Source organism: Jaculus jaculus, chromosome 13 (assembly GCF_020740685.1).
Source record: "Jaculus jaculus isolate mJacJac1 chromosome 13, mJacJac1.mat.Y.cur, whole genome shotgun sequence".
NCBI lineage: Eukaryota > Metazoa > Chordata > Mammalia > Rodentia > Dipodidae > Jaculus > Jaculus jaculus.
The window spans coordinates 93,993,812-94,137,667 of record NC_059114.1 but is presented as its reverse complement, the minus strand read 5'-3'; the positions used below and the strand labels follow the sequence as shown (position 1 = coordinate 94,137,667).

At 45.4% G+C, this 143,856-nt stretch overlaps 2 protein-coding genes across 5 annotated transcripts; both read left to right on the top strand.

Moving 5' to 3' along the window:
* Positions 1-66,699: 66,699 nt before the first annotated feature.
* Synpo (synaptopodin) lies at positions 66,700-122,821 on the top strand. Of its 4 annotated transcripts, none has more exons than XM_045132314.1 (4): positions 66,700-66,808; positions 81,447-82,094; positions 110,758-113,111; positions 120,351-122,821. In XM_045132314.1, exons 2-4 carry the CDS (start codon positions 81,716-81,718, stop codon positions 121,014-121,016), a joined length of 3,399 nt encoding a protein of 1,132 aa, XP_044988249.1. In that variant the 5' UTR covers positions 66,700-66,808; positions 81,447-81,715; the 3' UTR covers positions 121,017-122,821. The 4 variants fall into 4 exon arrangements, with proteins under 4 accessions (XP_044988249.1, XP_044988250.1, XP_044988252.1 ...); XM_045132315.1 differs by having other exon boundaries at positions 66,717-66,808; positions 81,452-82,094; XM_045132317.1 differs by lacking the exons at positions 66,700-66,808; positions 81,447-82,094 and adding an exon at positions 88,026-88,084.
* Positions 122,822-126,220: 3,399 nt separating this feature from the next.
* On the top strand, positions 126,221-143,364 carry Myoz3 (myozenin 3). The gene is made up of 5 exons (XM_004652621.1): positions 126,221-126,281; positions 137,319-137,473; positions 140,569-140,704; positions 141,061-141,223; positions 143,196-143,364. Exons 1-5 carry the CDS (start codon positions 126,221-126,223, stop codon positions 143,362-143,364), a joined length of 684 nt encoding a protein of 227 aa, XP_004652678.1.
* The last annotated feature ends 492 nt before the right edge of the window (positions 143,365-143,856 follow it).

Genomic DNA, 143,856 nt, shown 5'->3' with positions numbered 1-143,856 from the left:
GAGGCCAGCCCTGGCTACAGTTCCAGGTCAGCCTGGGCTAGAGTGAAACCCTGCTTTCATTCTCTCCATCTTCCACAATCAAAATTACATATATAGACAATACTGAGCAGAACTGAGAGCCAGAGAGAAACTCTTAAACCCACTAACAGTAGGGTTTTAAAAAATATTTTCACTGGTCATGGTGGCACATGTTTTTAATCCCAGCACTAGAGAGGCTGTATGGGAGGATCACTGTGAGTTGAGGTTAGTCTAAGACTACAGAGTGAGTTCCAGGTCAGCCTGGGCTAAAGTGAGACCCTACCTTGAAACCACATACATACATACATACATACATACATACATACATACATACATATAATGTATAAAATATACACATATATTCATCTATTTGTTTGAGAGAGTGATAGAGAGATTGAGGAGTGAGTGTGGGTACTATCATTGCAAATGAACTCCAGACACATGTACTTTGTGCATTTGGCTTTACATGGGTACTGGAGAATTGAACCTAGGCCAGCAGGCTTTGCAAGCAAGCACCTATAATCAATGAGCAGTCTGCAGCCCAAAAGTGGGTATTTTTAAAATTTATTTTTATTAGATATGGACATATTTAGTATGTAAACAACACATGTTGGTACCATCTTTCCCCCCTCCTTGCCCCTTTTCTGAAGAGGCCTTCCTCGTTGGGGGTGCAGGTCAAGTCCATGGGGATTGTGGGCCACATAACTGATGGAAAGCCATCAGTTATGGGGGAGAGGCAATGTGTCTGTGCAAAATGTCCCAATTTGTGGCTCTGACAATCTTCCCACCCCCTCTTCTGCAAAATTCCCTGAGCCATGTTGGGTGCATTTTAAGTCTCCTTCAGTGATGGGCACTTAGGAGCCTCTGGATCTTTGGTTTGATAGGTGTTGAGTGTCCTTGGTGTCTATCTCCATCACCCTTATGCTGATATCAGATTCACTAACAAAGCAGCATTGTTGCTTATTTCCTCAATTCCTCTGTGGTTTTAGGTGAGGCTGGGTTGGAGTGTGCTGTGTCACTTATCTCCTCAGGTACAGCTCCCATCTGAAAGAGAGAAACAGATTCTCCAGTGGAGAGTGAAGTCAGCTCTAGTTAAATGGGATAATCATTATTAATTTAGAGAGTATTGCAGTCAGGTTCACATTGCTGGCAGGAATCATCCAACCAGGAGCAGCTTGTGAGGAAAAAGAGGTTTATTTTGGTTTATAGGCTGGAGGGGGAAGCTCCATGATGTCAGGTAAAGCGATGGCATGAGCAGAGGGTGGACATCACCCCCTGCCCACATAAGGTGGACAATAGCAACAGGAAAGTGTGCCAAACACTGGTAAGGGAAAACTGGCTATGACACCCATAAGTCTGCCCCCAACAAAACACTCCCTCCAGGAAGTGTTAATTCCCAAATCTCCATCAGCTGGGAACCTAGCAGTCAAAACACCTAAGTTTATGAAGAACACTTGAATCAAACCACCACATTTTGCCTCTGACCCCCATAAATTGATATCCATACATGATGTAAAATATAATGCATTGAAACAGAGAGAGGGAAGAGATATGATGGCGAGCGGAGTTGTGAAGGGGAAAGTGGGGGAGGGGTGGGAATCATCAGTTTATTGTCTGTAAGTTTAGAAGTTGTCAATAAAAACTTTAAAATTAAAAAATAAAAATAAAGAAAAAATACGATGCATTCAGTCCACAAAAGTCCCCATAGTTTTTTCAATCCTAATGATGTTCAAACATCCCCATAGTCCAAGATCTTGTAACTGAGCCATAATACCAAAAAACTAAACTCAAAAAACCCCTAATGGCACAGAATAAACATTCACACTACAAAAGATGGTATTGGGCATAGCAAAGAAATACTCAAGCAATACAAGATTTAAACAGGGCAAACATCAAACTCTAGTTCCAAGTCCAACAATTCTAGCCATGGACAAATCTCCAAGTCTGATAATTCTAGTCAGTAACAAGTCTCTGGTATTCCAATTCTGCCCCTCCAGCTAGGCTACTCACAGTCCTGGAAAACTTCATTGGGGCCGGCAGCTTTCCTTAGTAGCTAGTTTGTGGTCCCGGCAGCTCCACTCGGTCTCCACTACAATCCAAGGTTCATCCTCATGTTCCACTGGGTCTCCATGCAGGCACTCCTGCTTCATACTGCTCATGGTTATTCTCAGAACACAAGACCGTGATGCAAACTCAATGACCCTCTATCCTGCATTTCTTATACTTCACAATACCAGGTAAGGTGCCAATTTGTTAATCCAGGAGGGGAAAAAACAGACTTTAAAGAACAGGACACTTATTGAGCACTCAGGTCCCTTCAAAAGAGTCTATTTTCTTCCTGTTGCCTCAGTGCAGATCAGCTGGCCCAATCTCAAAGGTTATAATCTCTCAATTATAGCTGAATGGGCAGCAGTTATTTTATTTTTTCTGTGTCATATCTCTCTGCTCATACCAGTCTGTTTCTACACACTGCAACCATGCATAAGTTCTCGGGACACAGCCATCGCAGCAAGCTTCTCACACAAACTGCTAACCCAGTCCAGGCAAAGCTCTTTCTCACCCTTATAAGCCAAACCTCACAGTCCATAGTTCTTACTGTATTCAGGTCTTTCAACACTGTCCAGAATAGTTCATCAAGCTGTACTTACAGCACTGCAAGGAATCTCTTAGGCCAAGATTTCAAATCCTCTCACATTCCTCTTGAAAATAAGCTACAAAAGGCCAAAGCCATGCCACACAATCAGATGTCTAGAAGCAAACCCGCTTCTCGGTACCAGTTTACTGTTATAGTCAGGTTCACATTATTGGCAGAAATAAACCTACCAAGAGCAGCTTGTGGGTAAAAAAAGAGGGTTATTTTGGCTTACAGGCTCAAGGGGGAAGCTCCACGATGGCAGGGAAAATGATGGCATGAGCAGAGGGTGGATATCACTCCCTGGCCAATAGCAAACACTGGCAAGCGGAAACTGACTATAACATCCATAAGCCCACCCCCAATAATACACACTCTTCAGGAGGCAGTAATACCCAAATTTCCATCAGCTGGGAACCTAGCATTCAGAACACCTAAGTTTAAGGGGAACACCTGAATCAAACCACCACAGAGAGTAATTAAAGGGTATAAACCCTCTTATAGCCCAAGATTAGTGGGGAACTTGACAATGGAAAGCAAAATTGTTATCTGGATATGATTCTGACTTGTTTCCCAGTTCCAGATATGGTTACCTTTCCACTGAGCACATCTGTTAGCCAATCCAAGAGCAGTTGGTTACACCCCATGGCTGTGTGCCACTATTTCACTTGCATGAGAACAGTGGGTATTTTGACAAAGGAACTAAAACTGAGGGAAGAACAAACTTCAACAAGTGAACTGTGAAACCTTGTTACCACATGCAAAAGAAGGAGCTGGACCTTATATCATATACCCCAAATGGACCCAAAGCCCAAATGTGAGATCTAAACTATAAATCTACCTATTATTTTAAAAAATAGTTATTTCAAAGGGAGATACAGAGAGCCTGTAGGGCCCTTTCCTCTGTGAATGAACTCCAGATGCACGTGCCACTTTGTGCTTCTTGTTTTATGTGGTTGCTGGAGAACTGAACCCTGAACTTGAAGGCTTTGCAAGCAAGTGCATTTAAACACTGAACCAACTCTCCAATCCAAACTGACTTATCATCAGAAGAAGCATAGGTACAAATAATCTCCCATCTTCTCACCCTCCATCCTGCCCTTTCTTCCTTCCTTCCAGCTATGTAGCCCAGGCTGGCTTCAAACTTTCAATCCTACTGCCACAATGCCTAGTTTAGTAATGTTTTTTAAAACCTGACACCAAAGCCATAATCAAAAAGAAAAAATAGCTAAATTAGTTTTCATTAAAATAATAATTAACAGCTGGAGAGATGGCTCAGTAGCTAAGAGCACTTCCTGTGTGTAAGCATGAGGTCTTGAGGAGGCTTGAGAAACTACATAAAAAGCTGGTTATGGTCACACATGTTTGTAATCCCCAGTCCTATGGGGAGCAGACACTGGAGAATTGCTGGGACTTACGCAAAAATGACAGGCTCTATAATCAGTAAAAGACTCCAGCTCAAGTAAGAACAGGTAGAAGAGCTAAGGCATGGGGCACCTGATGGTCTCCTCCTGGCACATAAGGTACCACATAGGAACATATATGTGTATACATCACACATACCACCATACCACATCCCCCCCCACAGTTAGACCTCTTATGGGGGGGGGAACTGTAATAGAGGATGGAGAAGAGTGCTGTGAAATGCTGTCTTCTGGATATGACATGGCTATTATATTCATGAGCTTACTCACAGTGACTGTGACCTGCACAGGATCTGCACAAGACTGCGCTTGTCAACATACAGTCATGGGTATTGAAGGGGCTCATGAGGCCTCACCCTTCCCTGAGGAACTATTGGCAATGAGTGGTAGCTAAAGGAGAGAGAGTCATATTCCTCAGTGGTATAGCTGCTGGCAAGTTGTCCACAATGGTCATGAAAGCAACCCTAATTAAATTCAGTGGGTTACAAAAAAAAGGTTCAATTATATGTGTGAAAATATCGTAAGGAGCCAGGTGTGGTGGCGCACGCCTTTAATCCCAGCACTTGGAAGGCAGAGGTAGGAGGATTGCCATCAGTTCAAGGCCACTCTGAGATGACAGAGTTAATTCCAGGTCAGCCTGGACCAGAGTGAGACCCTACCTCGAAAAACCAAAAAAAAAAAAAAAAAAAAAAAAAATCATAAGGAAACTTGTTACTTTGTATGCTATTAAAAAAATAAATCAGGGCTGGAGAGATGGCTTAGAGGTTAAGTGCTTGCCTGTGAAGCCTAAGGACCCCGGTTCGAGGCTTGATTCCCTAGGACCCATGTTAGCCAGATGCACAAGGGGGTGTGCATGACTGGAGTTTGTTTGCAGTGGCTGCAGGCCCTGGCGTGCCCATTCTTTCTCTGCCTCTTTCTCTCTCTGTCTGTCGCTCTTAAATAAATAAATAAAAATAAACAAAAAAAATTAAAAAAATAAATCAAGGGTTGGAGATAAGGCTTAGCAGTTAAGGTGCTTGCTTGCAAAGTCTAAGGATCCAGGTTTGATTCCCCAGTACCCACGTAAGACAGATACACAAGATGGTGCATGTGTCTGGAGTTTGTTTGCAGTGACTAGAGGCTCTGGTGCACCCATTCTCACTCTCTCTCTTTGCCTTTCTCTCTCAAATAAATAAATAATAAAGCCGGGCATGGTGGTACACACCTTGAATCCTAGCACTTGGAAGGCAGAGGTAGGGGTTTGAGGCTACCCTGAGACTACATAGTGAATTCCAGGTCAGCCTGAGCTACAGTGAGCCCCTACCTCGAAAAAACAAAACAAAACAAAAACAAAAACAAAAACAAAAAAATAAATAAATTACACAGGGTGTGGTGGCAGATGGCTTTAAACCCAGCACTTGGAAGGTAGAGGTAGGAGGATTGCTGTGAGTTTGAGGCCAACCTGGGACTACAGTGTGTTCCAGGTCAGCTTTGGCTACCATGAGACCTTACCTCAAAAAAACAAACAAAAAAAATTAATTAATAAAATGTAAAAAGAAAATTAAAAAAGAAACCTTTTCTGCATCAAATGACGCTGTTAAGAGAGTGAAAAGACAATATACAGAAATGGGAGAAAATATTTGCAAAATGTTTAATAAAGGCTTATCATCCAAAACATGAAGAACAATTCATCAAAAGGACAAACAAGGGCTGGGGAGATGGCTAAGTGGTTAAGGTATTTGCCTACAAAGCCTATTCAGTTCCTCAGTACCTATGGAAAGCCAGACGCACAAAGTGGCACAAGGCATCTGGAGTTCACTTGCAGTAACTGGAGGCCTTGGCTTGCCCATTCTCTCTCTCTCTTCTCTCTTTCTCTCTCTGCTTGCAAATAGATAAATAAAATATGAAAAATCTTTTAAAAGGGGCTGGGGAAGTGGCTTAGATGTTAAGGTGTTTGCCTGTGAAGCCTAAGGACCCCAGTTCGATTCCCCAGGGCCCACGTAAGCCAGCTGCACAAGGGGGTGCATGTTTCTGGAGTTTGTTTGTAGTGGTTGGAGGCCCTGGTGTGCCCATTCTCTCTTTCTCTCTGCCTCTTTCTCTGTATCTCTCTCTTTATCAAATAAATAAATAAAATTTTAAAAAATCTTTTAAAAGGCCAAACAACCAATTCAAGACTAAGCAAAAGCCTTGAACAGATATTTCTCCCATGGTAGATGAGCATATGATGTGGTGCTTGCCATTAAGGAAATTCAAATCAAACCCAGTTCATACCTATTAGGATGGCTAAATTTGTTAACTTTTATTTTTAACTCCATAAACACATCAAAGTGGAGAATAAGAGGCTTCCATGGGCTTCAAACCTGCCCTCTAAGGCTCAGGGAACAGTGCAGCAGAAGGAGCAGAAAGAATATGAGAGCGACAGTGTGAGAAGGTGTACTGTGAGGCATTGTCCTTCCTACAGAAACCAACCAGTTCATTCATGAGCCCACAGTGATCATGGACACCCCCACTGAGGAGTGCTCTGGGCGGAATAGGGGTGGAAGAAAGGGGACCACAGAGGATATTGTGATGAGAATTTGACCAATTTTCAGCATGTTCATATATTAAAGTTCCCAGTAAAGATTATTAACAATTTAATGGCAATTTTCACATATGTACATAATATATTTTGATCATATCCCCTCTCATTACCTTCTTTTGTCACTCTTCCCCCACACCCTTCCTCTTTCCTTCTTTCCAATAAGTCTCTCTTCAACAATGTCTTTTTCTGTTGGTTTCTTTGTTTTGCCTTCCTGCACCATCCAAGATAAAATGTTAATAGGCCCAATATCGTGCAGATCTAGTTCTGGTAACGACAGCCATTGTGAGATCATAAATGCAATGGTCATTTCATGTGGGGGTGACAGTGTTCCAAAGAACTCTTCCCCATCTTCTGATTTGTAGACTCTTTCTTCTGCAGTGCTACCTGAGCTTTGGAAGGAGTAATAGGGATATTTCATTTAGTGCTGAGCATTGAGCATTAACTTATTCTCAGCACTTTGATGAGTAGTCACTACCAATTGCAGAAAGAAGCTTTTCTGACCAAAAATGAGAGCAGGACTCATCTATGGGCGTAAACATTTAGAGACCAATTAAATGAGCACAACATACCCATTTAGCCAAACAGCAACAGTAGCTTCCCTTCTAGTGATATGGGACTTTTGGAGTGCCCTTGAGAGCAACTAAGCCTTATCCCTGCTCTTAGATGGACTGTGACTCAGGAGCTGAGGGGCCAAAACTCACTGTTAAACAGCTTCCACTGAGTTGGTGGTCTTCTTGGGTTCTTGTCTTGTGAATTCAATGAAGAAGATTCACAGACCATAGGAGAATAAAATATAGATTTTAGAAGTTTATTAGAGCTTGATAGAAATGAAAGACTACAGTCTGTAAGGATAGCAGGGAGTCTCCAGGCAGGAGAGTTTATTGGGTGACTTTGGTTAGGGTTTTTATGGGATGTTGCACAGATTGTGATGTGCCAAGGCCCAGATTCATGTAACAAAAACCAAATTGCTCTGTTTCTAAGGGAGAAAGACTAGGTTTCTGTAATATGGCATAATATTTCCAGAAATCTTAGGGAATCATAATTTCTGTCTTCTAGGAAGAATGCAAGTTTAATCTAGAAAACTTTCCTGGAGGGGATATAATTTTCCATGGAAGAAAAGAGGTAAAGAAAAGAAATCCAGGTTTTCTTTGTTGGTTTAGTGACATTTCCTGATTTTAGTCAAGAAAAAAATTCACTTTGAGGTTTTGTTTCCCTGACTGCCTTAGCCAATTTCTGTTTCTTACCACTAGGGCCTATGGACTTCTTAGCCTTAGACTTTTGACTAGATTTTCAGTCCCAGACATAAATTCCCTCCTGTGGAACAAGCCACAAAACCAATCTGATTGGATTTGATTACCTCCATAACATTTCATGCCATTACTATACTACTTAGCACATCTTGCCTGGCTGTTCAAGTGCATCACTTGCAAGGTCTACTGCTGATGACTTTACTCCCCCAGCAGCAGAGCATTTGTCAGCACTATGACCAATTATCCAGTTGGAAGGAGGCTTCCAGCTTAGTTCCAGCTTGGTTTCTCAGGGTTCTATAACCAAAGTATGTGGTGTTTTCAGCTACAGGGTTTAACCATCTAGTTCTGGTGGGCAACCAAAGGGGCTAAGCTCTTTTTTTTTTTTTTTTTTTTTTTTAGTTTTTCGATGTAGGGTCTCACTTTAGCCCAGGCTAACCTGGAATTCACTATGTAGTCTCAGGGTGGTCTCAAACTCACGATTATCCTCCTACCTCTGCCTCCTACGTGTTGGGATTAAAGGCATGAACCATCACGCCGGGCTGGGGCAAAACTCTTAATATATTTTTGTGTATGTTTATGGGCATGCATGACATGATGCACATGTGGAGGCCAGAGAATAACAAGTTGCTTGTGCTCCACCTTCTTTGAGATAAGATCTCTTGCTACTGCAAGCAATCTATCTGACTGTAAATGAAGATCAGACTAGCTGACTTTCATGCTTTGGATTCTTCTGCCTCCACCTCTTATTGCCATAGGTGGGATCACAGATGCATGTGCTACTTTGAATCCAGCTTGGCTTTATGTGAGTATTGAGGAATTGAATCCAAGCTGTTAGACTTTGCAATAAAGAAAGGCTAAGCTTTTCTTTTCTTTTTAAATTATTTATTTATCATTCGAAAGAGAAAGAGGTGGGGGAGAGAGGAGAGAGATAGAGAGAGAGAGAATGGGTATGCCAGGACCCAGGACCTCTAGCCAGTACAAAAAAACTCCAGACTCATGTGCCACCTTGTGCATCTGGCTTTATGTGGGTGCTGGGGAATCAAACTCAGATCCTTACTGCTTTGCAGGCCAGTGCCTTAATTGCTGAGCTATCTCTCCAGCCCATGGTTAAGGTTTTCTTAAAAAAAAAGTTTAGGCAAGGATGTGAAGAAATTGGAATCATTAGACATTGATGGTAGGAAAGTTCAATGATGCTGCTTTATGGAAAACATTTTGGTTGTTAGTTGTAATGTATAAATCTAGAAACAATCCAAATGTCCAAAAGCAGATGAGTAGATAAAATGTAATATATAATGCAATGGAATATTATGCAGCCAAAAAGATGTAAAGTCTTGAGGATTGTAGAGGTGGCTTAGCAGTTAAGGCACTTGCCTGAGAAGCCAAAGGACCCAGGTTTGATTCTCCAGAGTCTGGAGACCTGGGCATGCCCTTTCTTTATTTTCTCTCTCCCTCCCTTCCTTCTTCTTTCTTCCTTCCTTCCTTCCTTCCTTCCTTCCTTCCTTCCTTCCTTCCTTCCTTCCTTCCTTCTTTCCTTCCTTCCCTCCTTTCTTTCTTTCTCCCCCCCCACATACACACACAAATAAATAAAAATAAAATATTTTAAAAGGGCCCCAGCTGAAACCAAGAATAATTGGGGAAACAATCAAGAGTGCTGTTTTCTTGGTGAACCTGGTACCAGCACAACGGTGAAGGAGATAGACACAGAGAACAATCAGCTCCTACCAAGCCAGATATCCAGAGACACAGAGGCTCCAAAGACCTCATCACTGAAGCAGACCTAAAATGAACCAAACATGGCTCAGGTAAATTTGTAGAAGAGGGAGCGGAAAGAATGTCAGGGCCATACATTGGGTCATGATACACAGAGACATTGCCTCCTACTCATAACTGATGGCTAGCCCCACAATGCATGACCCATATTCTACAACAAGGAGGTTTCCTATGAAGGGGGGCAGTCAGGGAGGAGGCTAACAAGGGTACCAACTTGACTGTATTCACTGAGTACAAAATTAATAAAAATAAATAAATAGATAAATGAAAGAAAAAATAAGAGTACAACCTTTGTATAAAAATTAATAAAAGATAAAATCAAATAACTAAATTAATAAAAATTGAAAAAAATATTTAAAAAGAAATGAAGTCTTGATACATGATACAACATGGATTAAGCTTGAAATCATGCACAATGAAATAAGACTTGAAGACATTGTATAATTCTACTTATATGAACTAACTAGAATAGGTAAGTGCATAGTGGTGGAAAATAAATGAGAGGCTATTAGGGGCTGAGGAAGAGGGAGTTATTGCTTAATGAGTTCAGAGTTACTGCTTGGAGTGTTAGAAAATGTAGAAAATAGATAGTAGTGGTGGTTGCTGTTGTAGTTACCTTCTTGTTGCTGGGATAAAGCACTTAACCAAACACAGCTGATGGGAGGAAAGCTTTTATTTTGGCTTACAGTCTTGAGGGGAAGCTTCATGAAGTCAGGAAAAAGCATGGTATGAGCAGAGGCTGGACATCACCTCTGCCATAGCAGGTGGAAAACAGCAGCAGGACAGTAAGCCAAGTTCTGGCAAGGGGAGCTGTCAATAACACTCCTAAGCCTGCCCTCAGAAACACACCTCCTTCCAGCAAGTTTCCACCTTCCAAATTGTCATTAGCTGGGGACCAAGCATTTAGAATACATGAACTTATAGGGTACATCTGATTCAAACCACCAGTTTTCACAATGTTATGAATGTTCTTAACACAGTGGCACTGAATGTTTATTAGTAATAAATTGTTACATGTAGCAGTCAAGGAAGCTTGGGGGTTTTATATTGAGATAAACTTTACCTACATAACAGAATTCTTTTTCTCTTCCCCTACCCCCACCATGCTCACTCTAGTCCAGGCTGACCTGGAATTCACTATGTATTCTCAGAGTGGCCTTGAACTCACAGGGATCCTTCCACCTCTGCCTTCCAAGTGCTGGGATTAAAGGTGTGTGCTACCACACCTGGCTAACAAAATTCTTTTTTTGTTTTTTGGTTTTTCGAGGCAAAGTCTTGCTCTAGCCCAGGCTGACCTGGGATTCACTATGAAGTCTCCGAGTGGCCTCAAACTCATTGTGATCCTCCTACTTCTGCCTCCCAAATGCCGGGATTAAAGGCATGCACCACCATGCCCGGCTACAAGATTCTTTAAGAAGTATAATTCAATGGCTTCTTAGTATGAAGTTAGGCAACCATCACCATTCTGTCATTTCAGAACATTACATCACAAAGGAGGAGCTAGGAGGAGATTAATCAAAATTAAAGATATTACAAATAAGCCATTCTTAGCTAGCTAATAATATATATGTTAAAAGAGTGAGTTTGGGCAGTAGTATCCTGTAGGATGGTTAATGCTGTGCCCAGAAACCATAGATTATTATTAGAAAAGTGTTGGACAAGAAAAATATACCAACTGGTATAATGGTGGTATATCTGTTATGGGGGATACCAACTGCCAGCTCCATGAGGGGGAACTCATGCCTAGTACTGAAAACCTGTAATGGAAAGCCTGTGGCTAATTTTTCTGTCATGGAGCTGGCCTCAAGTCCAATCAGAAGCAGTGTGGTTAACTGGATATATTATGCCCACCAAACTGCCCTGTAAATACTTATATTTATGACCATATGTTAATGCTCTTCTCACTTTTAGTTAGAGAAGCTTCTCTTGTTAGATGGTGGTGACCACTGGGTGACTCAAAACTCACCAAAGTGCTGAGAAGAAATGACAGTGGTATGTTCAGGACTAAGTCAGATATTTCTATCACACCCTTCAAAATTCAGGGACCAATGTGGAAGAGGTGGTGGAAAGAATATAAGAACAAAAAGAAGGGGAGCAGTGCTTTGCAATACTTTCAGACATAAAGTGGCTGTGGTATTCATGACTTCACAGTGGCTGATATTGCCTATACACAACATGTATAAAAGGAGGGAAAAAATGATGACATCAAAATAGAAGAGAAAATAGTTGAAAAGAAGAAGGGATTCATTGAACGGGGAATTTGGAAGGGGGAAATGAAGGTGTTGTGGGAGGGGATTATGATCATGGTATATTGTCTATATATACTTTTTTGTTTTTTTTTTTTCAAGGTAGGGTCTCCCTCTGTAGCTCAGGCTGACCTGGAATTCACTATGTAGTCTCAGGGTGGCCTCGAACTCACTGCAATCCCCTCCTACCTCTGCCTCCCGAGTGCTGTGATTAAAGTCCTGTGTCACTATGTATGCCCGGCTTATTGTCTATATATGTATGGAAGTTGTCAATAAAAATATAAAAATGTCTGGACAGATGGCTTAATGGTTAAGCACTTGTCTGTGAAGCCTAAGGACTCTGGTTCGAGGTTTGATTCCCCAGGACCCATGTAAGCCAGATGTACAAGGTGGCACATGCATCTGGAGTTTGTTTACAGTTCCTGGAGGCCCTGGTGCACCCATTCTCTCTCTACCTATCTGTGTCTTTCTCGCTTTCTATCACTCTTAAATAAATAAATAAATATTTTTTTAAATTAAAAATATATTAAACCTGCATCAGCAAGTTAAAAAAGAAAGAGGGCTGGAGAGATGGCTTAGCAGTTGAGGCAAATGACAGTGAAGCCAAAGAACCTAGGTTCCATTCCCTGGTACCCACATAAAGCCCAATGCACAAGGTGTTGCATGTGTCTGGAGTTTGTTTGCAATGGCTAGAGATATTAGTGTCATTCTCTCTATTTGCCTCTCTCTCTCCCTCAAATAAATATAAAGAACATTTATCACTAGAGGAAGAAACCTGTTAGGTTTGGTATAGGTGTTCTGGGACAATTTCCTTGGGGTAGCAAATTTTTTTTTGCATATCCTCATGAGCCCAGAAGGAGAAGGAAAAGAGAAGGGCAGATAAGTGGGAGAGTGTCTCAGTTTTGATAGGGGAGGGAGACAGAGCCAGAGAAACGATAGCAAACTAGTGTGGCTGGAGAAACTGCCAAGGGGTAGGAGATAGAAACCTGAACACACAACAGCTGATCCAGCTGCGAAAGATGGAAAGGAAAACACCTGCTCAGACCAAGAGGTGAAGAGGCAGGTGGGTAGGACAGCTCCTGATTTGAGACAAAAGGGCTGGGTGGGGCTGTGGACCCCTGTGCCCATAGCTGGTGTGGGCAAGTAGATAGATAACCTGAGACAGAATAGCAAAAGAGGGCAGAAAAGGACTGGGGAAAACCAAAGTGGATTTGAACTAAGAGGTGGAGAGAGAAAGAGAGGAAGGGAACAGGACAGAAAGAGAAAGAGAGAGAGAGAGACAACAGGTGTGTGCTCCTTAACTTGGAATTCTCCTGCCTCAGCCTCCCAAAAGCTGTTACAGGAGTATAATACCATGCCTGGCTATGACTTCCTCTTTGCTCTAGACATTTGACACAAAAGGAGCCCTACCACTTGTGGCCTTGGTGTCTAGTTTCTTTCACTTAGCAAAATGTTTTCAAAGTTCATTCATTTTGTAGCTGTCAGGTATTTTTGAAAGGAGGTCTAGGAAGAATCAAGATACTCTATTAATTTGCCCCAAATTTGTAGCAGGTTGAAGACCGCTAAGTTCAGTTGCTGGTGTGTAAATGTACTGCACTTTGATGGGATTTGGCTGGTGGCAGGAATCTGTGCAGGAGTGGGTAGGTGGAGTTCCTGCTGGGAAATCAGCCCAGGGACCCATGGCATGAGAAAGAGAGAGAGAGAGGGAAAATATGAGAGATAAAGAGGAAAGGGAAGGTACACATGTGAGCAGGCGGTAGAGACAGAAAATACAGATACCTGGGGGTCAGAAGGGATAGAAAGAGTGAAGCTGGTGGCAGAAGGGCTTTTTAAATATATATATATATATATATATATATATATATATATATATATATATATATATATACATATATATATATACACACACACACATAGAAATAATATATATGTATAAATAAATAAATATATATATACATACATAGAAATTATATATATATATATTACTTTTTGTTTTTTGATTTTCGAGGTAGGGTCTCACTCTGGTCCAGGCTGACCTGGAATTAACTCTGTAGTCTCAGGGTGGCCTTGAACTCATGGTGATCCTCCTACCTCTGCCTCCCAAGTGCTGAGATTAAAGGAGTGCGCCACCACGCTTGGCTTAATATATATTTTTTATTGACAACTTGTATACTTACAACAAACCATGGTATTTCTCTCCCTTCCCCCACTTTCTCCTTCATAACTCTCTTCTCTGTCATATCCCTCCCTCTCTCCATTAGTATCTCTTTTAATTTTTTTGAAGTTTTTACTTTATTTATTTATTTATTTTTATTTTTTAATTTTTTTAATAACTATAATACATATTATATACATGTATTTTATATAAATGTATGTTATATCATATTCATATATGTATTTTATATTTTTATATCATATATTTTATATATACATGTATTTTATATTTATATTTTATATATTGTTTGTTTCTTTGTCTGTTTTTTTTTAATTTTTATTAGCATTTTCCATGATTATAAAAAAAATCCCATGGTAATTCCCTCCCTCCCCTCCCCACACTTTCCCCTTTGAAATTCCATTCTCCATCATATTACCTTCCCATCACAATCATTGTACTTACATATATACAATATCAACCTATTAAGTACCCTCCTCCCTTCCTTTCTCTTCCCTTTATGTCTCCTTTTTAACTTATTGGCCTCTGCTACTAAGTATTTTCATTTTCACGCAGAAGGCCAATCATTTGTAGCTAGTATCCACATATGAGAGAGAACATGTGGCACTTGCCTTTCTGGGCCTGGGTTACCTCACTTAGTATAATCCTTTCCAGGTCCATCCATTTTTCTGCAAATTTCATAAATTCATTTTTCTTTATTGCTGAGTAGAACTCCATTGTATAAATGTGCCACATCTTCATTATCCACTCATCAGTTGAGGGACATTTAGGCTGGTTCCATTTCCCAGCTATTATAAATTGAGCAGCAATAAACATGGTTGAGCATGTACTTCTAAGGAAATGAGATGAGTCCTTTGGATATATGCCTAGGAGTGCTATAGATGGGTCATATGGTAGATCAATCTTTAGCTGTTTTAGGAACCTCCGCACTGATTTCCACAATGGCTGGACCAGATTGCATTCCCACCAGCAGTGTAGAAGCGTTCTTCTTTTTCCACATCCCGGCCAACATTTATGATCATTTGTTTTCATGATGGTAGCCAATCTGACAGGAGTGAGATGGAATCTCAATGTAGTTTTAATCTGCATTTCCCTGATGGCTAGTGATGTAGAACTTTTTTTTAGATGCTTATATGCCATTCGTATTTCTTCCTTTGAGAATGCTCTATTTAGCTCCATGACCCATTTTTTGATTGGCTTGTTTGATTCCTTATTATTTAATTTTTTGAGTTCTTTGTATATCCTAGATATTAATCCTCTATCAGATATATAGCTGGCGAAGAATTTTTCCCATTCTGTAGGTTGCCTCTTTGCTTTCTTCACTGTGTCCTTTGCAGAGCAAAATCTTTGTAATTTCATGAGGTCCCAGTGATTAATTTGTGGTTTTATTGCGTGAGCAATAGGGGTTGTATTCAGAAAGTCTTTGCCAAGACCAATATGTTGAAGGGCTTCCCCTACTTTTTCCTCTAGCAGTTTCAGAGTTTCAGGTCTGATGTTAAGGTCTTTAATCCATTTGGACTTAATTCTTATGCATGGAGAGAGAGAAGAATCTATTTTCATCCTTCTACAGATATATATCCAGTTTTCCCAACACCATTTGCTGAAGAGGCTGTCTTTTCTCCAATGAGTATTTTGGGCATTTTTCCGAATATCAGGTGGCTATAGCTACTTGGGCTTACATCTGGGTCCTCTATTCTGTTCCACTGATCTACATGTCTGTTTTTGTGCCAGTACCATGCTGTTTTTGTTACTATGGCTCTGTAGTATAGGTTAAAATCAGGGATGGTGATACCACCAGTCTTATTTTTGTTGCTCAGTATTATTTTAGATATTCGAGGTTTTTTGTGATTCCAAATGAATTTTTGGATTGTTTTTTCTATTTCCATGAAGAATGCCTTTGGAATTTTGATAGGGATTGCATTAAATGTGTAGATTGCTTTTGGTAAGATTGCCATTTTCACAATATTGATTCTTCCAATCCAGGTACAGGGGATGTTTCTCCACTTTCTAGTGTCTTCTGCAATTTCTCGCTTGAGTGTTTTAAAGTTCTCATTGTAGAGATTCTTTGCTTCCTTAGCTAGGTTTATTCCAAGGTACTTTATTTTATTTTATTTTTTTTGATGCAATTGTGAATGGGAGTGATTCTCTGATTTCATCCTGTGTGTTTGTTGTTAGCATATATGAAGGCTCCTGATTTCTGTGTATTCTGCTACATGGCTGTAGGTGTTTATCAGCTCTAACAGTTTGCTAGTAGAGTTTTTAGCGTCCTTTATGTATAGAATCATGTCATCTGCAAATAATGATATCTTGATCTCTTCCTTTCCAATTTGTATCCCTTTTATGTGTGTCTCTTGCCTTATTGCTATGGCTAAGACTTCCAGAACTTTATTAAATAAAAGTGGGGACAGTGGACACCCTTGTCTTGTTCCTGATTTTAGTGGAAAAGCTTCCAGTTTTTCCCCATTTAGTAATATGTTGGCTGTAGGCTTGTCATAAATAGCTTTTATTATATTGAGATATGTTCCTTCTATTCCCAGTCTCTGTAGGACTTTTATCATGAAGGGATGTTGGATTTTTGTTGGTCTTTATCCCCCCCCCCCCAGGCTGCTTTGGCATGGTACCTACGCCACCATCTTAACCGGAAGTCTTTTTCTCTCTTTTAATTTGATGTCATCATCTTTTTCTCCTATGATGAGGGTCTTGTGTAAGTATTGCTAGGCACTGAAAGGTCTTGGATATCGAGGCCAAATTCTGTCTGGACAGTTGTATGTAAGGAGTGGTACCCGTCCTTTGACTCTTACATTCTTTCACCCACATCTTCTGCAAGGACCCTGATCCTTGGAGGGTGTGAGATGTTTCAGTGCTGGACACTCCTCCATCCCTTCTCAGCACTAGGTTGCCTTTTGGGTCACCCCAGCGGTCATCACCATCTGAAAAGAGGAGCTTCTCTAACCAGAAGTGCCAGTAGCATTAATATATGAGTACGAACATTAAGTGTAGTGCTTTCAGGGCAATTTGGTTAAAGTAATATATGCATTTATCCAGATAAGAGCAGGCTTTATACACCTAAGGCTCATGACTTCCCTGTCATAGGCTTTTGATTAGGTTTTCGGTAGCAAGCATGTATTCCCTCCCATAGAGTGGGCCTTCATTCCAATTAGAGAGCAGTTGGTTTCTCCCAGAGCAGACATGCCACTATTGCATTGGTTCAGTCATTTGGTCTATCTGGCCAAACTTGAGGCTTCCAGTGTCCACTGTTTGCACTGCTGATGACTTTTGTCTCCCATAAGGAGACAGCTTTTTCCAGCTTTCAGTTGGCTGAGCTACAGGAAGAAGGTTTTCTGCTCAGCACCAGCTTGATTTCTCAGTGACTCTGACACTGAGGCATGTGAAGTCTTCAGCAATAGGGTCTTACCATCTCTTTCTCATGGGAAACTAAGGGCCTTAGCAATAGCCTATAATGTTTTGGAGGGGATTTTAGGCCATTTAGGATATAGGGTGCTGGTTAGTAGGAGGTGGCCATTGGAAGTGCAAGCTCTAGGGGGCAAGATCTCTGTGGGGGATGCAGGGAAGACCTTTGAAGAATCCGTTTTGAAGGAGGAGGGAGCTCTGGAACTAACATTAGCATCTATATAGACTTCATTTTAGTGTATTTTTTGCCTGTGTATGGTGTACAAGTTCATATGCATGTAGAAAGTTACATGTGTGCAAGGGTAGAAATATACATGTGTGTACATATGTGTGAAGGGCAGAGGTTGATGTTGGGTATCCTCCTCAATTGTTTTCCACATTATTTATTCTGTCACTTGAACCCAGAGCTTGCTAATGTGAATAACTTAGCTAGTAAGTTTGCCATAGGCATTGCACCTCTCTGCTTCTTCAGTACTGGGGTTGCAGACAGGCTACCATGCCTACCTAATATTTACATGAGACCTGGGGATGTAAACTCCAATCCTCATGCTTGTGTGGCAAGTGTTTTACCCATTGAGCCAACCCTGAAGCCCCTTAATTTTATAATTTTTATTTGAGAGAGAGGGAGAGGCAGAGAGAAAGAGAGAGAGAAAAAGAGACAGAATGGGCATGCCAAGGTCTCTAGTCATTGAAAATGAACTTCAGATTCATGTGCCGCCTTGTGCATCTGGCATTATGTGGGTACTGGAGAATTGAACTCAGGCCCTTAGGCTTTGCAGGCAAGCACCTTAACCATGGAGCAATCTCTCCAGCACCTTCTTTTTTGAGATAGGGCCTGACTCTAACCCAGCCTGACCTGGAACTTATTCTATAGCCCAGATTGGCCTCAAACTCATGGTGATCTTCCTACCTCAGTCTCCTTAGTGCTGAAATTAAAGGCGTACATCACCAGACCTGGACAGCTTTTACTTTTTTTGTTTTTGTTTATTCAAGGTAGGATCTCACTCTACACCAGGCTGATCTGAAATTCAGTATGTAGTTTTAGGCTGGCCTAGAACTCACAGTAATCCTTCTACCTCAGCCTGCTGAGTGTTGGTATTAAAGGCATGTGCCACCACACTCAGTGTATTTTTTAGTTTTTAAAGATAGGGTATTGCTATATAGCCCAGGCTGGCTTTCTACCTTAGCCTACTGAGTACAGGGTTAACAGGCCTGCCCAGCTTTATTTTAAGTAGGTGAATACTAGTCCATTGTATTGCATATTTTATTTATCCACTCATCAGTTGTTAGATGGGTTGTTCTCCCTTTTTGGCTCTTTCATACAGTGTTCTATGAACATTTTTTTGCAGGCATCTGTTGAAAATTTTCCAGGTATATACTTTGGAGGGGAATTACTGGGTCAGAAGATAATTCTATGTTTAACTTTTTGAGGAACCACTACAGTTTCCACAGCAGTGGAACCAATTTGCTTTCCCACCGGTAGGGCATAAAGGTTCTAATTTTTTCTACAACTTCACCAAAACTTGTTATTTTCTTTTGTATGTGTGTATTATATAGCTATGCATGGGTGTGAAATGGGATTTCATTGTGGTGACTGAGTGATTTGCTTTTCTCCAGTTTCTAGTGATATTGGTTATTTTCATGCACCCATTGGTCCTGCATACATCTCTTTGCAAACATGTTTATTCATGTTTGTCCCTTGTGAGTTAGGTTGCTAGTCTTTCTGTTATGGAATTCTAAGTGTTCTTTATGGATTCTGAATATTGCATGCTTATCAAATAGGTCTTTGGTCTGTTTCTTTGTTGTTGTGTGTGTACAGTATGAGTAGTGCATGCATTTCGTATATGCATATATGTGTGCAGATGTGCATGTTCTGTACACATATTTATAAAGCCAAAGGAAGATATAGTCTTCCTCTATCATTCTCCCACCTTATTTCCCCCAAGACACAGTCTCTCACAGAACCTGGAGCACCCCATTTTTTGGTTAGACTGGCTGACCAGGGAATTCTAGCAATCCTTCTGTTCTCTTCTGTGTTGGGATTGAGAGGGAGAAGACAGTTAGGGTAACTGAGCCCCTGAAAGTAAAAAAGGCAGGGAAATCTGCATTTGCTACAGATGAAAGGATAATCTGACTTGTCTCTTGCCTAGTTACCTAGGCCTGTTTTTCCACAAACAACCTGGGCCTCTCCTGGAAGGTAGGTCTTTCCTAAGAAACATTGTGGCTTGTCAAGTTCAGCCCCTAGATCTTGGTGTCAGAGCCAGCTTCTTGTTGAGACAGTCTCTCTAGCCCTAACCAACCAGTTGTCCCTCTGGTTTACCTGAGCTGGAAGACAGGCCCACAAGCATAAGGTTATAAACACATTTGCGAGGGGAGAACACATTCTCTGAGCTGCCTGACCACTTGGGAACTTCCAGCTGCTGGTGACTACCTCCTTTGGCTGAGTCTGGGCTTGGCTTATATCTAGCTGGGCAGGTCAGCTGAGGGGAGAGCCCCTCTCCCCTGCAGCCCTTACTCTCCACATGAGCTTTTTACCCATCTCCAGCTCCCCACAGGGCAAGAACTCCTTGAACTTTCTTTTCTCTTTTCTTACCACAGTTTTCTCAGGCCCTCCACGTGGGATCTCTAGCCACATGGGTGCCTTTCCTTAGCTCTGTACTAAACCTCAAGAAATATAACAATTTAATAATTATTCTTCTCAGTCTTTTTATTCAATTATTTGATTAAAATTCAAAATGAACCTAGGGCCGGGCGTGGTGGCGCATGACTTTAATCCTAGCACTCAGGAGGCAGAGGTAGGAGGATCTCTGTGAGTTCGAGGCTACCCTGAGAGTACATAGTTAATTCCAGGTCAGCCTGGACCAGCGAGAGACCCTACCTTGAAAAAACAACAACAACAAAAGAACCTAGGGTTTGCAGTTCAAGGGCTTTCCTCAATCCTAAGCACCTGTTACAGGGTTACAGGTATATGTGTCCATACCTGGCTTTTTATATGGGTTCTTGCACGGTGAGTACTCTTCCCTGCTAAGCCTTTTCTTCAGCCAGTCTTTTTTCTCCCCCTCAGCCGCTCTTTGATTCATTTTTAGTTAACTGTTGTTTATGGTGTAAGTTCAGGGTCCAAACTTCATTCATCTGCATGTGGATATCTAGTGTCCCAGAATCATTAGTTTAAAAGACCATACCCATGTTAAAAGCCAGTTGACTTTAATCATAAAATATGATTTGATGGGATACCTTCCAGTGAGTTGTTGGCCAGGAAGGTCCCTGTTGCCCTCAAGATATTACAGGCTATTGCCAAGACTCTTGGTTTTCCACCAGGAATAGATGGTTAGACTCTATTGCTGAAGACTCCACATGCCTGAGCTGCAAGGTCACAGAGAAATCAAACTAGGGCTGAGCTGAAAACCTTCTCCCTATAGACCAGCTGACTGAAAGATGGAAAAAGCTGCACTGCTTGCAGGCCTATTGGAGACAGAAGTCATCAGCCATGAAAACAGTAGACACTTCAAGCCTCAAGTTTGGTGAGCCAGGCCAAATGACTGAACTGGTGCAATAGTGGCATGTCTCATATGGGGGATACCAACTGCTTTGTAATATGGGTCAAACCCACATATTAATGCTACTCTCATTTTTAGTTAGAGAAGCTTCTCTTTTCATATTGTGGTGACCACTAGGATGACCCAAAAGGCAACATAGTGTTAAGAAGAAGTGACAGAGGAGTGTTTGGGACTGAAACATCTCTATCACACCCTCCGAGGATCATGGTCCATTGCAGAACAGGTGGCAGAAAGAATATAAGAGCCAAAGGAAGGGTAAGAGTGCTTACAATGCAATCGTCCAGACAGAAATTGGTCTCAATATCCACTATGCCTAGCAATACCTTCACAAAACTCTCATAATAGGAGGAAAAGATGATGACATCAAAATGAAAGAGACTAATGAATATAGGGAGAAGATATGATGGAGAGTGGAGTTGTGAAGGGGAAAGTGGGGGAGGGAAATATCATGGTTTATTATCTATAAGTATAGAAGTTGTCAATAAAAATTAAAAAAATATTTTCAAACCAGATTTATTCAGTCATCACCCTCTCTCTCTCTCTCTCCTTCTCTCTCTCATTGTATCTATGCCTGTGTATGCATGTTCTTCCTGTATGTGTGGGGGTATGTGCATGTGTAGGTCAGAGGGTGACACTGGGAGCTTTTCTTCAAATTTGTTCTTTCACCTTAGTATTGACAACTTCCATAAAATAATTATACACAACAAACCATGATAATTCCCTCCCCCTCACTTTCCTCTTCACAACTACACTCTCCATCATATCCTCATTCCCCGCTCAATCATTTTCTCTTTTATTTTGATATTGTCATCTTTTTCTCCTATTATGAGGGTCTTGTGTAGGTAGTGCCAGGCCAAGTGAGGTCATGGATATCCAGGCCATTTTGTCTCTGGAAGAGTGCATGTAAGGAGTCTTGCCCTTCCTTTGGCTCTTTCTGACACCTCTTTCTCAATGGACCCTGAGCCATGGAAGCCGTGATAGAGATGTTTCAGTGCTGAGTGCTCCTCTGTCACTTCTTCTCAGCACTATAGTGCCTTTTGAGTCATTGTAGAGGTCATAGCCATATAAAGAGAGAAGCTTCTCTAGCCCAAACTGAGAGTAGCATTAATACATGGGTATGAGCATTAACAGAAGTGCTTACTGGGCAGTTTGATGAGCGTAATATATGCATTTAGTCAGATACCAACAAGTGTTACACTCCTAAGGCTCATGAACTCTCCTGCCATAGGTTTTCAGCATGAGGCATGTATTCTCTCCCACAGAGTGGGCCTCTAGTCCAGCTAGAGAGCAGTTGGTTTCCCCCATAATAGACATGCCAGTAATGCACCTGTTGGCTCCTTTGGCCTGGCTGGCAAAAATTTAAGTTTACAGCACCCACTGTTGTTTATCTCCACTGAAGACTTCTCTCTCTCTCTCTCTCTCTCTCTCTCTCTCTCTCTCTCTCATAGAGCTGCATGCAGCATAGCTTTTTCCAGATTTCTGTCAGCTGGTTTACAAGAAGCAGGTTTTCAGCTTGACTCAAACAAGATTTCTGAGTGACCTTGCAGCCTAAACATGTGGAGTCTTCAGCTATAGGGTCTTACCATCTATTCCTGGAAGGAAATCAAGAGCCTTGGCAATGGCCTGTAATGTTCTGGGGGCATCAGGGACCTCCTTGGCCAACAACTCACTGGAAGGTATCCCATCTCAAGCACTGAAATTTTTCTGGTAACAATCTATGGCTTCTGGATGTGCCATTGTCCAAATAGTAGCTTCCCATATGGCTTATTCATACCCTCTTATATATATATATTTTTTTAATTATTTATTTATTTATTTGAGAGCGACAGACACAGAGAGAAAGACAGATAGAGGGAGAGAGAGAGAATGGGCGCGCCAGGGCTTCCAGCCTCTGCAGACGAACTCCAGACGCGTGCGCCCCCTTGTGCATCTGGCGAACGTGGGACCTGGGGAACCGAGCCTCGAACCGGGGTCCTTAGGCTTCACAGGCAAGCGCTTAACCGCTAAGCCATCTCTCCAGCCCCCCTCTTATATTTTGATTAACCCTTCCCCACCCTCCTTTTACTCAAGCTCTTCCACTGACCTCATTTAGGCCATTCTACCCCCAGTAATCTATTAACCTACTTACACATATACAATACTATCCCCTTAAGTCCTCCCCTCTCCTCCCTCCCTTATAGCTCCTTTCTAGCTTACTGGGCTGTGCTACCAAGTTCTATTCCAACTCACATACAAGTCTAAACATTTTTAGCTAGGATACCTATAGAGAAATGGCACTTAGCTTTCTGGGCCTGGGTTACCTCACTAAGGGTAATCCTTTCCAGATCCATCCATTTCCCTGAAAATTTCATTTTTATTTACTGCTGAATAGAACTCCATTGTACAAATGTACCACATCTTTATTATCTATTCATCTGTTGAGGGACATCTATGCTGGTTCCATTTTCTAGCTATTGTGAGTAGAGTGGCAATAAACATGGTTGTGCAAGTATCTCTAAGGTAGTAAGACGAATCCTTAGGATATATGCCTAGGAGTGGTATAGCTGGGTCATATGATAAATCTATTTTTAGCTCTTTCAGGAACCTCCACACTGATTTCCACAATGGCTGTACCAGATTACATTCCCACCAACAGTGTAGAAGGGTTACTCTTTACGCACATCCTTGTCAGCATTTATTGTCATTTGTTTTCTTGATGATAGCCATTCTGACAGGAGTAAGATGGAATCTCAAAGTAGTTTTAATTTGCATTACCCTGATGGCTAAGTATGTAGACTATTTTTTAGATGTTTATATATCATCTGCATTTTTTCTTTTGATAACTCTCTGTTTAGTTCCATGGCCCATTTTTCAATTGGGTTGCTTGATTTCTTATTTAGTTTTTTCATTTCTTTGTGTATCCTGGATATTAATCCTCTGTTTGATGTATAACTGGCAAAGATTTTCTCCCATTCTTTAGGTTGTATCTTTGCTCTATTCATAGTCTCCTTTGTTGAACAAAAGTTTTGTAATTTCATGAGGTCCCAGTGGTTGATTCGTGGCTTTATCTCCCAAGCACCTGGGGTTATAATCAGAAAGTTGTGGCCAATGTCAAGATGTTGAAGGGTTTCCCCTACTTTTTCCTCTAGCAGTTTCAGAGTTTCAGGTCTGATATTAAGGCCCCTATTCCATTTGTACTTGATTCTTGTGCATAGAGAGTGACAAAGATCTATTTTCATCCTTTTGCATATAGATATCTATTGTTCCCAGCAACACTTGTTGAAGAAGCTATCTTTTTTGCAGTGAATATTTTTTGGCATTTTTGTCAAAAATCAGCTGGCTGTAGCTGCCTGGATTAACATCTGGGTCCTCTATTCTGTTCCCTTGATCTATGTGTCTGTTTTTGTGCCTGTACCATGCTGTTTTTGTTACCATGGCTTTGTAATATAGCTCAAAATCAGGTATGATGATACTGCCAGCCTTATTTTGTTGCTCAAAATTATTTTGGTTGTTCATTGGTTTTTGTGCTTCCAAAGGAATTTTATGATTATTTTTTTCTATTTCTGTGAAGAATGCCATTGGAATTTTGATGAGGATTGCATTATATGTATAGATTGCTTTTGGTAAGATTGACATTTTCACAATATTGATTCTTTTAATCCAAGAACATAGGATATCTTTCCAATTCCTGGTGTCTTCTGCAATTTCTTGCTTGAATGTTTTAATGTTTTCATTGCAGAGATCTTTCACTTCCTTGGTTAGGTTTATTCCAAAGTACTTTATTTTTTTTTTTTTTTGAGGCAATTATGAATGGGAGTGATTCCCAAATTTCATCCTCTGCATGTTTGTTGTTAGTATACAGTAAAGCTACTGATTTCTGTGTGTTTATTTTGTATCCTGCTACATTGATAAAAGTGTTTATCAGCTGGGCATGGTGGCACATGCCTTTAATCCCAGCACTCAGGAGGCAGAGGTAGGAGGATTTCCATGAGTTTGAGGCCACCCTGAGACTACATAGTGAAATTCTAGGTTAGCCTGAGCTAAAGTGAGACCCTACCTCAAAAAAAAAAAAAGTGTTTATCAGCTATAACAGTTTGCTGGTAGAGTCTCTAGGGTCCTTTATGTATAGAATCATATCATATGCAAATAAGGATAATTTGATCTCTTCCTTTCCAATTTATATCCTTTTTATGAGCGTCACTGGACTAATTGCTATACCTAAGACTTCCAGTACTATATTAAATAAAAGTTGGGACAGTGGACATTCTTTTCTTATTCCTGAATGTAGTGGAAAAGCTTCACATTTTTCCTCATTTAGTATTATGTTGACTATAGGTTTGTCATAAATAGGCTTTATTATGTTCAGATATCTTCCTTGTATTTCCAGTTTCTGTAGGACTTTCACCATGAAGTGATGTTGGATTTTGTTGAATGCCTGTTCTACATATACTGAGATGATCATGTGATTTTTGTCCTTCTGTCCATTTATATAGTGTATTACATGTATTGATTTGTGTATGTTGAGCCATTCTTGCATCTCTGGTTAGGGTGAATGATCTTTCTGATACATTCTTGTATCCTGTTTGTCAATGTTTTTTTTTTATGATTTTTTTTTTTTGGTTCTTCAAGGTAGGGTCTCACTCTGTCTCAGGCTGACCTGGAATTCACTATATAGTCTCAGGGTGGCCTCAAACTCTCGGTGATCCTCCTACCTCTGCCTCCTGAGTGCTGGGATTAAAGGCATGCATTACCACATCCGGCTAAGAGAATGATTTATTTATTATTTATTATTTATTTATTTGAGAGCGACAGACACAGAGAGAAAGACAGATAGATGGAGAGAGACAGAATGGGCGCACCAGGGCTTCCAGCCTCTGCAAACGAACTCCAGACGTGTGCGCCCCCTTGTGCATCTGGCTAACGTGGGACCTGGGGAACCGAGCCTCGAACCGGGGTCCTTAGGCTTCACAGGCAAGCGCTTAACCGCTAAGCCATCTCTCCAGCCCTGTCAATGTTTTGTACAGAAGTTTTGCATATATGTTCATGAAGGAGATTAGTCTGTAATTTTCTTTTTTTCTTCTGTCTTTGTCTGGTTTTGGTATCAGGGTAATGCTGGCTTCATAAGAGTTTGGTAGTATTCTTTCCTTTTCTATTTTATGGAAAAGTTTGAGAAGCATTGGTGTTAGTTCGAATGTCTGGTAAAATTCACCAGTGAATCCATCTGGGCCTGGCCTTTTTTAGTTGGAATATTTTTTATAACTGCCTGGATCTCTGTACTTGTCATAGGTCTATTTAAATGGTTTAACTCATCTTAATTTAATTTTTGCAGGTCATATAAATCTAGGAAATCATCCCTTTCTTTCAGAGTTTCTTAGTACAGTTTATGTTCTTAAAGTATGTCCTTATGATTTTCTGAATTTCTTTGGTATCTGTTGTAATGGTGTCATTTTCATCTCTAATTTTATCAGTTTGTGTCTCCTGTATTTCTTTTGGTCAGATTTGCTAAGGGTTTATCAATCTTGTTTATCCTTTCAAAGAACCAACTCTTTGTTTTATTGATTTTTTTTTTCTATTTCATTAATTTCTGCCCTAATCTTTATTATTTCTTCCCATCTACTAATTTTTGGTTTGCCTTGTTCTTCTTTTTTCAAGGCCTTAAGGTGAAGCATTGTTTACTTGTGACCTTTCTAATTTCTTAACATAGGCACTTAAAGCTATAAATTTTCCTCTTAGGACTACCTTCATTGTGTCCCAAAAATTTTGGCATGTTGTGTTCTTATTATCATTTGATTCTATGAATTTTTTGATTTCCTGTTTGATTTCTTCAATGACCCATTCATTGTTTAGTCTCCATGATTTTGTATATGCTGTGTAGTTTTTCTTGTTGCTGATTTGTAGTTCAATCCCATTGTGATCAGATAGAGTACAGGGAATTACTTAAATTTTTCTGTATTTGTTAAGATTTGCTTTGTGTCCTAATATATGGTGTATGTGCTGCTGAGGAAAATGTGTATTCTGTAGCATTTGGATGGAATGTTCTGTAGATATCTGTTAGGTCCATTTGTTCCTTAACATCATTTAATTCAGATGTCACTTTATTTGTTGCTGGGATGATCTGTCAGTAGATGAGAGAGGGGTATTGAAGTCACCCACTACAATTGTGTTTGGTGTTATGTGTGAACTTAAGTCTAATACTGTTTGTTTGATGAAATTTGGAGCATCCATGTTAGGTGCATATATGTTTAAGAATTGTAATGTCGGGCTGGAGAGATGACTTAGTGGTTAAGCACTTGCCTGTGAAGCCTAAGGACCCCAGTTCAAGGCTCAATTCCTCAGGACTCACATTAGCCAGATGTACAAGAGGGCGCACACATCTGGAGTTTGTTTGCAGTGGCTGGAGGCCCTGGTGTGCCCATTCTCTCTCTCTCTCTCTGTCGCTCTCAAATAAATAAGTAAAAATAAACACAAAAAAATAAAAAGAATTGTAATGTCTTCCTGTTGGATTTTTTCTTTAATAAATATAAAGTGAGGGCTGGAGAGATGGCTTAGCGGTTAAGCGCTTGCCTGCGAAGCCTAAGGACCCCGGTTTGAGGCTCGGTTCCCCAGGTCCCACGTTAGCCAGATGCACAAGGGGGTGCACGCGTCTGGAGTTCGTTGGCAGAGGCTGGAAGCCCTGGCGCGCCCATTCTCTCTCTCTACCTCTATCTGTCTTTCTCTCTGTGTCTGTCGCTCTCAAATAAATAAATAAAAATTAAAAAAAATAAATATAAAGTGATCTTTTTTTCTCTAGTTTAAAAAAAAAATATTTACAAGAAAGAGAGAGGGAGAGAAAAAGAGAATGGGCATGCCAGCACCTCCAGCTGCTGCAATCAAACTCCAGATGCATATGCCACCTGTGCATCTGGCTTATGTGGGTCCTGGGGGAATCAAACCTGGGCCCTTTGGCTTTGCAGGCAAGTGATTTAACCACTAAGCAATCCCTCCAGCCCTAGAGTGACCCTTTTTATCTTTCCTCACTAATGTTGGTTTGAAGTCTATCCTGCCAGATATTAGGATAGCAACACCTGCTTGTTTTCTTGGCCCATTTGCCTGGAATACTGTTTTCCATCCTTTCACCCTAAGATAGTGTCTGTCTTTAATGGAGAGAAGAGTTTCTTGGAGGCAACAAACAGAAGGATCCTGTCCTTTCATATTTGCTTGAGAGAGAGAGAGAGAGAGAGAGAAGGAGGGAGGGAGGGAGAGAAACAGGCACTACAGGGCCTCTAGCCACTGAAAATGAACTCCAGATCCATGTTCCCCCTTGTGCATCTGGCTTACATAGGACCTGGAGCATCAAGCCTGGGTCCTTAGTCTTTGGAGGCAAGTGCCTTAACTGTTAAGCCATCTCTCCAGCCCAGGATCCTGCCTTTTAATCCAATCTACAAGCCTGTGAGTTTTGGTTGGGGCATAGAGGCCATTGATATTAAGAGTTATTATTGACTGGCCGGGTGTGGTGGCGCATGCCTTTAATCCCAGCACTTGGGAGGCAGAGGTAGGAGGATCGCCGTGAGTTCGAGGCCACCCTGAGACTACATCGTGAATTCCAGGTCAGCCTGGGCTAGAGCGAGACCCTACCTCAAAAAACCAAAAAAAAAAAAAAAAAAAAGAGTTATTATTGAAAGGTATGTATTTATACTGACCACTCTTCTTGTTTTGTTGTGCTTCCTTTTTCCCCTTTAGTCTCTTGTATTAACTGTTTTTTGAGTATGATTTCTTTTTCCTGTTTTTTCATATGTGTGCTTTCATTTCTATTCAGCATGGAGTAATCCTTCAAGCATTTTCTGTGGAGCTGGTTTAGTTGTCATATATTTCTTTAGCCTGTTTTGGTTGTGGAATGTCCTTATATTTCCATCAGTTTGGATGGATAACTTTGCTGGGTAAAGTATTTGTCTTCTTTTTTTTTCCAAGGTAGTGTCTTGTTTTAGCTTAGGCTGACCTGGAATTCACTATGTAGTCTCAGAGTGGCTTTGAATTCATGGCAGTCCTCCTTTCTCTGTCTCCCGAAGCTGGGATCAAAGATGTACATCACCACACCCATCAATGCTAGGTAAAGTATTCTTTGTTGACAGTAATTGTCTTTCAGAATTTGCAATACATCATTCACAGCCCTTCTGGCTTTTAAAGTTTGTGTTGAGTAATCTGTTGTTATCATGATGGGTCTGCTTTTATAAGTGACTTGCTTTCTCTCTAACTGATTTCAATATATTTTCTTTGGTTTGTGTGTTTGGTAGTTTAATTGTAATATGGCAAGGAGAGGTTCTTCCCAGGTTTTGTCTATTTAGCATTTTGAAGGCTTCCTGTATCTGCATTGGCATCTCTTTTCCAATTTGGGGAAAATTTTCCATGATTTTGTTGAAAATGCCTACTATGTCTTTGGAGTGAAATTCTTTTCCTCCTACTATACCCTGGAGTTTTATGTTTGATCTTTTCATAGCATCCAAAATATCTTTAAATTCCCATTCATACCTTCCTTTTAGTTTGTCTTTCTCTTTGTTGGTCTGTATTAGATCTGCCACCTGGTCTTCTAGTCTCTTGCCTTCATCCATTTCATTGGAGACACTTTCTACAGAGTTTTTTTTTATTTGACTTACTGTGTTTTTCATTGCTAGTATTTCTGATTTTTCTTGAGTATTTCTGTTTCCTTACTCATGTCTTGTACTGACCTTTTTATTTCTTTAAATTGGTATCCTGTTTCTTCTTTGATTCCTTTAATTTCCTCTTTGATTTCTTTGAGCATAGTTATAATCATTCTTTTGAAATCTTTCTCAAGCATTTCCTCTAAATCAATCTCACTGGAGGTCATTTCTGATGAATTTATAATTTTTGGTGGAATTATATTGTCTTGATTTTTTGTGTTGATTGTATTATAGAGCAGAAATTTTTTGCATCTTGGGTTAGTTTTATGCTTGGATTTTCCAATTATCTGCAATATTCTTAGATATATAAATCTGATGTTATATATTTTTAGGGTAGGAGCTTAAGATGCTAAGTGTGGCTTTTAAAAGACTCTCAGAGTAACAGCAAAAGTGACCCTAGGTGTTGGGTTATTCAAGAGTAGGTATTAAAACAAATGGATCCTTTAACAAAGTCAAAGTCCCTAAGGATGTGTGTTGCCCTACACCCTTAATCCTGACAACTGGGAGGCTTCTGCCTTGCCTGGTTCTAAAAGACTTTAGGCTTTTTACAAGGACACAGGAAGGACAGCACAATGGAGAATGAAGCACATGGGTGAGGAGTGTGGGTTCAAGAAAAGGCTTTAAAAAAATACAGTTTGCCATGACTGGGGTGCTTAGCACAGGCAAAACTTTGGGCCAATTTTTTTTCTTTTAAGAATATTTTGGGGGCTGGAGAGATGACTTACTGGTTAAGGCACTTGCCTGCAAAGTGAAAGGACCCAGGTTTGATTCACCAGGACCCACAAAAGCCAGATGGACAAGATGGCACATGCATCTGGAGTTTATTTGCAGTGGCTGAAGGCCCTGGCACATCCATTTTCTCTCTCTCTCTCTGCCTTTTTCTCTCTCTCTCAAACAAATAAAACAAAATTTTAAAAAGTTTCAAAAAGAATATTTATACACATATTTTTCTATATTAATTTTAAAAGCTATGTAAATTGTGGAAAAATGTAGAACACATAGAGAAATAAGAAAATGTTGGCACTGTGGAAATGGCTCAGTGAATAAAGTACTTGTGTAAGCATGGGTACCTGAGTTCAGATCTCCAGCACTCATGTAAAAATGCTTGGCAGGTGGGAGTGGCTGCCTGTAATCCCAATGCTAAGGAAAAGAAGACACCTAGCTAGCCAGACTAGCTGAATTAGTGAGCTCTTGAAGAGAGAGTATCTGCCTCCATAAATGTGGTGGAAAGTAATAGGAGACATCTAGTGTCCATCTCTGATCTCCACATGCATGCTCACATATGTGTACCCACATACATCTGAACACGTACGCACACCGCACATGACATACAGCAAAAAAAGAAATGTTAATGTCTGGATTCCACAGTCCTGGGATAAACATTGTTCACATCTTTGGACTTTTATGTATAAAGTTATGTAGAAAGGAGAACATATACTTTATTTTTCAAGGCTCTTTTTAATGTTTTATTAGACACAGGGAGGGGGAGAGAGAGAGAGAGAGAGAATGGACATTCACAGGCCTCCAGGCACTGCAAACAAAGTCCAGATGCATGTGCCAGCATGTGCAACTGGCTTATGTGGGTTCTGGGGAATAGGCTTCTTAGGCAGGTGCCACTAAGTCATCTCTCTAGCCCTGTTTTTTTTTTTTTTTTGTTTGTTTGTTTTGAGGTAAGGCCTCACTCTAGCCCAAGATGACCTGGACTAGAACTCATTCTGTAGTTCCAGGCTGGCCTTGAACTCACAGTGCTGGATTTAAAGGCATGCACTACCATGCCCAGCTAAGCCTTTCTTTTTTTTTTAATAATAAAAAATTATTAAAAATGTTTACTTGTCATTAAATATTTTTCTACTATATCAAATTACACTATTTTTCATGTTTATTGTAATGCAAGCTTGTTGTGAAAGGGTCACACAGTCATTAGTGAACTGCACAAGATCAAAAGCACAAGAGTTCCCAGCAACTCTTTGCCAGGATGACACTTTTAACACTTTGCTGGAAATCCGCACAACAAACATGTGCATGTGTGATAGCTGTGTCATAGCTTGTTTGCATGATCTCCTCACACAGGCATTGAGGTTAGGTGTTAGCTGCAGCTGGAACCCACAGGCATCCAGTGTGATTAGGGGACACTGATACCAAGAGCAGATCAGTTTCTCCAGAAAATCGAGTTGTGGCAACATCCTCAGGAATGTCCTCAACAAAATGCTGGCAATAAACACTGGGATGAAATCCATTAGGTTATTTCCTCACAAACATAGTTTTGCTTTTGTTTTTAAATTTTTATTTATTTATTTATTTGAGAGAGGGAGAGAGGCAAATAGAGAGAGAACAGGCATGCCAGGGCCTGCAGCCCCTACAAATGAACTCCAAAGGCATGTGCTACCTTGTGCATCTGGCTTATGTGGGTATAGTGGAATCAAACCCAGATCTCTAGGCTTCTCAGGCAAGTGCCTTAACCATTAAGCCATCTCTCCAGCCCTAGTTTTGCTTTTTTGTTATTAGTATTTATTTTTTTGAGACAAGGTCTATGTAGTCTAGTCTAGCCTTGAACTTGCAACTTTCCTATCTCAGCCTCATGCTATCATGTCCAGCTATGTATGCTTTTAAAGAGAGAGGGAGAGAGAGTGCTAGAGAGATTGTGTGTGTATGTGTTGCAAGGGATGGAATCCATAGCTCATTCAAGGTAGGTGCTCTACCACTGATTCACATGCCAAGTCTTGCTTTTATTTTTTTTTGTGCTATAAATTACATATTTATTTTGTTAGCATGAGATAGATGAATATTTCTACATACAAAGGTGCCAAGCTAAAATTAGGATAAGTGACATTAATGCCCTATGGTCAGTATTATTGAACCTCGAAAGCAATGAACTTTATGAGTCGATAAATATTACATTCACAGCATAGTTAGCATTCCTTTACTGTCTCTGGTGCTTATTACACATCGGAACCACAAGTCTACAATACATTATTCATATTTGGGGTGTCACCAAGTGATGGATTGCTGTAGGACAGGCTGTCCTTTAAATAAATCAACAAATAAAAATGCAAATGTTAACATTTTCAGCCACAACTTTTTCCATTTTGAGTGGGGAAGGACAATTTCACATACTGATAGGCAGCAGAGAGAACAATTAACAACCCGCAACGTGAACAAGGATGACTCTGCCAGGGCTGCTTTCTTCTGAACATGGGGACCCTCACAAAGGAAAGCCTGCACTTTTACTAGCCTCCGAGCCATCCCATAATCTTTTGTAAGTCTCTAACATTCTTGGGATTTGGGGCAGGCAGGCAGAGAAAGGACTTCCTTTTCTTCCTCTTCAGTACCTTCAAAGGCTTCTTGGAGGAAGACCCAGTTTGCGTGACTAAAGAATAGTCTCTAAAAATGCCTTTTGTACATTTTGAAATAAGAATAATTCAAGTAATTCCAATTCTGACATCTGTAAAGGCCCCACAGTGCCATCCTTGTAGGTGACTTTCATAGTATGGAATATCTCTTCAACTCTGCACTTTGTACAATAGGCCTGTAATATGCCACTGTGCACTGCTCAGGATAAAATTGGGTGTGCTACACGTTGTTTTATGCTCACTATTTACAAAGCTTCTCAGCATCTGTATATAGCTGATCTGTAGTATTAAGGACTAGCAGATAAAGAATCTTTCTCTTACAGTCTGTGATGAAGAGCCTCCACAGCAATTTTAACCTGGGCTTGTAAAACTACAAAGTTGATATGGTCCATTCAGAAAATTTATGCTGAAGATGTCTTATAAAACCCTTATGGTGCAACATTTTATTCCTCTTTTTCATGATTCTTTCTAAACTGAAATGCAGCCTCCAAAAAATAAATTAAAGTACTGTTAAAGATGGAGAGATGACTTAGCAGTTAAGGTATTTGCCTGTGAAGCCTAAGGATCCAGGTTTGATTGCCCAGTACCCATGTGAGCCCTATGTGTGCAGAAGTTGGCATGTATGTCTGGAGTTTGTTTGCAGTGGCTGGAGGCCCTAGTGTGCCCATTCTCATTCTCTCTCTCAAATAAATAAGTAAAATAAAATAAATATTTCTTTAAAACTCTCATTTTAGTGCTAGGGCAGTAGCTCAGTGGTGGAGCTCTTGCCAAGCATGTGCAAAGCCCTGGGTTTGATCCCCAGCACCAATAAGCAAGCAAACAAAGAAGTATACAATGTCCTCATGTTTGCAAGAAACACACAAATAAAATACCATTTTAACCTTTAACAGTAGGAAGATGCATGGTGATTGAAAATCCAGACTCTCTCCCCCTTTAGCTCCTCCAGATTAATTGCCGAAGGTGAGCTGAATGGGAAGTCTCTGAGCACAAGCTCTCAAACACAGTGTTCTGTGGTCCATTGAGGAGCCTCAGCCACACTTAAGAATGACAACTCACCATGCTCTTTGGAAAACTCTAGAAAGAACAGCATTAGAGAGGTAATGGAGAAAGGGAGGTATGCTAGCTCAATTCTCTTTCTGTAGCCACTATATACTGTCATTGTCAGACCTGTACAATGATGACTTTGGGGTCCAAAATGCTGGATCTGCTCTTATTAGCTAAGGGCTCTCTGACAATCCATTCAATCTCTCTGACTTGGTTCCCAACTTAAATTGGGATGGTAGTACCATCTCAGAAGGTTTGAAGACTAAAAAGCACATGATCAATAAGGAGCTTGGCACATTACTATCCCCTGTGTTAGTCAATTCTCAGTCTTTTGTGATGTTTACCTTTCTGGCTCCAGAATTATGAGCTCAACAACAAGAGTCTGATTAGGATAAATATTAATTCTGAAGCATGTCTGGGCTTGGTTTCTGTGACTCAGTGTTTACACAGGAGCTGGTGAAGAGCTAATGCCTTTCTCCTTCCAACATATCCAGACCAAAAAAGAAATTTTACAGCATACCTTTAAAATCAACTGCTTTGAGATAAGCAATGTAGGCATTTTTTTCTTTTCACAATTTTTATTAACATTTTCCATGATTATAAAAAATATCCCATGGTAATACCCTCCCCCCCCTGCACTTTCCTCTTTGAAATTCCATTCTCCATCATATTACCTCCCCAGCTTTTACTTTTTAAAATTAATACACATGATATATCTTCACTGCAAATAATCCTAAAAGGCCAAATAAGTACACCTGAGAAAATGAAAATCATGCGCAGTATGGAAGTAAGTTGTGTGCACATTTGGCATGTAAATGGGACTTGAAGGTCTGTGCCTCCCCACTGTGTGAGGTGACAGTATACATACAGCAACAGGCAGAGGTTTCCACATTTTGCAGGTGATATTTTGCCTTTTCAATCTAGTAAATCACTGAGTCTCTTGGCCACAAGGTGGCAGATCTGCCTGTGCATCTAGGACCTCCACACTGCAGACCTCACTTATGCCCCTCTGCCTGGATTTTTGTTTTTTTCTCTCAATAAAATATTTTCTATACAGCTTTCTTCTCTTAGAGATACATTATGGTCCACTCTTGATGTCACGAAGCGACCTTGTTCATGGAATTTAGTTTTGCAAGGGCTCTGCACTTTAACTGTTGAATGTGTGGGTTTAGATTTTTCAGGACTATAAACAAAGACATGCTGATCATTCTTGTGGCTGAACCCTTGAACACATCTGTAGTTACTTTCACAGGGCTGTTTTCTTTCCTGGCTCTCACTGTCCCATTAGACCAAGAGAACAGTCAGTCAGGATGATGCTGGGGTTCCCTGAAGAGTTGTCTATGTCCAGTTATTGGCAGGGCCAGCTTGGCTTAATGTCCCAGGCTGTGAAAAGAATAGCACGGCCTGCATTTTTTTTTGGGGGGGGGGGTGTATTTGTGAGTGCATGCATGTGTGTGGGCACATGTGTGTGCAGGTACACCTGCATATGGAAACCAGAGGTTGACATCAGGTATCTTCTTCAATCACTCTTTTTTATTATTATTACATATTTTTTGAGACAAGATCTCTTACTGAACCTAGAGCTTATTTTGGCTAGACTAGCTAACCAGTAAGCTTTGGGGATGCTCCTGCCTCTACCTCCCCAGTGCTAGAATTATGGGCGCATGCCACCATGCTTAGTTTACATGGGTGCTGGGGATGCGAACTCAGGTCCTTATGCTTGTGCAACAAGCACTTTACTTATCAAGCCATCTCCTCAGCCCTTGCTCTTTATTCTTTTATTTTTTGTGTGAGTGTGCATATATTCCTGTGTGTATGTGGAGCCCAGAGGACCACCTCAGGGGTCATTCCTTAGGCACTGCCCATCTTTTTTGATCTTTTTTGGGCTAGACTGACTGGTCAGTGATTTCCAGAGTTCTCTCTGTCTCAGTATTCCCAGCGCTGGATCACAAGTGGGTACCATCATACCTGGCATTTTTATGTGGGTTCTGGGATTTGAATTTAGGTGTGGAGGAAGCACTTTATTGATTGGGCCATCTCCCCAGCCCCACAGCTTGCTCTTGAATTAATTAGTTAATTAAATTTTTGGTTTTTTGAGGCACAGTCTCACTATAGCCCAGACTGGTCTCAAAGTCACTGTGCAACCCAGGCTGGCTTTGAACTCACAGCAATCCTCCTTCCTCAGCCTCCTGATTGCTGGGATAACATGCATGAGCCAGCCACCATGCCCAGCCAGTTTGCTCTTTAAATAAATAATATTACAGAATCAGTTTCTCACTGAGCTCTGAGAGCCCTGCGAGTTAGGAATGACCCTTCTGCAGATGACACCCAGGAGACATGAGTGTGCAGCTCATGGCTTACCTTATGTTGGGTTAGAGTAGGAACCAGAGAAAAGTAGGTGAAGAGACAGCATCTCTCCCCAGCGAATAGGAAAAGGAGCAATTCTTGCCTCTGCAGAGATGGATTCTGAATTTGGGGCAACTCCCAGGATTCCCTGGGCTCTGTTCCCAGAAGCAGGAGACCAGGGAGCACAGAGGGTCCTAACCCACTCATACCATCAGGCATCCCATCATACAGGATGTTTTGGTGCTTGACTGGACCTCCCAGGATAGAGGAGAGGCTGAGACAGGGAAAACTGAGCAAAACCAGAGGTATGCTACAGATGCCTTGACCGTTCAGCCTGCATAATGGAGACGGGGGATCCAGGGAGCAGTGATAGGCTAGAAACTTTTGCCAAACCTGTGGGCCCTGCACAAAAGGTGCCTGTACCTTCTCCTCTCACCCTTGTCCAGTAAGGAGAGATGATAGCTGGGTTTGGGCCTTCTAAGACATTTCCTTCCTTCCCAGCTATTTTCATAAGCTCAGGAATCTCTTCTCAACTAGGCTGTGGGGGTACTGGAACAAGGTGAGGAGGATGCAGGCCTTCAGCCTGGGCCTAGGAGAGGCTCCATGGGTAAGAAAGGAGGCTGGGCAGGAATGCTAGTGATTGAAATAGCCAGTCACTGGAGGCCCACAGAAAAGGCATCCTCAGCTTCCTCAGGCCAGCCCTAAGGGCTTCTGAAGGTGTATCTCTTCACAGCCCAGCTATGTCCTCTTCCCCCAGCCCCTCACCATGTGGCTGTGGCCTGGTTGCTTCCCATCTTCTCTGAGTCATGACTTTGTTACATGTAAGTGGATCCGATAGCCAAAGGAGGAAGATTACATGCGAAGAAGCTGTGAGATGAGATGCCAGAGTGTGGCACCTAGATGTGTTCACAGACATTAGTTACTTCCCTCTGAAGGGCTGGCTTTAGCAGAGGAGTCCAGTACCCCACCATGAACTGAGGGATCTCCTAGCAAAGGCAGAGGCTCTGGAGCCAGTGACACCACAGTGGTAGCTGTAATCTCCTCCCCTCACAAATGCCACCTCACCTTTCTGGAAACCAACCTTGCTTCCCACTAGGTCCCCAACCTCCAGTACATCAAATTTATAAGTCCTCTGGTCCTGCCCACAAGTTGGACAGGACTTTAGGTGCAAAGTACATTCGATGTGCCAAGTGCCATCATTTCGGGTACTCACATACTGGTCAGGTGGTCTCTTACCACCCTCTGGGTCCAGGGTGGGGCTAAGGTTCAGAGATTTTGTGAGCTGCCTAGACGCTGACAGTGGATGGCGGGGCGAGGACCCCACCCTCTCTGTCTGAACACAGGCCTTGGCTTGTAACTGCTGTGCTACGCTGCCTTGCCACCCCGGCCTCCTCCCTCTCCCCGACACTGCCCCAGCTGAGGTCCCCTTGCACTCCGCCCACCCTGAGGCTGCCTACCTGGCATACCCTACCACGGGGAGTAGCCCTGTGGCACTTGCACAAGGCACCATTCATCCAGGCCGGCTGCTGATTAAAACCATGTGTGAAGGGGCTTGCCAGGGCGGCGGCAGCTCCGGAAGCTAGGCCTGGCCATGGGCCTGCGGGCTATGGGAAGGATGGGGGCAGGGGGCTGGCTGACTCACAGGCCGTCTGGCTGGGAGGGGGCAGTGCTCTGTAGTAGCAGTGAACGCCCACCCCCATCTCAAGCTGAAGCACAGAGGGCAGAGAGCCCTCTACAGGTGATACTGGGGAACTGGCTTTGGAATGCCTCAGGCCCTTGCTAGGGTCTTTCCAAGGCTGCTGGAAGGGAAAGGCAGGACCTCTCTACAGGATTTGGTTAATAGTGTTGCTGTCAGCTCAGCATTGCTGGGCCAAACATCCATCTAGAAGCAGCTTCTGGGAGGAAGGAATTTATTTCAGGCTTACAAATTCCAGGTGGACACCATCATTGGTGGAAGAACCTGGCTGTCTTTCATAAATCCAGGCAGAGAGATACCACCAAACAGCCAGCACTAGAAAACTCACCAGAGCTCAAACTGCTCTCTACATACCTTAGGGCTGGGACACATGATCCACCCCCCAGTGACACACCCCCTGTAGGAGAGAGCTTCTTGCTAGGGGCTCAATTTTAATAAAGCACCAGAGTCTATGGTGCCATACATTCAAACTGCTATAGAAGGGGTGTATAATGTGTGTGCTGAAATCTCTGCACAATGATCCTCAGCACTTAAACTCATGATCTTTTCATTGTCTCCAAAGGGTAGTTTGATATAGTGGTTAATACCATGGGCACTGGGTGCTCACCACCCTGGGCTTGGCTGTACTTCTGCTATTTCCAAGCTTCCTGATAAGTGGCCAGCTGCTCAGCCTCTCTGAGTGCTCTTCCCCTCTCTTTATTCACAGCATAGTAACAGAGGCCGGGTCCTAGTGGCTGAACAAAGATGGAGTTGCATTGGCTGGGGTTAGCTTTTATTTTTCTTATTTTTTATTTATTTACTTTTAAATTTTTTTTTCATCTTTTCACAATTTTTACTAAAATTTTCCATAATTATAAAAAATACCCCATAGTAATACACCCCCAACACTTTCCCCTTTGAAATTCCATTCTTCATCATATTACCTCCCCATCTCAATCATTCTACTTACATATATTCAATACCAACTTATTAAGTAACCTCCTCCCTTCCTTTCTCTTCCCTTTATATCTCCTTTTTAACTTACTGGCTTCTGCTACTAAGTATTTTCCTTCTCACGCAGAAGCCCAATCATCTGTAGCTAGGATTCACATATGAGGGAGAACATGTTGCGCTTGGCTTTCTGGGCCTGGGTTACCTCACTTAGTATAATCCTTTCCAGATCCATCCATTTTTCTGCAAATTTCATAACTTCATTTTTCTTTATTGCTGAGTAGAACTCCATTGTATAAATGTGCCATATCTTCATTATCTACTCATCAGTTGACATTTAGGCTGGTTCCATTTCCCAGCTATTATAAATTGAGCAGCAATAAACATGGTTGAGCATGTACTTCTAAGGAAATGAGATGAGTCCTTTGGATATATGCCTAGGAGTGCTATAGCTGGATCATATGGTAGATCAATCTTTAGCTGTTTTAGGAACCTCCACACTGTTTTCCACAATGGCTAGACCAGATTGCATTCCCACCAACAGTGTAGAAGGGTTCCTCTTTTTCCACATCTCCACCAACATTTATGATCATTTGTTTTCATGATGGTAGCCAATCTGACAGGAGTGAGATGGAATCTCAATGTAGTTTTAATCTGCATTTCCCTGATGACTAGTGATGTAGAACATTTTTTTAGATGCTTATATGCCATTCATATTTCTTCCTTCGAGAATGCTTCATTTAGCTCCATAGCCCATTTTTTTGATTGGCTTATTTGATTCCTTATTATTTAATGTTTTGAGTGCTTTGTATATCCTAGTTGTTAATCCTCTATCAAATATATAGCTGGTGAAGATTTTTTTTTCCCATTCTGTAGGTTGCCTCTTTGCTTTTTTCACTGTATCCTTTGAAGTGCAAAATCTTTGTTATTTCATGAGGTCCCAGTGATTAATCTGTGATTTTATTGCCTGAACAATTGGGGTTGTATTCAGAAAGTCTTTGCCAAGACCAATATGTTAAAGGGCTTCCCCTACTTTTTCCTCTAGCAGATTCAGAGTTTCAGGTCTGATGTTAAGGTCTTTAATCCATTTGGACTTAATTCTTGTGCATGGAGAGAGAGAAGAATCTATTTTCATCCTTCTACAGATATATATCCAGTTTTCCCAACACCATTTGCTGAAGAAGCTGCCTTTTCTCCTATGAGTATTTTTTGGCATTTTTATTGGATATCAGGTGGCGATAGCTACCTGGACTTACATCTGGGTCCTCTGTTCTGTTCCATTGATCTACATGTCTGTTTTTGTGCCAGTACCATGCTGTTTTTGTTACTATGGCTCTGTAGTATAGGTTAAAATCAGGGATGGTAATACCACCAGCCTTACTTTTGTTGCTCGGTATTATTTTAGATATTCGAGGTTTTTTGTGATTCCAAATGAATTTTTGGATTGTTTTTTCTATTTCCATGAAGAATGTCTTTGGAATTTTGATAGGGATTGCATTAAATGTGTAGCTTGCTTTTGGTAAGATTGCCATTTTCACAATATTGATTCTTCCAATCCAGTAACAAGAAATGTTTTTCCACTTTTTAGTGTCTTCTTCAATTTCTTGCTTGAGAGTTTTAAAGTTCTCATTGTAGAGATTCTTTACTTCCTTGGTTAGGTTTATTCCAAGGTACTTTATTTTCTTTGATGCAATTGTGAATAGGAGTGATTGTCTGATTTCATCCTGTGTGTGTTTGTTGTTAGCATATAGGAAGGCTACTGATTTCTGTGTATTTATTTTGTATCCTGCTACGTGGCTGTAGGTTTTTATCAGCTCTAACAGTTTGCTAGTAGAGTCTTTAGGGTCCTTTATGTATAGAATCATGTCATCTGCAAATAATGATAATTGATCTCTTCCTTTCCAATTTGTATCCATTTTATGTGTGATTCTTGCCTTATTGCTATGGCTAAGACTTCCAGAACTGTATTAAATAAAAGTGGAAACAGTGGACACCCATGTCTTGGTCCTGATTTTAGTGGAAAAGCTTCCAGTTTTTCCCCATTTATTAATATGTTGGCTGTAGGCTTGTCATAAATAGCCCTTATTATATTGAGATATGTTCCTTCTATTCCCAGTCTTTGTAAGACTTTTATCATGAAGGGATGTTGGATTTTGTCGAATGCTTTCTCTGCGTCTAATGAGATGATCATGTGATTTTTGTCCTTCAACCATTTATATAATGTATTACATTTATAGATTTGCATATATTGAACTATCCCTGCATCTCTGGGATAAAGCCTACTTGGTCAGGGTGAATGATCTTTTTGATATATTATTGTATTCTGTTTGCCAATATTTTGTTGAGAATTTTTGCATCTATGTTCATGAGGGAGATTGATCTGTAATTTTCTTTTTTTGTTCTATCTTTGGCTGGTTTTGGTATCAAGGTGATGCTGGCTTCATAGACAGAATTTGGTAGAATTCCTTCTTTTTCTATTTCCTGGAAAAGCTTGAGAAGCAATGGTGTTAGCTCTTCCTTGAAGGTCTGGTAAAATTCAGCAGTGAATCCATCTGGTCCTGGGCTTTTTTTAGTTGGGAGATTATTGATAACTGTTCCGATCTCCATGCTTGTTATAGGTCTATTTAATTGATTAATCTCATCTTGATTTAATTTAGGTAGGTCATATAAATCAAGGAAATCATCCATTTCTTTCAGATTTTCATACTTTGTGGAGTATATGCTTTTATAGTATGTCCCTATGATTTTTTTAATTTCTCTGGCATCTGTTGTGATGTTACCTTTTTCATCTCTAATTTTATTAATTTGTGTCTCTTCTCTCTTTCTTTTGGTGGGGTTAGCTTTTTGATGCTCATGGCTGGCTCAGCTGGTGTGACAGCCCTGCCTTAACTCCCAGGATCCCTGGCCCTGATGTCTGAATTGAGGGCCTGTCAGGGCGTTCTATAGTACTCAGCTTGGAGTCCCCAGGTTTCCTCTGAGGTGGAAGGTATAAGCTGGTGGGGGTGAGAAGGAGAGCAGTGTGAGGTATTACTGAATTAGCACCCTCCATCCTCAAGCCAATAACAGATGGAGCATTGTTCACAGGGCTGCCTTCCCTGGTGTTGAGGCCCCCACAGGAAGGGGTGGGTGGGTAAGCCAGACCACAGCATACCCTGACTGCAAACTTGGCTATGCAGGGATCCTGCCAGTGAGTGCCTAGTCTTAGAAGGCACCATGATTTCTTAAGGCACACATGTCCTATAAAACAATTCACAGCTTCTGCAGCCTGAGGCTAGGAAGAAAGTGAGTTTGGATCACAATGGAGTAGGTACCTCAGCACTCCTCCCAAGGGTAAGAGGAGGTCATAATAGTAGCTCCCTAGATCCAGGGATCCCACATCCTACCCCATGCTACCAAACCAGGCCCTTCAGAGTCAAATACAACAGAGTCATGTCTCTTCTTGCATAAGGCAAGGCCGAGGCCAGGAAGAAGGCTGGCTGTGTCACCCCAAGAGCTCAGCATTTCCCTATGTGGTGGGCTGCTAAGGGGAAGGAATGGTGAGAATCAGGAGCTATGGCTTATGTGGGTCCTGGAGAATGGCACTGGGATCCTTTGGCTTTGCAGGCAAATGTCTTAACCACTAGGCCATCTCTCTAGCCCCCAGTATATTCATCTTGTATCCTAAAATCTTGCTGAACTTATTAATTCTGATAGCCATTTAGTGGATTCCTTATGATTTCTTCTGTAAGATCATTTCTGGACTCTTGCCCAGGCTGACCTGGAATTCACTATGTAGTCTCAGGGTGGCCTCAAACTCACGGCGATCTACCTCTGCCTCCTGAGTGCTGGGATTAAAGGCGTGCACCACCACATAAGCCACATACACAAGGGGGGGGGTCATGCATCTGGAGTTTGTTTGCAGTGGCTGGAGGCCCTGGCACGCCCATTCTCTCCCTCCCTCTCTCTCTCTCTCCCTCCCTCTCTCTCTCTCTCTTTCTCTCTCTCTCTCTCTCTCTCTGTCTCTTTCTCTCTCAATTCCAGCATTTGGGCAGGAGAGGTAGGAGGATCTCCATGAATTCATGGTCACCCTTAGACTACATAGTGAATTCCAGGTCAGCCTGGACTAGAACAAGACCTTACCTGAAAAAAAAATCGGTTGTTCTGAAAGGCACATTAATATGGTTAAAATGACGGTACTTCCCAGTCTAATTACTTACTATCTCTGAGTTGAGTTCTGTACTCTGTTTAACACATAGGCAGTAAGAGAATGCTCAGTTCATGAACATAGACATTTAGCAGAACTAGCCCTTTGGGTAAGTCCATGGGTAGAGCAGGGAAGCATGGTTGGGACATGTAAGACAGTGTTAAGGTCCCCAGGGAGAGACAAGCACAGTGGGTCTTGAATCTGCAGACTGGCCTTGGCAGACTCTAGGTTGATAATAAATGAACAGGAAAGGAGAGTCCATTACACAGGAATGTCTGAAGAGGGGGTAGGGAAGGAACTCTCTTTTCTCCCAGCACCAACCAGCCCTGCAGGTTTGATTGATGTGTCTTGCACCACAGCAGCCTCTGGGCCTGGAGGAAGGAGGCCCCTCACTCACCCCTTCTGGAGCAAGGCCAGCAGCCAGATGTTCCTGGCCTTAAAGGAGCTGGGATGGGGACAGGGAAAGAAAGGCCAGAGGGTGGTCACCCAGATGTTGGGTTTCTTTGTCTCCTCTTCTGCAACTGGGCTCAGGTGACTTGGTCTCTGCTGCTGACTTTATCCAGTTATTACATCTCCTTGTGGATGGGGACCTTCCCTCACCTTATCCTCCTGGGTGAGGCATGTAGCTGCTCCAGAAAGGGCTCTTGGCTCTAAAGAGAATGTCTTACCTATGGAAGAGTCTTGTGTTATTATGACCAGAGTCACTGGGAGAGCTGTGGCCAGTCCCTGAGCCCTCTGTGTATGTGTGTGTGTGTGGGGGGGGGGGTGCGGGTTAGGAAGATCCATCTGAGATCTGAGGCCTCTGCATTTATGATTTGGAGAATGGGTCTGAAGGCAGATTCTGGACTCAGAGAATAGTTCCACTGGAAGGTACCAAGGGGGCCCTAGGGTATATGGTTGGAGCAATCACCATGGTAGGAGTAGAAAATTAGCCTTCTCTGGGCTTTCCTTTGATTTGAGTAGTAAGCACATACCAACTAGAAGAACACATGCACACATGCATGCCTATGCACAGAATAAAAAAAGGAACTAAGTATCTCCCTAAGAGTTACCATATGGGGCTGCCAAGGATGGGGTTCAGTGCTAAAGTACTTGGCTAGAATTTGTGAGGACTTGGGTTCAACCCTGAGAACCATAATAAAACCAAAAAAGAAAAAGAAAAGATTCAGGCATTTAAAATGATTAGCTGCTAATAATGTTAGTGTAAATTATTGTATTCTGGGTTCAGGTATAGAAATGATTTACATAAGTATAAAAAATGTGCCCATCTTATCTGCCTAACCATGTAGCTATTCTGTCTATACTCCACAGCATGCTGTGATCTTCTGCTGGTATGACAAATGCAGATCCACTCCAACTTTTTCAGGGATTTTTCCATGAATGCTGTACTATGCTATGCTGGTGAAATTTTAGGCTTCAAAACTGTCCTCTAATGGACAAGGTGGCCCTGATTCTTTTTGAATTTGCACCTTTGAACACAGATGCATTACTTCCTTAGGGTAAATTCCATGAAGCAAAACTGCCCAGTCAAAGGGTAAAGTCATGGACATCAGCTAAGCTCCTACTGTGGCCCTTCATCTATGTCTCTGCCTCATTTAACTGGATGCCCACTGTCTCCTGGCTACATCTGGAGAACGGTAGTTGGTGGCTGCAGAGCCAAAGACCTGTCTGAGGACCCAGAAACATCCCACCCCATCATTCTTTACAAGATCCTTCTGGAGATGGAGTGTCCTGGCTTGGGACAGAAGGCACCTGTGGACAAGTCCTTTATGGTTGCACTTTTCCCTTTGGGACCTGGAGGAGCTGCTGTCATAGTCATCTTCAGCTAGTACAGTCTGTGAATGGCAGGAGCTTTCACAGTCCTGCTGGGACAGTCTACCTGGACTTTGCAATGTAACTGGGAAGTGTGGTGGTCATGAGACCAGGGCTGTCATGAGCACTTGCCCCAGGAGTAGGCCTGTTCAAGGACCTGGCTTCTCCACCCTGGGGAAAGTGAAGAATGATAAAATAGCATGAGCCACATCACTCAGGGCAGGCTGGAGGAGGGCCTTGGACCACTCAAGGGTTCCTGGAATCCAAGAATCCTGCCAACAGCATGGGACTGGTCCCTTTAATGACATTTGACTGTACACACTCCCCTTTAACCTCATATAAAGCCAATGGTCAATTTCCAGCAGCTTCTCTCCCCCCCACACACACATGCACACACACACACACACAGAGAGAAAGAGAGAGAGAGAGACAGAGAGAGAAGCCTTAACTTCCATTGCTTCATACTCACATGTCACCACATTCAGACACAAGCTAATAAGAGAGTACTTTTAATTGTATATTCATTGGTGATTGAGCATTTACTAAGCATCAAATCCTTCTAGGCACTGTTTAATCCATTTTTAGCTCCATCACAGCGGAGGTAAAGTCACTTGCCTAAGGTCACAGAGGTGGAGCAGAGAAGCCCCACCCTGTACACACTGCCCTCACCCCACTCAAGACACACCCTGTCTCTTCTCTTTTTTCTGGCCTTCTTCCTTCCCAGGCTGAGATGACTGAGTGCTTGCCACAGAAACCCCCATAACCTTACCCAGCCCTTGGTACACTGCTGAACAGACATGGCTTGTCCAGATTCAGGCAGCTGGAGACACAATAAACCCAAGCTGTAAACTACCTTCTTAGCTTTTTGTGGGGATAGGGAGCTTTTTCCAGCCCTGAGTTTCTTAACTGGAAGTGAGCAGCAGCCACCCCCTCCAGGTTATGGAGTTCTTGCTCTTTCTTCTTCTCCCTTCCTCCCCTTATCTCTTCCTCCCTTCCTCCTTTCCTCTCTCTTTCTTGTCCTTCTTTGGCCTCCCAAGCTAACCTCAAGGACCTACCTTCTACATGCCTGGTGCTGGGGCTGGCATTGGGGCTGTGGTGGGGTGGGGATCCCAGGCTTCTGGCTTCAGAGAGCCAACAACTCATCCAATCAAAGGTGGTGCAGAAGGAAGGGGCTCGTTCAAAGTCACAGAAGGACTAACTGACCCAGCCAGGCCAAATAGCCATGGCCTTTCCTGTCCAGGCCAAGGATTTATCTGGGGAGCCAGCACGACCCAGCAGGAGAACCAACGGTCGAAGGTGGTGCATGTTGGCTTCCAGATTCACGGCTCAGATGTGGAAGGCCAAGGAGTTTAGAACAGTCTATGCTTTAGGTACTTTCTATGCATTCTTTAACTTATCACCCTAATAACCCAACAAGCCAGTGTTTTGATGATCACCCACTTCTGCCATTTACAGCTGCTATAGAAACCAAGGCTTAGAGCCAGCCAGCACTCATACCTAGTTTTGTCTGTTCTCTCCAAACCCAATTTCTCCTTCTAGTTGTCAATGCCTTGACTGGGATGGGACCAGGGCACCAAGCCAGGCTTGGCAAGGAGCTGGAAGGTGATCAGGTTTTCATAAGGATGGGAGAGGGTGGGAAGATAGTAAAGTCAATACAGTCAGTAAAGTGCTTACCTTGAAAGCATGAGGACCTGCATCAGGTCCCCAGAAAACACATAAAAGTCAAATGCAGCAGCACACACCTGTAATTCTATTGTTTGGGAGTGAAGACAGGAAGATCATTAGGGGCTTATTGGCTAACTAGTCTAGAGGAATTGGTGAACTCTGGATTCATTGAAGAGTAACTGAGAAAGACATCCAGTGTTGACTTCTAACCTAAGCCATCGCTGCCAGAGTTGGCCTCAGTGAGCTGCAAAAAGCACTGAGCTGGGCAGTTATTTCTGGCATCACAAACTAGGCAACATGGAAGGAAGAGCCAAGAGAACCCCCGTGGCTTTGCCATCCTCAGTCAGGGACAATGTCAAGGGTGAGCCAACATGCCAGGCTCATAAAGGTATCTATTATATGTGATGGCTGCTGGCTGACAGAGGTGAGTTGAGGTGAAAGTTGCCCTTGGCCTTGGGCAAACTTGAGGGTGCTGGAAAATGCTACAGGACAAAGGAAACAGCATTCTCACTGGTTGTCTCTGTAAGGTGGAGCAGCATAATACAACACTGTGATGTACTAAGTTAAATCCTTCAACCACAGAGATTAACTCCAATGATTCTGTAGTAGAACAAGTAAGTTATTCAGGCAGGAGTCTCCTGACCACAGCCCATGTGCTCATCTAATCAATCACATCTTCATCCTTCAGGTCTTAGCTCATGACTCCTACCCCAGTGCAAGCCAACTGTCACTCCCTGCCTCCCAATCCCCACAGACATGAGCCATCTCTTCCAGAATATTTCTTCTATAGCTGGTGTTTCTCTTGTCAGTTTATGACTATACCCTTGTTTGTGGGATTCTCCAATCGATATTGTGCCCCTTAAAGCTGATAAGGCAGAAAGGTGTCTCTGTTATGTTCTAAAGAATATGCTTAAGGCTGGGTATGGTAGAGCACACCTTTAATTCCACAATTTGGAGGCAGAGTTAGGAAGATTGCTGTGAGTTTGAGACCAGTATGCAACTACAGAGTGTGTTTCAGATCAGCCTGGGCTAGAGTGAGGCCCTGCCTTAAAAAAAAAAAATCCTTAGGCCCTGGAGCATAATAAGATCCAAAAAGGTGTTTGAGCATATGGATAGGTGGATGCATATATGAATGGATGTGTTGATGGATGGATGGATGAGCATGAATGTATGGGAGGATGGTGGGTGGTTAAGTGAAATGATATAGGACTATGGTGCCACTCAGTTGGTAGAGTGCTTTCCTAGTATATGCAAAGCCCTGGATTTGATCCTCAGCACTGCATGAACTTCACATGGTGATGCACAAAGTTAATTCCAGAACTGAAGAGGTAGAGGAGTAGTCAAGATTATTCTCAGTGACATAGAAAGCTTAAGGGCAGCCTGGGATACATGAGATCCTATCTCAAAAAAAAAAAGAGTGCAAAGATGTATACATGGATGGATGCTAAATAGGAGGGTGGAAGGATAGGAAGGTAGATGGAGGATTGTGTGCAGTACTTTAGAATATTAGATGAGTAGTATGTTAATAATCATGGAAGTACTATATTACTAAAATCAGGTAATTATTTGCTTATTATGTTGTTAAAATAAAACAGACTCAGGGCTAGACAGAAGGCTCAGCATTTGAAGGTGCTTGCTTGCAAAGCCTGATGACCTAGTAATCGTGTAAAGCCAGATGCACAAAGTGACGCATACATCTGGAGTTTGTTTGCAGTGGCAAGAGGCCCTGGTGTGCCCATATGCTCATTCTCCTCCCCTCTCTCTCTGTCTCCCTTGTTTTGTCTGTCTCTTACATAAATAAATATTTAAAAACATAGTTCAACATCATCATCAAAAAGGACAAATACAGATCTCAACTTCTTCATATCAGAGATGAACCAATATGCTAAGAAATGAAGTAGATTTGTCTAGGGTCACACAGTAAATTAAGTGAATTCCAGATCCACATTTCCTCACCACTGCATAAAACCTCTGAGAGAAAGGTCAAGATCCCTATCCCACCTGTCTCTTCTGAGTTTCTATGAGCTGGAAAAAGTTATTGGGACTTTACATTTTCTCCAGTACTTTTATAAATTTTTGTAAAATTGTGTGTGTTTGTGTGCTCATACGCCATGGCACATGTGAAGGTTAGAGGACAGCATTGGGGTATGGGTTCTCTTCCTTCTTTGAGACAGGGTCTTTCTTGCCTTGCCTTTGGAAAGGTTAGTCTAGCTGGCCTTCCTTTGGGATTCTCCTTTGCTATAGCTTTGGGATTACAGATGCATACCACTTCGTGTCTAGCTTTATGTGGGTGCTAGGGACAGAACTCAGGTCGGCAGGTTGTCGCGTCCGCCTCGACCAGCAAGGAAGACACAACCACCAGTTCTTCATACAGCAGTTTATTCAGGCAACTTCAAGCTTCATCACCCCGAGCCTCGGGCGGGATTCCTTATAAGCACACTCACTCGCTCACTCACTCTGCCCAATCACTCCAGGCCACGCAACCCCTCCAGACGAGCATCAGAAACCAATGAGCGGCAGAGATGGCAAACTCCTCCAAATATGGACTTGTTTGTCCCAAGCACTGAACTTCCGTCAGGCGCCATCTTTAGGGCTTGGCCAGGGGTACTCTCCCCATAGGCCTTGGCCATGCGGGCCGAGGGGCTCCCCACAGCTCCCCTTTATTTATTATTTTAAGATGCGCTGCTGATACACAACGGGTGAAGGTAGAGGTCTGATCCCTGGTGTGCAAGTACCCTTTTCCCAGGGGAAGGAATATGAGTACAACCTTCATGAAATCAAACACGCCTCCCAGAGAGTCGCCCAACTGCTCGTAGGCAACCCCCTGTGCAGTGCTTTGCTTCGCACCCCGAGTGTGATGAATACTTAGGAAGCCACTATTTAAGGGCAGCAAGCCAAATCTGGGGAGACTGTCCTTCTTCTATCGCAGCAAAGGCCTGAGCTATCATGGCAGAGGTGCGGGCCTGTGCCCTTTTGAGGAGACAAATACATCACATGCACACCACGCAAACTAATATCAGCATTCCCCCCAGGGCTCCTATGCCCGCCCACTCCTTTAGATGATTCACTGCAGCAGAGATCCATGTCGTCAGCCCAGTTGCCAGAGAAAGATCCACTCAAGTAGAAAAACCTTGAGACCAGCTTCCCTGCAATTGGGAGGATAAGAGCCTGGACAGATTAGCTGATGTGTAACATCCATCTGCTATAATTGTAATGGAAGTAACCCTCTTGGATTGATACCAAATGAGGGGAGATTTTAATAAACTATACATTGTGGGCATGCTAAGACAATTTCTCTGGCTTCTGCACGTGTTGTATTAAATTTTAATTGTAACACTCGGGCATTTACATGGAACTGAGAATGGAATTCTCTGGCTAGTTCTAAAGGTGAGGCCAAGACTTGATAACTGTTATAAGGCACAATAAGAGTCTGTGGCATGAACTCAAAATGTTGTAGACACTAGCGGAGTCCTTCAATAGCAAGAACAGCCACAGCTGTGGGGATATGCTCCACTGTTTTTCCAGGAGAGCTTTTAGGATGTATCCACAACAGAGGACCTTGCTGCCATAATACACCTGTGGGCTGTTCTACTGTTTGCAAGATGCAAAGATCTACAGGTGTTCCTTCTATTACTCTATGTAATTGGGCAGTAGAAATCTCTTCATTAACAACATTAATAGCTTTTTGGGCATCTTCTGTCAGGATTCTAGGTGAATTTAAAGCTGTATCTCCCTCTAATATTTTGAATAGTGGCTTTAAGACATAATTAGGGATTTTTAAATATGGACGAATCCAATTTATAAATGTTCCATGTTCTGTAGCAAAATCTAAATCTCTTCCTAGTTTTTCCCAACTGGTCACTGTCAAGTTTCCTGACACGGCAAACCAGGGGGCTGCTGTATCACATTCCTTATCACATTCCTTCAAGAAACGTTGCAGGGTGGCTCTACTCAATTCCAACCCTAAATAGCCTCTAATTTTCCAGAGGACCTTCCCCAAACCCTGGGGTTGTTTCTAGCGCCTGCTTCCTGGCGTCCTAAATAGCCTCTAATTTTCCTGAGGACCTTCCCCAAACCCTGGGACTGTAAGCCCAACTTACCTGGGGACTTACCCTGCGCACACCCCTGACTGTTGTAAGTTCTGAACTCTTCGGTGGGGGAGTCGGGTTCCCCGTACGGGCCACCACTTGTCGTGTCTGCCTCGACCAGCAAGGAAGACACAACCACCAGTTCTTCTTATAGCAGTTTATTCAGGCAACTTCAAGCTTCATCTCTCCCGAGCCTCGGGCAGGGATTCCTTATAAGCACACTCACTCGCGCACTCACTCCACCCAATCACTCCAGGCCACGCAACCCCTCCAGACGAGCATCAGAAACCAATGAGCGGCAGAGATGGCAAACTCCTCCAAATATGGACTTGTTTGTCCCAAGCACTGAACTTCCGTCAGGCGCCATCTTTAGGGCTTGGCAGGGGTACTCTCCCCATAGGCCTTGGCCATGCGGGCCGAGGGGCTCCCCACAGCAGGTCAGAGATTAAAGAACCTTTAACTGATAAGCCACCTCCCCAGCACACACATTTTGTTTAAAAGAAAAGGTTAGGCTTCTATCAGGTCCTAAATATATTATTGCATTTGCCTTTTTGAGAAAGCCTATCTTGTTGGATTTGTCAGACCTGAGTCAGGTAGTCTTCCCCACACCCTACATAAATCCCCCTAGACCTACTATCAAAGTAGGTCCCAAGCCCATGGGATAGAGTGAACTTATCAGTGGGAGGACCAGCTTCTTTTTTTTTCTGGAACCAGCCTGGCCACCTGTCATATCTTCATACATGATTTTCCACTCTCAGGAGGGCCCAGTCTCCATGGGCTATAAAAGGGCCCCTTACTTTGTTTCTGCCTCTGTATACATGACTAGACCAACTTCACTACCCTGGACTCCTGCAGCCCCAGCCCCTGACACTGGGAAGTAGAATGTTTGTCTCCAGGGACACTCCCAGAGCAGGCCTTGAATTGCCCAGAGTAGGAGGAGAGCTCACATGTTGATAAGGAAGGGTCCTCAGTGACAGCTGAGAAATAATTAGGTCTTTTTTAAAAAAAAGATTTATTTATTTATAAAATATTTTATTCATTTATTTATGTGTTTATTTGCAAGAGAGAGAAAGATAGAAATAAAGAGTGAGAGGAGGTGAGAACGAGTGCACCAGGACCTCCAGTAGCTGCAAATGAACTCCAGATGCATGCACCACCATGTGCATCTGGAATATGTGGGACCTGGAGAACTGAACCTGGGTCCTTAGGCTTTACAGGCAAGTACCTTAACCAAAAAGCCATCTCTCTAGCCCAATAAGTAGGCCTTAAAGTGTTTGGAGCCCCAGAGGTGCTGGACTAGGGTGCAGGCAGGGCAGAGAAAGAAGACAGGGTGGCATTCCCAGAGCCATAAAGTTAGGCTGAGGCCTTTGGACTTTATCCTTTACTGAGTAAAGAACCATATTTTCAAAAAGGCTTTCATGTGATTTTGCCATATTGTATGTTCATTGTGAAGGTGGGGGGGAGTGAACAGTACAACCAAGTATTTAAAAATATGATCTCTCCTTTCCTTTTCCTCAGTTCCTGCTCAAAAGCAACCAGATAGAAAGCTGCTGTATTGGAGTGATTTTCTAAGCTATATTGATACTGTTTCATTTATTTTATGGTGGTCCTAAGAATAAAAACACAGGCTTTGCCCATGCCAGGCAAGCCTCTATCACTAAGCTAGTTACAGCCCACCCCTTCTCCTTCTCTGTGGTAATATATTACACACACCATTTTGTCCAGTGAGTGCTTTCCAGACTTTTTGGTTTTGTGTTTTTTTTGAAGTAATGTCTTATTCTAGCCCAGGTTGTCCTGGAATTCAGTATGTAATCTCAGGTTGTCCCTAAATGCACAGCAATCCTCCTACCTTTGACTCCTGAGTGCTGAGATTAATGACATGCAACACCATGCCCAGCTCCAGACAATTTTTTTTTTAATACTGTATTTGGGGCTGGAGAGATGGCTTAGCAGTTGAGCACTTGCCTGTGAAGCCTAAGGACCCCCGTTCGAGGCTCAATTCCCCAGGATCCACGTTAGCCAGATGCACAAGGAGGCGCACACGTCTGGAGTTCAATTGCAGACGCTGGAGGCCCCTGGTGCGCCCATTCTCTCTGTGTTTCTCTCTCTGCCCCTTTCTCCCTCTGTCTGTTGCTCTCCAATAAATAAAAATAAACAAAGATTTTTTTAAAATATCGTCTTTTATTTAATTTTTAAATTTATTTATTGTGACAGAGAGAAAGAGGCAAGGAGAGAGAGAGAGAGAGAGAGAGAGAGAGAGAAAGAATGGGCATGTCAGGGCCTCCAAGCCATTGCAAATGAACTCCAGACACATGCGCCACCTTGTGCATCTGGCTTACATGGATCCTGGGGAATCGCAAGTGCCTTAACCACTAAGCAATCCCTCTAGCCCTAGACCATTTTTTAAAAAACAGTAATACAGGTCAGTATCATTGATTTTTTTTTTACTTCAATGTGCTACATGCTGTCCATCCCTACTGATGGACGTTGACGTCATTTCCAATCTTTTGCTTCCACAAATGATTCTGCAATAAGCATTGGCTGGTGAATGTCTTTAAGCATATGGTCTGGAACATGTGATAGATAACTTCCTAGACCTGGTATTGCCATCCAGAGGGTATGTACGTTGAATCGAGTAGATATCTCAAATTTGACACCTTCATGGTTTTGGTTAATTGCTGTGGATACATTTGGTAGGGAGAGGTTGAAGTTATTGAATTACTAGCTGTATAGTCTCCAGGTCTGAGATGGGTTAACAGATCTTCAAGTGAGTTCATTCTGAGGCCCTGTGAGCTCATTCGAAGTCCTAAGCTGTGGGGCTATCTGTAGTACTTTCTGGAGCCTGAAGACAGAGGCCCAGTCCAGTGGACAGCTTCCTTTGCTGTGAGGAGAAGCCCCCATTTCCCTGGCTAGGCAAGGATCCTAATCCTTCAGGGGTGAGTGCAAATAGCCCAGGGGAAACAGACAGGCTGCCAGCAGCTGCGAGAAGCTGAGTTCAGCCAAAGCCCGTACAAAAGACTGCCAAAAGTTTTTTCTTTTCATTTTTCCAAGCCTTGCACTTTGGACTGGGTCATAGTGTCATCCTCATGTTTCCTATTACTCTACAAGGCTTCCTTCAAAGGACCAGCCGCATAGGCCCTTTGATGTCTGGGCTGAGCCTGCCTCCGCCTTGGGGAGACACATCTTGCTAAGAATCAAGAAGGGCTTACAGCTCAAGATGGTCCCCAGGCCTTTCCCTGATGTCTTCCTCTGGCTCCTCTCCAACTGGTACTGTGGATTCTGGAGGGTGGAGGGGCTATCACAACTTAGCCAAGTTGAAAGACTCTGTGATGGAGCCCAGGAGGGAAGGCAGAACCCAGAGAGGGCAAAGAGATGTCCCAGGCCATGGGCTGCAATGGAAGTGTACTAAAGCTGCCAGGATCACACTGAGCCCCCATCTTCTTCTCTCGATCCCCTCCTTACTGTCTGGAACTTTTGGCACTAACACCCTTACATCTGCAGGTGGTGGTTATGTGTGAGTGTCTACAATCACTCTGCCTACATTCAATTCCTGAATCCATCCCTTACAGATATGCAATGCTGGGCAAATTGCTAATGTAGATGATCCTCAAACTTGTTACTCCTTTTTTTTAAAAAAAAGAAAGGATAATAGTTAATTTTCACCTCAGAGTAGTTCTGTCAGGGTGAAATAAGGAGATTCGTGAAATGTACTGATCAAGTCTCAAAAAAGCATAGCTCATGACTGTTGTTGTTGTTGATGATGATGATAATGAAAAAGGAGTGGCCAAGGAGGTTGTGAGAAGGGTTTGGGGTACCTACCTTGCTAAGCACATCCCCACTGCCTACCATGTTCTGAGAAGCCTGGAGCCTTTAATGAAATGGGAGGATATTTTTCTTCTCTGTTCCCCGTCTCAACCTCCTGCCTCTAATTCTTTAGGCTGAGAAGGATTAAGAAGGGCAAAGAAGAGGTGCCAGGCACTAGGTTGGAGGAGGTACTGTCTGGTCTGGAAGGCCTGGTAGGTGGGGAAGCGTCTGGAGAAAGGTCTGTAGCCCCAGAGTAGAAAGGAGTAGGGTGAGGTAGGGTGGTTTCTTGGCAAAGCTGAAGAGGTTTGGATTTGACTTAGAAACACAGTGAGAAGTCTCTGGCAGCTGCCTCTTCAGAAAAGGCCTCTATGAAATTCATGCAGGCCAGGGAGGCTGCTCTGTATAAAGGGGCTCTGGGGATCTTGGTGGTGGGGAGTGGGCTGGAACCTTGCCCCTGCAATTTCAGTGCACATAGTGAGGCTCTGGCACTTCCTGCAGGCCTCCCAGGCCCAGGGCCTGTGTGCTCACTGGGGCCAGGGGACCAGGCAGGGGTGGAAGGGACACTGGAGCCCAAAGGGAAAAGGGGTGACACATCTTTGCAGACAGACCAAACCTTGGTCTCTTGAGTCTGCCTTCCTGGTTTTTTTTATATCCTTGCATAGCCTATGACATGACTTACATAACATTTTTCTTTAAATTGAATCACTTTGAAAAAAAACTTGAATATACTTATTTCCAAGAGAACTTTATACTGTTATGTTAAATGGAAGAGTCCTATCAATTCCTATACATGATAAATCTAAAGTAGAATACAGTAAAAATGAAACAATGTTGTTAAGTGTTACCCATAGCCAGAGATTCTTACTGTTGTTGATAAAAGATTAACAAATATGAGAGTGTTAAAGACAGAATTTCTTCTATATTTTACCTGCCAGATAAAATACAAGATGCACAGTTAAATTTCAATGCCAGATAAACAATGGATAATTTTCGTTGCTGTTGTTGGTGGTGATCAAACACTAACTGGGCTTCTGCCTCCTAAGCAAACATTCTACCACTGAGCTATATTCCGAGCTCCCAAACATTTTTATCTATTTACTTATTTGACAGAGACAGAGGGAGAGAGTAAGAGAGAGAGAATGAATGTATATGCCAGGGCCTCTAGCCACTGCAGACGAACTTCAGACATGTGTGCCTCCTTGTGCATCTGGTTAATGTGGGTCCTGGGGAATCGAACCTGGGTCCTTTGGCTTTGCAGGCAAATGCTTTAACCATTAAGCCATCCCATCAGCCCCCCAAAACTTTTTTTGTATAACTATATCACAAATATTGCATAGGTTATACTAACACAGAAAAAAGATGCCTTACCTCTCAATCTACACTCAAACATTAATGGATGAATACATTTTTATTTGCTAACTCTGAAACTGTACTTTTGATGAATGAAAGCCATTAATGGAATAACCTTCTCATGGCTAAGAGGTTGGATGTTTATGTGTTGTGTTCCTATGTCATCCAAAGCCCATTCTGGGGCTGGAGAGATAGCTCAGCAGTTAAGGTGCTTGCCTGCAAAGCCTAACAATGCAGGTTTGGTGCCCCAGTACTCACATAAAGCCAGATGCACAGTGGCACATGCATCTGGAGTTTGTTTGCAGTGGCTGGAGGCCCTGGAGTGTCCAGTCTCTGTCTGTCTGTATCTCTCTATACTTGCAAATAAATAAATAAAAATATTTTTAAGTCCATTCTGATTTAAGGTAGAATTAGACCAACACCATACACAGCTATGGGTATTTGGAGGCAGGAAAGAGCGTTCCAGCTGGGAGAGTTTCTGAAAGGTTTTAGAGAACAAGGTGGCACTGGGGCTGGTGCTGGAGTTCTCTGTCCTGAAGGACAGAGGACAGCTTCAGAAAAGAAGGCTGACCCAGCTCTCAGAGGACAGCGGGCTTGTGTCTGTGTGGTCTGTGAGCATGAGTGCTATATGTTTGCCATACTCACAGCATCTTAAGACAGATATGGACACTGGAGGCCATCTCCTCTAACACCTCTACCCATATCTGCCCACCCTTTGTGGGATGCTATGGAAAGCTCACCACCTATGGAAGGGTCTCCACTACAGGGCAGTTTTACTACAAGAAAGCTTGGATTAGACAGAGTCGCTATACACTTACTGAACAAAATATTCCCTTGGCCTCAGAACCATCCTTCCCACGGTCTCCAGCTGTGCTGTTACAAGGGTCTGAAAAGACTTGGTTTTTTGACCTATCCTTTTACAGCATGGTCTTTGGGGGCAGTTGTCATCATAGAGGATGGCACTGCAGTGGGCTGCTTTCAGACAGGGAGCCAAGGCCAGAACAGGAAGGGGCCCACCCTTCTTGCAATACTCAGCCTACAGCAGTCTACAGATGGAATTCTGGTGCCCGGGGTTCTGTTGCAGCTAAGTCCCTGATTTGCCGTGTGATTTCAGTTGGGTCTTCTCCATTTTCTGAGCCTTAGCTCTATTTTATGCACTATGAATGGCTTGGCTGATTTCTGAAAGTGAATTCAAGTGTATTTGGTAAAACTGGCTAGGGCTGCCTGGAATTCAGTGACGAGAGGAATTCTGAAGAACTGAGTTCAGAGGGAAAATTGGCAATATGGACAGTGAATGGGGATCAGTAAGTGGAATAGGTACTGATTGGGAAGGATGAAGATGCTGCAAGCTTTGGTAGGATAGATTAGTTAAATCTGACAGGGCTATGTATTCTCTGTTGCCCTAGCTCTATGTTTCCCTAGTCTATAGACCATCACATGTATGCCAGCTCCTGCACTGCCACTCAGCTGGAGGACAGAGGTGCTCTGTGAAGCCCTGGGCACAGGCCAAGACTCATGGCCTGCAATCAGACAGCAGCCGGGCAGTGCTGGGGGGAGTAAGGATGGGAAGGTGTTTATTGTGGGTCCCAGCAGGCCTGGCCACTACACAAAGGGGCTTTCTCCCTATTTCTGCCTTGCAGGGCCAAGAGGCTGGACAACGGGAGCCCATACTGTGAGCATCTCAAAAGGATCACATTGAATCCTCAAACAGCACAGAATTTCTATAGGCCATTCAGTGTCCATTTTTCCCACCTATGGATAAGCTTTTTTGACAGATTACTGAAAACCTGGCCTTCCCTTCTCCAGCTCTGCAGCCTGTCCTTGGTTCTGTTACTGTCTCACTGTGTAACCCTTATCAAGTCCCCTTCCAGGCCTCAGTTTTCTCAACTCTATGAGGAGGATTCATTCAGATCAATGGTTAGTAGAAACTCTCCAAGGTCTCATATTTGCAGATTCCATGTTTTCCATAAACATCATCATAAGCAGTCAGGTTTATCTTTCCTGTTTTCTTTTGAGGTTGGGTCTAATTCTAGCCCAGGTTGACCTGGAATTCTCTGTATAGTCTCAGGGTGGCCTTGAACTCAGAGTGAACCTCCTACCTCTGCCTCCTAAGTGCTAGGATTAAATGTGTGCACCACCACATCCAGCTTTATTTTTTAATTAACATTGTAATTTGAATGTATTTATGAGGTACGGTGTGATATTTCTTCTTTTTTTTTTTTCTTTTTTTTTTTTTGGTTTTTCGAGGTAGGGTCTCACTCTGGTCCATGCTGACCTGGAATTAACTCTGTAGTCTCAGGGTGGCCTTGAACTCATGGCAATCCTCCTACCTCTGCCTCCCGAGTGCGGTGTGATATTTCAGTAGGTATATGTGATGTATACAGCTCAAGAGTATGGCAATTAGCAAATCTATACCCTCCAGCACTTAATCATTTTCTTATGTTGGGAATAGTCAAAGACCTCTCTCCAGGCTGGAGAGATAGCTTGGTGGTTAAGGCGCTTGCCTGTTGAAGCCTAACGACCCAGGTTCAATTCCCCAGTACCCACATGGAGTCAGCACATGCATCTGGAGTTCATTTGCATGGCTGGAGGCCCTGGAGTACCCATTCTCTCTCTCTCTCCCTCTCTCATGTCTGTCTCTCTTCTCCCTCTGCTTGCAAATAAACAAAAAATATTTTTTAAAAAGTTCTGTCTCTCAGCTATGTGTCTCTCAGCTATGTGAAGTTTGCTGTTCATTGTTGTCAGTTTCAGCCACCCCCCCCCCCAGTATTTTCCTATTGATTGTTTGTGCATATGTGTATAGTATATGTGATATAGTATTTTTTAGTGTGTTCATGTGTGCACATATGTATGCATTTATCTCATGCCTATACTTGCAGAGTTCAGGGAAGAACATTGAGTGTCCTCTTGCTCTTCCACTTTATTTCTTTTTATTATTATTATTTTAACTTTTGCTTATTTTTATTTATTTATTTGAAATTGACAGACAGAGAAAGAGGCAGATAGAGAGAGAGAGAGAGAATGGGTGTGCCAGGGCCTCTAGGCACTGCAAATGAACCCCAGACACATCTGCCTCCTTGTGCATCTGTCTAACGTGGGTCTTGGGGAATTGAGCCTTGAACCAGAGTCCTTAGGCTTCACAGGCAAGTGCTTAACCATTAAGCCATCTCTCCAGCCCTCACTTTATTTCTTTGAGACAAGGTCTCTCACTGAATTTAGAGCTCACACTTTTTCAGCTAGACTGTCTAACCAATGAGCCTTAGTGATCTGTCCCCCTCAGCAATGGGGTTATAAGCATACATGGCCCAACCAGAATTTTATTAATTATTAATATTATTTTAAAATGTGGATGCTAGGGATCAGAATAAGGTCTTCATGCTTGAGCAGCAAGTGACCCTACCCATTGAACAATCTTTCTAATTCCCCTACTGACTTTCCTATTAATTTCCCAGCAAACTAGGAATGGATATGGTAAGCTCAGTCCTTATGTGACCGAATTGTGAGTCAGAGAGTAGATACATCTAGGTCTCTGTACACTGCCTCTGAAGTCTACAAGGATTGTCACTAGGTACCTGGAAAGTGGTTCAGGGACCTGGGGGACAGAATGTGAAGATGAAGAGATGGATGGAGCAGGTACCAGTGCTTAACTTGTCTCCTTTTCGTATAGATTTCCATGAAGGATATATTTTGGATATATACTTACGTTTAAAAATGTTGTCAGCCTTATCCTATTGCAGGACTTCTCAGTAAGGAACTGAGATGGATCCATCTCATGATCCAGCAGCTCTATCTGGGCTTAAGCAATTGCTTCATGGGTCTCATGGGAATGACTGGGACTTGCATATTTTAGCTTGAAAGCCAAAGCATGGGAGGTATTTGGATGGAAAACTACAAAACACAGAGACTGACAAAGTGCAAAAACTGTCAGTATCACAAAGTGTTAATGCTGGAATGATCTCCAGATACCATCTAGTCTACCCCTTCCTCCCTGTCTTTTAATAAAGAGAAACTGAGACTTAGAGAAGGAAAAGAATTTAGCTCAGGTCACATAGCACCAGTGACAGAGGTAGGACTATAAGGTGAGTCTCCTGGCTTCTCTGACAGTTTCCATATGGAATGCTTTCTTTGGAGGCATTTGGTGGGGGGACAGAGGGTGAGAGAGAAGATAGGGATGAGGGTTTGAGGACCAGCAGACAGAAGTATGTGGGGCCCAGCTGCCTGCTGATAAGAGACCCCACTATGCCATTCCAATGGGATGCCTTATCAAGATGTAATTTTTCCTGTTGCAGACACTATTTTCTTTCTTGTGTAGATTGTGCTGGCCTTCATGATAAGGCGCCTAGACATGTTCACACTAAGGCAGCCAAAACATGAGGCGGGAGGCAAAAAATTTCCTTCTCAATCCCCCCTTACCCACTCCCCCTCATTTCCTTTCATTCTCTCCAAGTTCTCATGCCTTCCCCTCCCACCCGGCCCAGCTGACTGGCTTCTTCCTGCCTTCCAGTAAGTCAGCCCAAAGGAACCAGGAAGGTATGTGGCCCAAGAGGTCAAAAAAGAAACACTTAGAGGTTCCCCCTGAGAATAGAGGCTCAGGCCACAAGTTACCTGTGACTGTGCAAGTGCAAGGGGTAGAGGTGGGGAATGTGTCACTTCCAGCCTAGCCCCTGGAGCTTTTCCTCCACTCCATCAACAACCTCTGCATAAGAATGCATAGTACACTTTGATTTGGATGTTTAAGCTGGAGATGATTACTCCCCTAACTACAGATACTCTACTTCCTGACTCCTACTCCTGCCCTCCTAATCCAGAGTTCCATTAGGGGTTTCTGGGGAGAGAGGACTACCCAAACTGATTCCATTTAAAAACCTCCAGACAGAAGAGGTATGGCCAGAGAAAAAATCTGGTATCTTGATTCAACGGATTCACCCGTCACCTGGACCATAGGCCTCAGTTTGTCTGGCCCTCCAAGGAAGTTGAACCAAGAGACCCAGCTTTAAATTCTTCCATTGGCTTTTTCACATGATGTTTCCTCTCAGGCTTCCTGGGCACTAGAAGTGAGCTGTGTAGCTCCCTGTATCAGGACCCCACCCCTCTCTGCTCAGGAAGTCACCCCACCCCTCCACATCTGGATAGAATTTACCCCCAAAGCAACTCTATTGCTATGATCTGATCAGGACGGCTCATGTGTCAGAAGGGGCCCTGGTGCAGACTGCTTTTCAGCAAACAGGGCTTCTGGCCCAAGATCCTCCCTTCTCAGAGCTCTGGTGCCTTCTGGAGGTTACAGGGGAGATGGGGTATGGGAAGCAGTGTATTGTTGAGCAAAAGATAGGGACCTAAAGGGACCCCTACCTCCTGTACTGGCTCATGTCCTCCTCCCCCAGTAAGAGAAAAAGGATTGTAGAAGCTAGAGGGTGAGGGAAGTTGAAACATGACTATCACCCACTGGCCCTGCCAAGCCGGTGGAGTGGGGACCCTCCTTGTCTCTGTTCAGACCTTAAACCCTAGCAGGAGACCTCAATGGTCAGGCTGGTGTTTGCAAGTCTGTGACAGTGAGGGTTTAGCAAACTAGGGCTATGCTTTTGTATGCCTTCTTTGGGAAGTCAAGATAATCTCTGCTGTCTTCCTGTGCCTTCTGCCAAGTTGGCTTGTGGAGACAGTGGGCTCTGGGGCTTCCTGTTGCTTGAAGTCACCATTGAACACCTCTTATTCTGAGCCCATGGCTCAAGGACTGCCTTCCTGGCCATTGTACCTTCTTACTCCTTCCCCACCCCCAGCAATACATAGCAGAATCTGAGTTCAGGAGTTCTGGACCACAGTGTACCATGTCATTTAGGTGTCTCATTAAACTTGGCATCACTACAGTGATGTCCCAGGAGTGGGATACCACAAGGTTGCTTAAGGAAGGGTAAACCAGCTCACATCAGAAAAAATGGGTCAAAACTTTTATTTATGTTCTCCAGTATTGGCATCATGCTTATGAGTCCCCACTGCCATCTTGGAGACACACAATAATCATAGGTTTCCCATGGCCTGGGGGCTCAGCAGACTGAACTCTCTCCTTTCCTCTGAGGACCTACTCAGGCTGTGGTGGTTTGATTCAGGTGTCCCCCATAAACTTCGGTTTTCTGAATGCTGGGTTTCCAGCTGATGGGGATTTGGGAATTGGCATCTCCAGGAGGCAGTGTATTGTTGGGGATGGGCTTACAGGTGTTATAGCCAGTTCCCCCTTGCTAGTGTTTGACACACTCTCTTGTTCCTGTTGTCTACTTGGTGTTGGTCAAGAAGTGATGTCCACCCTCTGCTCATGCCATCATTTTCCCTGCCATCGTGGAACATCCCCTTGAGCCTGTAAGCCAAAGTAAGCCCATTTTCTCTCACAAGCTGCTCTTGGTTGAGTGATTTCTCCCAGCAATATGAACCTGACTTCCAGTAATGTTAGTACTAAGGAATGGTATCATTTACTGCTGGACACCTGACTGTGTAGCTTTGGCCTTTTGTTGCTGATTTTCAAGCAGAATGTGGAAGGATTTGAAACCTTGGCCTAAGAGATGTCTTGCAGTGCTGTAAGTACAGCTTGATGGACTATTCTGGTCAGAGTTGAAAAAACTGTAAGAATTATAAACTGTGAGGTTTGGTTTATGAATGTGAGAAAGAGCTTTGCTTGGACTAGGCTAGAAGCAGCTTGTGTGAGGGCTTGCTGTTACATCTATGTCCCAGGAACTTGTGCACAGTTGCAGTGTGTAGAAACGGACTGGTATGAGCAGAGAGGCATGGCATAGAAAAAATAAAATCTTTGGGTGAACTGCTGCCCACTTAGCTGCAATTGAGAGATTATAACCTTTGAGATTGGGCCAGCTGATCTGCACTGAGGCAACAGGAAGAATGTAGACTCTTTTGAAGGGGACTGAGTGCTCAAGGAGTGTCCTGTTCTTCAAAGTCTGTTTTTTTTCCCTCCTGGATTAACAAAGTGGCACCCTAACTGGTATCGTGGAGTATTAGAAATGAAGGAAAGAGAGGGTAATTGAGTTTGTAGCATGATCTTGTGTTTTGGAAACGGCCATGGGCAATGTGAAGCAGGTTTGCTGGATGCCTGCATGGAGGCCCGATGGAGCTGTGAAGATGAACTATGGGTTGCAGTGGAGATCCATTGGAGATGTCAGAACCATGAGATGGCTGCCAAGGAGAGCAGCAAGCCCCAGATGAAATTTTCCATGACTGTGAGTAGCCTCGCTGGAAGGGTGGAATTGGAACTCCAGGGTCTTGCTGCTGGTTAGAATTATTGGACTTGGAGACTTGTGACTGACTAGAGTTGTTGGACTTGAAGCTACAGATTTTTTTTTTTTTTTTGGTTTTGGTTTTTCGAGGTAGGGTCTCACTCTAGCTCAGGCTGACCTGGAATTCACTATGGAGTCTCAGGGTGGTCTCGAACTCACGGCAATCCTCCTACCTCTGCCTCCCAAGTGCTGGGATTAAAGGCGTGTGCCAACTCTCCTGGCAAAGCTACAGATTTTGATGTTTGCCCTGGTTGTTTTGAATCTTGTATTGGCTGAATATTTCTTTGCTATGCCCAGTGGCATCTTTTGCTGTGTGAATGTTTATTCTGTGCCATTATGGTTTTTTTTGGGGGGGGGGGGTTGGTATTATGACTCACTTAAAAGACCTTGGATTATGGGGATGTATGAACATCATTGGAATTGATAAAAGCTATGGGGACTTTTAATGTTGGATGAATACATTGCATTTTACATCATGTATGGTTATCAGTTTATGAGGGCCAGGGATGGAATGTGGTGGTTTGATTCAGGTGTCTCCTATAAACTTCAGCGTTCTGAATGCTAGGTTCCCAGCTGATGGAGATTTGGGAATTGGCACCTCCAGGAGGCAGTGTATTATTGGGGGTGGGCTTATACATGTTGTAGCCAGCTCCCCCTTGCTAGTGTTTGGCACACTGTCCTATTGCTATTGTCCACCTGAAATTGGCGAGGGGGTGATGTCCACCCTTTGCTCATGTCATCATTTTCCCTGCCATCGTGGAGCTTCCCCTCAAGTCTGTAAACCAAAATAAACCTTTTTTTTTCTCACAAGCTGCTCTGGTCAGATGATTTCTGCCAGCAATGCAAACCTGACTGCAACACAGGCCCACTCCAAACGTGAACTTAACACATAACCAGGAATGCCAGTGCAGAACAAAGACCTGTGGTCAGCTTGGCTGCCTGGAGGAAGAAAAGTCTGAGGCTGGTTTCCCTCCCCCAGGGGCTCATGTTGTCACTAGGGCCAGAAGATGCTAATCTCTGAGCCAGTTGGTATAACGGATAAGAGAAAAGGTTGGAGCTGATAGCCACACCTATGTATCTGGTCTGATAGGCATGGGCTGGGGGCTTTAGGCCAGCAGCTTAACCTCTTCCCAGTTTCAAAGAGTCAAGAAGGAAGACAATGCACACAAAACACTTCATGCAGTGCCAGCAGAATCAGTGCTCTGCCGATGGTATTATTACTAGACATAACTAACATCAAGACAATTACCTCTAACCCTTGAAAATGTACTAATGCAGAACCCAGTCCAGAACTCATAGGAAACCCCTTCCAGAAAGGCTCTGAGTCTCACCCAACAGAGTTCCATGCCTGTGCCCCAAAGTTCATGGGTCTCCCTTACCAGAAAGCTGATGACAGAAGTAAAAGAGATGAGGATGGTGGGAAGCTTCCTGGAGACTAAAGGACAGGACCACTTGGAGTGGAGAGTCTGGGTGAGGAAGAAAAGGGGGGTTAAGGTTGGGGTCTCAGATAAGTCCCCAATATATCATTTGGTCTAGGGCAATGGGAGCTGCTACAGGTTTACTGTTAGGGTTTCAGGATAGAAGGACATCTTTAGAATGCTAGCTCTGGGGCGGAGGTAGGTTACATTGAAGATCACCCATGGCACAGGAGAGCAGAGGGAACCCAGACAGAATATAATGCCAGCATCAATCCACAGCATGAAATTCCAGGCAGGGAAATCACTATGTATAGGCGAAGCTCCTCTTGTGCCATCTTCATCACTCTACTTTATTCATGAGAAAAACTGTGTCCTCAGAGAAGGGACTCTCACAGATCACCACTAGCAGAAAGAGGCTGAAAATCAGGTCTCCAATTACCAGGCTGGTGTCCCTTTGCACAGGATACTGACAAGTGGGCCATAGAAGGACTTTATTAAATGAAGAGATACTCATCTTAAGATCAGAACTGGGGACAAGTGATGAGTGAGTAACAACAGGGTCACAATCACCAGCTCTGGAGTCAGGAGACTCTGGTTGTAGGTCCAGCCTGTGCTCACTATAAGTGTGGCTTGGAGAAGTAGCAGAACCTGAGTAGTGCCCACTACAAAAGTATATCTGTGAAGGGTACTTGAGCAGAAGCCTGTGCAAATGGCGAGGGCATGGGTCTATCTCACAGCAAACATTGCATAGGCTTGGCCATGCAATGGCCAGAAATTCAGTCAACATTTCATAATGGTGTGTATTCATTATGGGCACTTAGTGTCATGTTCTGTGCTAACTACTGAGATAAATGGGTTGGTAGAGAACTGACAAGAAGAGACCTGACTCCAACAGTCCTCTCAGTCCACCTGAGGAGATGATTAAGCACTATGGGAACTCTATGAAGGCCAGGGGAAAGGGCCTGACTGGAAGGAGCTGGAAATCTTCTCAATAGCAAATCCAGGCAGCAAATATGGTCCCCAAAGATTGGCTTCCATTTCTTGTCATGCTGTCACCTTGCTCTGTGACTTTCTCCAAGGCCTAGCCCTTTCTGGACCTGTTTTGTTCCTGGAAGAAATGAGGAAGACAACTGAAAACTGGAAACCCAGCTCTCAGGGAGAGAGGTTCTCACACCTGAGGCCTTCAGGCCTGTTGGGAACTGTCAGCCTGAAGGGGATTTCCTGGGGCTGGCCTCTTCCCAGCTCTGCTGACGTCATCTTTGGATGGGTGCCTAGGGTTGAGGGGGGTGGGTGCCCAGAGCAGCACTCCAATGAGAAAGACAGGCAGACATGCTTCCAGCCTACATGCTGGCCTTGCCTCTGGGTCCTGGGGTGTCCCACTCTTACCTCTGAGGTGAGGAAGTAGTGGACCCGCCTGTTCAAAGAAGCATCTCTCCCTTGGCCCAGGATCCTAATGAATTTGCTATGTGACCATAGGCACGTCCCTACCCCTTTCTGGGCCTTGGCCCTTGTTTGTACAAAATGAGGACAGAAATTTTCAAGTACTTTTAGAATTCTGACACTTGGGATCTGCCTGGGGCTTGGGGGTCCTGGGAAAGAGAATGCGATAGGGCTGGATTCTAAGGACTTACTCCCACCCTCCGGAGCAGGAGACCTGGGGAGCAAGGGGTAGATACTGTAGGGAAAAAGGAGCCCCATTCTCCAGGTGGCTTCAGGAAGGGGCCAGGCCAGACTGAGAGTTTGAGAACATTTATTTTAAAGTGTCTGGTGTCACTGGGGCTGTTTCTTTGGGGTTTGAAATGCTCCAGAAGTCAGCACTCTGCATGTGTGTTTGCCGAGCAGAATATGGCCTGTATTTATTCATCCTTTTGCCTGAGCCCTTAAAAATATAGACAGCTAATGTCTTCAGCATGTATAAAATATCCCATATGCTCTGAAACAAAAGAGGCTCTGTTATTAAAGTTTCATTTCCACACGCCCCCTCCCCTCCCTCCTTCCCGCCCCCTGACACCCTGCCCTCCTCCCCTCCCATTCAGCCTGCTGGAAACAGCAGAGCCAGGAGGCAAGCGGGCAGGCAGCAGGCAGCGGGCAACTGTGGACAGAGGCTGGGCATAGCAGGTCTTGGCTCCCATGAGAACAGAGTCCGGCTCCAGGTGAGGGGGTGACAGTGGGAAAGGACTGCAGGGTCTTCCAGAGGAAAGGGGCCACTGGAGTCCCTGGGATGGGTAGTGGGGAGTGGAAGTCCAGGTGCCCTTCTTATGGGTTCCTTTGGGTCTGGGGCCCTGTTAGGAAATTACTATCTGGGTCGGAAATGCCCGCTCTGCTGCTAACTAAAACCACATGTGCTTTCCAGGCGGTGGGACAAGGACACGCCAGGCCTGGGGCTTGGGTCTAGGGAAGATGTAGGCTGGCCTGCCGTATGCCTCAGGATGGGTGAGGGGCTTTGCAGGAAGGCTTGGGGAGTATTTGTACAAACAAGAGGGTGTCAGAGTGTAAGTGGATTTCTGAATTCTCTGTGTGCATGCATGTGAATGTGTGTAACACACTCACCTATCTCCAGGTTGTGGAGTATCCCTGCTCACAAGGCCCTTGTGGCTTCCCTCCTGGCCAAGCAGGTAGGGGTCTTCATTATGCTGGACTCCCTTCTGACCACTGCTCTCCATTCTGCCTTTCCTCCAGTCCCATCAGTCTCCTAGTACCTGTAGAGGCCAGGCTGTCCAGACCCAGCATAGACACTACAAGATGACTGAAACAAGGACACAGCTTTGGGGATAGGCTGGTGCTTCACTTTCAGTGCTGTGGTCAGTAGGATCGTATCTGAGAATTCAGGTAACCTGAGCCTGAAGCCATCTCTCTCTGAAGAATAAGCCTTTTGGGAGTTGGCCTTCCCATTCTGTTGGTGGCCTTGCCATGATCTTGTTGCAGATGTTAGATAGGGCACCGTCCATCACCAGGCCTCAGTTTCCCTGTCCCATTGATGGCATGGCTGGGCCAGGGTAGTGTTTCCCAAGCCTGGCAGGCAAACCTCTGGTAGCTCAGCTCATGCCACAGCAGCCTGTATACTGTTGGTTTCATTTTAACAAGAGTACACTTTACTCCTTACTCTGATCTACACTGGGGAAAATAAACAAATTGTTTATCAAAGTGAGTAGATTTAAATACACTCTCCTGAAATGAATGAAAACTAAAGCCGAGTAGATGAGCCTTCAGGACCTGTCCATTTTTGCAGTGACTTTCTTTATGCTGCTTCCATTGAAAATACTTTTTTTTTATGGTAAGTTCTCACTCTAGCCCAGGCTGACCTGGAATTCACTCTGGATTCTCAGGGTGGCCTCAAGCTCATGGTGATCCTCCTACTTCTGCCTCTGGAATGCTGGGATTAAAGGTGTGAGCCACCATGCCTGACTAAGGGAAGTACTCTTTAAGATATTGCTTGTAGGGCTAGGGAATTAGCTCAGTTGATAGAGTGCTGGCCTAGCATACATGAGGCCCTGGATTTCATCCCTAGCACTCTATGAACTCAGCATGGTAGTGGACAACTGTAATTCTTGCACTCGAGAGGTGGGGGGAGGAGGATCAAAATGCAGCTCAATCTGGGTTATGATAATGAGTTCAAGGCCAGCCTGGGACACATGAGAAACTGGCTCACACACTAAAAATGTGTTGGTTCTGGCTGTCAAGGACCAGAAGATATGATCTGCTGTGCAGACTATCTTTTGGCCCCCATAAATTACAACCTTGTAATTCTGTGATTACAGAGCAGAAAGTCCATTTGCCACCTGTGTGTGATGGGGGCTGTGTGGGAGGGTATGGATAGAGTGAGGGAAAAATTAGCCCATTCCTGATGGGGTTGAGTACCCAATGTCAAAGGCAGGAGACTTGAGAAAAAGTATGACATTTTCAAGTACTTCCTCTGGTCTCAGCTTCCTTTGAATTGCTGGGGTGAGTAGACAGTCATGAGGCCACTCTGGCTTCCACCTTTCCTGCCATTCAGCTCTACCTCACAGCCACTCAGCTCTCATTTAATCTGCCAAGCCAAGAATGACTGCAGGTGAGGAGTGCTGGGAGGATTCAGGGGTTGCTGGGTAGTGGTGGGGGGAGCTCTGGGCAGTACCCGAGTCACTTCTCCAGGCTGAGCTGAATTAAGCGGACACCCTTGAGAACATGCCCCTCTCCTGCTTCCTGGGTGGATCACTGCAGCTGTTATTGCTGCTCGATCACTGCTTGTATATGGAGCTTCTCTGGTGGCTTGTCTCATCACCTTCCCTTAGGAAAGCCCTTTTCTGCTGCACTTCAGTAATGCATCTTCTGGGACCTTTCTTTTTAAAAATATTTTATTTTTATTCATTTAGTTGATAGAAACAGGGATAGAGAGGGGAGAGAGAGAGAGAGAGAATGGGCACACAGGGTCTCCACCCACTACAAACAAACTCCAGACACATGCACCACTTTTTGCATCTGGATGACTTGGGTCCTGGGGAATGGAACTTGGGTCCTTTGCTTTGCAGGCAAACACCTTAACTGCTAAGCCATCCCTCCAGCCCAGGAACCTTTCTTTCTTGCCTCATCCTATAACAGGCAGAGGATATTGAACTTTGGCTCAGAGATACAGATAGCATCCTTAGGTAGAGGTGAATTCATGATCCTTTCTTGGGGAAGCAGCAGGTAGAAGAAGGAGTTGAGGGCTGGATTCATTATAAATTTATCACTAATATTCTGTGTGACTTTAAATAGCATCCTTACCCTCTCTTATTCTTCTGTCCTCTAACCCCAAGAGTTACTGTCCTTGATGAGGCTAAATGCTCATGATGGAGCATCATCCTACTTCTAGAGGATTCTTGCTCTTCTTGAAGGGTCCCTAGGGTGAAGAACTTTGTGAATTTGGGATTGGACTCTCATGGTGCCATCTATACTCTGCAGGACCAGGTTTCTTTGGGGCTGATGGAAGTTGACTCAAACCCAAGGAAGCAGAACTTAGCATATCTAACTGGCCTCCAGTGGTCTTGTGATCTCTGCTGAACACTCAGCTACTCAAGACCAAGGGCAAACAGAGATCTGCCCTGGATGTCTCCTAGGAGTCATTGCAGAAGTCTATCTGGTAGATGGGAGACTCTGCTAAGAGGGAAAGACATGGGCCACAAGAGTAGCTCTTTCCAAGGACATGTCCTCGTGCAGAGAAGGGAGCTGGTCCTTTTACTATGTGGTTTGTCTAATAACCTAGAATCAGTAAAAGTAGGATGTCCAGAATGAGGGAGGCAGTGGTCTTGCCATACTCTGTCCAGGTCTGGTTTTCATGGAATGTGCTCAGTTCACATCTGAGAAACTGACAGAGTGCTAACAATAAGAATGATAGGTGGGATGGGCCAGGGTCTGTGCATTCTTGCTGGTAGCACTGGGGAAGGGACTGAGGGTCAGCTACAGGAAGGGCAGAGAAGGGGCATGGCTTATGTGCACCCATGGAGGATGGAGATCAGTGGCTGTGGTGGGAGGAACAAGGAGTGAGGTCTTGCTTATATAGGCAAAGGGTTCTAAAGATGGAAAAGTGAGCCACTTCTGAAAGACATGTTTTCCTGACACCACAGATGTGCCAGCTAATGTTGGGTGTCCAGTGAAAGGGGATTTAGGAATCAGAAAGGCACTTCAGCTGTCTTCTAGGCCCAACATTTTACTACCTTGGATCAATGTCCCCTGATTCCTGAATGTTTCCATACTTGGTGCTGAAGATGAGGGTCCCTCAGGGGAAACCGAGACATATCCTACTTGCTTTGGGCTCTGCATGCCACACAGCCTATCTAGCACCCCATCCCACCCCAGGACCAGTGTTTTGGACAGTGGAGATCCACAGACATACCAGAGTCTGAGAACCATTGGTGAGCACTTGTTCCAACCCCTTCACCTAATGAAGGGGTAAATTGAGGCAAGTAAAGAAGGCTTGCTTGAAGTTAGTGGGTCACACAAGGTGACAGATCCTAACTGTAGTTTGAGCCAGGTCTGTAACCCTGGGTTCCTGAGTCCTCATCCTGCAAGGTCAGTGGCTGACAACATGTTTTCCCTATCAGAGAAAGCTTCAGGGGAGAGTCCCCTTTGCCACTCCCCATCATGCTTGCTAGGGATCTATTCATATGCACTTATTGAACATCTATAGGTGCATCCATTGCAGTAGGTTCAGGGACACAATAACTGCCATATTAAAGGACGGAGTGACAGATTCCACCTATGTGCAGAGCACTTTTTATTTTCTGAAATCACCTGGCCCATAAATGGTAACTAGCTGTTCACTAGCATGATTATTATTATTATTATCATCATCATTATCATTTTGATTTTGATTTTTCAAGGTAGGATCTCACTCTAGCCCAGGCTAACCTGGAACTCACTCTGTAGTCCCAGGATGGCCTCGAACTCACAGTGATCCTCTTATGTCTGCCTTCTAAATGCTGGGATTAAAGGTGTGTGTATTTTTATCACTAGGTGTTGGTTCAGGAAGAAGTTGGCTGAGGCCATAAGCATCTGGCAGAAACTGTGCCCTGATATCTATGTTCCCAATCCTATAAGCCTAGAGCTTGATGTCTCCCAGGAGGTGTCAACTTTGTGAACCTTTGGCTTGTGGGTGGAGAAGAACCAGCTTGGAGGGAAGAGAGGATGGCTGAGGCCCCTTCATTTTCCTGGCTAGCCAGCTGGGTACCACATGAAGTGAAGTCTCCTAGGGGTCCATAAGTCTGTGGCACATCTGCTGTGAAGGGTGTGGGTTGCTAGACTGCTAAGGAGAGGCCAAACAAAGCTCTCTCCTCCAAGGTTCCAGCATGCTTTTAGCAGGCTAGGCCCTTAAGCTAACAAAACTCACCATCTTTTACACACACTTCATGAAACAACATGAATTATTAAATGGAGCAGGGGTCTGGGGAGATGATTCTGTGAGTGAAGTGCTAACCACTCAAACATGAGGACCTGAGCTCAGATATCCAGGGCCCATGTAAAAGTCAGACATGACAGTGCCTTTAATCTCAGTGCTGGTTGGGGGGCACAGACAGGAAGATCACTGGGGCTTTCTCACTAACTTAATCTAATTAAATTGGTGAGTTCTCAGTTCAGTGTGAAACCCTTATCTCAGAAAATAAAGTGGTACTGGGTGTGGTGACACACAACTTTAGTCCTAGCACTCAGGAAGTAGAGGTAGGAGGATCACTGTGAGTTTGAGGCCAGCCTGAGACTATGAAGTGAATTCCTGAGCTAGAGCAAGACTGTACCTCAAAAAACCAATAAAATAAAATAAAGAGTGATTGAAGAAAACACATGATGTTGACCTCTGGCCTTCATATGAATGTGCATACATGTGACCCCACATGTATACATACATGCAAGTGAAAAAAACCCACCATGACCCTATAGTGACTACTGATACCCCCATTGAAAAGGGCCCTCAGAGGAATGGAGGTGGGGAAGAAGGGACATAAGAGCATAAGTCAATAGAAATATGACTAATTCGAGGTATTTCTAGATATTAAAGTTCCAAATAAATTTAAATAAAAAAATATTAACTTTACTAACTGGAGCAGGGATAGGGGTCTGCACTACCTGCCTTCTACTATGGTCTGGAGACAGCTAATGAATGCTTACGAAGAGCCAATTGAACCCAAAGCTATCTGCACATAGGAGTCACTGAAAAACATCAAACCAGGTGGACACCCAGATCTTCGTCAGAGAGGTTGTAATGTCCTTCATCTATGCTATGGCCCAGGCTTTGGAACATGTGAAAGCTCCTTAGTGATTTAAATTTATGGGCAAACTTGGAAACTGGGAACTATTCCTAGAGGGCATGTACTCGGGCAGCTCTCAAAGTAGACATAACGCAGGTATGATTAGGGGAAGCAGAGGCTCACTGGAGTGAAGCAGCTTCCTCTGGCTCCAGCAGTCAGGACACAGCATGGAGGGGGGACCTCACTGACCATAGCTTTAACAAGTACTGGGGTGGTAAATTCTCTTTTTATGAGATATTGGGGACAGAGGGAGAGAATTGGTGCACTAGGGACTCTAGCAACTGCAATCAAACTCTAAACATGTGTGCCACCTTGTACACCCAGCTCATATGGGTTCTGGGAAGTCAAATCTGGATCCTTAGACTTTTCAGGCAAGTGCTTTAACTTCTAAGCCATCTCTCCTGGCTTGGTAAATTTCTAACAACTGGCTATCTGGGGAGAAAAGACTTGGTTTACAGCAGCTGCTCATTTCCATGGTGTAACCATGGCTCATTTCAAGCAGATGTTCCTGGCTGCAAAGGTGGCAAGAAATGTGTACATTTGGCTTCAGGATCAGTATAGTTGGCTTAACCCCCTACTGGCCACTGTATGGGTGAAGAGAGGGCCTATGGGTTGGAGGGGTAGATGGATAGAAATGCTCTGAACTTTTGGCTTCTTTTATAAACTTGTCATACTACAATGTTCTTGTTCAGTCTAAGCTTGCCCTGTTGAGTCCCCTTGGGCAGGAAAAACAGCCATGGAGACAAGTAGGATGTTCTAGGCTCACTCTGGGCCCTCACTGACCACATGGCCTTGGGTCAGTTCTTCCCTATATGGGCCTCCAATTCCTTGTGTGGCCTGGAGGAGACTGGATTGTGGTTTCTGAAGCTGGTTTGGGACCTGCCACACCACAGCTCAACCCCAGCCAGCCATGATCATTATTTATAGTTATGACTTCAGTCTCTTTAGTGCTGCCAGAACTGGTTCCTTGGCTCACATATCTGTAAACCCAGCAAGGCAGAAATAGATGTGATGTGCAGGGACTTAGCTGATTTTGTGAGCAGGCTGGATTTGGTGGGTCCATGTAGAACAAGCTTGTTCCCAGAGGCCCTGAATACTAGATTCCACATGGTAATCTGGAGTCGGAGGAAAGCTTTGAATTCTCAAGCCTAGTCCTGTGATAGTGCAATGGGTATAACTGGGGCCCAGAAGTGGAGGGATCATGGAAAGTGTGGCAGAGCCAGAACAAAGGTTCTTTGCACTGTATGGCAGGGCCTTTCTCTGGGCCCTCAGAGAGCTCCAATGACCACTTCAGGTCCCAGGCACCTGTTAGGTCCTGCCTTGGCCATTTCCCTGCTTGTGAACCATGGGTTAGAGACTCCTGTACCTGAGCTTCCTTCTCTTTCTCTGTTAAGTGAAAGGAGTGGTAAGTGCTGGCCTCAAAATAGCATCATGAGGCAAGATCACAGTACACACAGTGAACACAGTGGGCAAGTACATACTCAGCACAGTCCTTGTTCTCATTGTTATTATGTCCTCAGATGTTCTCTCACAAAGCAGTAATTATAATGACAATAGCTGCAACTTATTTAGCACTTTTGCTGGCCATCTTATTTAACCCTTCAAACAACTATATAACATCATTATTGTTATCCTCCGTAAATATGGCAGTTCTCATCAAGTTCTCCCTAGATCCATCCTCTATGCTTTGGTCCTGACAAATCCAGATTACTCTACTGTATAAACTAGTGGAAGCAAGTCAGAATGCTGCTGAGGAAAGGAGGTGTTGTAAGCCCACTTCTCCTCAGTGTCCTCCCCAGACCCTTTTTCCCTTCAACTCTACAGTGTTGTACAGGGTTCTGTTTGGGGTTCCCTTGCCAAACACCAGGGTGCTTTCTCACATTCTCATGCAATACCTCTGCTGCCTGGAGTGCAGATCCTCTCCTATGTGCCTAAAAGTACCTACTATTTTTAAGTCTCAGCTTAGAAGTCTTTGAGGTTAGGTGCTCTTCCTCCATGTCTCCTAGGGCTGTGCATGTTGGGACAAGATGCACCAAACATTGAACTATATATAGATGCCTGGCTACCAACTGTCCCTCATCCTACCCAACCCCAAGTTTTGAGCTCAACTGCCATGTTTCTGTTTTGTTGTTGAGTGTGTGTGTGTGTGTGTGTGTGTGAGAGAGAGAGAGAGAGAGAGAGAGAGAGAGAGAGAGAGAGAGAGAGAAGAGAGAAAGAGAGAGAAGGAATAAGAATTAGCACACCCGGGCCTCAGCCACTGACCGAACTCCAGATGCTTGTGCCACCTAGTGGGTATATGCAATCTTGTGCTTACCTCATCTTTGTGAATCTGGCTTATGTGGGCTCTGGAGAGAGATTAAGCATGGGTCCTTAGGCTTTGCAGGAAAGTGCCTTAACCACTAAGTCATCTCTCCAGCCCTGTTGTATTTTTGAGGTAGGATCTCACTGTAGCTCAGGCTACAGACTGCTCTGCAGTCCCAGGCTGTCCTCAAACTCATAGAAATCTTTCTACCTCTGGCTATTGAGAGCTGGTATTAAAGGCATGTGCCACCATGCCCAACCACATCTTGATTTTTAAAAAATATTTTTATTTATGAGAGAGAGAGAGACAGAGAGACAGAATGGGTGCAGCAGGGCCTCTTGCTGCTGCAAAAGAGCTCCCAATGTATGCACCACTTTGTACATCTGGTTTCATGTGTGTACTGGGAAATTGAACCTGAGGCGACAGGCTTTGCAAGCAAGTACCTTTAACCACTGAGCCATTTCCCCAGCCCAATAATAAGAGTATTAGTGTAAGAACTATACCTCCTATGAGTTTTCAGGGTGTGTGTTATTGAGAACTTCTGCCATTTCTGTTGATTTAATAATTTTTAGAACTGCATATGGGAATTTAATACCATTGCAAACTTAAAATACATATGCTACGCAAAACTCAGAATGATAGCTCTGGAATCCTCTACCCCCACCCCGGCCCTTATTCTGTTTTAACCGTACATAGCACTCCCTGGCCCTCTTTCCTGCTTAGTTATTTTTCCATTCCATTTAGCTCCATCTGATATGCTTTTTCATTTATTTATTATCTGTCCATCCCAATAAACATGTGTGCTCCATGTGGGCAGGGTTTTTGTTCCTTTTGTTCACTGTGTACTGCCAGTGCTTAAAATAGTGAGGGCACATAAACAGGCATTTGGTGAATGTGTGCTGAGTGAAAGAATGAATAAATGAATGAATGAGTCTATACTCTGCAAAAAGGGTATGAGAGCTCCAGAGAGATGAAGTGACTCATCCAAGGTTATCTTGCCTTTGTAAGGTTGAGCTGAGGTCTGGCTCAGCATTCACTTCTCCAGTGATGCCCCTACCCCTCCGAGCTCCTTCATGCCCTGCTGCTCTGGGCTCCTCCAGTTTCTCTTTATGCCTGCCCAACCCTGGCCCCCTCTTACCTGATGGAAACAGACAGGAAGAGAGAAATAGCCAGGAAGGAAGGAGAAATGATAGCAGGCTGGGCCCTTAGATGTTGCTGCTGGGGCAGAGAGGAAAGAGGCCAGGGCTCAGAAGAAGGCTGGCAATGGGAGGTCACACTGTGCTTCTCCTGGCATTAATCCCACCCACTGGAAGACACTGAAGACAGGGAGGAATCGGTACAGTTTCATTCCAGGCTGCTACTGCTCCACCAACTGTACTACCCAAGGCCTTTTGCAGCCAGGGACACAGGTTCAGGGAAAGGACGTGACCTCCCAAGAATGCATAGCCAAGCAATGGCAAAGGCCCAGCCAGTCTGGGATTTCTGCTTTGGTGCCCCCACACCTTGGTAACCATCCTCATCCCAGGAGAGAAGCAGGATCATCCTTTTGGCTCAGGTGCTTGAGTATAGCACAGGCCTTCAGCTTCAATACAGGGAAAGCTCAGCTGTGGACAGGCGAGACATCAACCCTCACCTACCATGAGGCTAAGAGTGCTGCAGGCATACGTGGATTGAGTAGATTCTGAATTACTTCTTTGTCCAGGGCAATTCCATTTTGGTCATCAGCGACATAAGTGTTTAGTCTCTTGGTCACTGCATATTAAAGTGCTGAGTGGCTTCAGTGTGTCAGGTGATATACCAAGTGTTGGAAGGAATATCCCCTTTCCCCCTCCATCCCTCCATCTCAACCTCCATTCATCCATACTTTCATTCAGTAACCACTTACACCGATGAGGGAGTGCAGCCGTGTGAATAAGGGTGATGTTATCAGGACCTAAACCCTAATTCATCTACTCAATGGCTGTGTGAGCTTAGAAAACTGGAAACTCAACTTCCATATTTGTAGAATGGTGCTAATAATGGCACCTCCCTTCCAGGCTCATGAGGAAGATCAAATGAGCAAGATGTCTGGAATAGCCCCTGATGTCATAAACACTGTGTGACTATCAGCTCCTGTTGTCACTGTTGTTTAATGTGCTTGGCACCATGCCACAGGCTGAGGAAGCCATTCTAAAATATTCCTCTCTCCAGCATCCTTGCATGCCAACCCTGTCTCTTCTGCTCTGGCTTCACTGCCCTCAGCCCCACCTCACAGAATTGGCCTTGCAGCAATCTTTATACTTTACACTATCCCTACATGGTCTCTTCAGCTAGCAGGAAGGGTTCCAGCAATGGAAGCCTGTTACAATCACCATCATTACCTCCCTATGCTATTCCATATATGCTTAACCTCAGCCACTCCAAGCCCATGTGGTTTTCCAGACCCATCTCCAGCAATCCTGCCTTCTTGCTTTCACAGGGCCTGATGGATTATCTCTCCTCAGAAGCCTTCCTTCATTTCCCTCAGCCAAGAACCATGAGTATATACCTTTGAGTATATATTTCCCTTTGTTGATAAATTCATTTCATTTTGTGAAAAGCAGCAGATGAGTCCTATATTCAGAATTGCACTTTAGGAAGTGGATCAGACCCTATGTAGTGTACAGACAAGAACAAACTATAGGAAGAGGCAAGTCAGGTAGGAAGAAGGGCCTTTAGGGGAATGAAAGTCTAGTCTTCCTGGGCTATTTCTTCCCTCTCAGCCTACTTTTGCCTTCTACCATAGAATCAGATTCTGTGGGCCAGGTATGATGATATATTCCTGTAATCTCAGCACTCAGGGTGGAAATGGGACAGAGGCAGGAGGATATGAGTTGGAGGCCAGATAGGAATACATATGGAGGCAAAAGAAAAAAGAAGGAAAGAAAGAAAGAGAAAAAAAGAAAGAAAAACAGTGATCCTGTGATTTTTTTAATATAACTTATTTGGGGAGTTGCAGTAAGGACCCCATGTCCGGGTGCTGGTCACATTCCTACTGATTCCCTGAAGCTTGGTACCCCTCATGTTCCCTATGTGTCTCTGAAGCTATACAATAGGCTCTTCTGACCTTCTAGTCACTTCACGTTGGGCAGAAGGTACTGATCCTGAATGCAGGCCCAGTGAACATCCACATAGCCCAGAGATAGGATGCTAGATGAAGCAATGAGCCCATGTTTTCTGTAATATTTCCAATAATTCTGGGAAACAGCCAAGCCATGGTTGGCAGTGAAGTTGACCGTCAGACAGAAGAGTTGCCCAAGGCCAAGCATCCACCAGTAAGGGAGTCGGAATTTGAACCTGCATCTGACTCTAAGCCAGCAAAGCCTTCTTCCTCCACCATGCAGGGAATAGCAGAAGGGACATGTGAGTCCCTAGGTCACAGCTACTCTACTAGATCACTTATTCAGTGGTTGGCAACAGGGTTCTGGGAAGTCTAGTCAGGTGCTGGGACTTCAGGTTATCTGCCACCCAGCTGGGCTCTGGGGTTAGAGCTGTTTGGGTGTCTGGGTTTAGTAGATGCCCTGCCATATCTCTGAACTCCCTTTGAAGAAAAGTGGATTCTGTGGGCCCTTGTCATCCTTGCCTGCCAAGGCTCTTAGCTTGTGGTCAGATAGGGATGGAGTGTGGGCAGAAATGTAATTAGAGTCTGAGAGGACCCCTTATATCTCTGCTAAGCTCTCTGGGACCTCTCCTGCCCACACAGATGGACTGCTAACTGAGCTCAGCATCTCCAGGGGCTATGAAGTCCCTGGAGCCAGAGTCTGTAGCTGCTGAAAGCAGGAGCCAAGAGCACTGATCCTTGAGCAGCATCAGCTCTGGTCCAGTTACCCCTCTCCCGCAAGAGACTCTGAACCCAGTATTTGCCTTTCCAATCTTCATCTTTAGACCACATTCTGTCACTACCTCACAGGAGAGTGAGTTGGGTAAAGGGCTTCAGCTCCACACTCAGCTATTGCTATGATTCCCTATGGCTCTGGGGCCTTGTGGATGTCCCAGGGCTCAGGCCTGCCCAGAGCCCTATCCTGGTCCTTGGCTGAATTGTGAGTCCTCACTGTTTGGGAGGGAGCCTTGAATTGAAGTGCTCCTGCCAACCCCTCCCTCCAGGCTTGGCAGCCTAAAGACAAAGCTGGCCAAAAATATTTGTGTGGGTGGCGGAAAGTTAACTTTTCCGCCTCTCTTCTTTCCTGGAAACCGTGGCCACCATCACATACAACAAAACAGAAGCAAGGATGGAATGAGGTGAGGCCCCCATGGGGAGTTAGAGAGCCATGCCCCCCACCAGGTACCCACTCCTGCCTCCTGCCATCTGGTACTGTGCCATGGGGTGGGGGAGAGGGAGAGCTCTGAGTCCTGATAATCATGGGATCTGCAATGCCAGAGTCCAGTGGCCTCTCCAGCACTGGCTACTTTGTTTCACATTGTGTCACTGGGGAAGCTGACTCCAGAGGCATCTGCCTAGGCTCACATAGTCATTAGATCTCTTCAGAAACTACTGGTCTTTTGTGAGATTCTAAGGTCTTTGAGACTGAAGTGGTCAAAATCTGACAGCTGCTGTGAGCAAGTAAGGCCTTGGAGAGAAGTGAAGTCTTGGGGCCACTCTTTCCCATTCTCTGGCCTTACGTGATGGTGTAAGAGTTAGGTGTGAATCCCAGCTATTTGGTTCACCTAGCTGAAACTGAGGTGGTATTTGAAAGCATCTGTTCACACTGAGGCTAGTGCCTAAGTGAACACCCAGGATGAAATGGATGTGCAGTCCTGAGTGCTCCCTTTTTCCAGGGCACAGGTGGCCTCTTTATCCTGGTTTCACTGCCACTTAGGCTGTTCTAACAGGTGTCTGGTTATCTCTCTGATTTGGATGTGTGTTTGCCTTTCCTCTGGTTGGCTCTGATCTGCCTGAGGGCCTGGTAATGTGCTTATCTCATCAGCTGCCTATCAGTCTCTCTTGGCACAACCCTAGCCCTAGCCTTCTTCCCCAAGGCCAGCTACTTGACCCAGCCTGCTGTTACCAGGGTGCCTGATCATGGACAGCCAGGTGTGTGTGTGTGTGTGTGTGTGTGTGTGTGTGTATCTAGTCTTCAATGAGATCCATTTATTTCAAGGTTGTTTTTTTTTTCCCAGTGTTACTGACCATTAGCCCCATCCTAAGGGCTGCCTGCTTAACTCAGGGGGTTTATTCACATCCACACTGTGTCTACCCAAATGATTTCCAAAACTTTGTCCCCAGCCTGGAACTCATTGCTGCCTTTCAGGGCCCCAAATGTCCACTGACCATTTCCTGTAGAAATCCAAAAATTATAATCTCCTATTTTCCTGTTCCAACAAGCACCTGCACCTTCCTATGTGCTCCAGAACTCCGTGTTGCATTAGCTAAGAACCTGCACAGTACCCCAGACTCTTCCCCCTCTTTCACACCCACTCTCCATCTGCCAAGCCCAGCCAGCTCTTCCGCCCCCAAGAATCATTTCCATCCATCCCCTCCATGTCAGCCCTTATAGGATGCTTCCGTCACCCTCCTGATCACCATCATTCTTAACATTTATAAATAATCATACTATTATTACTATTGTTCTTATTATCATTCACAGCTCTCCCCACCAGATCTTAAATGTTTTGTGAGCTAGAGTACATAGCTCATTTATCCTCACTATATCTGCAGGGGTTTTTTATGATACCTAAAATAGAATAGGGGCTTAAGAAAATTTTGTGGAATGAAAGAATAGCTCGCATGTGTTAAGTGATGGCTTAGAAACTGTACTCAGTGCTCTGAATGCATTTTCTCACAGAACTGTTACTGCAATTAAGTTGGAATTGATCCCTTATCTGAAGTGCTTGAGACCAGAAGTGGTTTAGGTTTCAGACATTTTCAGATTGTGGAAAATTTACATATGCATAAGGAGATTATGTTGGGTATAGGAACCAAGTCTAAAACTAAAATTAATTCATTTTTCATGAATATCTTAGGAACAGCCTGAATGTTGTTTTTACACATATTCAGTATGCCTTTGTATTGACTGCAACCTGTTCCAGGAGGTCAGGGATGGGATCTGAAGTGGTGGCAACATGATGGTGTTCAAAAAGTTTTGGGGTTGGGGATGAGGGTTACTCAATCTGCATTATAATATCCTTCTTACAGGTGGGGAGGTAGAGGTGCAGAGGTTGCCAGGCAAGCAGCAGAGCTGGGCTCTAGTTCAGAGACTGGACATGTAAACATGCCATTGCACTGGCTCTCGCAGCATCGATAAGTGAGCTGCAGCTCCCAGTCCCACATCCCTCTTCCTACCATTCTTGTGATTCCCGTGGTGTGCGTCCTTTGGTGGGACATGGGAGAATTCTTTCTAGATGGTGCTCAGATAAGCATTTTTAAATAACTAGATACTTATTTAATGTGCATTAGAGGAAAAATGACTTGGCATAATATACTTGTGGTTTTCCTGCAATTATTGCCCAAGATAACCATAAAATAATAGAAGCTAAGTTGTTTAAAGCAGAGTGAAGGGGAACAGTAAGTAAATAAGTGTTAGGTAGCCCAAGGGTTTGGTGCAAATAGCATGTTGCTCAGGAAACATTTTCCTGTGGAGGGATGTGAACTGTACCCCAAACCCCATCCAGTTCTTAGGTCTCAGGTTGAGACCTGAGACCAAGGGTGTCCAGATCTCAGCCATTTAGCCCAGAACACTTAGTAAGCTGTGTGGTGTACTATGTCTTTTCTTTCAGTACAGATAGATCACTCTGAAGGGACCTCACATACCAGAGGTCAAGAACTGTTAAGAAGGAGGTGTTGGGGGCTCACATCTTCACCCAACCCAGGAAGGACTTATTTTACTCCTCAGCTTGACCTCGACCCAAGTCTGTGATTCAGCGGAGGAAGGTGGATCTGCAAAGAATCCAAGGAGGCTCCATGAAGAGCAGCTACTAGCACTCACACAGATCACCCACCCCACACCAAGAAGCTACTGCTCCTCATCTCCAAGGAAAGGACCATAATGCTGAGCCCTCACTTCCCGCCTTCATCCCTTGGGGCCAGTGAAGGGAGGCCTGCCACATATGCCTTTCAGATTCCTGATGGAAGCTATAGGTGCCTGGCTCTAGAAGCTGAGGAGAGCAGCAGTGAGGAGGGCCTGCAGGTAGAGGTGGGGCTTCTGGATCTGGAAGAAGATGAAGTGGCCAACAGAAGCAGAGACACCCAAGGAATATCACAGCTTCCCAGAGCTCTGGGCATCCAGCCACTCAGCTGCTCCAGGGAGGAACAAAGTGGGTCCCAGCATGAGGACAGGTCTAGCCACTGGGATGTGGTACAGTCCAGGCAGGTGTTAATAGCCACCTCCAGCCCTATTCCTGGGTCAAGATCAGCCCAGAAACCAGGTAAGCTTGTGTTCTTTCTTCCCAGAGTCACAGGAAATGCCAAAAGTCCTTAAGCAAGGGCTCCTGCACATATATTCCCAGGATGCATAGCCATCACCACAGGTACATGAGTATGCCCAGATCCACAGCTATGAAGAGGCAGGAAAAGCTGTAGGCTACTACAGTTCCAGCTGTTCCACATCTAACCCCGCTTCTTTCTCTGAAGACAGTGTGAAGGCAGCAAGAGAAAGCAAGTAGCATACTTGGTGAGAAGCCCATCTCCCACTCTCATTTGCCCTTTAATCATTAGTGGTGACAAATCCCAAGCAATGATGGGGCAGGCAGAGCCCCTCATGAAAGGTATGGAACTCAGCTACTGCCAGGGTACTAGGGATGCTGCACTGGACAAACATGGTCTCTGTCCTTTTGACACTCATACAGCACAGGGGAAATTCTCGTTCTAAGCTCTGATCTAGGCAGTAGGGAAATTGAGAAATTGAGACTCAGTAAGAATGCTAAGTTTGCTCAACATATTGGTGGCTGAGCTGAGCCCACATTCCTCATTTAGGCCTGGGTTTCCCATCTGTTGGAGACAAAGGCAGAAGCCATGTCACCTTGGCTGCGGTGGGATCCAATGACAGTGTGTGGGCAGCACTGCGTGAAGCACAGAAGGAGGAAGGAAGGAGGAGGATCATTTTCCCCTGGGCGGGTATTGGAGCAGGCAGAACACAGCAGGGTGGGGCAGGGCAACCCACTCTGAATCACCTCCTCCACTCTCTGCCCATGGAAATGCTGAAGTGGGTCCAGATGGGGAGGCTGCTCTGCGCAGGCAGTTGCTGCTTCCAGTGTATCCTGGGGGTGCCCAGAACAGTCCTGGGAGGGTTTGTGCGTCAAGAGACTGGAGGAATACTTCATTTTTGTGCCAGTGTCCTTGACACCCTGGCTGGCATCTCACCAGACTTCCCACCCACTCTGCTTTCTGAAATAATTCTTTGCAGGCTGTGACCACTACCCTACCATGGACACAGTAGCTACCCAGGCATGGCTCACCCAAGGACCTGGACAGGAGCAGAGAGGAACTGTTCTGTCCATCTGTCATGCGGGGAGACCCCCCAGAGTCAGTTTAAATATGAGTCCCTAAAATCTTGAAGTGCCCCCTCCTGAGATTTCCTTCCTTTCTTTGCACAGGCCATAGCTTGGGGTTAGGAGATAGGGATCCTGGCTCTGGGCCCAGTGCCCACTACCGAGCCCTACCAAGTCCTTTCCCCTTGGTGAGTTTGTTTCTTCACCTGTAAAAATAGAATAAGAACAGGAGCTGTTGTAAGGGTGCAGTCGTCTTAGATGTGAGGTTATTTTGAAAAAAAAGTTTACAGTACTCATTGAGTTGAAATGGAAATGGTCATCAGCTCAAACAATAGAACTGCTGTTTGTTGAGCTGTGTGCAAAGCCCACTGTGCTAAGAGCTTTACACATACCACCTCATTTAATCTCACAGCAATACCCATTATGTAAATAACAAAATGGAGGCTCAGAGAATGTAAGTGACTTGTCCAGGATGTGTGGTTAGCAAATTCAGCCATATTTAAACTTTTTGTTGCTGTTTTGTTTTTTTGAGGTAGGGTCTCTCTCTAGCTCAGGCTGACCTTAGATTCACTGTGTAGTCTCAGGCTGGCCTTGAAATCACAGGGATCCTACTACCTCAGTCTCTTGAGTGCTGGGATTAAAGGTGTGCACCACCATGCCTGGTCCTATATTTATTTATTTATTTATTTATTTTTTAATATTTTTAGTTCATTTTTTATTTATTTATTTGAGAGTGACAGACAGAGAGAAAGACAGATAGAGGGAGAGAGAGAGAATGGGCGAGCCAGGGCTTCCAGCCTCTGCAAACGAACTCCAGACGCGTGCGCCCCCTTGTGCATCTGGCTAACATGGGACCTGGGGAACCGAGCCGCGAACCGGGGTCCTTAGGCTTCACAGGCAAGTGCTTAACCACTAAGCCATCTCTCCAGCCCTATTTTTTTAAAATTTATTTGCATGTACACATGTATGTGTGTGTGAGAGTGCATTCCAGGGTCTCTTGCCACTGCAAATAAATGCCTGTGCCACTTTTTGTGACCAGTTTACAGGATGCCTTGGGAATTGAAGCCCGGGATGTTAGGCTTTGCAAGCAAATGGCTTTTAACTGCTGAGCCATCTTCCCAGCCCAAGCTGCATTTTAAAAATATAAATGGACCGGGCATGGTGGCACATGCTTTTAATTTCAGCACTCGGGAGGCAGAGGTAGGAGGATTACAGTGAGTTCGAGGCCACCCTAAGACTACATAGTAAATTCTAGGTCATCCTGGGCTGAAGTGAGACCCTACCTTGAAAAAGAAAAAAAAAGGGCTTATGTTATTAGCTATGATTCTATTCTGGAACTGTGTTGTCTGTAGACACCTGGAATGGAAGAGAACATGACTAAGAGTCACTTTAATAATCCTGTGGGTATCCTACACCCAGTAAGTCATCTGATAGTATTTCATTCTCTGTATCTTTCCATAGCCTTCCGAGTCCTTCATTTTATAGGAGAGACACCTGAGGCTCAGAGATTAAAATTATCTGCCTCAGATTGTATACTAGATTCCTTTCTCTCCTTAATGTCTAGCCAGTTGCTCTCCAGTTCGGATCTGAACAATTCCAGGGACAAAGGGGCAGGGAAGATTTCTCAGAGCTGGAGGCAAGAAGGAAGCTGAATCTGCGAGAGAGTCAGAATCGCAGTGGTCTTGGGCCAAAGTACCAGTGGCCTTTCTTCTCCCTGTGACAGGGAGTGGCAGGTCCCTTTCCTCTGCCAGGGAAGTGGGTGGGGTAGGGGCAGGGGCATGGAAAACCTGGGGAGATGTCAGGTTATTAGTGGCTTAAGGCTTCCTTTTAAAACTTCCTTCCATTACCACCAAGGATTATGAGCATCTTCAGACAATCACACCCATCCTTCGGCAATTAAACCTGACTTTCCAGAGCACTGCCTGGTGGTTTGAAGTCTGAGCCATGCATCTTCAGCCTTAGGCACTGGGATCAGTAGGTAGTGGTACTGTTTCCCTAAGATCTGGGTACCAGCTGAACAGAACAGAAGAGGGTCATTGGCAGACTGGAAGGGGGGTGTTGCAGAGGGCTGAGGTGGGCAGCAGCTTCAAACTCAAGTTTTATGTTACCAGCTGCTGCCTATTTGGGAGAACACATGTGTAGCACCTCATTTAATCTTACAGCATGGGAGAATATATATGGGAAGGAAAGATTGCTGTACAGATGGACACTGAAGCCCAGATACAGAAATTAACTTGTTCACTTTTATACAGTAGTGCAACTGAAGGCTGGAATCCTGAGAGTCTACCTCCCAGTTCAGCTGCTCATCATCGTGTCGAATGCTCTGTATGGATTCAGCCCTATGACTTCCAAACTTGTCTTTTCTTTCCTGCTCCTTCTTTCCCTCTTCTTTATCTTCTGCTTTTGAGACAGGCTGGCTTGGACCTTGATAAGGAACCCAGAACGACCTTGAACTCAAAATTCCTCTGCTTCTACTTCCTGAGTGGTAGGGTCATAGATGTGTCCCACCATGCCAGCCTCAGACTTCTTTTATCTGCTTACAGATGAGGAAACTGGGCATAAGGAATTTAAATACATTGTCAAAGCCTCACAGGCTGTGGGTGGAGGAGCTGAGATTTGAACCCTGAGAGGTCTTGGGCCCATGCTTTTAATATCCTCTCTGCTGCTTTGTCTCCATGGAGACAAGGCAGCAGACTGTTCCTCCACCTACCATGGGCTAGGAAAAGCCTGTTCAGGCTCTGAGAGTGGGTGGGGGGATACAGCCAAGCCACCTTCCCTCCACTTCAGATGTATCAGGAACCCAGGATGACTCAGACCCTCCTTTGTCTTGGGGCAGAGGGCTATCTATTGGATTCGAGGGACTTTGCCCTTCTAGTGGACACTGCACTGAGCCATGGGATTGGGGTGTGGGTCTAGGTTGTCAGAGGAGCCTACCCTTGGCCTCATCCATCTGTATTAAGCAAAGGACACTGTCTATTTTATTAATCAGAAAGCTGAGAAGCCAAGATCAAGGGCCCTGCTCCTCAGGCTTGGCCAAAAGACAGCAGACTGAGCAGGAGACTAGGCAGGAAGCTCATGGCCCTTCCCAAACCACAGTTGGCTATGAAGGAAAGTGATTGTGAGGAGCATCATTCACAGGTTCACATATACCTCTCTGTAGGCTTGTACCTTACATGTGTCCATAAGCATGCATGCATAACTCCCATGACAATCTATATAATGTTCTCATGCAAACATTCTTATATGTAGGAACCTACATATGTGTACATGTATGACTGCCCTAAGACCCTGACTCATCTGTGCAGTGGGTTAACACTGGCATAAAACTGCCAAAGATCCTCTCATCCATCATACCTGTCATGTGTCTCAGATTTGCTTGTAGACCCAAGACCCACTTGAGGACATGGAACAGATGCATGTAAATGTTCTCATACTCATAGGTCCCCTCTCATAGAGACAGGCTGAAGCCATGTTTTTTTCTCCCATTCCTTTTGTGCACACCCACACTTTGAGAGCTCTCTTGCATTCGTGTTCTATCCTACAGGCATATCAACTCTTGCATATCCACTGTCACACACCTACATGCAGACGGAACCATTTTCTTTTCCGGGGCTCTTTCTCTTTTATATCCACCCACTCAGTAATCCTAACCTCTCTCCCTGCCTGTCACCCACACACTTTGTTTCCTGGTCTCCCACAGGCTCAGCTGCAGTCACTTCCCCAGCACATGCACTGGGGAAAGTAATACACTGCTTGGTTCCAATCTCCAAGGCCCACATTCTGCCTCCCAACTGTCACAACAGGACAACAGGGAATTCCCTGACATCCATGAAATCAGACAGAGAAATAGAAGTGGCCCGAGAGGGTTTGACTCCTCAGTCACTTGACCTCTTGCACTTGGAGTCTATCCACTGGGGATAAACAATTGGTCATAAACCTGAACATCCACGGGTCTGTGTCTCAGAAAACCTTGGGTGAGGTGGGTGTACATCAGCATATTTCTGACTTACTTTAGCAGAAACCTACATACTACTCTTGACACTGAAATCAAGCAAAACAAACCACTCTGGCTGGATGGGTGGTGAACCCAGGCTGGGGATGTAGACAGTGCGTGTTACTAATCTTGATTCCAAGTCCATCAACCCTTCTCATTGAGTGGCACTGGAATGTGGTAATACGGATTTTTAATAGTGTCCTGGGGACGGGCACACAGTTACTACTGCCATTGCTGAACTCATCCTAAATGGCATTTGGGAAAGTTGGGGAACCAAAGCTACACAGCATCTTATCAGGCTGGTGGGGAGGTGATAACTCTCTTCAGCCCCATTTGCTTAAGTTCTACCTGGAAGGCAATTACTCTAGTTACTGGGGCTAAGCGAGGTGGGGTAAGGGGATGGCCTGGCGTGGGTAACGCGTCCAGGGAGGAAGGTGGTATCCCTTGTGGGGAATCTCCCAGATCGACTTTAAAGGGGACAAAAGTGGGAGGAATAGAGAAAAGGGTGAATGAGAGGGTGGCATACGAAGCAACTTGGGGAGAAAGAATTTAGGGGCACAAGCACAGACCTAAAGATACAAGAAAGGTGAACAGGAGGCCAGGCAGAAAATGAGGCACAGAGAGGTGAAAAATAGAAGGAAAGGGGGACTGCTTGGAGCGGCTGAACAAGCCAGGGGGAGTCGCACCCCCCAGGGCTGGGCGGAGCGGACAGGCGGGCGGGCGGGGTGGCACTAGGGCCCCGGGGAGCGGGCGGCAGGACAGCGGCCGTGCTCGAGTCTCCGGGCTCCGGTCCCGGGCGGCGGCGGCGGCGAGGAGGGGCTCGGGGCGCAGAGCCCGGCGGGAGTGCGGGATCTCGGGCCGGGGCGCACGCACGACCGTGGCCAGGTGAGCCGAGGAGGCTGCTGCTCTCGGGAGCGCGCGGCGGGCGCTGGAGGTGAGTGAGGGTGCCGGCCTGGCGGGGACCTCGCGGCGCCGGGCGACCTCGTCCCGTCCACCTGCGTAGCTGCCGCCACCGCCCCGGAGGAGGTGGCGCATCCTGGCTCCAGTCCCCGCCGGCAGGGTGACCTTGGCCGAGTTGCTGCTGTGGCGCTGAGACTCAATTTCCCCATGTGTGCGGGGGAGGCTGGAGGATGCTAGGGCTCCCCGGCAGCCCAGGCGCGGGACCGCCACCTTCCCGAGCTGCGTGAGGCTCCAGCCCTCGCTCCTTCTCCGCGAGCCGATCTCGGGAGACCGCCATAGGCTCCAGGGTGGGCATCAGCCCGGGCTGTGCGACCCCAGGGCGCGCCAGAAGAGTCCAGCTGTCAAGACCCCGGGACTGGGGCTCTGACCGCGGTGGACCGACCTGGGCGCCTGCAGGGGCGGCGGGACTGCCTGTGCCCACCCGCATCCACACCTCTTGCGGGTGGGTCTGGGGCTGCTGTAGGGTGGGGGCACAGGATGCCACTCTGCGTGGACTCCAGGTCCCAACCCTACCTGGGGAAACGAAGTCCTTTAGGAAGAGCTGTCAGGGACACTCCAAACCTCCCCAAATTCTCTTTGCACCGCTACTATTGGGGGAGAACCAGATCCTGAAGTGGAGAGTGGTCCCTTTTCTGACGACTACACTTTGGAATAAACGGTACGGAATGGGAGATCTGGTTTGGCCCCTGACAAAACCTCCGAGAAATCGAGGGGGAAGGTCTTCTCTTCTCCCTCCACACCCCAAGTTATGTGGAGACAGGGACCCCTGTGCTCCACGTGTGGGTTTTCTAGACAGGATGAGAGCTGAGTGGGGAGCTGTGAGTAGCACGTGCCCATACCCCACTCTCACCCTGTCCTGCGTGGCAGGTGGCACTGGAGTAAGCCACCTTGTTGTGGGATTGTGACAGATTCTTGCTCTGTCCAACACCCAGAGAGGTTGGCAGGGTGGCCCTGAAGGGCAAGTGTGCAGACCTAAGTGCTACTGCTGCTGGTTCTAGGGACAGTCCCATTCCTGGTTTGAAAGTGAGAGATAAGATAGGGTGCTGGTCAGGGAGGTGCCTTGATAGCACCAGGATACCCCACGGGTGCCCCAGGATTAGTCTCCATATGTGTTGGGGGCTGAGGCAAAACTGAACCTCATGTTTGCCTTTACCATATTATCTCAGGCAGCAGGCTTAGACCTCCACACAGAATCTGAAATGTTTTATTGGCTAACATCACTCAAGTTTGATATGGAAGAACTGGGAAAGTATTTACTGATGGGTCCCCATGACTTGCAATCCCCACTTTTCACCCTATCCCTACTTCGCAAGCCATTTCTCTCTCCCAGAACTTAAATGTAGTTGTCTCTGAACCAGCATTTCCATGTTAAAATAAGGCATTAAACTCTTTCCATCCCTTCTCAGCTATTGCCCTTCTACACTGTTCTAGGTAGTACTCAAGTGGTGTTTGTTCCTGGCTAGTCTTTTCAGTTAGCAGCTTATCTAACTTCCCAGCTTCCAAGGTGGGAAGACTGAGACCAGAGAGAGGAAGAGGTTTGCACAGGGTGGCTCTTCAGGCAGGAGGTGGCAGAGCTGTCACTCCCTGGAAAGGGCAATGTCAGTGGAAGGGTCACAGGGCATCTGGAAACAGGGCAGAAGCACATGGTGTGAAGGTAAACTTCTTTTCCTCTTCTCCACTTCTAGCTTTAGGTCTCCAGGTTGATAGGTCACTCCCTGAGGCAGGAAGGGTTGTGTGGGGAGAATGGGTACCCTGTTCCCTCCCCCCTTCCACAAGAATAACCCTTCCAAATAGGATGAACACACCTCCAGCTCAGGGGCCTGGCCTCAGAGGCACCTTTTCCTTCAGGGCAGCTCCCAGGCTTCCAGACATGAGCTCATCTGAGTAGCTGATGCCAGGAAGGGAGGGACTGAAGGGAAGCAGGCAGGGTTGCATAGATTGGGGCACCACAGGCCCCTGGGAAGTAGAGTAAGCACTGTTGGCAAAGACCTGCAGGCTCTGTACTATTGTGAAGAGAGGACAGAGGCAAGATAGGCCAGGGCAGGGTCAATGGAGAGTGGATGGGGACAGGCCAAGAGCCCTGGCTGTGGTGCCAGGCTGACCTCTGCCACCTGCTTACTTGCCACGTGATCTTGTGTGAAACTCTTGCCCTCTGAAGACCTCAGTGTCCCTGGCTAGCAATGAGGTGGAAGGGTACTTAGGAACTGGGATTATAGTAGTAAACAGGACAGATAGTCCTGTTCTCAAGGAGTGCATTTAAAACACACACACACACACACACACACACACACACACACACACACTTTTCACATATTGTTGAGACTAGGGGGCGCTGTCTTACTATATAGCTTAGGCTGGCTTGGAACTTGCTATGAAGCCCAAGCTGGCATTGAACTTGTGATCCCCTTGTCTCAACCTTCTAAGTTCTTGTATTACAGGTAAGGGCCACCTTGCCTGGTTAGGAGTTTCCATTTTAATTGAGAGAATAATAGGGCAAGAAAAAAGGGCATAATTTCAGAGAAATAACCCTTGTGAAGATGGAGACCAAGCATAGAGGCTACTTTGTGGCTAGGTAAGGCCTATTTCTGGGACAACAGTGGAATGGAGGTCTGAGTGGTATTTGATGGGTGGTCAAGACTTCCTGGAGAAAGCATGTCCACAATGGGCCCAGAGCCTAGGAGAATTCAGCTGGGAGGGTGTCCCAGAGGATGGTAAAGGCCTACACACAGGGTTGGGGGGTGGGTGATATGTGTTGGTTACAGGTTGCATCATCCTCCCCCCCACTCTAGTCTTTAAACTGAAGGCTACAAGAGCCCTTTGTGGACTGTCTCTGAATATTGAGCTCAGTTGCTATTCAGTGTGGCTGGAGGAGAAGTGTACATGGGAACAGCCCCCAGGCTGTCATTCCAGAGGCTTACCCAAAGCCCTCTTACTGGAATGAACTCTTTACCAATTGGCTGCTGCTGACATTCCACCACCCTGGGTTCATCTTTTCCACTTGGTCAGGCAGGCTGGTCTAGGACTGCACTGACCCTGCCCTGCCCTGACCTGACCTGCAGCCCCGCCTCTCTGAATGCTGCAGTTGGAGCAAAAGTCATCCTACCTCTGTGTCACCTGCTTCCTGCATGCATGGATGCTATGGTTCAACCCTGAGATTCCACTTCTAGATGGCTGAGAGATCCTAAGAACATTATGTAACCTCTCTGGACTCCTATTTCCTTATCTATAAAATAGGGACAATAATAGGTCTTGTACTGTTGTTATGAAAAGTAGATGAGTTGGTGATGAATGCTTTAAAAATGAGCTTCTGGGCCTGCGTTAAAATGATTAAAGGAGCTTGCTTGCAAAGCCTTTCTACCCAGGGTTTAATTCTGCAGCCACCCACATAAAGCTTTGCAGGCATTGAATTACAGTGGCAAGAGACTGGCGCGTGCGCGCGCGCGCGCACACACACACACACACACATAAATAAATAAATAAGCTAACTATTAATAGCACAACCATGTTTTGATCTCTGTTAAAATAGCAAGCCCTTGAAGAGATGACCCAAGGCTCATCATATCTCATGTAAATTTCTTCTTGGTGTTTGGCCAGGGTGTTCTAATGGTGGGGGATGGGCTGAACTCAATGGGAAGAATCTTGACTGAGCTTCCAGGAAGGCTAACTAGCTGGTGGACTTGAACAATCCTTTGCTTCCTCTGAGCCTCAGGCTTCAGTTTTGAGCCTGGTTGAGATGGGCAGTAAGGATTGGAGGGGAGCACAGCATGAAAGAGCCCAAAAGACCCCCAAAAATGTTGGTCCGTGGGCTGGGGAGATGGATCAGTAGTTTAAGGCACTTACTTGCAAAGAATTCCAGCCTGGGGTTCAATTCCCCAGCACCCACTTAAAGTCAGATACAAAAAGTGGCACAATCCAAAACAAAACAAAACAAAAAAAGCATAAAACCAGGCGTGGTGGTGCACGCCTTTAATCCCAGCACTTGGGAGGCAGAGGTAGGAGAATCGCCTTCAGTTTGAGGCCAGCCTGAGACAACATAGTGAATTCCAGGTCAGCCTGAGCTAGAGGGAGACCCTACCTTGAAAAAACAAAAACAAAACAAAACAAAACAAAAAGTGGCACAATCATCTGGCATGTGTTTGCAGTGACAAGAGATCCTGGAGCCCTGACCCCAGATATGTGCAAATATATATATTACATATGTATATTATACATACATATATATGTAATATATATTATATATGCAATATATAGTGTATACATATATATGTAATACATAATATATATAATAATTACACATACATATATATATGTATGTATAATTACTATTATTATGTTTTTGGTTTTTTGAGGTAAGCTCTCACTCTAGCTCAGGCTGTCCTGGATTTCACTATATAGTCTCAGGGCAGCCTCAAACTCACAGCGATCCTCCTACCTCTGCCTTCCAAGTGTTGGGATTAAAGGTGTGCACCACCATGCCCAGCTAAAAAAAAAATGTTTTTTAATGTTGGACCTGTAGTGTCTAAGGTCAAGGAGGGGGCAGTAGGATGAGCTCATGAACAAGGTTGACCTGAGACCCTGTGTCTAGGATAAGGTTACCTGGAGATTAAAAATACTCAATAGATGAAATCTGTTTTTTAAAACATTTTTTTACTGGTAACTTCTGTAAATATAAATAATATACCATAATCATAATGCCCTTCTACCACCCTCCCTTCTTCCCCTCCTAAATTTCCCCCTCACTGAATCACTTCTTTCTGACTAATGTCTCTTCGGTTTTGATGTCATCATTTTCCCTCCTATTACACAGCTCTTGTGTAGGCAGCATCAGCCGCTATGAGTTCATGACTATCAAGTCCACTTTGTGTTTGGGGAAGACAGCATTGTAAGCACTCCTCCCCTATCTTGGCTCTATCATTCTTTCTGCCACCTCTTCTGCAGTGGTTCCTGAGCCTTGGAGGATGTGATAGAGATGTCTCATTTAGAAAATCAAGGCTTTTGACAAATATTTTAGTGTTAGTTACAACGTGTCATGATCATCCCAAGTCTCTTCCATGTCAACAGCTCCATGAGACCAGTCCTGTTATTATCATTATTTTACAAATCGGATACTAAGACACAGAAAGGCTGGTTAAGTTAGCTCCTAAGCTCACACAGCTGGTAAGTGGCCAGATGCAAACCCCAGGCAGTCTGATCCCAAACACTTCAAGCTTTACTCCTCATGACATGATCTCTTCTGCTTTAGATGGAATGACAGAGAGTCAGAGAGGCCAAGCCACTCCTCCAGAACACAGTGTTTCTCTTGATCCTTATCATCTCTGTCCCTCAGGCCCTGGGAAAGAGGAGCCTTGTAAGATCTGGGGATCAGAGTACCAAAGTTGGCAGGTGAGTCAGCTCCACCTCCTTTCTTCCCTGCCCCTTTCCCCTGTAGAGTAAGTCAGGGAGGATTAAGTGTGCCCTGTAGGCACCACGGACAGGGGAAGCCCTGCCAGGGTCTCGTGTGTGAGCATTGTTAATGCTAATGAGCTTACGTGGCTGCCAAGTGTCTGAGCTATAATGCCGCCAGCAGTCCAGTATGTCCCATCACCGTCCAGATAGGGGAAACTGAGACCAAAGAGTCCAGAGTTTGCCTCCAAGTCATACAGACAGGAGGGAGCCCTTCATTGATGGCCTCTTGTCCTAGCTTCTAGGCTGCTTAGGATTTGCAGGCTCCCTGGAGAGATGGAACAAGGGTCCCTTTCCATGTATTCCCAAGGTGGCCTTGGCCTCAGCTAGGACATGATCCCTTCCTTTGGGAGGACACAAAGAGTTGGGTAGTGGGGAGGTCACTGATTAAAAAATAGACTGTCATGTGCATGGGACAGGCATGCCATCACCCAGCCTCTGGCCATTTGGCTTCCCTGGGCCGAGCTATCAAGCTCCACTCAGTTTTCCTGCTGGGGCCCCACCCACCTTGCCTGGATCTGGGCCTGAGTCTACATGATTGCCAACCCCACATACTTCTCTGCCTCCTGCACGCCTGCCCATTCTCCAGGCAGATGGTGCTTTCACTGAGCTTGGGTGGGCCCAAAATTCAACTGTTGGCTTCAAGCTGTGACACAGAAGTCTGATGTCACCACATACTGGCTTTGTGGCCTTGGATAAGGACCCCTCTCTCCCTCTCTCTTTCTCTCTCTCTCTCTCTCTCTCTCTGCCTTCAGCATTGATAGCAGAATGATGTCAGTGCAGCTTTGGAAGCCTTCTCCAGGTTCCTTCTCTCATTGAAACCTGGCAAAGAGTGCTGAAGACCCCATACAGAGAGGTGACATGACTTGCAAAGGCCACTGAGCTAAGAGGCAGCAGAGCAGTCCGTGAAAGCAGAGGACTGGTCCAGATCACCTTGAAAATGTCACTCCTATCCAATTTCTCTGGGTTGAGTGAGGTTTCATGGAGTCACAGAGGTGCAGCCTTCAAAGTAGGGACCTGAGCAGTGTTTTATTCATCTGTTCCTTCTCTTAAGTCATGAATGTTTGTTCAGCCCCAACTATGGCCTAGACATGGAGGCAGGGACATAGCCAGGTGTCTACCCTGTGGGGTCAGAGCCAACTGACATTAAAACAAACACCAGACTTCTTTATCCCTGAAGATTCAGGTTGAAGTCTCTAAGAGCCCTTTGGCTCTGACCTGTGAGGTACCAGTCTTTGGCATGTGGGGTGGGTGCTTGATATTCCATGACCCTGTGACATCTTTCCTGCTTGTTCCCATTTGCTGCCCTGCCTTTTCCCAATTGGGATCCCTGAAAAAGTAGCTGGGGATGGAGAGATAGCTCAATGGTTAAAGTGCTTGCTTGCAAAGCCTGATGGCCCAGGCTTAATTCCTCAGACCCACATAAAGCCAGATGCATGAAATGGCGCATGCATTGACAGTTTGTTTTCAGTGGCAGGAGGCCCTGGATGCCCATACACTCTCTTGCTCTGTTTCTCAAATAAACAAATAATTAAAAAAAAAATTTTGTTTATTTTTATTTATTTATTTGAGAGTGACAGAGAGAGAAAGAGGCAGAGAGAGAGAGAGAGAGAGAGAGAGAGAGAGAGAGAGCAGAGTGGGTATGCCAGGGCTTCTAGCCACTGCAAACAAACTCCAGATGCGTGTGCCCCCTTGTGCATCTGGCTAACGTGGGTCCTGGGGAATCGAGCCTCAAACCAGGGTCCTTAGGCTTCACAGGCAAGTGCTTAACCGCTAAGCCATCTCTCCAGCCCAACAAATAATTTTTTAAAAGATAGCTGGTACTATTCTTAGCATGTCAGGATGGGGAGGAGAGGGCATATAGGTGCATTGTTTATGCCTTTGCGTCATCGGGGTTATAGTCAGTGCTGCCAGCATGGCCTTCATCAGTGTCATGGCAGGCATGTCTCCCATGTGGCTCTGAAGTGAGCACATGCTTGGTACTATGCAGAGGGTAGAGCAACTTTCTAGGACCCATAACCTACCCCTCTGTCCTGCCACGCCCATACAGAATCTCTAGACCTCACGCAGAGGAATAAGCCATGAAATACAGTAGTCGGGGCTGGAATGTAACTCAGTTGGTAGAGTGCTGCCTACCATGCATGAAAGCCTGGAATGAGTCCCCAGCACCACAAAACCTGGCATGATGGTGGACCACTGTCATCTCAACATTCAGGAGGTAGAATCAGGAGGATCAGAAGTTCAGGGTCATTCTCAGCTACATAAGAAGTTTAAGGCCAGCCTGGCATGCATGAGATCCTGTCTCTAGAAACAGAAAGAAAAAGAGAAAGCAAAAAGTTAAAGAAGAAAGGAAAGGAGGGAGGGAGGGAGGGAGAGAGAGAGGAAGGAAGGGAGGAAAGTCAGCTAGGATTAGGAGAAAGTTGCTTGGTGAAATCACTTCTTTATGTATTTGGCATATGTTTACTGAGCACATGGTAGATGTGGCAGCCTGTGGGTACCCTGACAAATAAAACAGGGTTATTCACGAAGCTTGATCATTACTCAGTCCTCACACCCCACTGTCACTGAAGCTCATGTGCCAGGCCTGATTACTGTTTACTTTGCACATATGTGCCTGATCCTTGTAACCACGCAGCAGGGTAGGAATTAGGTGATTGTTACAGAGGAGTAAACTGAAGCTCAGCAGCTATGAAGCTTGCTAAAGGTCACCATGGCTTATGATCAGATTGGTTAGAACAAAGCAAGTATTTCAGATCAAATGGTAGTAAGTAGTGCCAGGGTTTGGGACTTTTTGTGCTGCCTCATGAGAGGGACCTTATTGTTGCAATGAAATTAACAAGTTGAGGTTGTTCCATCCCTAGGGAACTTGGAATTGCTGAGGAAATCAGTCATATGTGTCCAGAGTTTTCATGAACCTGAAATGAAGCTCAGCTACCCTGGGGGCTGAAGCCAAATCATATTTGAATGGACTGGCCTGGAGGTGGCACTGAACAGGAGGCTCAGCTGAGGAGCCAGTCATATGCTGTGAGATCCTGGGTAGGCCACCTGGCCTTCTCTTTGTTTCTCTGTCTTCTGTCTCTTTCTTTCTTGGTTTTTTAATTTTACTTTTTTTATTATTATGTCAAAAGCTTATTATATAGCCCTGGCCAGACTCAAATTTGTGGCAATCCTCCTACCTCTGCCTTCTGAGTGTTTGGATTACAGGCATACACCATATCTAGCCTCTGGCTCAGTTTTCTAGTCTATAAACCAGCTTAATAATTCCTGCTCTGCCTATATTTCTGATGGATGGAAAGTGTTCCATAAAAGAGTCACACATAGTCAAATGATGGTATATTATTATTATATGTATTTGTGCCCATTAACATACTACTTTTGTTCCTTTTGTTTTTGAAACAGGCTCTCATGTAGCCTATGCTGGCTTTGAGCTCACTATGTAGCTGAGGATGATGACCTTGAATTTTTCATCCTCCTGCCTTTACCTCCCAAGTGCTGAGATTACAGGCATGCACAACCATGTTCAGTTTATGTAGTGTTAGGGATGAGCCCAGGTTTCATACATGCTAGGCAAGTACTCTTCCAGCTGAATTAGAACCCTAGCCCATCCCTTTTGCCTTTTTATTAATTTTTTAGTTAGTACACAAAAAAATAGGCTTTGGGCTAGAGGGATGGATTAGCGGTTAAGGCACTTGCCTGCAAAGCCAGAGGACCCAGGTTCGATTTCCCAGAACCCACTCTCTCCCTCTCTTTTTCTCTCTTTGTCTCTCTCTGACTCTAATAAATAAATAAAAATAAATCTTAAAAATATGACATTATGACATTTCATATCATTATGTATGAGTATTTATTTTTGCACATTGCTCATACCCAACTTCCTAATATGTTTTATTAAATGTATTTTTAAGGGCTGGGGAGATGGCTTAGCAGTTAAGGTGCTTGCCTGTACAGCCTAAAGACCTAGGTTCAATTCCCCAGTACCCACATAAGCCAGATACACAGGGTGGCACATGCATCTGGAATTCATTTGCAGTGGCTAAAGGCCCTGGCATGCCCATTCTCTCTCTATCTGCCTTTCTTTGTCTCTCTCTCTCTCTCTCTCTCTCTCTCTTAAATAAATAAAAAGTACATTCAAAATGTATTTTTATTAACATTAGGGAGAGTACATTCTGGGCATTTGCCTATGTGTTTGCTAGCTGTAAGCTTACTTGTAAATTCATGGGCTCTAAAGTCTCCAACCTGGCTATGCTTTGTGGTCCAATGGGTATAGGCTGGAGCCCAGGAATTTCCATATTGAATGCATTCTTTGGGGGTTGTGGACCACCTTCAGGTTTCTCATCTGGGAAGGAGAAGGAAAGGGACTTTCTGGGGCCTCACATGGAGTTGGAGATCAGGCTGGGGCTGAAACCCAGGCTTCCAGATTCTGGTCTGGCCTTTTCCTGCCATCCTAAATCTGGGGAGAATGGTGAGTGATGATGCTGATGGGTTCCAGCTGTGCTAGGCATTTTACATGGCATAGACTGTTTAGTTGCTATAGGAATGGGAAAGGCAACATTGTCCAGAGCAACTTGACCTCCTGGCACACTTGAACATTGGGTGGAAGATTCTGATGTACCTCTTGGAAAGGAAGACATGGATTTCAAAGCATACCTTCTAGACACTCACCATTCTCCAGAAGCATATGCCCTTGAGATAAGAGCTGTCTGCTAACTCAGTTACCTGTAAACCTGGCAGCTAGGAGGAGGGGGCATATACCTTCTACAAGGTGCTTACCTAATGTGCATACCTCCATGCTGGCAGCTGCATGAGCACCATGTGCCTCCATGTGTATGCCTGAAGGTGGTCAGTGTGCACATCTTCATATGTGTCCTACCCCTCTATGGAACACATTCTGTTGTGTGTTATACGAGTTTGAAGCAGGCTGTGCCTCTGTGCATGGGTCTATGAGCAGGGGAGGATGTGCTGGCTCTAGCTGAGGTCAGGGGACAGAGAGGGATGCAGGAAGATCCCAACTAGCAGGAGAAAGTCCATTATAGAGGCCATTTTGTGTTTTTGTATTATGTTCCCAGTGTAGCCTCCCTCAGAACCTTATCATGAGCCACTTGCTCTATAAGGCCACTCTTCCCCTACATATGCCCATGCCTTACCCCTTGCCTCCCTCATTTCCTCATGCAGAACTCTTTTATTACCTTTGCAAACCTGCAAATCACTGTCCAACTCATGTATTCCTCATCTTCTGTCCACACTTCACTTTACTCCATAGAAATAAATATATAAAAACAGTTTTTGAAAAATATCCTAAATGCTTAAAGTAGACATAAGAGTACTTTCTACCTTACAGCTTGTGAGGATAAACTATCAGAAGAATGTTAATAGTCGGGATGGAGAGATGGTTTAGCTGTTAAGGTACTTGCAAAGCCTAAGGACCCAGAAACCCATGTAAGCTAGGTGCACATGGTAGTGCATGCATCTGGAGTTGGTTTTTTTAAAAAAAGAATGTTAATACTTTAAGGAGGAAGACCTTGTACTTGGACTTAAGTGAAAGGGCAGTTACCCCAAGGAACAAGTGTGCCAGGCCTCTGATAACTTGGCTGTGGTCACTCACCCTCATAGCCACCAGTTATTCCAGATGGACTCCTAGCACCTTTGGCAGATGTGAACAAGCCTGAGACCCAAGAAGACCTAGCCACTCTAAACCCCCATTTGGCCTTATGCTCCCCCTGGGAGAAGCAGCAGTTGTAGGGTCTCACCCTAGGGAAGGCACTGGGCTCCACAGCCACTAACCCTATGAACAAGTGGTCTCAGCTCCAGAGCACTTGGGCCATCATTATCATTCCTTCTGTTTTTTTTTTTCCTCCCGAGTTATTTATTTTTCTGCAAGGAAGGAATGTGGGGAATTTACCACAAGGCTGCCCTTCATATTTTTGGTTGCACTGTGGCCCCTCTATATGAAAGGAGCATCAGAGACAGATGGCTACAGAGCTGAGGAGGCAGAGGGTCCTGGCCAGCAGTGGGGCTTGAGGTCCAGGGCAGAGCCCATGGTGTGTTTGGCCTGTGGCACAAGCTTCACTATGCCTACACTCCTGTGGAATTAGACCTGGTTTACCACAGGCAGCCTGGCCTCTGGGCAAGCCTGCTGGTGTATTCTGTCAAAGGTTCCTTCTTTTCAGCTGGTCTTGCTTTGGGCCATGGGGTGAGAGGGTAGGGGAGGTAGGGCAGGACTTCTTTGAGCCTTCTAGCCTCTGTGAGCTGTTACCATTACTTGAAATACTTCTTATCTCTACTTTTCAAGACCTAGGGTAAATGCCTTCCCCTCCAGGAAGCCTTCCTCGCAGTGTCATCCTAATTCTCTCAAGCTCTGGGTTCTCCTGATACTTTGTGTACCATTCTACTTCTTAGACCCTACACAACAACTTGAATCTTTAGCTCCCTTTTCACCCACAGACTTGCTTCTCAGTTTCCCTCTCCTCCTAGGAATTATCCTAAAAATCTCCAATCAGGAATTTAGATGAATCTGGAATCTGGCTCCAGGGATGAGTGATAGAGCAAATATAAAGGTATATGGAAGCTTTGGATTGGAGGTGGGGAGCTAGTCCTTTAGTCCACATTTCCTGAGACCCTCCTGCTGATGGCCTTGGCTGGGCTAGGGCATTAAAGAGGTAGGCTGTGGATTCTAACTAGCACAGGACTCAAGGGAAGGTCCACATCTATGTGCATGTCTCATAGTATGACAGGTCCTGAGATGAATGGTAGGGACTCAGGTGACTGAAACCCTGCCTGTCCCTGGTAAAGCATAGAGGAGGGAAACCCCTCTTAGCTGCCCAAGGATGCCAGTTTCCTAGCTCCTGGATTATATGTATGTCCATCCTACACTCCCAGTGCTTCAGCTGGGCTTTAGAGCCTACAGGTCAGCCTTACCAGGGCCAGACTGAGAGACTGGAGCCTGGGCTCTGTGGCTGTCCATGAACCCTCTGCTTCAGTTGCTGCTACCCTAAGCCTGAACCTGCTGCTCTCTGGCTACCATGTATAAGTTTCTGAACTCTACAAATTACAGACAAGTGATTCAGCCAGTAGAACATGCAAGATGAATGTTGTAGGGCCTAGCAATCCTAATAGTGCTTTTTTTCCTTTTCCTTAGGGATAACTCCCAGCCAGGTCTCATCTCTATCTCCCTCTTCTTCCATCTCTGTCCTGCTTAATCCCCATCCGTAACTGGCCTGGAGATGGAGTAGAACCTGCCCCTTCCCCATGGTGTCTGAGATTTCTCTCCTGCTGTCTCCTGTGAGGCCTGCTTATACTCCAAGGCCTCTGGGCTAGGCTGAGCAGAGGGTGAGCCGTGAGGTTGAAATCTGGGTGGTCTGAGCTGGGCTTCTTAGAAGTGGCAGCTGGGCTCAATCTGGGAGAGGAAAGTGAACTCCATAGATGAAAGGCTTGGAGCAACCAAACTGCCCTGTGTGCACCCTGCTCCACCCCTGACCAACTGTGAGAACTGGGGTGAGCTATCTAGTTCATCTTCCTCATTTCTAAGCTGGCCATCAGGGGGCCTCCTTTAGAAGTTGCTGTGAGGATTCAAGGAAGGACAAGTGAGCCCTTTGCTTGCAGCATCTGGTGCTCAGTAGTGAAAGAGTTGGTCATGGGCTGGGATGATTGGTCCAAAGCCTGTCAACCAGGTTCCATTCCCCAGTACCCACATAATGCCATCAGATGCACAAAATAACACATGCATCTGGAGCTTGTTTGCAGTGGCAAGAGGCCCTGATATGCCGATTCTCTCTCCAAATAAAGATAAAGTAAAATAAAATAAAAAGAAAGAGTTGGCCATGCAGAGAGTTATGTCCCTGACCTGCAATGTGAGTGGGGACAGATGATCCAGACTGTCACAAAGCAAAGTAAGGGACACCTTGGTGCCTAAAGGTAGACAGCCCAAAGAAAGGATGGTACATGCCCTATGTTACACTCCAAGCTCAGCCTCTGGCTGGCTCTCCAACACTTCTGTGACTCAGTATCTTCTCTGAGGGGCTACTGTAAAGGTACGTTAAGCAGGGACCTGTTATGGTATGTAGTATGTGGCAAGCAGTCTCTGAAAGGTAACTGAGAAGCAAATAGTACCTGAGTGGTGCAGATTCAATGGTGATGGTCAGAAAGGGCTTTTAGAAAGGATGGTCACATTTGAGTTAGGTGGTAGATTAAAACATATAGAAAGGATGGGAAACAGAAAGGTCACAGCTAGAGAGGTCTGTGTATCTCTGCCCCAGGCAGGAGCTCACAGGGTAAAAGCTATTGTTGGCTCCAGAGAGAAGGGTACAGATTCGAGGGCTCACTCATTTGGCCAAGCCTTGCTGTTAGGGAGGGGCCTTGAATACCAGAGCAAGGACCACTCTGCTGGCTCCCCCATGTCTTGAGGATATAGCTCAAGTTTTTGAGCAGGAGAAAAGCACGAATGGAGCTGGAGAATATGGCTGCGTGGGGTGGGTTGATAGGCGGGGGAGAGACTGGGGGTGGAGAGGCCATTTAAAAGGCAGTTGCAAAATCAGTTTTCCTGATAAAGAGCTGGGCTGAGTCATCTGTGGAGGAGAAAATTCATATCCAGCTCCTCCCGGTGCTGCTGAGGTGGGATTTTCCTGTCTTGTCAGCCAGGCGCTTGGCTGTCTTTCCCAGAGGCTTTGAGAGCCGAAGCGGGCAGCTGGAGGAGCATCCCAGCGAAGCTGGGCTGCAGGGAGGACCCAGTCAGAGTGAGTAAGCTGAGCACTCAGAGGGGCCCTTGAGGTTTGGGGTGTGACTCAGGGCATGTGGCATCCCCTCTCTGGGCTGAAGTTTTCCCTGTAGGCACTAAGGAAAAGGCAGATGGGGGCCTCTGTGAGCCTGTTGGTGGAAAGGTTGGAGCTGGGCCTGGGTATCCCCATTTCTATCTCTGTGTCCTCGTGACCTACAGTCCTTTTTTCCTCCCAAGAGTGGATTGTTTGGTGGTCTGCAACTGTAGTTAGACTGTATTCACCGTGTTTGTGGCATGGATAGAGAACTCCCTGGGGTCTTGTCATTTCCACCACTGCAGGGAGGATGCATAAGGCAGGGCTGGCAAGGTAGACAGACCATTACTCAGGCCTCCTCATCTTCCTGTCCCAGTCAAGCCAGAGATTGTACAGTGCTGACCATTGGGTCCTTCCTTACCCTAGCAGGGGGGTAGTGAACCCAGCCTGTTTACTTGTTCTGTTGCCAAGGCTCCCGGGCAGCCACAATAGACTGCCTCACACCAGTGTGTGTTCCCACCCCACCCTGACCTGGACACTCCTAGCGATGGCAGTAGTGTGATTTAGCATTTCCTTGAATTCCTAGTGTGCCCACCTTCTACTGTGGCTTCCCTTCCTCTACTCTAAACCCTTCCTCTGGATTCTTAGTTCAGACCAGCCTGGTGATGGACAGAACAGACAGCCGCTCAGAAGGTGACAAGAGGAGAAAGGGTTTGTCCTTGGTCAGTGCAAAACTAGAATTGAAGGTCTTCTGTCTCCCAATCTTAAAATATTCCCACTCCACTTGTTACACCCTACCAATCATTTCTGCCCATCAACTTGCCCTTAGAGGAAGAAGGGATAGGAAGCATAAGTTATAGGCAGAGGAAGGGGCATTGATTGTGACATGAGTAAAACAATTGGACTCTGCAAACTATGGACCAGAACCCCTGGAGCCTTTCATAATGCTCCTCCCTCTGAAGCCCTAGTCTGTAAGGAACAATGGTTAAGAGATGAGACTTAGCAGCCAGACTTTCTAAATTTTGAATCCCAGCTCTGCCACTTACAAGTAGTGGGTGGGTATCTCTGGGAGAATTAAGGATATTATCTTTTTGGATTATGAAAATGAACAAAATGGTAAGAATGTGAACTGCAGAGTAATATAACATATATAGGTATGTATTAAGTGCCTAATCATTGTTAGTTACTGGTCCATGTGTGGAAAATTGGTCACAACATGACCATCTTCCCCAAGGTGACACTCAGCCTCTGTGTCCTTCTCCCAATCTACGATCTGCCCTCTTCCCTCTGTCTGCCCTCTGGCCTTCAGGCTCCTGACCCAATGTCCAGTGCTCTCTATATAGGGTTGCCCTGCTAGGCTTAGACTAGGATGAGGATCTGTATCAGGCTCTGTACAGGTGTGGGCCACAGCCAGGCAGACAGGGCTTCTTTCTGGTTGCTGTGGCCCTTGGCCACCTCCTATTGCTCTGACACCAGGGAGCACAATCTTAGATCAGGTGGCTATTTTCAATCTATGACAAGGGACCCTGGAGTGCCTTTGGTTGTTCAAGCCTACCTCACCCTACCTTGTTTGTTTGTGTAGGGCAGCAAAAATCACTGGGCTGGGCTGGAGAAGTGGCTTAGCGGTTAAGCACTTGCCTGTGAAGCCTAAGGACCCCGATTCGAGGCTTGATTCCCCAGGACCCACGTTAGCCAGATGCACAAGTGGGCACACGCATCTGGAGTTCGTTTGCAGTGGTTGGTGGCCCTGGCCCGTTCTCTCCCTCCCTCTCCCTTTCTCTCTCTCTCTCAAATAAATAAATAAAAATCACTGAGCTTATTGGCTGGATCTGGTCCAAACTTCCTGCTGAATTCTTCTGTGGCATCCCTGCAGCTGATGTGTGCATTCCCCTGGGAGGGAGAGCTTATTCCCTTCTGGCTCTTTCTGCAGCTGCTCTTGTCCCAAAACAGGAGCTTTGGGGCCACTTGAATCTCAGATGTGTTGGGGGGGTCATCCATAGTAGGTCAGGCTATGAGTGGAGGCCAGATAGAAGTCAGCAGACAAGAGTCCTGGGCCAACTCCTCCTTTGTGACCTTTGCTGGCCAAGTTGTCCCCAAGGGCCCTTCACACTGGCATTTGAGGCTTTTTGCAATTCATGGTCAGTTGGAGCTGGGACTGAAGCAGAGCAGTAAGGAGAGATATAGCAACATGAAGGGACCTGGAGAGGTCTGATTGCTGGGAGCTCTCCTGTGAGAACCATGTGAACCCAGCTCCACTTCTTCCTGGCTCTGTGATGTTGAGAAGCTCACTGTAGCACAACACAACGGGCATGATCCTACTTTGTACCTGGTAGGGTTACTGTGAGACTTAAGCAATCTATGTAAAGTACATGTATAGGTACGCACTAAATGCCTAATCATTATTGGATGATGATGCTACAAGTGTGTCATAAGGAACACTGGTAGGCTCATTATCCTGTGTTTCATGGGATATAGTTTGTTCTGTGAAGCTTTGCATGGTTATCAGGCTAGAAGCAGAAAACTGTTCACCCGTGTGGCCCTGGGGAATAGAGCCACTCCAATAAGTGGAAATTACTGCACACACTTCATAGCAAAGGATATGTACTAGAGAAGGCACCCACTCCTCAGAGTACTGAGCCCATGTCAGTTGGATGTGTAAACAGGTTTGTCCAAACAGGGGTATGGTTTTGGGAGATGCAAAAATTGAATTCCTGAACAGCTACTTCTCAGGTTTTGTCATTTAGAGCCATAAGCTCTGCTTCCCCATAACTATGGAGTTCCTGTTACGTGAATTTCAGGAATGCCCCCCCCCACACACACACACAAACTCCTGGAGTAGAATGGGATCACCAGTGGCCAGATATCTCCAGGCTAGTGTGAACCTTCTTCCCTGTGTCCTCATGGTAGCTTCACAGCCCTTCTTGACTAAGGAGCTCATAGCTCTAGGAGGCAAAGGAGCTTGCCAGGGTCCCAAGGGTAACCAGCAACAGAACTTGGCTTCAGGTTTCTGAGCAGAACAGAGGTGGACACAGCATGGGCTGAACAACTCCTTAGGACCTTCCTGTGTACATGGCAAACCTCTTTTCAGATCTTCCAGGGGAGCACCCTGGCTAAACCCTTTAGGTTTCATAGGGGGTGGGGGGATCCTGCCAGGAGAGTGAGGCCACCGGGGGACAGCGAGTATCGTGGACAGGTGAGGTAGACTGGTATAGGGAAAGCAAGGCCCTGGTAGGGTTATGGAGATAGGAAACTGGGTCAGAAGAACTGAGGCTGCCACATGTCTTCCAATGGCCTTGCTGGACTCTAGCATAGGACTCTACCCTGGACTTACTCCCTGGACCTGTTTCACTATCTATAAAATGGTGGAAAAATATCTCCTCTATAAAGACCTTTCTAACTCTAATTGTCCAGGAATTCTGAGCTGGGCTGGCAGAATGCCTAGAAAAAGCTGTCCCTGGAGACCCATCAGCATGTCAGGGCCAGTGCTAATGAGGATGAGGTAGTGAGGTAGTAGGGAGGGCAGGGTCAGATTCCTCAAGAGCTAATTACCTTCCTGGGAGAGGAGTTCTGCCTGTGACTAAACTGTGACCGTGGCCACCGGCTGACAGAAATCTGTCCATGCGACCACTTGTTAATTCATTGTTCCACAGCATAAATTAAGCACCAACTGTGTACCATCTGGGCACCGTGTACAGAAAGAGAATCGGTTGACTAACTGAATAGGGGACTGATCCCTGACCTCATTCCTGGAAGACTGTTTCTCACCCCCTCCTTCCCCAGAAGGACCTTGAACACAGGCTGTGAAGTCTCCTGCCTTGCCATTCTTAGCTGTGTGACCTTGAGTCCAAAATGAATCTCTGAGTCTTTGTGTATTGTTTGTCTCAGGGCCTTTTTGAGGGCAAATCAGAATGAGTCAGTGTAATCGCTACTGATAGTAGCCCAGTATATCATTTTTATATATTCTGAAATGTATAAGCTTTTTTTTGTTTGTTTGTTTTTGAGGCAAGCCTAATAGACTGCCTTTAAAAAAAAAGTTTCTTTATAATTTTATTTATTTATTTGAGAGATCAAGAGAGAAAGAGACAGAGAGAGAGAGAAAGAATGGGCATGCCAGGGCCTCCAGCCGCTGCTAATGAACTCCAGAAGCATGCACCACCTTGTGTATCTGGCTTAAATGGGTCCTGGAGGGTTGAACCGGGATCCTTTGGCTTTGCAGGCAAATGCCTTAACCACTAAGCCATCTCTCCAGCCCCAGACTGCCCTTTTAAAAAAAATGTGAGTTTTGAGAGCTTGTAAGTTATTATTTCATGAAAACTGAAGAAACAAGACATGTGTGGCACACGCCTTTTATCTCAGCACTTGAGATGCTGAGGTAGGAGGATCAATGTGAGTTTAAGGCCAGCCTTAGCTAGAATGAAACCTGGCCTCAAAAAAAAAAAAAAAATAGGGCTAGAGAGATGGCTTATCAGTTAAAGACCCTTACTTGCAAAGCCTGATGGCTTGGGTTTGATTCCTCAGTACCCACATAAAGCCATATGCACAGAGTGACACATGTGTCTAGAGTTTGTAATGAGTGGCAGGAGGCCCTGGCCTGCTCATACTCACTCTCTCTGTCTGCTTGTCACTTTCGAGTAAATAAAGAAAGAATATTTTAAGCTACATGTGGTGGCACACACCTTTAATCCTGGCACTCGGGAGGCATAGGTAGGAGGATTACCATGAATTCGAGGCCACCCTAAGAATACAGTGTGAATTCCATGTTAGCCTGGGCTAGAGTGAGACCCAACCTCAAAACAACAAACCATGTGTGTATATATATATAAAATAAACAAACAAAAGGGAAAACATTCTAGAAACATGAAGAAGAACCTGACAAAGTAACTCTCGGATTTGATGTGGAGGAATCAGTAAGGGAACACTTTTCACTGTTAACATTTGTATGTTTTTATTTTTATAAATAAAATATATATTATAATATATATTACCTATTTTAAAATGATGTATTAGAGGAAGTTCTCTATAAAATCAAATCACCATAGTATATGTTTGACTACAAATAGAATCCTTAGAAAGGCATAAAGTAGATGATGCGGGGGGTTGCTTGTTTGTCCAGAGATCTTTTGGGCAAGCATGATGCTAGAGACCAGAGTCAGAGTGACAGACAAGCAGGTCATTTTGCCCTTAGAGCTTTTATCTAGGCATGGAGACAGATAATAAGGAGATATACAAAGAAGATCATTTCAAACTGAGTTGGGACAGTAAAAGGGAAGACTCCCCTCAACATGCAAGCTGTGATTTCAGCAGCAGAAGGAAACCAAAGTGGGGCTGGAGAGATGGCTTAGCAGTTAAAGCGTTTGCCTGCAAAGCCAAAGGATCCCGCTTCAATTCTCCATGACCCACGTAAGCCAGATGCACAAGAGGGTGCATGGGTGCATGCATCTGAAGTTTGTTTGCAGTGGCTAGAGGCCCTGGCGTACCCATTCTCTCTCTCTCTCTCTCTCTCTCTCTCTCCATATATATATATGTATGTATACACACACACACACACACACACACACACACACATACATAGAGAAACCAAAGTGGAATGACATCTGGGAAAAAATTCCCAGCAGAGCAAGTAGCAATTGCAAGAGCCGTGACCTACTTATCATTCCCTCCTTCTCCTCCCTTTCTTTCTTCTTTCCTTTCATCTCTTCTTCCTTCCCTCCTTCTTCCTTTTCTCCATCCCTTCCCTTCTTTTCCTCTCTTGCTGTTTTGCTTCTCTTTATTTTTTTTTTTAGAGAAAGAGAGAGAGAGAGAGAAAGAGAGAGAATTGGTACACCAGGGCCTCAGCTACTGAAATCAAACTCCAGATGCTTTAACTACCTACTGAGCATGTGTGACCTTGTGCTTGCCTCACCTTTGTGTGCCTGGCTTACATGGGATCTGGAGATTTGAACATGGGTCTTTAGGCTTCAGAGACAAGCAGCTTAACCACTAAGCCATCTCTCCAGCCCCTGTTTTGGTTTTTTTTTTTGAGGCAGGGTCTCACTCCAGCCCAGGTTGACCTGAAACTCACTCTGTAGCTCAAGGCTGACCTCAAATTTATGGCTATCCTTCTACCTCAGCTTCATGAGTGATGGGATTAAAGGTGTACACCATCATCCATGGCCCTTTCCCTCTTTTCTTTTTTCTGTCTCTCTCTCCTTCCTTTCTTCCTTCATTTTGTGTTAGAAGATAAGTGGAGTTTTTTGCAAAATAAAGTGGGACACTCTCAAGGTCTGATAGGAAAACAATGGCCAATGGGACCATTGTCCCATACTTGGCATTTCATTTTTTAATCAAAATATTTGATTTAAAATTATTTAATGTATATCATTTTTTATTAAGATTATGCTTTTTATGGACACATCATATGTTGGTACCATAATTTTCCTCCTCCATGCCCCCAGTCCACTAAGTGGGCCCACATCAGTGGGGCTGCTGGTATTCCCCATGGGGTTGTGGGTTATGCCTTGTGACACCAAAAGTTAGTCAAGTTAGTCATTGTGGGGGAATGCCTCTGGGTATGCCCTCCTAATCAGTGCTCTTACAATCTTTCTGCTCCCTCTTCTGCAAAACTCACTGAGTCGTGGTGGGTGTGTTTTAAGTCTACTTCAGTGTTAAGCTCTCAGGAGCTTCTAGATTTCTGCTCTGGTATGGGTTGAGTGTCCTTGGTGTCTCTCTTCTTCACCCTGGTGCAGATTGCCAGGCTCGCCATGGGAGCAGCACTCTTGTTCATCTCACAAGATCCTCTGTGGTGACACCTGGGCCTTGGTTGATGTGTGAGGGGTGGTTTAGCTCCTTGGGTCTCACTACCTTCTAAAAAAGAGCAAATTCTTCAACAGAGAATGAAATCAGCATAACTAAATGGGATAAAAATTGTTAATATAGAGAGGTTTTGATGGATGTAGCCCCTCTTTTAGCCAAAGACTAGTGGGAGCTTGTCATCAGAGACCATAGTCTTGGTCTCCATGGGATTCTGACCTAGTTCCCAGTTCCGGCCATGGGTTCCTTTCCACTGAGTGGCTCTCTCAGCCAGTCAGAAAGCCATTAGTTATGCACCAAGGCTGTGTGCCACCATTGCACAGGTGTGAACATCTTGTCAGGGTTTTGAGTAGCTATGACCCCTGCTTGCTCACAACATTGTTGGCCACCTTCCCCCAGTAGCTCATGTAGCACTTTCCAGCACTAAATGTGCTAACCATCTGGGGGTCTGGCTGTCTTCTGTATTCCAACCAGGTCACTCAGTGTTCTGTGTTGGCAGCATGTGGTGTCTTCAGAAATAGGGTCTTACCTTTTACCTCAGGCACATAATCAAGTGCTTTGACAGAAGCCTGCCTTTCTTTGGGGACCTTGTAGGTCTCTGTAATCAACTGCTCAATGTGGGTAACAACCAATTTCTGGTACTAGGGGGTTACATGCCAGAGCCAAATATTTTAAGGTTAGGGTTCTTCCCACTGTCTCCAGGGCCCTTCTTACCAGATGATCTCCCCAAATGTTGAAGGTTATATCTTTTAGTCTTCTACCAAAGAGAAAAGTTTCTGTGGTACCAGTTCATTTTGGGTTTGGTTTTGTGTTTATTTTCCCCCAGCCTCCCACTCCCCTTCCCCCTGACCCTTCCATCCCTATTGTCTGGCCTTCAAATTGCCTATCAGGTATGCCAGCAACTCAAGCTGTTCCAGGTTAGGAACCACAGATAAGTGAGAACATGTGGCATTTGTCTTCCTGTGTTTGTGTAATCTGTTCCAAATTTGTCCACATTGCTACAAATTTCATTATATCATTTTTTCTTACTGCTGAGTAGAATCTCATTGTGTAAATGTGCCACATCTTCATTATCCATTCGTCCAATGATGGGTACCTGGGTTGCTTTCAGTTCTTAGCCATAATGAACTGAGCATCTATAAACATGGTAGAGCAAATATCTCTGCAGTGAAGTGTGGAGCCTTTAGGATAAATGCCCAGTAGAAGAATAAGAAGGTCTGCTGGTAGCTCTATTTTCATCTTTTTCAGGAGTCTCCATATTGATTTCCACAGAAGTTATACAAGTTTGCATTTCCACCATCTGTCAGTGAAAAAGGGTTCCTCTTTCCCACATCCTTGCATAGCTGGCATTTGCAAGGAACAAAAAGAAAGCTGGCATGGCAGATACTTCTAAAGGGAAGAGTAGTGAGAGATGAGTGCAGAAGCATGGCTTGACTTGTTCACAGTTTGGAGAAGTACTGTATTAATACTTTTCTGAGGCATCCTGAACAACTAATGGGGAAAGCTTCACAGCCATGAAAGGAAGGGCAGGTATCTTTATGACAGCTGATTGCAGCAAACAGTGAGTAAAGATCAAATTCCAGAGGAAAGAGTCAGGTGTAGGAGGGACAGAGTGACTGTCTGCATGCTATTGCCTTCCTGTTTGCTAATTGGGTCCTTGTTCTCCCTGCAGCACTGGGCCAGAGCACCAGCTTTCCTGAGAAGGATCTGAAGGAGGCCAAGGCACGGAGCCAGCAGATTGCAGCCCAGCTGACCACCCCTCCCAGCTCTAACTCCCGCGGGGTCCAGCTCTTCAACAGGCGCCGGCAGAGGGTGAACGAATTCACGTTGGAGAGCTGTGGCCAGAGGCCACCAAAGCCCAGCCCAGAGGACCCCCAAGCCCACTGCGCAAGTCCTACAGGCCATGCCCTAGAACTCAGCTTGAGCCCCACTTCCCTGCCCAAGCCAGGCCCTCCAAAGCACTTGAGCTCCCAGAGTCCCAACAGGGGGTTCCCTAGCCATACCATGGAGGGGTATTCAGAGGAGGCCAGTTTGCTGCAACACCTGGAGAAGGTGGCCAGTGAGGAGGAAGAGGTGCCACTGGTGGTTTACTTGAAGGAAAATGCAGCACTGCTGACAGCCAATGGGCTCCACCTGTCTCAGACCCGAGAGGCCCAGCAGTCCCCACTGAGCCCTTCTGCAGCGGAGGTACACGGTTCAGCTGTAGATGCCAATCAGAACCTTTCGTCACCCAGTGCCATACTCACCACAGCAGCCTCTGCCAGCCACCAAAACCAGCCAGCTGCTGATGTCAACCAGAACCCTCCAGCCACCGTCACCTCACTGAGCCTGTCACATTCTGTGGTCCAACAGAATTCATTTGAGGCACAGTGCCCTGTGAATGGCATGACCCCTGATTTCAAATCCAGCACCCCAAGTGCTGACGGGCAACCCCAGGTGCCAGCAGAGGAGGTGAGGTCCAGCATACTCCTGATTGATAAGGTGTCAGCTCCACCTGCTTCCACAAACACCTTCTCCAGAGAAGCTACTCCCCTCTCTAGCACTGGACCTCCAACCACTGACCTTATGTCCAGCTCCCTGCTTATAGACGTCCAACCCAGTACCCTAGTATCTCCAGCAGAACAAGAGATGTCTGGACGCACACCTGCTACCATGCCCACCAAGGTGTACAGTGAAGTCCACCTCACACTGGCCAAGCCCCCATCGGTGGTCAACAGGACGGCCAGGCCTTTTGGGGTCCAGTCAAGCACCAGTCAGATGGAGCAGAGCCCCATGATAGGGAGAAAACATCTTGGGGAGAAGGTCGCGGCTTCCCAGGCCACCACCATGATAGACAGGAGTCCACGACCACAGAGACATGTGATATCCCAAAGCCCCATGGTGGAAAGGAGGCTGGTGGGGCAGCGAAGCCCAGCTTTGGAGAGACGCCCCTTGGGGAATTTTACCCCGCCCCCCACCTATGCAGAGACTTTGTCCACAGCCCCCCTGGCTTCCCGAATTAGGTCTCCCCCTTCTTATTCCGCCCTGTACCCAAGCTCTGACCCCAAGCCTTCTCATCTGAAGGGCCAGGGAGTTCCCACCAGCAAGACAGGCATTTTGGAGGAATCAATGGCCCGCCGTGGCAGCCGGAAATCCATGTTCACCTTCGTGGAGAAGCCCAAGGTGACCCCAAATCCAGACTTGCTAGACCTGGTACAGACGGCAGATGAGAAACGGAGGCAGAGAGACCATGGGGAGGCAGGTATGGAGGAAGAGCCCTTCGCCCTGGGCGCTGAGGCCTCCAATTTCCAGCAGGAGCCAGCAGCTCGGGACAGAGCCAGCCCTGCGGCAGCTGAGGAAACTGTCCCTGAGTGGGCCTCCTGCCTCAAGTCACCCCGCATTCAGGCCAAGCCAAAGCCCAAACCTAACCAGAACCTCTCTGAGGCCTCGGGGAAAGGGGCTGAGCTCTATGCCCGCCGCCAATCAAGGATGGAGAAATATGTCATCGAGTCTTCAGGTCCCTCTGAATTGGCTCGCTGTCCTTCCCCCACCATGTCTCTGCCTTCATCCTGGAAATACTCTACCAATGCCCCTGGGGGCTTCCGAGTGGCATCCCTAAGCCCAGCACGGACCCCACCTGCCTCGCTTTGCCACGGCTACCTACCCGAGAATGGAGTCCTGCGTCCAGAACCCACCAAACAGCAGCCGTACCAGATGCGGCCCTCACTCTTTGTCCTATCTCCCATCAAGGAACCTGGCAAGGCCTCCCCCCGTACTGCCTCCTCACGCACTGCTTCCCCTCGAGCTGCCTCCCCTGCCAAGCCTAGCACTCTGGACCTGGTGCCCAACCTACCCAGGGTGGGTCTCCCACCGTCTCCTGCTCTATCTCGGCCTTCTCGCTCCTCTCCAGGCCTCCAGCCTTCTGCTGTGAGCCCTACATACAGCAGTGACATCTCCCCAGTGTCTCCTTCCAGGGGGTGGTCCCCCCGAGCCAAGCAGGCCCCCAGGCCCTCCTTCTCCACTCGGAATGCCGGGATCGAGGCCCAGGTGTGGAAGCCTTCCTTCTGTTTCAAATAACAAGTCCCATGGGAGTCCCACTGCCTGTCAAGGCCTCTTCTCTGAGGGCCTGAAAGCAAGTGTGTCAGAATGTGGCTCATTGCTTAGTGAGGAGGATGGGCACCTGGTGCAAGGTCTGGCATCGTTCCCAGCTCACTCTGTGACCTTGGGCAGATCATCTCCCCATGTCTGAGTGGGGAGGAGGGTCATGGAGAGTGGATACCTTCAGCAGGTCCTGGTTGGGCAGATGGGTTTCCTTCGGCCTTTCAAGCTACAGGGATGCGAGTCTGATGCCAGCGTCTTGCTGGGGAAAGGCCCAGAGAGCTCCTAAAGGGGACATTTGGAGCAGACAGAGCCTGTCACTACCTGTGAATGACCAGTCCAGAGTCTGCCTCCCTCCTGGGGCTCACACTCCTGGTGTCTCTCCTCCTGCTTCTGGATACTTACTTCTACAGGCTGCCTCTTCCCAAATGCCCGCTGGACTCTGTTTCCTTTCCACAGCTTCAGAGAGCTTGCCTCACTCCACCTTCTCTCCTGTCCTGGGTACTTCTGGTGCCAGACTTAGGTCGTCACTGCTGTCTGATGCTCTTCTAACTGCCCTCTGAGACTCTGCTGCCTCCATGCCCTCTTCAGGACCTGGTTCCACACAGGGAGATTCCTCGGCCCAGACCTCAGTCCTACTTCCACCTGCCTTGTCCTCACTGTTTGAGGGTGAGGGATAGCACAGGGGATCCCTACAAGAAGGAGGACCTTATAGGGAACTCTGCAGAAGTGGTGAGCTACTAGCAGAGTGGCCTCTTAGTGTTATGTTGACCTCAGCCAAGGTCTCACTCACTAAAATAAAGCCATCTCACAGGCCCAAGGGAAGAGGTGATGGAGAAAGGCCTCAGAAGTGAGAAGACAGTACCCTGGGAAGAAAGGAGGAAGGAGTAAGTTGTTGTGGAGGAATAGAAGAGTTAAATGTCCATGAAGGTGGATTTTAAGTATAGTTGAAATAAGCTGTCTCAGGAGGCCTCAAGATTAGAAGCTTGGTCTGAGCTTGGCTTAGGATCAGCTGGTGATAGTGGGAGCATGGCACAGTAAGTAGCTCAAAGGGAAGGGATAGAACAGACCCTGGATCTTAGATGAGAGGCCTGGGACTTAGACTCTGACAGACTGGGTCTTGTACTTCTGGTTCTCAGGTTCCCCATTCATACAGAGAGGGTATGAAGTTAGGTGGCTTAAGATATCTACCTTGTTCCTCTTTGATGTGCCCCCAAGAACTAGGTTTGCGGGGTATGAGAGAATAAAGATGCAAGAAGGATTCAGATGGAAGTTTCCCAAGACCTGGGGCGAGGACCACCCACTTCCTCTTTCCTAGACCTATTTCTGGGCTCCCAGAGGGGCAGGGGTGGTGGAGGCGGTGCCCATGCTAGGCTGAGCTGGCTGTTCTCTTGAGCTCTGGGCTTGTCTCCAAGGGAACAGAGGTGCCTTCTCAGTGAGCGCATCCACATGGAAGAAGAGGATGGCTGGAGAGCTGAGTGTGCTTGGCTTCTTTCAGGCCAGGTACCTCAGAACCGAGCAAGCTCCTGGGTGTCCTGTTCCCTTCCACCTCAGGGGACAGCAGTGAAAGAGCCCACCTGCCACCCTGCAGTTCCTGCCACTAAGCTGGGCTCTTCCCCACTTTGTTTAATCTTCTGTTCTCAATACACTCTGCCTCAAATCTGTTTTGCTTCTTTCTTCTGCGCTGTGGCTGTGATGGGCTGGGGCTCCTTCTCTTCTCCCTGATTTGGGCCTTCAAGTACAGGAAGACTTCAGCTGCCATGTGTGTGTGAAAGTAAGGTTATGTTGCATCTGTTGTGTGACTGGATCTGCCAGGGATCTGCTGGCTGGGGAGGAGGGTCCACCTTTAGAGGTTGAAGCCCTGGGCATGCCACTTTCTTCCATTTTTTTTCTGCTCTGACTTTTGCCCAAACTGTGTTGATGATAGGGAAACACACTGCTCCTATGGCCCAAATGAATGAGTGAATGTATGCATGCATGTATTTACTTATTTATTTTCATTGTGACAGGGTCTCACTTTGTAACCAAGGCTAGCCTTGAATTCACAACTACTTTCCTGGCTCAGCCTTTTGAGTGTTGGGATTGCAAGCTTTAGCCACCATGCTTGGCTTTTTTTAATATAATTTTTTTGTTTATTTTTATTTATTTATTTGAGAGTGACAGAGAGAGAGAAAGAGGCAGAGAACAAGAGAGAGAATGGGCACACCAGGGCTTCCTGTCACTGCAGACAAACTCTAGACGCATGCGCCCCTTTGTGCATCTGGCTAACATGAGTCCTGGGGAATCGAGCCTTGAACCAAGGTCCTTAGGCTTCACAGGCAAGCCCTTAACTGCTAAGCCATCTCTCCAACCCGACTTTTTTTTTTTTTTTTTTAAGTAGAGTCTCACTCTATCCCAGGCTGACCTGGGATTCACTATGTAGTCTCAGGTTGGTCTCAAATTCACAGTGATCCTCCTACCTCTGCCTCTTGAGTGCTGGGCTCAAAGGCATGCACCACCACATCTGGCAGAGAGAGAGAGAGAAGGAGGAGGGAGACAATAGGTGTGCCAGGGCCTTCAGTTGCTGCAAACGAACTCCAGATGCATGTGCCACTTTGTGTATCTGGCTTTATTTGGGTACTGGGGAGTCAAACTCAGGTCATTAAGCTTTGCAGACAAGTGCCTTAACTGCTGAGCAATTTTTCCAGTCCTCTGTGAATTCTTTAAATGTGGTTGAAATGTTTTCACCAAAACATCCACTCTCTGGTTCCCTCAGGTCCCCTCCCCCTCCATCTATTATCTGAATTCAACTAACTTTGACTTATTTCCCAATTATCACCATCCCTGGCTGTCTCCTGAAAACAAGTTTCTGCCCCTGGTGGCTAAGAAAGAGCTGCCAGCTGTGTACCTGTTTTCTGTGAGACCTTGCACAACCCCTTCCTGTCTCGAGCCTAGTGTTCCCATCTATGCAATGGCAGGACTGAAGAAAGTAGTGTGGGATCTCCAGCTGGTCTCTGATAGTCCATGGCTGACTCTGCTTGCACATGCCCACCACAGGCTCCACTGTGTGATTGGGTTGACTAAATTCTGCTTTCTAAATTTTCACTCATTGTGTTTTCAAGGAGTGGAATGAGTATGGTGCACTGAGCCCTCTGGCAGAAAGTGAACAGCTCTGCTTTGCTGTAGCCTTTTATTTTTGTTTGTTTTTTGTTTTTTGTGTTTTGAGGTAGGGTCTCACTCTAGCCCAGGCTGACCTGGAATTTACTATGTAGTCTCAGGTTGGCCTCGAACTCATGGCGATCCTCCTACCTTTGCCTCCCAAGTGCTGGGATTAAAGGCGTGTGCCACCACGCCCGGCTTGCTGCAGCCTTTTTGTCTTGTGCACTCTCCTGCCCTGCACACATAGAGTTGGCCACAGTAGTTAGCATGAGGTCAAGCCTGGCTCAATTCCGAAGGACAACAGGCTGCTCACTACTGTCCCCACATGCCAACCAATGCTTAAGCCATTCCACTTCACAGTATTGATCCACTTGTTGGACCCACCCAGCAATCCCTCATGACTAAGAAAGGAAGACAAAACTTTGGAGATTTTTTTAAATAAAATATTTTGTTTATGTATTGACAAGCAGAGACAGAGAGAGATGTGAGAAAGAGAGGAGAGAGGGAGGCAGTGGGTGTAAGACCCCCAAAACAAGGACCCCACGCTCTGCCCGGATATGGCGACACCCCAAATCACTCACGAGAAGCGGTCTTGATGCAAACTGCAAGAGGATTTTATTCTAAGCGCGCTGGGGCCCACAGTCGTACACCGCACAGGGGTAGAGGACTGCAGAGCCCCGAATGCAGGAATGGGACAGTTTTTATAGGGTTTCTAACAAAGCCTGTGCATTAGACCAATCATTTTTTTAATATCAGGAGCCCGCGGGGTGCGAGCCAGTCAGTTTGTGTCACTCCATAGTTTCTAAGCCAATTAGTTTAATTTGTTCAAGCCCCTCGTGGACCAATCAGTCTCTTATGACCTTGGTGGTCAGCATTTGCGTAGGTCCTTGGGTGGGAGTAGCAGAGTGTGGTATCAGTCTCCTATGACCTTGGTGGTCTGAGGCAGGCTGCTACAGCTTATGGTGCAGGCTACTAAGGCTTACAGTGTGGGCTATTAAGGCTTATGGTACAGGCTATTTACAGAAACCAAATAAGTGGTTTACTTCATTACTCATTTCCCATCCTTGAGGGCTATCTCATGCCCTTTTTATCTAGTTTTATATTAGGAGCAGGCTCTGATATAATGAGAAGAGGGATTCTTTACTTGCTTTCAACAGAGAGTAAAGCCTGGAGTTTGAGGTATGCAGGGGCCCGCTTAAGCTCCCTTTGGAGCATGATAGTATTTCTGGGCTTCTGAATTCTTGGGCCTTTCATGGGCATGCCAGAGGGACTCTTGCCACTGCAAACAAACTCCAGATGCATATGCTATTTTATGCATCTGGCTTTTATGTGGGTACTGTGGAATTGAACACAGGCCAGCAGGCTTTGCAAGCCAGTGCCTTTAACTGCTCAGCTATCTCCCCAGCTCAATTTTGAAAGTTTTTTAGTTTTCATAGCTCCTCCAGTCTCTTCTTCCCCTGGTTCTTCTACCTCTGTGGGGATGACTCGTGTGGCTCTTGAGCTCAGGGTGACATTTATTGGATACCAGGACATGCCTGAGCCCTCCTGCTTTGGCTTTTGTCCCTGAGTCTGTACTTCCTGATGTCTGGTGTGGAGCTGAGAACTCCTTCCAAGCCTGGGGTCTGCCTCCCCCAGGTGGCCTGGGTAAACCTTCCTAGGATGTTTCACACACAGAAAGCAGCTCTCAGGGTCTCATGCTGAGCCTTATCCTCCCCATCTGATGACCAGGAGCCTGGGTATCTTAGAAAAGTCTCTACAGCTCACTGCAGCATTATATCCCACAAAAAGTCCTCTTCAGGCTATTTGTAGTGCTCCTCTTCAGGTGAAAGGGTTCTGATGCCAAGGCTGGGCCCATCTGGCAGCTGCTGCATTCTGATTGAAGAATATATATCATCTATCTCTATTGCTCCCCCATTTTTTTCAGGACAGAGTCTCTAACTCAGGTTGACCAGGAACTCTAGCCCAGGTTGGCCCATAATTTACAGCAATCCTCCTACCTCAGCCTCCCAAGTTTTGAGATTAAAGGCATAAGCCACCCTACGCAGTTTCTATGGTTTCTTTTGAATAGATACTCCATTGATTGAAAGGCTGACTAACTTGGCTATAGCAGATTGCTGGCTGTATTTAAAAAAAAAAATCTTGGGGATGGTTCTAGAAGTGTGTGTGTGGGTGTGTGTGTGTGTATGCTTATGGAGGCCAGAGGTTGACATCCAGTGTTTTTCTCAGTCACTCTCCTTTTTTTTTCTTTTCTTTTCTTGGAGACAGAATCTCTCACTGAACCTAGTGCTCACTGATTCAGCTAGACTAGTTAGCCAGCAAACCCTAGGGATCCTCCTTTCTCCAGTGCTCCAGCTCTGGGATTACAGGCACATGCCACCACCCCTGGCTTTTGGGTATTGGTGATCTGAATCAGGTCCTCATTATTTAGTTTGAGGTTTTGATTGGATAGGAGGTACGGACTAGACTGGATGGATGACTGCTGGTAAACTTGAATTTGATTGGGGGCCCAAGTAAAGTGCTTATTTCTGGAGTCTGATTGGATGCTTCACATGGATTGCCAATCACTCCATTTTCAACCAGTTAAAATTGCTTAAACACGGTGTAGTCTTTGAACAGCAGGTAGTCATACACACACACCACACATCTTGGTGGGGAACACCACCAAACACACTCAGCTGTTATTTACAGCTTAGCTTCATTTTCATCATTAGTAAAATGGACGTGATAGTATCAGTTTCCTAACCAGTCTGCTGTGAGGAATCAATGAGACATGAAGGATGAGAATGAATATATAGTTTTACTTATTTGAGAGAAAGAGAGGCAGATAGAGAGAATGTGCGCACCAGGGCCTCTAGCCACCGCAAGTGAACTCCAAACGCATGTGCCACCATGTGCATCTTGTTTTTGTGGGTACTGGGGAAATCAAACCTGGCTCCTTAGGCTTCACAGGCAAGTGCCTTAACCACTAAGCCATCTCTCCAGCCCAGAGCAGAGCTTTTTAACCTCAAAGATGTCCACCATTCGATGGTTAAGGAGCCACACTCCTTCCCTACGCTGGTAAGAAGTGCAAGGAAGGGACAGTGCTGACCAGAAATGAGTAACCCTACTTCCTTTATTCCCATCTGTCAGTTAGATTTTCTTCTAGCTCAGAAACATAAGGGAAAAGTGAGGAGGTGGCCTGGCCACACAGAAAAGGCTGAAAGGGTCCTTCATTAGGGCCAATCTTTGTTTGTTTTGGTTTTCAAGGTAGGGTTATGCTGTAGTATAGACTGACCTGGAACTCACTATGTTGTCTCAGCCCATCCTCGAGCGCACAGCAATCTTTGTACCTCAGCCTCCTGGGTGCTGGGATTAAAGCTGTGCGCCACCACGCCTCGTAGGTTCAATCTTCATAGTGGTAAATATTTTTAATTAAAAAAATTAAAGATAATGCAATCATATCGTTCAAGACTCCAAACATACATATGAAGTAATACCTTCAGAAGACTTGTTCCCAGCCGGGCATGGTGGCGCACGCCTTTAATCCCAGCACTTGGGAGGCAGAGGTAAGAGGATTGCCATGAGTTCAAGGCCACCTGAGACTCCATAGTGAATTTCAGGTCAGCCTGGGTAGAGTGAGACCCTACCTCGAAAAACCAAAAAAAAAAAAAAAAAGACCTGTTCCCGCCCCCTGTGGCTTTGCACCTGTTAGCCCCGTTTCTTACAAGTAACCGCTGTTTCGTGTGTGGCGAGTCCATTTCACAGAGAAGGACACTTAAGGCCCGCGGGCTGGATGATTGCTTGCCCAGTCCCTCCCTCCCAGCGAAGAAGTGGGTCTCCAAAGCCAGCTTCCGAGCCCGCCAGGGGCCTCAGCAGAGGCCGGCAGCACAGGCGAAGGCTGCTCGGGTCTTCGGAGCTGAGCGAGGTCGCCGCGGGGGGCCGCAGCTTCTCCGCGCCGGGCCCGGCGCCACTCCCGCCCCTGCGACCTGGGCGGCCAGACGCGGCCCCGCCCCAAGCTCGGGTTTTCCGCGAAGTGGCTCTAACTACTGCCGCCCTCTGGTCTCTCCCCAGGACCGCCCGCAGAGCCGGCCCGCCTCCCCGCCCTGGACGCCCGGCACGTCCCGGCCCCCCAGCAGCCTGGACGGCTGGCTCAGCCCCGGGCCGTGGGAGCCGGGTCGCGGGAGCAGCGTGAGCAGCCCGCCGCCGCCGCCGCCGCGCACGTCCCCTCCGGGCAGCGAGCGCCCGGTCTCCCCGCTGCGCCCCGAGAGCGAAGGGCGCCCCCCGAGCCGCCAGCTGCAGGCCCTCCTGGCTCGGAACATCATCAACGCGGCCCGGCGCAAGGGCGCCTCCCCGCGGCCGGCGGGCGCGGAACCGCCGCGGCCCTTTTCCCCGCCGCCGCCGCCGCGCATGCGCTCCTCGCCACCGCGCATGCGCTCCCCGCAGCCCGCCCGCTCGGGCGCGGGAGGTGCGCGCGGGGCCGAATTCGCCCAAGTCGGGCGGAGCCCGCGGCCGGCGCGGTCCTTGCTCTGCTCCAGCCCCCTGAGCCCGGAAACCGCGCCGCCCAGGCCCAGCCCCTACCGCCGCTCGCCCACGGACTCCGATGTGTCCCTGGACTCCGAGGACTCCGGGGTTAAGTCTCCGGGCATTCTCGCCTACAACATCTGTCCCCGCGGGTGGAACGGCGGTCTGAGGTTAAAGCGTGGGAGCCTCCCCACCGAGGCCTCCTGCACCACCTAACGCTTCGCTTCCTCAGAGCCCTGGGAAGAAGCGTGAGGCTTTGCTGTCCTAGCACCGAGACCCCAAAGGGTCTGACTTTATGGGATAGAGACCCAAATATGGGTTCTAGTTTTTGCTCTGTCATTTACTCATGTAACCCTGAGCGAGTCTCTTGTCACTAACCCTCAGCTATCGCAGCTGTTTAATGTGACTTTGGCCAAGGCAGTTTCCAAGTATCTAAATTTCCTCTTCCATCCACACAGATATGTCTTGGAGGAGGTAGTTGTGCACGTGGCCTTTGGCCCTGTTGCATCCAGGGTTTCATCGTGTCCTTCTTCCCTGTGTTCTCTGTAGTCTGGCAAATGAGGGGTGTGTTCAGAAGAACCTAGACCATGACCCATGCGCAGGCCCGGGCTTGATCACCTTGGCTCCCTGACTCCAACTCCCAGGCAGGAGCAGCTGTTTTTCATCCCTTCTCAGACAAGCTCTATTTTTATCTGATGACATTTAGACAGATCTCCCAGACCAACTCAAGGTGCCCTGTTGGCCCTCTCCTGGGAGAGAGGGCAGGAAAACTCTCCCTAGACCCTTTCATGCTGTCTTCTCCACCTCACCAAAGCTGGGGAGAGAACTAGAGAGCTAACATGTGCCTTATCTCGCTGCCCTCAATTTGGGCTTACTTGGAAAGAGGGAGACCGAAAGATCCTTGTTACAGAAAATGCAAGCCAGAGAAAATTTTAGCTTGGGGTGGGAGGGACTTCTGACTTCTGCTGTCTTCCTGCCCTGAAATGCATTCCATAGTATTAGAAATTAGGGAGATCTCGCTAAAGGTCACCAGATAAATATAGAGCTTCTTTGAGAAGAGATGGAAAACAGCTGCTCCTGCCAGGGAGCCAGGTGAATATGATGGAGAAGAGTGGAAGTGGGGATGGCAGGGCTTGAATTCAGGGACAGATAAACTAACCTCAGAGTGGGCCAGTATTTCTGGCCACCTAGGCAATACTCACTTCAGTTTCAGGCCCCAGCCTACTCACTGTTCATGCCATGTCCAAAAGAGTGTTCTATCCATCTCTTTCCTGTACCATTCTGGCTTAGGTCACACCTGGTGCCGAGTGACCTTGAAGAGCCTGGTTTCAGCCTGCCCGTTATATCTCAGTAGTTCTGATTCCAGTCCCTAGGAGGGACACTGAGAAGAATATGCTGAGTCCCATAATCACAAGAATTGGTTGATGGTGCCCCTTGCAGTCAAGAATATCAACTTCACAATACTTGAGTGAGAGGGTAGAGTTGAGGATCAGATGTAGTGAAGTGAAAGAGTACCAAGATGTTGCTGTGTTGCTAATGGTGAGAGACAGTGTGGTTTTGGGTTGTTAGTAACTCACCCACCCATCAATTAGATTAACATTAATCCTTGAACCCCTGAGTAAGTTTAGGGAAAGATAGAAGAATACAGTCAGAATTAGGTGGTGTACATTGGATTAAAAGGGTAATCTTGGAGAGCTTCTAGCACATATAGATTCTGTTAATGATGGCTGGTCACATATACCAAAGCCTCTACCTGCTGTAGGATCTTTTGTAGCTAAGGAGACCTGGTGCATCCCAGGAAAGACACTGCCAGGCATCTCAGCAGAAGCAATGAGGTAGATCAACTTTTACCTGCATTTCTCTAAAGAGTCGGCAGGGGGCAGCCTTGGGAAACTGCAACTAAGTTTGTGCTATTCTGCCAGGTTGACACCCTTCTCCCCAACTCTCTTCCCATTAGCGCTTGCCTGTGTCCTGCCTCTTGCCTCCTGTAGAATTCAGCACAATAAATGTCTCCTACCTTTTCCTGCCTCATGAGTTGTTTTTGGTTTGCCTGAAGCCTCTTTTTTTCTTTTCAGGCATGAACCATTCCATGGGACTCTGGGTAATATGAGACACTGGAGCTGAGAGTTTGGGAATAAACAGCTACAAGCAGTGGTGGGAAATGATGAAAAAAAACCACAAAAGTCCTTGGTTGAAACCTAAGTTCTGTCAGTGATTAGCAGGGTGGGTCCACTCCTCCGTGCCTCAGCTCCCTCCCCCCCCCCCCACACACACACGCTGTTATGGATGAATTGAGTTTGGTGATGTCTTAGAGCAGTAGTGCCACAGGATGTTGTAGCTGGAGTGGGCAGGCCAAACTAAGTCATGGTCCAGTGCTCTGGGACTAATTCCTTTATAGAGGTCAAGTTGCAGAAGAGGTCAGGTATGAGTCCAGGTGACCCTAGTGAGGTCAGCATCATCAAAGATTCAATTCCTGGTGTGCCAGCTTCGGCCCAGAGAAGGGGATTATAGCTCCACTCCCAGATGAGGGCAAGCATGCCCTGGGGATATCCCTTATGTGTCCTCTCTAGAAGCTCAGGCCCACAAGAGACAGAGGAACCCAAGGGGCAGAAAGTTGAGAACATGGGCTAGAGCAGAGTCTGGGCTACAGTTATGACTGGGTGTTCAGAATGTGCTCTGGGACTCTGCACTGACAAGTGCTCCCTACCCTGGGCCCTTGAAGCCTTGCTGTACCTATGCTGCCCTAGCATTGGTTTGTGTGCCTCTTGACCACTGTCATCATTTCAGCCAGGACCTCTCCTGTGCACACTGCCTACTGATGATCTCACTCCAGTGCTCAACACTCTGAAGTGGTTCATCCCCAGTGGGATTATGAGATTGGCATCTGACCCACCCCCATCTGTTCCTCCTTTCCTTACCTCCTATTTCCAGTCTCTTCCCCAAGATCTAGGCATTCTCCAAGTACCTGTCAACACCCTTTCCTTCCCACCCTCTCTGTTCTTGCCCCAGGCCAGTCACTCTTGCCTCTTGAATGGTCCTTTTCATCAGCAAAGCTATCTTTGGTAAATGCCAATCTGACCATCCCACTTCACCAATTTAATCTCTTCAGCAGCCCTTTGTATCAATTTCCTTTCGGAAATCTGGTGTCTATCCACCTATTCCGGCCTCAGTTCTCAGCACTGCCCCCAGCCTCTAGCTCTAGCTCTACCTGACAGTTCTCCATGGTCTTTACAGATGCAATGGCTTTGCCCCCTCCACCTGATAAACTTTCATGCATCCTCCAAGACCCAGTTCAAATGTCTCCTCCCGTGGGAAGTCTGCCCAGGCTCCAGACCAGGCTGGTAGCATGTTCTTCTGATCCCTGGGCATTTTCTGTGATGCAGCACAAAGACTTATTTACTGGTCTGAGTCTGAGATGGTTGAGCTTCTTAAGGAGGGAGCCCTGTCTTATTTATTTTCAGTCCATGGTTAGAGGCTCAGAGAATTCAAGAAGGTAACAGAAAGGAGGGAGGGAGGGAAGAAGGAACAGAGGAAGAAGAGGAGAAAAATTCCAGCAAAGATATCAGAGGACAATTCATATACTTATTCTTCCATGCATGCATTTGTCCATCCACACATTTGTCCATCCAGCAAGAATTTATTGAGTTCCTATCAGCTATCATTGTAAGCACTAAAGACACAACAGTTAAGCTGCTGTGACTGCAGCCAATTTCAGATGACTGGCATGTGCATGTGTCCATGTGTGTGTACCTGTGGGTGCAAGCCCTTCTGTTTGCAAGGGCCTGTTGCTGGGGCACCTGTCTTCCCTAGGGCCTGGTGCTTTTAGCATCTGGCCCCAGCTCCTGTTGCAGCCCAAAATAAAGCTGTGACCCAGGACAAGGCAGGAATGATTCTCGTCAGCTGAAGTCAGCGTTGACTGCAGGCAACCCCGCTCACTGTCCACTGGACTCTGACTGCAACAGACACCGACCACACAACTCCCAGCTTTCTGACTGAGGTATTAATCTTGAGGGTCTAACATTCCTTCCTGCCCACTGTGGTCCCAGCCTCTCAGGTACCAGCATTCTAGGGGAGCTTGGGAAATTTTGGGGTGGGGGAATGAGCACAGGAGACTAGGCAATTTACAGGGCAGGGGCAAAGCCCTTCAGAGGACCCAGGAGTTGGGCCTCATGGGGACCTAGATCCTGGGTTGGGAGGAAGGGAACTCTAAGCTCCAAGTTCCTGTACATTAAGTGAGGAGGAATGACTAGGGTTAAAGGTAAGGATAGGTGATGGCTCTGTTCAGGATGTCATGCAAACAACTTTCTGTCTATAAATTAGGTATCCTTCCTAGAGCCTGTGAATTAGTAAGGGTGTTTATTCACAGACAGATTTATGAACTGTGGCATTGTAATCCTGCGTGGTCACACTTGGGAGTTCTCAGTCATCCCATAACTCTTGTTCCCAATCCATGCAGACACATTCAAGTTTATATTCAGTGTCAGTGGCTCATGAGATGCCTTGAAGTCTATCCTCATGGCTTAGTCCAGCCATCCTTGTTAAATTATAGAAGGGTAAACAGAGGCACAGAGCTGGAGAGCTACTTCTTCATATTTGCAGAGGAAGTCAAAGGAACTGATTAGACTCGTGTTGCTCAGCTCAGTACCCACTAGGGCTTCATGTGGGGGGGGTGGGGTATAGATGGAGGGCATATGGAAAGATATGGAAGCCAAGGAGAAAAATGTAGCAGAATAGCAATAATGAGGAGTTCAGGGACTTGGCTTCTTTTGATGCAAAGTAAGGAGACTGGGCTGGCAGCTCCCAGAGATTCTCTATGGCTTGTGTTTATTAACCCTCTTCAAGATTCCTGGCAAGTGCTGTGAGATGAAAAGGGGAGGTGGAGGAAGAGGAAAGGAAGAGAAGGGATGAGAGAGAAGTAAACACCAAGGAAGTAGCCCAGAGGTATGGAGATAAAAGAGGTTAGATGATGGTTCTCTCTACCTTTTTGGTCAGCCTCAGGACCTTGGGACAGTACTGAGGACAGAAGGAAAGGATCAGTGTGCAGACCCCAGGGTAGCCCCATCCTGGCCCATGCTTGCCTCTCTATAACCTTTGCCAGCCTCCAATTCCAACTCTCCTGGGCCAGAAGATGACAATCACTACTGAGACTCCACCTTTCACAGCCCTGATGCTCAAGGCATGGGGATAAGCCATAGAGCTTCTGAGGACAGAGCCCCCAGGAGCCTGGATCCTGATTTATGTAGCATCCCCAGGTCTCAGTTTCCTCCTCTGTACAGAGACCTCAGAGGTACTTCAATTATGATAGCCCTTTCTTGTGATTACAGGCTGCTCATAGCTGGGGCTGGTTTAGCACAGAATTGGAGAAGTTCTGGGGAGGAAGGAGGCAGCCTGAACCATTTGTGGGAGTCTCTCTCCACAGGATGATCCCCAAGGAACAGAAAGAGCCAGGGATGGCTGTCATTGGGGACCTTGCTGGACCAGGTAAGGTATACCCAGCCCTATGCTTTTCTCAGACTCCTCCTGGTTTCAGATCATGGCCACTTAGGCCTTCTGGTTCCAAACCTGACAAGCTGGTGTGAGCTCCAAAGCAGACCCAGAAAAGCTGGCCACCTGGCTGACAGTCTTCCTGAGGCTCTGGTGGGAACTTGCCTTATGTACACAGAGCAGTTGCTGAAGCTGTGTCCCAGATTGGGACCTGGCTCAAAACTGCCCTGTTCCCAACTAATGCCAAGTTGAACTCTGAGGGCTCTGGTCCCAGATACAATCCTGACTGTGGCCAAAAGTTCCCAGCATACTCACCCTTGCTTATTGGAACTGTGGGTCTCACTGAGGCCCAAGTAGCTAAACCCTATGGTTGGGGACAGGATTGGAGAGGGTGGCAAGAACAGATTGTTCAACTCAACAATTTTACAAACCCAAACAACTTTACTTAAAATCTGGCTCATCTAATGAATAAAGCACTTAAAATTAATGCTTGCAAATTTTTATAAGACCTCTGTAAGAACTCTAGGTATAATTTTGGAGTTTTATTTATTTGATTCACATTGGAGCTTCTCAAATATTTTTAAAATTAATTCAAGTATGTTGGAGGATTCAAGCTCTAGTAACACTCTGGCTCTGTACTGCTGGTTACAGCCTAGACTACACAGCCTCTACTCTAGAGCCTCTGATTTGGTGAATGTAGGGTGGGGCTCATACATTTGCCTTTTGGACAAGAGCCCAGTTGACTGTTGACTGATTCAGGTGACAGTGAGCCTGTCCTAATAAATGCTCATCCTGGAGCTCTTCTGATACTAGCCTTGGTCAGAGACTTACAAAGTTGTCAATCAGATTGTGTGTGTGTGTGTGTGTGTGTGTGTGTGTGTTTAACATATCTTATATAATCTTAACCTCTTTTTGTTAGTGTCCTGTTTCTTTTTATCTTCATGATTTGTTTCCTTTAGGGTACTGGGGGTTGACTGCAGAGCTTCATGCATAGTAGGCAATCATGGGCCACACCCCCAGTCCCTATTCTTCATGACTTTGTATGCTGAAATATGCAAACTTGATGAGATATTGGTGCTTTACAGATGAGTTATGCAATGAATCTCATTTCTCATGGCTACTTACTAACCCCCAAATATAGACATACATCATTTATACCAGACTTAAAAGATATAGCTTGTTGATTACTGCTAAGATACCTAAGTTTTTGAAATGCAAAATATGAAGGAAAATCCTTATTGCTGGATGCCATAGGACAGACACTGTGTGTTGTTAGCTTCACAGTGCTGGGAAACGAGACACAGTTTATGGGAGTAATGGGTTTATTTCAAGCTTACAGATCCAAGGGGAAGTCTCATCAGTAGCAGAAGAAGCTACTTCCATACCTCTAAGCAAAGAGAAACAACCAAACAGCCCACAAAAACCAAAAGCAGCAACAAGGAAGTTCAGCAAGCAGGAACTCCTCCCTAGAGCTCAGGCTTCTCTCTTACACCTTTGGGCTGGAACTCAGATTCACCCTGCAGTGACACCTTAGGGCTAGACTCCAGGATCCACCCCCATTGACACCTCCTCCAGCCAGATGGCTGAAGATCCAAGTTACAAGCTGAACAAAACACCTGAGTCAGTGGGGAACATGCATTGAAACTACCATACTATGTTAGAAGTTTTTGTGCCTTATGTCAGGTGTCCCTCATAACTCTGAAAGGTAGACAGTTTTCATGTCTACAGATGAGAGATGAGGCTCAAAAGAGCTAAGTGGTCATGGCTGGTAAATACAAAAGCTGGGATTTGACTATAGGCCTCTTTATCCCCAGGTATGCTGCTTCTATATGGTTATCCAAGTAATTAATCCATTAAAAAATATTCAGATAAAACACATATGCATGGTTCTTTTTTTTTTTTTTTTTTTTTTGGTTTTTTCGAGTTAGGGTCTCACTCTGGCTCAGGCTGACCTGGAATTCACTATGTAGTCTCAGGGTGGCCTCGAACTCTCAGCGATCCTCCTACCTCTGCCTCCTGAGTGCTGGGATTAAAGGCGTGCGCCACCACACCCGGCTATATGCATGGTTCTTAATAAAGGAAGCATTTGGGAATAACTACTGTTAATATGTTGATTTCTTCTGTCATATATAATATAAGTGCACATAAGTGGGCTAAATACTATGAGCTATGTTCTCAAGCTTGCTTTACTATTATTATTATTATTATTATTATTATTATTATTATTATTCAGAACATATTTTGGCTGGGCATGGTGGCTCATGCCTTTAATCCCAGTACTCAGGAGGCAGAGGTAGGAGGATCTCTATGAGTTAAAGGCTTACCTGAGACCAAATAGTGAATTCCAGGTCAGCCTGGGCTAGAGAAAGACCCTACCTCAAAAAACCAAAATAAAAAAGAAAGAACATACATTGTGATAGATACATCATGTGTTGGTACCATCTCTTCCTTCCTCCCTGCCCCCATTCCACTGAGGGCCCCTCAGTGGGTGTTGCAGTCAGGTTCACATTGCTGGTAGAAAACACCCAACAAAGAGGAGCTTTTTGGGGAAAAGGGTTTATTTTGTCTTACAAACTTGAGGGGAAGCTCCATGATGGCATGGCCAGAGGGTGGATGTCATCTCCTGGCCAACATCAGATGAATAAGAGCAACAGGAAAGTGTGCCAAACACTGGCAAGAGGAAGCTGGCTATTATACCCATAAGACTCCCCCCAACAATACATTGCCTCCAGGAAGCTTTAATTCCAAAATCAACACCTAAGTTTATTGGGGACACCTCAATCGAACCACCATGGTGGGGTTTCTGGTATTCCTCATGGGGTTGTGAGTTATGCATTGTGAGAGCAGCAGTCAGTTATTGGGTGGGGGCAATGCCTCTGTGTATGATGTCCCAACCTGTGGCTCTTACAATCTCCACACCCTCTTCTGAAAAATTCCCTGAGCCATGGTGGGTGTTGTATTTTAAGTATACTTAAGTGATGAACTCTTAGGAGCTTCTGGATTTCTGCTTTGATATGAGCATCTGCCTCCTTTACCCTGGTACACATTGTCAGGCTCACCATGGGAGGCACACTCTTGCTCATCTCCTTAACTCCTCTGTGGTTTCAGCTGGGCCTTGGATAAAGTGTGAGAGGTGCTTTCTCTCCTTGGGTCTCTCTACATTCTGAAAAAAGAAAAACAGATTCTACAATGGAGAATGTTTATTTCTATTGCTGATTTCTGTTTTGTTGTCAAGTGGATTTTGTTTTATAAACTGTGGTGTATGCATCTGTTTTGGTGCATGTAGGTTTATGATTATGATGTCCTCTTGTTGGATCATTCCCTTGATGAGTAAGAAGTGGCCCTTTTGTCCTTTTTGATTACTTTTTGTTTGAAGTCTGTTTTATCTGATATTAATATAGCAATGCCCACTTGTTTCTTATTTTCTTGGAATATCATTTTCCATGCTTTCACCCTGAAGGGTTGTCTGTCTTTAGTGGGGAAGTGGTCTTGAAGACCGAAGACAGAAGATAGAAGGATTCATTTTTTTCTGATCCACCCTGTTAACTTGTGACCTTTGATGGGTGAATTAATACCATTATGTTTAGGGTTTCAACTGGGAGGTTCAATTTAATCTCTACTACGTTGGGGTGCTTTCTGGTGTTTGATACTTTCTTGGGCTTTGTACTTATTTGAGCCTGCCCTAGTTTTGGTTATTGTGATCTTCTTGTAGGCTGTTGAGATTACTTTTTGGACTCTTCTATGTGAAGTATTCCCTGAAGTATTCTCTGTAGGTTTGGCTTTGTGTTCATGAAATCATAGAGCTGGCTTTTATCATGGAAAATTTTCCTTTAACCATCTATTATAAGGGATATTTTTGCTGGGTACATTAGTTTGTGTTGGAAGCCATCATTTTTTAGACTTTGAAGTGCTCCATTCCAGGCCTTCTGACTTTCAGGGTTTTTACTGAGAAATGTGAGGTAATTCTGATATGTTGCCTTTGTATGTAACATATTGTTTCTCTTTTGCTGCTTTTAGCACTCTCTGTTTCATTTGTAGAGTTTTAACAATGATGTGCCTTGGAGAGTTGCTTCTTTGATCCAGTCTGTTTGGAGTTCTGTTAGCTTCTTGTATCTGAATGGGAGTCTCTTTTTGAGAGGGTGGGAAAGTTTTCTTTGATAATTTTGTTGAATAAGTTCTCTGTGCCTTTGGTCTGAATTTCTTCCCCTGCTGGTATACCCAAGATCTGGATGTTAAGTTGTTTTAGGGTATCCCACAGTGCCCTCATGTTTTGTTCACAAGATTTTTGAACTTACCAAGAAGTTTTGAACTCCTGAGCTGTTTCTTCTGTCTTGTCTTCTAGCTATGAGGTTCTGTCTTCCACATGGTTAACTCTGTTAGTGAGGGTTTCTAGAGAGGTTTTCACTAGTTCAATTTGGTTTGTATTTTCTGTTGCCTTTTTCTGTATAGTATCCATCCCTTTGTTGAGTTCCAATTTCAGGTCATGTCTTGATTTTCTTAATGTTTTTTGAAATTCATTCTTGTATTTCCTATGTCTTCATTAAGCTTAACCAGTTGGTTACTAAGATCCTCAATTTTTTTTGGCTTGTCTTCAGTTCATTTATCTCTTTTTTGAGGTCTCTCTGGTTTTCATCTTTTAAGCCTAGTAAAGACAGCTGTATACATTTCATTTATGTGATTGTTGGTTTTTTGTTGATTTGTTTCCAGTTATGCAATTTGCTTGGTCAGGATAACATATCTTGTATTTTGATTTTGGGGTTCTATTCCTGTTGTCTCCTCTTTTTTTTCATTGGAGACATCCATTGTGAGACTAGGCAACCTTGTTGGAGATCTCTCAATTAGTTATTTCATTTTTTTGGCGATGAGGTATACCCATCTAAGGAGAAAGCAAGAGTTTTCCCTTGTAGTGTCTTCAGTGAGTATACTGTTTTATGTTTGAATAGAACAGGCATGTGATGGCTTTGTATTTAGGGATGTGCAGGTTGTGGAGGGTGTAAGTGCACCAGCAGCTCTGGGCTGATGCTTAATGCCAAAGGTGCATTTGGAGGTCTGGAATCTCTTCAATCTGGTCTCAACTGTGTCTTGCTGTGGCTCAGGAGAAGTAGCACTTGTCCTTGATCCCCTACTGTACCCAGATGGGCAGGTTATGGAGGACTCACTGGTTCCTCCTGGCAGTGGTTGCCAAATATTTGTGCATTTCCCTTCTGGGGCTGAGGTGATGCTCCAAGTGGTCACTGGCAGGGGCAGGGTGGTGGAGAGATAATGGAGGTTGCTAGGTTCCACAGCTCAGGCCAGATCAGGGAGTTGGCTGATGTGGGGGAAACAGGGATGTGGGCTAAGGGACGTGTACATACAAACACACACACACACACACACACACACATACACACACAGGTGCCTGGAGGCCACACAGGGTGTGAAAGGGCTGTAAGCAGGGGCAGTGACATGAAAGTGTGTCAGGTTAAGGGGCATAGTCCAGGGAGCCTTCAGAATGGCACACCAAGGCAGAGAGACAGGGAAGTGCTTATGGGTCATGGGGCACAGTCAGAGGATCCTGCAGGCAGTGCAGTAGGATACAGGAAAGCATGGGAAGGGGGTTGGCAAGTCAAGAAGCACAGTCAGGGGCTCCTGCCAGAAGTGCAGGGGAGACATGGGTGGGTCAAGGAGTGCAGTCTGGGGATCCTGCAGGCCCATGCACCCAGGTTGCAGTATGAGACAGGGAATTGCTTGAGTTTAGGGGCACAGTCAGAGGAGTCTGTGGGCAGCTCAGCAAGAAACAGGGAAGTACACTGGTCCGTGGGCACAGTCAGGGAAGCCTGTGGGCAGTGCACTGGTGAACCTGGTTGGTGAGGGTCCAGTGTGCTACCTGAGAGCGTGGGAACCAGCATATTACCAACTGTGCCTACCTCCTGGATACTGCCTGCCCAGTAGAGGTCTGCTAAGACCAACTTATCCTAGAGCCCCATAATTCTTGCCTGTTTTACTCTAGGAGCTGAAACTGGTTAGGAGGCCACCATCTTGACCAGAACTCTGCTTCTTCTTCTTCTTTTTTTTTTTTTTTTTTTCCTTTCCTTAATAACACACCACAGTCTTCTTTTCATCCTGGCTTGACTTAACTCTACTTTAGCACATATTTGTTGGACATTTCTTACTTATTGAACCAACCCCTAATGTAAGTCCCAAATGCTTATCTTGTGTGGGCAGGATTTGAGTAGTCTTATGCAAATGATTTACTGAGGATGTGACTCAACTTTAGTCCAAGTTCAGTCTGACTTGGTGTGGAGTTTTGGAGGCTCAACTCCAGATAACATATCCTGCCTCATTAAGGGGGACTACAGCAGTCTGCATGGCACTGGGCAGTTCCCTGTAAAAGCTGTGGACTATTATCCACTCATAAAGAGCATCTGGATATGTACATGCACACCTACACACATGGGCACACACACATGAACATGTACACAGACCGACACACAAAAGAGTATCTGTGCAGCTTCCACCCCAAGGTAAAATCCCACAGTTTCCCCAATTTTAAACCCCAATGCAACAAAATATTCTTGTACATATATCTTTGGATATGTTTCTTCAACTCTTTTCCTAATAACAAATCCCTTAAAGTAGAATTAGTCAAGTAGTTATCCTTTATCTTTCATAAAATCTGAGCTCAGTTAATCGGTATAGTGTTTGACAATATGATGTGGGGGCAGACTTTTATTATGTATCTATTTATAAATTGTCATATTTTTAAGAATTCCATACACTTCCTTGTTAACATGGCAGCAAGCAGTGAAAACAACTTCCAGTTCTCCTTTTTTTTTTTTTTTTTTTTCTTTTGAGGCAGGGTCTCGCTGTATTCCAGGCTAACTTGAAATTCACTCTGTACTTCAGCCTGACCTTGAACTTATGGTGATCTTCATATCTCCTGAGTGCTGGGATCAAAGGTGTGTACAACCATGCCTGGCTTGTTTGGTTTTTGACATGGGATCTCATGTAGTTGAGGATGACCCCTTTCTTCCACTTCTCAAGTTCTAAGATTACAGGCATGTGCTACTGTGCCTGCAAATATTTGGTTGACAGAATGAAGAAGAAATCCACGTTCCTTCTTCATGTCTGTTTGGGATTCCATGGAATGGAGGGAACAGCAACTGCTATGGGTTCTCTGTGCTGCTGGTGGCCTCATCCAGCTGTTCTTCTCCACAGTCTATGACAATTCTGGCAACCTCTCTCTTCATTGCTCAGGCCTTCACTACCTCCTCTTGCATCTTTATCTCAGCTAACAGTCTTGCTTCATGTTTCAAAGAGAAAATAGCTATCAGAGGACATCTTCTAGTCCCCTCTGCCATATCTATGTACTTGCTTGCATCTCTGCCCATTTCTTCTCAGCTTTCCCTCTGGAGAGCATGGGTGGACTCTGCTTTACATCTGTCTAATCCAGTCCTGCAACTAGGCATGGGACATCTATCCTCCTCATCTTGGGTTCAGGGATATTCCCTTGGCATTTCTTCTCCTTCTATTGCACTGTGAAGCATCCCCTTAGCTAACACCCATGCCTTTATTAGCTGCTCTTTCTGATTCCACAGCTACCAGCAGCCACTGTCCTTCCAGTAACTATCCATTCTCTTCTTTTCATCCTCTTGATAGTCTATAATGTCAATTTCCAAACACAAACAAAGGTAGAATATAAGCCCCACAGCATGTCCTTTATTCACTAGGTGTCAAAGCTAATACTGGAGCCTGTCATTTCTCCCCCTTCTCATTTCTTTATCATCCATCCCAAGTGAAAAAAAATAACTATCCTTGCATACCACTAAAATGTTAGCACATTGAACAAAATCAGAATAGTGATTTAATGCTATACAGTAACCCATTTCATATTCAGTTGTCTCCAATTTTTAAATTTAGCTTAATTTTTAATTAAGTTTGCTTTAATCCAAGCAAGGATGCTGATTTTTATTTATTTTATTTTTATTAATTTATTTATTTGAGAGAGAGAGAATAGGTATTCTAGTTCCTATGTCCACTGTAAATGAACTCCAGATGTATTCACCACCTTTTGCATCTGGCTTATGTGGGTCCTGGGGAATCAAACCTGGGTCCTTAGGCTCTGCAAGCAAGTACCTTAACTGTTAAGCTATCTCTCCAGTCCGATTTTTTTTTGTTATTTTTATTTATTTATTTGAGAGCGACAGACAAAGAGGCAGAGAGAGAGAGAGAGAGAGAGAGAGAATGGGTGTGCCAGGGCCTCCAGCCATTGCAAATGAACTCCAGACGCATGCACCCCCTTGTGCACCTGGCTAACGTGGGTCCTGGGGAATCGAGCCTCGAACCGGGGTCCTTAGGCTTCACAGGCAAGCGCTTAACCGCTAAGCCATCTCTCCAGCCCTTGTTTTGTTTTTAGAGGTAGGGTCTCACTGTAGCCCAGGCTGACTAGGAGTTAGTCTTAGGTTGGCCTTGAACTCATGGCAATTCTTCTACCTCTGCCTCCCAAGTGCTGGGATTAAAGGCATGCACCACCAAGCCTGACTTCCAGTCTGATTTTTATTTTTATTATTTTATTTGGTTACTATATCTTTAAAATATCTTTTAATCTAAAAAAAAAAAAACTCCTTCCCCTTTTCCATGTTGTTCACTTGTTTGAAGTTGGGCAGTTGTCTTCATTGAATAATTCTGATTCTTGGATTTGGCCAATTGCTCCCTGGTGGTGTGGTAAATCTTGTTCCACTCTGTATTTCTCTCTCTTTCTTTGGCTTTTTGTTTTTTGAGGTACAGTTTCACTCTGGCCCAGGATGACCTAGAATTAACTATGTAGTCTCAGGGTGACCTCAGACCCACGGCAATCCTCCTACCTCTGCCTCCTGAGTGCTGGAATTAAAGGCATGCTCCACCATGCCCGGCTCTGTGTTTCTTCTTGAACCCTCTCTGATCAGGCTTCCATAGCTAAATGCTTCATAACCACTGAGTTGGTAGAGATTACTTCTGCCTCTGGGTTAGTTGTGATATTCAGTTTTCAGGCCTCACCTAACTTGACATGTCAGTAGCCTTCAACTCCATTAGGCAGTCTGTCACTTGGTTTCCAGGGTGCCACTCCAGGTAGATTTCCTCTTACTTATCTGCTGGCTTTTCTTTTCCAGGCTCTAGGGAGGGTGGTTGATTTCATCCTTTTAAATGTGGGAGAACTCTAGGGTTAGTTACTGGCTCTCTGTATCTGTGTTCTATCTTCTTGACCTCACCCAGCCTTTCAGCTTAAAATGCCATCTATATAACTGGCACAGAGGTATATGATTATTGTATTTATTTATATTTTTGCTGTGATAGATGAGAATGACCCCTTGCATATGCTAGGCAGTTGTTCTACCACTGAATGACACCCTGATCTTGTATCTGATGTTACAGAACTACAATGCTGGCCATGATGTTCATTTAGAACTTTCTCCTGTAATCACCCTTAGTACTCAGTTCTCTGACTTCTAAAAATCTTACTTTTTTCATCAAGTGTAAGAGTATGTCTTTTTCTAATAGGGCAACCACAAATTATGGGGTTAGGAGCTAAATAGTAAGGACATTACTGAGCTCTGAAGTGGCCACAATACTAATCTTATCCATGAGAAGAGAGACAAGCATCACATTTGCCATTGGAAAACAGAACAGTTCAGACATTGTGGTTCACATCTTAATTTCAGCACTGGGGAGGTGGAGGCAGGAGGATTAGGAATTCAAAGCCAGCCTCAGCTACAATAGAGAGTTAGAAGATAACCAGGACTATACGAGACACTGTCTCAAAATAAAATAAAAAAATAGAAATAACCCTGTGAAAAACCAGGCCTTGAGATGTAGCTCAGTCAATAGTATGCTTGCCCAGCACTGTATAAACCAGGTATAATGATAACTTGTTATCCCAGTACTTGGGAGGTGGAGGCAGGAGGACAAGGAGATCAAAGTTATTTTTGGCTACATAGTAAGAGAATAAATTAGGTTACACAAAAGTCTGTCTTAAAATAAAATTAAATTAATAAATGAAATTTAAAAGGCATATATTTAAAACCAAACACCTTCTCCCAAACTTCTTTTTTCCTCTGCTTTCCCCACCTCAGTGAGTGGTTGCTCTATCCTTCCAGTGGCTTGAGTCTTCTCTTTCTCTTATTATTCCATACTTGTGACTTCCTTTAAAAAGTATTTAGTATGCCCCCCACCATGCCTGACTTCTGCTGTTACAACACATAGCTTACAACCCTATGGGGAATACCAGCAATCCCACTGAAGTAGGCCCTTAATGGATTAGGGGCAGGGAGGAAGGAAATGTTGGTACCAACACATGAAGTGTTCATACAAAGTATATTCCTAACTTTTAAAAGGTTTCAGAATATTAGGCAAAATCAGAGGAAATAGGGCAGGAACAATTTAGATCATTACGAAGCCCATGAAAGGTGAGCTTAAAATCCAGGAAATTTTTAATAATTACAAAGAGAAAATGACAGACATAAGGAAACCCCTTAGCCTGGTAGTACCAGGTATTTTTGAGATTTTGGGTTAAAGTCCCAGGGTCCTCTAAATGAAGGACAGGGAACTAAGGTGATTTTAATCAGTAAAATTAAATCAGAAAGAGTCCAGATATTATCTTCTGTCAGAGTTTAGTCAGACTTTATGAGAAAGCTAAATATATAAAGGTTCTTTATTGCCTGCTTATTATTTGCAATTAGTTGGTTAATTAAAAAATAAACAATAGTTGAAGAAGAAAAAAAGTATTTAGAGTCTGATCTTTTCTCGTTATATCTTCACCATTATAGGCAAAAAAGAATCAGAGGAAATTCACAGAATAAGTGTACAGTATAAGATGTAACACTGTTCACTGAGCACCAAGCTCTCTTGCCCATCAGATGGGAAAAAGGTTCCAAAGAATGCCGACACCCCAGTGTTGTCAAGCATGAGAGAAACAGGCATTCTCACAAGGGAAGTGCAAAGCTGGGATAAGACTCTGTAAGCAGCAGCAGGGGTGACTTTGGGTTGGATGGTAAGAGCCCTCTCTGGCCTTTCTGGTAGTCCCTTTCTTGGACCTGGGGAAGAAGCTGAGTGTGCCCCAGGACCTGATGATAGAGGAGCTGTCACTGCGCAACAACCGTGGATCCCTCCTCTTCCAGAAGAGGCAGCGACGGGTGCAAAAGTTTACCTTTGAGCTTTCCGACAGCCAGCAGGGGGTGAGTATACCTCCAGTTTTATTTTGGGGTAGTGGGTTAGGAGAGCAGACTGAGGTCCTCTAGCCCCCTCTGGGAGTCCCTGTTTTCCAGCTGGAGAGACTGTGATGGACCTCTTAGCAGATCAGAATCCAGGCTAAATTTGCAGCAGGCAGCATGCAGTCCAGACCTGAGCTTGATCTATCATTGAAAATACGGAATGACTTATTTTACTTTTTCCCAGTGGAAGGAGAAAGCCATGGAACAATCTTTGGGTAGAGAGAGGTTCAAAATGAACTAGGCATGGTGGCTCACACCTGTAATCCCAGCACTTGGGAGGCTGAAGTAGGAGGATCAATGTGAGTTCCAGAGTGAGACTGTACCTCCAAATAAAAAAGAATCAAAGAAAGAAAGACTCTTAGCTGGGCATGATGGCACATGCCTTTAATCCCAGCACTCAGGAGGCAGAGGTAGGAGGATCGTCATGAGTTTGAGGCCACTCTGAGACTACATAGTGAATTCCAGGTCAGCCTGGGCTAGAGTAAGACCCTCCCTCGAAAAACAAAGCAAAACAAAACAAAACAAAACAAAACTTGTCCTTAGGCTTTAGACAGATAGATGGCAGGCAATTTGGGTCCTGCTACTAAAGGTGAGTATTTCATCCTTCACCACTTAATTTTTGTTTTATATAGGAAGTGTCCCCTCAGTGTTTGTGTTATATAGAAGGTGGCTAAGAGAATGTAAAAGAAAACTAAGAGTGGCAAAACCCCTACCTGTGCCATGAACCCAAGGCAGTGCACACTCTATCATCAACATCATTGTTATCAGGGACCTGGGGTTACATTTTGTGAGTTCTTAGACTCCTTAATAAAAGAATTTAGCTGGGTCTGGTGGTGCACACCTTTAATCCCAGCACTCAGGAGGTGAAAGTAGGGGGATTTCTGTGAGTTTGAGGCCAGCCTGGGACTTCAGAGTTCCAGGTCATCCTGAGCTAGAGTGAGACCCTACCTCAAAAAACTAACTAACTAACTAAATAGATAAGTAAAATAATTTAGAAACAGACTCAAAAGAAAACTGGAGGATGGGCTGGAGAAATAGCTTAGCAGTTAAGGCACTTGCCTACAAAGCCTAAGGACTCATGTTCAACTCTCCAGGTCCCATGTAAGCCAGACACACAAAGTGATGCCAGCGGCAAGGTGGCACATGTGCACAATGTGGTGCATATGTCTGGAGTTTGATTACAGTGGCTGGAGGCCCTGGCACACCAATTCTTTCTCTCTTGCATAAAAATAAAAATGTTGGGCTTGCCTAAAATAAAAAAAAAAAAAAAAAACGAAATAAAAAGAAAACAGATTAAAAAAAAAAAAAAAAAACAAGGGCTGGAGAGATGGCTTAGCAGTTAATGCATTTGCCTGCAAAGCCAAAGGACCTCGGTTTGATTCCTCAGGCCACACATAAGCCAGATGGACAATGCGTCTGGAGTTCATTTGCAGTGGCTGGAGGCCCTGGTGTGCCTCTCTCTCTTTCTCTCTCTCTCTCTCTCTCTCTCTCTCTCTCTCTCTCATTCTCTCTCTCTGCCTCTTTGTCTCTCAAATAAATGAATAAAAATTCTAAAAAGCTCCTAAAAAGAAAAAACAAAACTGGAGGGCAATGTTATTAGATCTTGAGAGAAAAACCATAGGGAAAAGAAGTTTTATAGCTCGGCAGCTGCTGGGAGAAGGGAAATGGACAATAGGAATAGAGAAAGCCATGCCCAGGAAGCAGGTGGGCTCAACAATGGAGGTTATGCCACATCTGGAGTTCATTTGCAGTGGCAGAAGGCCCTGGTGTGCCCATCACAAACACACACTCTCTCCCTGTTTCTCTCTCTCCTTGCAACTTAATAAATTTTTTTTAAAAAAAGAGGGCTGGAGAAATGGCTTAGTGGTTAAGACACTTGCTTGAGAAGCCTAAGGACCTAGGTTTGATTCTCCAGGTTCCATGGAAGCCAGATGCACATGGTGGTGCATGTCTCTCCGGTTCATTTGCAGTGGCTAGAGGCCCTAGTGTGCCCATTCTCTCTCTCTCTCTCTCTCTGTGTGTCTCTAATAAATAAAGGAAAAAAGGCCTAAAAAACCCAAGAGAGCCAGAAGTGGTGGTGCACACCCTTAATCCCAGCCCTCAAGAGGTGGAGATATGAGGATGGCTGTGTGTGTGAGGCCAGCCTGAGACTACATGTTAATTCCAGGTCAGTCTGGGCTAGAGCGAGCCCCTACCTCAAATAAACAAAGCAAGCAAACAAACAACAACAACAAAAAAAAACCAAGTCACAACCCCCAGGGAACCAGAGAAGAAATAAAAAGGGAGAAGAGGAAAAGCTATACTTTCTGAATTAGAACTCAGAGAAGCTGGCAGACTCAGCAGTGAGGAACCGCAAGCCACCATGAAGGAGGGGTTTCTGTGGATTTAAGAACACTTCCTCATTAAGGGATACATATTCCTTCCACATCCTCAGTGTGTCTTTAGGTGGGGGGGGGGTGGTCTCTTGGGACAGGCTCAGTTGGATTAACTATTAAGAGAGGGACCACACCTTACATTTTGAGTATCTTGTTTCCAAGAGCCAGAGGTAAAATTCAAGTATCATTCTTTTGATCGGGACAAAGTAGTTTTCCTCTACAAAGCTGTGATAGACCTACCTCCTCCCTTTACCAGAGAAAGGGGAAGTGGGGATCAAACCTGATCATAAAAGAGGGGCTATCCTCAGTACTTCCAAGCCTGCTAATGCCTAAGTACTTCATTAGCATCACCACTTTATGGAGAAGGCAACTAAAGCCTGGGGAAGTATCTGACCCTGAACAGATATTACAACAGCAATGAATATTGATATTCCTCTGTTCTAGGCACTGGGGCTTTATCACTGTTGACTATGACCGCATTCTTCTAATCTCCCTGGAGATCTCCCAATTTCCTCCCAAGCCACTCCTCATTCCTTTCTCTCAGGTGTTAGAATACCCTGGCTACTTATTCCCAGCCCCAGCCCCCAGATCCTGGGCATTTCCAGAATGTGATTTGGTGAAAGACACCCCAGGAGAAACTGGGGTGGAGGACATGGCCTTTGAGTACCTATCCCTTGTAATCAGGTTGCCAATAGCTTGGAAGAGAAGACCTACAGTTCCAAGTTGCATGTGTTCTCGGCCTCGCCCGAGGGCCCTGGAGGTGTCCACCCGGCAGCTTCCCCAACTGAGCGAGTCCCAAGTCCCAGCGCCCTGGCACCAGGTGAGCCGTTGCCCTGGGTCCTGGGCCTAGGGCTGGGGGGATGAAGAGCACAAGTGTGAAAGCTTAGGTCAAGAAGAACACATGTGCATGCATGCATACATACATACACCTACCCCAGAACGCAAAGTTCAAGTCACCCACTCCACACAAAGTCACACCTCCAAACAGTCTATACACAGGCTCCAATGCTCCTAGTGTCTGGAGGTGGGGGAGGCTCCCCTTTACATATTTGGCATCTCATCCCACCACTCTTCTCTCTTGACTCACATCTTTTTCCTCATCCTTGTTTCAGGGGAGGGGAAAGAGTTGCAGTGCCCACTGGCTGTGGCCCATTCTCCATGTCGCTTTGTCCCCAGGTTATGCTGAGCCACTGAAGGGCATACCTCCTGAGAAGTTCAACCACACAGCCATTCCCAAGGGCTACCAGTGCCCATGGCAGGAGTTCATCAGCCACCAAGACTATGCAAGCAATGGTCAAAATTACATACCCAACTTCCGCAATTTTAGGAACTTCAACAAGTAAGTCAGGCTGGATCCTGCAGGCAGTATAGGGAAGCCCTTGTCTGCTTTTCTTTAAAAATTTATTTATTTGAGAAAGAGAATGAGTATGGGCATGCCAGGGCTTCCTGAAACTGCAAATGAATTCCAGACGCATGTGCCACCTTGTGCATCTGGCTTACGTGCGGCCTGAGGAATCAAACCGAGGTCCCTTTGGCTTTGCAGGCAAACGCATTAACTGCTAAGCCATCTCTCTAGCCCTTGTACATGAGTACATCAAACTTAACATGGGTACTGGGGAACTGAACCCAGGCTGTGAGGCTTTGTCAGAAAGTGCCCTTAACCTCTGAGCCATTTTCTCCAGCACCCTTCTTTGCTTTTCTTGAGTGCTTTCTGCAATCCAGCTCTAGCCCCAGCATGCTGTTGTTACTTACAGAGGTCTTGATAGAACAATGCTTCACTCTTGTGTGGTGCTCTATAAATGCAAGAGTGGGTGTGTGTGAATGAGCCACACCTCCACAACAGCATGGGGCAGACACCAGATTCCTTTCACTCTGCAAATGAAAAGGCCCAACTAGGATGTGAACAGCCTGCTCAAGGTCACAAAACAAGGTGGAAGACCAGCCAGCCAGCTTCCCAGGGAGCACCCTCCCACTCAGAATGGTGGCTGAGGCATATTCCCAGCAGCAGGAGGGTTTTAGGAAACCCTCTTCTGGGTCAGAGGGAGCAATTGAAGCATAGAGAGGAGGAACAGCACTATTTGGGTGCCACACAGAGTTCAGTCAGGGCTTCTAGTCAAGAGTCAGAGTGTGAGGTCTAAGAGGCAGAGTGTGAGGTTTTTGGCGTTTGGACAGTGTCCACCCAAGCTGTTCCCTAGGGGCTAGGCTGTTGCTGCAAAAGCTGGGGTGTCTGGGCCCCAGTACTGTCCTGGCTTAACCAAGGTTTGCCCTTCTACCCCAGAGGTGAACCTACTCTTTCCTTTAGTTCCTGCTGCAAGGAAAATACTACACGATTCTTGCTTTGCATACATACATATTCCTTAAAATAAAAACAAAATATTGCTGGGGACAAGTCACTGATAGAGAACTTGCCTAGCATGCACAAGGCCCCATGTTCTCTTTGAAAAGATATTAGTCAACTACAAAAAAAGAAAGGCATGATTTCTTTGTTCACCTATTTTCATTCTCAGCTTTCTTTATAGTAGTGACAAGGTTGTCAGCATGACCTGTACATTTTCAGAACTATTGTTCAGGCAGTAGCAGCTTACATAGAGGGCATGCAACATTGTGTGTTTCAATTCTTTGTATTTCATTCTGTAACTTTTTCCCGTTTAACATTGTGCCTTTGAAATGCACCACACTAATACATGTAATTCATTTCCTGTCCCTTATGTATGGTGTTTTGTCATTTCTGGCTTGTCCACTCCTCTGCCAGTGGGTATGGGGGCTGCTTCTGGCTTGTCACTAATGCCCTACTCTCCTGCCTCTTCATGTATATGTGTAGACATGAGCCTCCCTCAGCCATATGCTTACAGATGGAGTTGCTGGGTGACTAAATTCACACATCTTCAGGTTTTAAAAGATCTTGCCAAATTGTCCTCTAGTCAGCAAATAACTGGTGAAACTTTTGCATTCCTACTGCTGATTCCTACTGCTTGTTCCAGTCCTCACTCTGCTCTCCAGTTGTGGGTATTCCTTGTAAGGGAGGTGACAAGAGGAAAGAAAACCCCTTCTTCCAGTGTTCTCTTCTGGCGCTGATTGGAACCTAGCAGGTTGCTAGGACAGGACAGCTCCAACTTTGGAAACGTCACTCCTCCTCTCCACTGGGTGCAGATTTGGAGAGCAGAACTAGAGGAACCTGTTAATGCTAGTACGGCCTTTTCCTGCTTAGTGGGGCAAATTGAGACTCTAAAAGAGGCAAGGAGGGGCCGTGTGTGTGAATGTCAGTGTGCTGCCTCCCTCCCCACCACCACCCACTTCTGTCTCTCTTCCAGGACTCCTGTACCGTTTGGAGGACCCCTTTTTGGGGTGACCATTGCCCAGGCAGGCACTCCTTTTGTCCCAGAGCCCTTCAGTGGCTTGGAACTCCTCCGCCTCAGACCCAGTTTCAACAGGGTTGCTCAGGGATGGGTCCGCAAGCTCCCAGAGTCGGAGGAACTATAGCTCCACCCTAATTTCCCCAGACTCAGGGCTCAGGGAACATCTGGAGCCACAACTTGTTGGACAGCACTTCACAGTTAATCTTTTTGACATTTGTTTGATTCTTGGTGACAAGGTCTCACATAGTTGACTGACCTCTAACTCTCTATAGGCAAGGGTGACTCAGAATTCTTGATCATCTTTCCCCCACCACCCAAGCGCTGGGATTAGGGCACCACCACACCCACTTTATGTATTTTCCCACCTACTGAGATAAAGTGGTCTTGGCATCTATTCATGTGCTTAGCATTTCTGAAGCCCTTGCTATGTGCTAGACATGATGCCAGGCCTAGGTCTAGAGTAGGAAATGATGGTGATACAAATCTGTAAAGCAGTAGTATGCTGATGGACAGCAGAAAACAAAGTGCCAGGGAACAGAGGAAGGAGCCCCAACCTGAGTGTGGGATGGGAGCTCAAAAGCTTGTAAGAGGAGGAGAGAGGTGTGACAGGAGGGTA

Excerpts from the sequence above, each read along its gene's own strand:
- Synpo (XM_045132314.1), top strand. The coding sequence starts at position 81,716 with ATGCTGAGCCCTCACTTCCCGCCTTCATCCCTTGGGGCCAGTGAAGGG. Across the intron at positions 82,095-110,757 it reads AAGATCAGCCCAGAAACCAG|CACTGGGCCAGAGCACCAGC; the intron begins GTAAGCTTGTGT and ends TTCTCCCTGCAG. Across the intron at positions 113,112-120,350 it reads ATGCCGGGATCGAGGCCCAG|GACCGCCCGCAGAGCCGGCC; the intron begins GTGTGGAAGCCT and ends GTCTCTCCCCAG.
- Myoz3 (XM_004652621.1), top strand. The coding sequence starts at position 126,221 with ATGATCCCCAAGGAACAGAAAGAGCCAGGGATGGCTGTCATTGGGGAC. Across the intron at positions 137,474-140,568 it reads TTTCCGACAGCCAGCAGGGG|GTTGCCAATAGCTTGGAAGA; the intron begins GTGAGTATACCT and ends CCTTGTAATCAG. Across the intron at positions 141,224-143,195 it reads AATTTTAGGAACTTCAACAA|GACTCCTGTACCGTTTGGAG; the intron begins GTAAGTCAGGCT and ends TCTCTCTTCCAG.